General features: G+C 44.8%; 1 protein-coding gene across 1 annotated transcript; it reads right to left on the bottom strand.

The window, feature by feature from the left end:
- Nucleotides 1-43,280: 43,280 nt before the first annotated feature.
- On the bottom strand, nt 43,281-140,673 carry RAD50 (RAD50 double strand break repair protein). The gene is made up of 26 exons (XM_066591148.1): nt 140,574-140,673; nt 135,693-135,849; nt 133,143-133,226; nt 132,362-132,513; nt 130,817-131,002; nt 129,358-129,562; nt 126,182-126,310; nt 124,995-125,160; nt 121,380-121,573; nt 120,995-121,201; nt 103,374-103,556; nt 102,806-102,963; nt 98,258-98,433; nt 96,332-96,569; nt 92,804-92,993; nt 89,311-89,437; nt 79,748-79,941; nt 67,857-67,967; nt 63,486-63,578; nt 63,288-63,401; nt 60,425-60,552; nt 59,393-59,617; nt 55,657-55,742; nt 48,180-48,322; nt 47,059-47,192; nt 43,281-43,713 (listed from the first exon to the last, which is right to left on the bottom strand). The coding sequence occupies exons 2-26, from the start codon at nt 135,819-135,821 to the stop codon at nt 43,527-43,529; spliced, it is 3,939 nt and encodes a 1,312-aa protein (XP_066447245.1). The 5' UTR covers nt 135,822-135,849; nt 140,574-140,673; the 3' UTR covers nt 43,281-43,526.
- Nucleotides 140,674-144,179: the final 3,506 nt, after the last annotated feature.

The following is a 144,179-nucleotide window of genomic DNA, read 5'->3' as shown; positions in this document are numbered from 1 at the left end:
TGTCTACAGCCAGCATTTGCAAAAAAGCAGTACTGTAAGTGACAGTTTGACACAAACAACTGTGTATCGAGAGTTTAAAGAAGGCCGTTTACTTCTAATGATCTCTGCAGCATTATATAATGTACATATGATAATATGCTATGTATACTAGGAGCCTCTTTAAGATATATGCTATATGTGATCGACTATCTGCAGATGATTTCTATGTCTAATGCTATAATATTCTATAGGTCTTAGTGATCCCTTCGTCATCATTGAGCTCTGTCCCCATCATATTTTCCCAATGGTGAAAGGTCGACGAACACAAGTTAAAGCTAAAACTTTACACCCAGTGTATGATGAGCTGTTTTACTTGTAAGTATATGAGTAACAGTTTTCTTCTATTTTAAAGGGAAAATGCCACTAAACTATTATAATGTACTAGCTGATATACCCGGCTTCGCCTGAGTTAATTTGGTACTGGTGTTTATCTGGTGTTCACACGGAAAATCTTATGTAGTTGTGGTTACTTTAGAGATACCGGAAAAACATATGTTCACCATTTTGCATAGTTCTCTGCGTTACCCAGGGAACACCACGTGGAAGTAACCATGCAACGTTTCCTTTATATAAAATGACATCAGGAAGTGAGAGAATTAGATTTCATACGTAAAATTTGGACGCTAATTCTTTTGCACTTAGAATTGAATAATTGAGTTGGGACCCATTAGCTTTTCCTATTTATGACATAATCAATGCCCGTGCCAAATTTCACGTTTCTATGACACCGGAAAGTGAGAAAATTACATTCCGCACGTAAAATTTGGACGCTAATTTCTTTGCGCATAGAATTGAATAATTGAGTTGGGACCCATTAGCTTTTCCTTTTTATGACATAATCAATGCTCCTGCCAAATTTCGAGTTTCTATGACACCGGGAAGTGAGAGAATTAGATTCCGTACGTAAAATTTGGACGCTAATTCTTTTGCGCATAGATTGAATAATCGAGTTGTGACCCATTAACTTTTCCTATTTATGACATATTCAATGCTTATGCCAAATTTTAAGTTTCTATGACATTGGGAAGTGAGAGATTTAGATTATGTACGTTAAATTTCGATTCCAATTCTTTTGCGCTAGAATTGAATAATCGAGTTGGGACCCAATTACTTTTCCTATTTTGGAGATAATCTATGCTTGTGCCAAATTTCATGTTTTTACGACATCGGGAAGTTGGAGAACTTTTGGCGAGTCAGTCAGTGAGTCAGTCAGTCAGTGAGTCAGTGAGTCAGTCAGTGAGTGAGTCAGTGAGGGCTTTCGTCTTTATATATATAGATGGGTAGCTGAAGAGAGATAATTTCAGTGATGTAATGATTATCTCTGAATTCACTTTCACTCCCCCGCAGCAAGCCTGCAAATAGCCTGTGCACTGTATTCTAATGAAGCATCTAGGAGTCCCCTGTGGTGTTTGTCAGAGTTTAGGAGTCTGGGGGATATATTATAATGCAGAGCACAAATTGTGTGCAGGTTTACTGCGGGGAGTGAAAGTGAGTTCAGATATAATAATGACATGACTGGAATCTGGCTCTTCTGCTTTCTACTCATTATAGTAGCTGCAAGGGAGTTTTCATTGTTACACATTCTCTTTATGGACCATGTAAGGAGTCTAGAAGTGCTTACTCCATGACCCATGCTCCACCTACGTTATGGTTTACCCTAGATCTGAATTCCATAGGCTAAAGTGCAATGCGAGGCAGATGAGGGCTCTTAGAGAAAGCATGGTTTTATTTTTCATCTCAGCATTGTTCCCTTATGTAAATGTAGTTCCTGTTGCTTATATGGCAGCGATATATTCTTCAGCACTCCACACCCTTAGGAGGGTCCCTTTCTAATGGCACAGATAGGTTGTGCTCCTTTCCCGTGAAGCCACAACTCCTAACCGGAAAAGTATTGATTTTTTTTAATTGCATCCACTGAAAAAAGTCACATCATAAGTGTGCCGTAAAGCATGTAAGACAGTTTTCTGGTGTACTATTCAATAGTAAATTTGCCCCTCCGTGCATAGTAGACAACGCGTTTAAGTATGTTAGTGTTTGGGAGGAAATCTGTGTAAGCACAGAGGGAACATGCAAACTCCATGCAGATGTTGCTCTGTATACTTTGTATAGATTTACTTTTTACATTTTCCACTTGATGAGTATATGTAAAATAAGCTGCGTGCCCCTGATATACTGTAATGTCTTCCACAGCTCAGTCTCGTCAGAGCAGTGTCGGAGGAAGTCTGCCTGCATTGTCTTTACTGTCATGGATCATGACTGGCTCTCCACTAATGACTTTTGGGTTGGGGGAGATGAAACATCTTCTCGGAGGCTTCCGCATTTGAATCCAGATGCGATTATCCTCCATGGACCCTTCCGGCTGCTGCGCATGCGCCCGCTGGCAAAATGCCCGACACATTCGTAGGAGCCAGGAAGCCCAGGAAATTTTAAATCTCCTTGCTCCCAGCGACTAACGGTCGCCGAGTGCTTGGAGCAGTGACCGGTGGCCTCGCTGAGCGGTCCCCGGTCACGTGATAAAGTAGCGATCTAACATTAGGCCGGTCACACATGACCGGAGAGGAATTACAGGTTCTGCATGCGCTTGATCAGCGGTAATCCACGGATCAATCGCATGCATTGGATTACACAATTCCCCCCAATTAGCGGGTCGGAATTACGTAATCCACTCGCAGAAACAGAACACAGCATGCTATATTTTACCACGAATATCTGCGACCCAGAGCCCTTTGTGCTCTGTGACCGCGGATATACTCGCACCCCATATGCAAACACATTGTGTACGGGCTGCGGGTACCCGAGTCATCTCTAAGCGACGGCACGGGAAATGCAAACAAAAAACCGCCTGTGTGAGTAGGCAGTTATGCGCAGTACATTACGCAACCGTACGCAGGGTCACAACCGGGCTCACAGCTGGAATCCGCTGCAGGCCTCAGCAAGCGGATTCCGCCTACGGTTACGTGAGCACGGCGTTATTCAGACCGCTACCAGTAATCCGTAATTTACAAGAAGCCCCGGGAACGTTCGTCTTCCTGCAGTTCCAGGAGCAGCTTGTTGAGCGCCTTCTCTGTGAGACCGCTGCACCGCAGCAAGATTACAAAGCCTCACAGCGCCACTTTCTACACCCCATCCCCGCCGCTGAGGTTACGAAATACCCCCCAAAATACATGAGAGGAGGGGGGATACACGGTTTTCTTGCCCCATGTGCCCAGCCCAACCAGCCTCCGTAATTACCCCTGTCTTCGGACATAAAACACAGTTTATATTATTACCTTTATCTAATATTTAGGGAATGCCAAAAAATGGGGATGGCGGGGGGGGGGGGGGGGTGAGGGGGGGGGGGATTATTTTTTGGAAGTCAAATTTTTTTCCGTATAAGTGGGCAATGGGGCCTGGAATTTATTCAGTTCTGCCCTGAAATCCAGCGGGCATTCCCTCCATTATGGGCCTAGCCATGTGTCCTGTAAGTAGATTAGGGCCACAATGGGTATGTTTCTGAACACGGGACAAACAGGGGTATCCATTTTGGGGTGAAAGTCTTCATTCCTATGTACACTGTACAAAAAAAACAGTTTTTAAATTGACAAAATTGCCAAACAAATGAAAATCGTAATTTTTTCCTTTTGCTTTGCTTAGATTCATTCAAATACTTTGGGGTCAAAATATGCAGTACACCCCTAGATGAATTTGTTAAGGGGTCTAGTTTTTAAAATGGGGTCATTTGTGGGGGTTCTCTATCGTTTTGGACGCTCAATGGCTCTACATGTGGGCAATGGGGACTGGAATTTATTCCGTTGTACCCTGAAATCCAACGGGTGCTCCTTCCATTATAGGCCTAGCTATGTTTCCTTTAAGTAGATTAGGGCCACAATGGGTATGTTTCTGAACACGGGACAAATGGGGGTATCCATTTTGGGGTGAAAGTCTTCATTCCTATGTACACTTTCCAAAAAAAACAGTTTTTAAATTGACACAATTGCCAAAAAAATGAAAATCGTAATTTTTTCCTTCTGCTTGGCTTAGATTCATTCAAAAACTGTGAAGTCAAAAAAGTCATCATACCCCTAGATAAATTCGTTAGGGGGTCTACTTTTCAAAATAGGGTCACTTGTGGGGGTTCTCCATCGTTTTGGTCACTCAATGGCTCTACAAGTGGGCAATGGGGACTAAATCTCCTTCAAGCAAAATTTCTGTTCCGAAAGCCACCGGTTGCTCCTTTCATTTTGGGCCCCATTGTGCATATAGACGTAATACTAGGGCCACAATGGGTATGTTTCTGAGCACAGGACAAACAGGGGTATCCATTTTGGGGTGCAAGTCTTCATTCATATATGTGAGGTACAAAAAAAACTGCTTTTGAAATGACAGAATTACCAAAAAAATGAAAATCGTATTTTTTTTCCTTCGGCTTGCCTTAGATTCATTCAAAAACTGTGAAGTCAAAAAAGTCATCGTACCCCTAGATAAATTCGTTAAGGGGTCTACTTTTCAAAATGGGGTAACTTGTGGGGGATCTCCATTGTTTTGGTCACTCAAGGGCTCTACAAGTGGGCAATGGGGACTAAATCTCCTTCAAGCAAAATTTCTGTTCCGAAAGCCACTGCTTGCTCCTTTCATTTTGGGCCCCATTGTGCATCCAGACATATGATTAGGGCCACAATGGGTATGTTTCTGAGCACAGAACAAACAGGGGTATCCATTTTGGGGTGCAAGTCTTCATTCATATATGTGAGGTACAAAAAAAACTGCTTTTGAAATGACAGAATTACCAAAAAAATGAAAATCGTATTTTTTTTCCTTCGGCTTGGCTTAGATTCATTCAAAAACTGTGAAGTCAAAAAAGTCATCGTACCCCTAGATAAATTCGTTAAGGGGTCTACTTTTCAAAATGGGGTCACTTGTGGGGGTTCCCCATAGTTTTGGTCACTCAATGGCTCTACAAGTGGGCAATGGGGCCTAAATCTCCTTCAAGCAAAATTTCTGTTCCGCAAGCCACCGATTGCTCCTTTCATTTTGGGCCCCATTGTGCATCCAAACGTAAGATTAGGGCCACAATGGGTATGTTTCTGAGCACCGGACAAACAGGGGTATCCATTCTGGGGTGCAAATACTAATTTTCATGTGTACTATAGAAAAAAGTCCTGTCTTTAAAATGACATATTTGCAAAAATATGAAATTTTTGTTTTTCTCTTCTAAATTGCATTGACTCCTGAAAAAAAACTGTGGGGTTAAAATACTCATGACACCCCTCAGTGAATACGGTAAAGGGTGTAGTTTTTAAAATGGGGTCACTTGTGGGGGTATCTATCATTTTGACTCCTATGAGCCTTTCTAATCTTGGATTGGTGTAGGAAAACAAAGTGTTCCTCAAAATGCTGAAAAGTAATGTTACATTTGTACGTCTCCTAAATGGTTAAAAAAAAAAAAAAAAAAGTTTTTCCAATGTGCGCCCAAAATAAAGTAAACAGATGGAAATATAAATCTTAGCAAAAATTTCTATATTATGTTTGCACATATTTGAGATATTGCAGTTGGAAATGTGAAAAAAATGACGATTTTTTCAACATTTTCCCAATTTTGGCGCTTTTAATAAATAAACACAAATTCTATCGGTCTTTTTTTTCCACCTAAATGAAGTACAACATGTGGCGATAAAACAATGTCAGAATCGCTTGGATATGCAAAACCTTTCTGGTCTTTTTCCATGCTAAAGTGACACGTGTCAGATTTGCAAAATTTGGCCTGGTCATTAAGGCGTAAACAGGCTTGGTCACTAAGGGGTTAAGTACCTCAGTCCCTGGGAACGGTCAGGGCCTGGTAAACTTTACTTGAAAACTTTGTCACTTTACAGAGTAAACACACCTGTGCAGGCAAGATAGTAGATTTGAGGTCAGGCAGGAAACACGGGCCCTACAGTCCTCGTTATCTGTATGGTACTGCTCCTGGAAGGGGAACACTCACTGAGTGACAGCCCGATCCCCCACCCCCCCGCAGGACCAGTGGCAGCCTGGCACCCCCCTTCATACTTACTGTTCAGCTGAGAACGGTCCGTCAGGGAAAGCTGCTCTTCTTCTTCAGCGGGAGCCAGCAGCCATGGAGTGAGCGGACTGCACATGCGCGTGCACCAGGCATGTTCACGAGGACCCAACCAGCCGGCAAGAGTTACTGCGCCTGCGTGACTAGAAGATGCAGAGACACCGCTGGATTTGTCGTATCCATAGACAACGGACAGGTAAAAATAGGGGGGCGGGGGGGGGGCACCTGATCAGGTAAGTATATATCTTCTGTATGGCTCATTTACAAAGCACACATTATATTGCAAAGTGCTTCGTAATGGCCATACAGAAGTATATAGCTGCATTTGTCATGGCGGGACAACCCCTTTAACTATCGCTCAATAGTTAAAATCAATCAATACAAATCGCTACAAAAAGTCACAGTATAGCTACAGTCTAATCCGTATCTGAAAAAAACAAATACACACGTTCTTGCCACATTTTTGCAATGTGGTAAATGGACAAATGTTTTTTATCAGGTGAAACACATTTGTTACACATACTATCTAATACAAATGTGTGGCTAATTACCGCATCCCAAAACCACATGAGGTTTTACAAATGTGGTTTTTATGAGGTTTTCACTGGATCTCAAGCGCTGCACTCTTCTTCTATATTTAAACACAATATTGCTTCGAGCTTTGAGACAAAGTGTTCTTGGCAATTTTCCTACTAAGCCTTTGTAAGCCAGTAAGTGGTGCAGTTTGGGATCTGGGTGCTGCTCCCTCTACTTGGGTAAAACAGAACAACATCAAATAAATATTATTTCTTTTTTTAACTTTGTTTTATTTAACAGAATACAAAATCATGGTACAGAGCATACTTGCTTAAAAAGAAGTATTATACATGGAATTGAGTGTTTCTATGCGAATAATATTTATGCGTACAAGTACATTTAACACTGATCTGTACCTATATAAACTGGTCAATAAAAAAAGAAAAGACATTGCTTTTTGTTTTGTTTTGCTTAGTTTCATGTTGAACAGTTGAATAACAATATAGGGGGGAGGGAGAACCAGAGAGCCCGCGCCGGGCAGCCGCTCAGTGCCTGGCGGAAAAATGGGGGGTACATTAGGGGTACGAATGGAATGTAGGGAGGGATGAGAGAGATACGAAGTATAGAGGGGGGAGGGGAAGGGTGGGAGCCCGGATAAAGCTCAGGTTGCTGATAAAGTTTGTCGGTTGATGAGCCAGAGGCCCCAGATCTCCTGAAACCTACCCGGGCATCCTCTGTTCTTATAAATAATTTTTTCATATGGAGTGACATCATTTATTAGTTTTATCCATTGTGTTAGTAGGGGTGGGTCTGCAGCCATCCAGTGCAGTACCACCACTTTGCGGGCCAGGAACAGTATTTTCCTGAGGAAGATGCGTGTATATTTGGGCCATTGATCTTCCGGCAGTAGACCAAATAGAATTACTTTGGGATCCATTGATATAGTAAATGGGGGTAGTAAAAGTGAGTTTGTAAAGGCTGTAATGTCAGACCAGAAATTGTTTACTGGTGGACAGTCCCAGATTAAGTGCCAAAAGTTCGCCCCAGGTTGGTGGCATCTGTGGCATGAGTTTGATGGGACGTTGCCCATTTTGTGTAGTCGGTTAGGGGTGAGATAAGCTTGATGGATTATATAAAGTTGGATCAGTTTATTATTCACGGCAGGAGAGACAGACAGGTGGGATTCCATGATGTCCGTCCAATTGTCAGTTGTGAGGGATGGGATAGAGAGCGTCCATTTATTAAAGACTGGAAGTGGGTTGTAGTTTACTTTGGCTGAGAGCAAATGTGTATAGAGTGCCGAAATCAAGCCCTTGGGTCCTTGGGATTTAAGGATTCCGATGGTAGGGAAATTGGATCTCTGACTAGAGTTGGGGGGGGAACTGGGTGGTCAGTGCGTGCCTAAGTTGAAAAAATCTGAACAGCTGGAGGTGTGAGGATTGTACTAGGTCGCGTAGCTGAGTGAATGTGGGGAGTATACCGTCCATGTATACATCTCTCAGCGAGATGACCCCCAGACTCCTCCAGTATTGGGGGTCTGGGACTGACTGCAGAGCCGTCAGGCCTGGGTTATTCCAGAGAGGGAGATCGGATACCGTATCATCAAATCTCTGGATAGATTTTGTCTCTCTCCACACACTCAGCGCCAATCTGTGGAGTGGTAATAAATCGGAGGGATTTGAACATTCGGGAAATTCCAAATACACCAACAGATTGTTGCCTTTCACTTGATGTTCAAGGTATTGGTCTGTGGTGGGTTTTCCTGTGTTTTGGAACCACGGACGTATATTGCGAAGCTGGCCAGCTAGATAATATAGTCTGAGGTCTGGGAGGGACATACCAGCCTGGTTCTTGGGTCTCTGTAGTGACTTTAAACTTAGTTTGGGTCTCGAAGAGCCCCATATAAATGAGGAGATGTGGGAGTTTAGGGATTGGAAATACCGTTTGGGGACGATCGTAGGCATGTGCTGTAAAATATATAGGCATTTCGGTTGTATAGCCATTTTGACTAGGTTTATGCGTCCTGCAACTGATAGGGGCAACCTGGACCATTGTTTAAGTTTGTGTCTTATGGTTTCAAATAGAGGATTAATGTTTTCTTCCAGGGCTTTGTTGTGGTTTCGGGTTATGTTTATCCCAAGGTATTTGAACGTTGATACCACCGCCAGGCCATATCTAGCTACTGAGGGATCTATCACAGGGTTATGGTCCATGTATAGGATCGTGGATTTGGACCAGTTAACTTGTAGGCCTGAATACTGGGCAAATTTGTCAATGTGGTATAAGGCCAGGGGGAAGGAGGTTTCTGGATTTGATAGGAAAAGGATCGTGTCATCCGCATAAAGGCCCACCTTACTCTCCAGGCCCCCCCCCACCTGATTCCGGTTACGGCCGAAGTGGATCTCAAGCGAATCGCCAGAGCCTCTATGGCTATGGCGAATAAAGCCGGGGATAGTGGGCAGCCCTGACGGGTGCCCCTGGTCAGTGAGAAGTCGGCCGATGGAATACCATTTACATTTACGTTGGCACTTGGGGATTTATATATTATCTTGATCCAGTGTATGAACTGGGGACCGAAACCGAAGCGGTGAAGGCAGGCCTCCAGAAAGCTCCACTCCAGGGAGTCGAAGGCTTTCATCATGTCCAGTGATGCGAGGGCCCAGGGCATGTTAAATTTGGTACCAATCTGAATGGCGGTCTGGACTTTTCGCATATTAATCGTTGTAGACTTCCCTGGCATAAAGCCAGTTTGGTCTGGATGTATAATAGAGAGAATGACTTGGTTTAGTCTAGTTGCCAGGACTTTGGTTAGAATTTTGTAGTCTGCGTTGACTAGCGAAATGGGTCGATAGGAGCTACAGTCTAGCGGGTTTTTGTTGGGCTTTAGTAAAACGATTATGGTGGCTTTATAAAATGAGGGTAGAAGGGAATTGCCTAGTTGGGCCTGGAGTAGTGTTTCGTGCAGTAGTGGGGTAAGATGTTCACTATATTTTTGGTATACTTCAATGGGGAGGCCATCTGGGCCCGGGGATTTGTTCAGAGCCATATCTTGGATGGTTTGTTGAATTTCTTCTAGAGAAATAGGGGCCTCTAGAAGCGCTATTTGTTCGGCCTCAAGTGTTGGGAATACCAGATCTTGGAGGTAGCTGAGGGTGTCTGTAGTGGATTTGTTAGTAGAGGAGCTATAGAGATTGGCATAGAATTCTCTAAATCGTTCTGTGATGGACTGGGCGTCGGTGAGCGTCTCGCCTTGTGTATTTTGGATTTTAAGGATAGTATTGGACTGGCCCTCCCGTCTGATGAGGTTAGCCAGAAGGTGGCTGGATTGGTTTCCCAGTTCAAAGTAATATTGTTTGGTGAAGAATAATTTACGTTTGGTTTTTTCGTGGATTTGAATTTTATGCAGGCGGGACATGCCGAGCCATGCCACCTTGTTGGAGTCTGTAGGGTCAGAAATGTAAAGTTTTTCCGCCTCCACAGCCCGTGCCTCGATGTCGCGGTCGGACTGGGATGTGGATTTTTTAATGTGAGTGATGGCGGATTTGAGACAGCCCCTGAGGTAAGCTTTGAGGGTATCCCATTTCAGGGCATAGTGGGTGTTGTTGTTGTGGACGTCCAGAAAGGTTAATATGTGGGCGGGTGTTTGGTCGTCGGTATCGATAAGTTTAAGCCAGAATGGATGTATTTTCCAGTTGGGGATGATCTTATATTGGGGGAATTTTAAGGTTAATAGTATCGGGCAGTGATCAGAGATGCCTCGCGGGCAGTGTGTTATATTGGAGAGGTAAATTGCTAGAGATGGGGAGCCGAATATATAATCAATTCTGGACAGGGTGTTATGTCCCTGGGAGTGGCAGGTGTAATCCTGGGCAGTGGGGTGACTGATGCGCCAGAAATCTAACCATCCCACACTATCAGTTAGCTGTTGCAGGGGGGATTTAGCAGTGGTAGAGGCTGTGGAAGGTGTATGGAACCTATCTATATTTGAATCCATTACTTGGTTAAAGTCCCCCATGCAGATGACACTTGCCAGGGGGTATTGGTGGGCGAATGCTATGGCCGCTTGTACGGGATATTGGTTGTTATGGGGTGGGTTATATATACATAAGATGATATAGGGTTTAGAATCTATTTCGGCATATACGAAAGTGAATCTCCCTTCAGGGTCTCTACGGGTGCTAATTGGGTTCCATCTTACTGCTTTGTGGATGAGTGAAACTCCCCTGGAGGAGGAGGTGTGGAAGGAGTAGCTTACCCATTGGACCCAAGGTTTTTTGAGTAGTTCGGCTTTTTCTATAGTGAGATGAGTTTCCTGCAAACATACAATGTGAGGGTTAAATTGTTTAATGTATGAGAACACAGCCTTGTGCTTGACGGTGGTGCCCAGACCTCTCACATTCCAACTAAAACATGTTAACGCCATTTAAGTGGTATAAATCGGTAATTCGCAAATAGGGCATTTAAGAGCGGCGGCATTTTGCGTGTAATAATGGAATAATAGCACCAGCGCGGACTCTCCGGGAATTTAACAAAAAATGAACTGTAATCACACAAACATTTAACATGTGACATTCCGTTTAACTATTATAACAGGAATGTCAAGAGAAAAACCTTTAAGTTACGCTCTAACGAGAGAGTAACGGTTGTTACCAGTAGGGGAAATTCCTATGGCCTTAAGGGAAGTGGTGGCATCGACTGAGACTAATGAGTTTTGCGTCTTATTTATCATGTGCTAAGGTCCCAATAAGGGAGTTATTGAATATTAATTGCACATTGTTCCCAGTAGGCCAGGGGAAGTATAGAATAACATTATAAATAAGGTTTAGAATATAGCTACGACATATTTAGGATCCAGCGTCCGCGGATAGTCTGAGATGCATATGGAGCCATTCCATGGCTTCGGCTGGTGATTGCATGAAGAGGACTTTCCCGTCTGCTACGATGTGCAGGCAGGCAGGGTAGGCCATGGAGTAAGGGATGTTTCTGTCCTTGAATTTTTTCTTGACCTCTATAAAGGTGGCTCTCTGCTTTTGTAAATCCGCGGAAAAATCAGGAAAAATGGAGATCAGCGAATTGTTGTATTTAAGTGGGCCTTTAAGTCTGGCTTGACGCAGTGCAATGTCACGGTCTCTGCAGTTCAGAATCCTTGCCAGGAAGGGGGGCGGGGGTTTGGCCGGGACACGATGGGCTCTCTCCACGGTAAAGGAGGCAGAGAAGATGTCGTTCCCCAGTATAGATTTTAGCCAGTTCTCCGTGAAAGTCTCCGGTTGGGAGCCTTCTGCTCGTTCCGGCAAGCCAATTATCCGTAGGTTGTTGCGACGGAGGCGATTTTCTAAGTCGTCCATCTTGGATTGGCAGAGTTCTGACTGTTTAGTAGCTTTCTGTATTGCTGCCGGGAGTGGTCTCAGGGAGTCTTCAATATTAGAAACGCGGTCTTCCATCTCGCTCATTCTGCCTCGCATATTTTGTAAGTCCTGCCTCAGCAGGGAAACGTCTGCTTTGATTTCATCTATTTTGCCCGTGAGGGAGGATTTGCAGTTATTGATAGCTTCAAGAAGTTGCGGCATAGTGGGTTCTGGGGATTGCCCCGGGTCTGTCTCGCTCTCTCTCGCCTGGGTGGTACGTGAAGGCCGTGGTGTATGTTCAGGTGTCTCTGTCCGGGAGAATTCTTTAAGTTTTTCGGCCGCAGTGCTGCCCTTGGCTCGGGTACTCATGTTGAACAGATATTAAGCGGGGAGGATAATTGAGGCTGTAGGAGTGTGACTCCGTGGTAATATTGAGAGAGAATGTATGGGGCTTGAGAGGAGTTCTGCTCGTGCTGTTTGAAGAGCTGAGTGACTTGAAACACCTAGCGGTGTTAGCTGGATGACGTCAGCCGTTGAGGATGTGGGCCCTAGAACATTGTGTAGGGGCCTGGATTACAGTGCAGTCGATCTGGCGGGAGATGGTATTTGAAGGAGGCGTGAAGACTAGGCCCCAGAAGTTCGGTGGGGGTCCTGTAGTGACTCCAGGGGGATAGCCCTCGGGCCCCAGACAGATAGATGCCTTAATGGGCTTGTTATTTCAGCTGCCTTCTTTTGCGCCGTTTGTCAGGGGCTATCTCGGGTGCCCGGATCTGTAGGGGGCTGCGGTGCGGCCTCTGTTATCTTATGGGGTGTCTCGCCAGGGGCTTTATCCTGGGGACGCTCCCAGTGCGTTGGGCGACCCCCTCCTCCAATATAGCCTAGGGGATGTCGATCTCCCGGGCAATGACCCCCCCCGATTTTACTCACAGTTCGTGGTCTCTCGGAGCAGGGGCTCAGCGGTGGATGAGATTTGCCGCGGGTCTTGTGTGTCGGCGAGCAGGCTGGCACAGTGCAGCAGCGCGGCAGCTCCGGTCGGCGTGCCGCTGGTCTAACGGGTCCCGTCCAGCAGGGGAAGAAGGCCAGCCCGCGGTGTGCTCAGGGCTTGCAGGGAGAAGGTACGCCCGGGGCTCCGCCAGCGGGACGCTACAGGAGGATTCCGGCAGCAGGCCAGTAGGTTCCCGGAGTCTCCGCTGAGATGTCTCGTTGGGGACTGGGGGATGGCCCTTCCAGGGCTGTGTGCATCCGCACTGATCGTGGGGGGGGCTGGGCGATGTAATCCGGCGCGGCCGTTTGCGCCGCCGATAGTCCCGAGCTGCGGGCCGCTACACCGCCGGCTCTAGGTGCCGGGGGCCGGTCCCGATGGTATGGCGGAGGTATATACGTCCGGAGGCTCTGTCGCGCAGCACCGCCGGGTCGCGGCCAAGAGTGCCGGCAGGGAGTTGGCAAACGGTCACCCCGCGCTCCGTCCCGAGTCTCCCGCCGTCCGGTGGGATCTCAGAGGCGCCGCTGTCCCTCGTACCGCAGCTGCAGCAGGGTGCGTAGGTCCCGTCGGTGCCTCAGGGAGGTGAGTGGAGTGAATTAGGCCAGGATTTTGGCAGGATAATAGAGGATCCCCTGGGGAGCTTCACTTAAGTGCGACCGGCCATCTTGGTCGCAGGCCACGCCCCCCCAATAAATATTATTTCTGGTGGTCTTGGGCAGCGAAGCGGTTAATGCAATATTATTTTGTGGTCTAGGGCAGTCAGATGAATACTTTAACCTCTTCCCGCTCCAGGATGTACATTTACGTCCTGGAGCATTGGGGTATGTATGCAGAGAGGTCGCGGGGCGACCTCTCTGCATACAGCGCGGGTGTCAGCTGTTTAGTACAGCTAACACCCACGGGCAATAGCTGCGATTGGCCGTTCGCGGCTGTTAACCCTTTAAATGCCGCTGTCAATTCTGACTGCGGCATTTAAAGCCCCCAAACACTGTTCGGGGGTCCTGCATGGCCCCCCGGCGGTGAGATCAGGGGAGCCGTGCAGGTGTCATGGCTGCCGGGGGCCTTCTGGAGTGGCTGCCGGGGGCCCCGTGGAGTGGCTTGTTAGGCTGCCTGTCAGAATGCAGTATGATGTAATGCTATAGCATTACGTCATACTGTAGGAGCGATCAAAGTATCGCATATTGTAGTCCCCCAGGGAGACTTGAAAGTAAAGTTAAAAAAGAGCAATAAAGTTTTTTTAATTGTAAAAAAAAAAGTAATAAAAGTTTAAATCACCCCCCTTTTGCCATATCTGTAATTAAAAAGTCTAAATAATAAAATAAATATATATATTTGGTATCGCTGCATCCATAAAAGTCCGATCTATCAAAGTAGCACATTATTTACCCCACACGGTGAACGTCGTCTGAAAAAAAAAAATAGAGAACATCAGAAATGCACTATTTCAGTCACCCTGCATCCCAGAAAAAACGCAATAAAAAGCGATCAAAAAGCCGTATCTATTCCAAATTAGTACTAACGGAAACTACAGGACATTATGCAAAAAATGAGCCATCACTGAACTATGTCGACGGAAAAATAAAAAAGTTATTGAGCGCAAAAAGATGACAGCAGAAAATAATTGAAAAAAATTAAATGTCTTTGAAAAAAAAAAAGAGTAGTATAGTAAAAAAAAAAACTACACAAATTTGGTATCGTAGCAATCGTACTGACCCGTAGAATAAAGCTATCATGTCGTTTTTGTTGCAGTTTGTGCGCCGTAGAAACAAGACGCACTGAAAGATGGCGGAATGTCGTTTTTTTTTCATTTTACTCCATTTAGAATTTTTTTAAAGTTTTTCAGTACATTATATGGTACTTTAAATAGCACTATTGAAAAACATAACTCGTCCCGCAAAAAACAAGCCCTCATACAGTGACGTTGATGGATAAATAAAGGAGTTATGATTTTTTTTAAGAGGGGGAGGAAAAAACGAAAATGGGAAAAAAAAGGGTCCGCGTCATTAAGGGGTTAAAGATCTCTTGTAGTCTAGGGGAGTCAAGTGATTATTTTAGGATCCCATAGGACAGGAAGTTGAAGGTGTAATGTTGCCTACTTGGTCTCAGTTTTTACTCACCTGTCCAGGGTCCAACATTATCTTGACTGTAACAAGAATTTGAACACTGATAGTTATGACCCTCCTTATTTCTTAATGAGCAATATCCTTTTTTTCACCCTCGAATTCCAAGAGCCATAAGTCATGGCGTTGGCAGAGCCTTGACTCCTGGGTTTGTGTTGCACTTGCCTGTTTCCCTCAGCCTTGGCAGGCAGAGGTTAAACATTCTGTCAATTTAGTTGCTGGGCTTGCTGAGATGAACGATAGCTCAGCCAGTCAGTCAGTTACTTTATTAGTTTGGTTTTGCTACTGGACTGGCTGGGATGATTGATAGACCAGCTAGTCAATCAGATTCTTTCTGGTGCTATTTATTCCAAGCTTTCTGAACACACCCTGCTGGTTATACTGTTAGTGTACTGGCTTCATGCTGTGCCAGTGAATTATGTTATAGTTATCGTAGTTTCACTCAGCTTTGGTGATTTAAAGGGGTTGTCCCGCGGCAGCAAGTGGGTCTATACACTTCTGCATGGCCATATTAATGCACTTTGTAATATACATTGTGCATTAATTATGAGCCATACAGAAGTTATAAAAAGTTTTTTACTTACCTGCTCCGTTGCTGGCGTCCTCGTCTCCATGGTGCCGACTAATTTTCGCCCTCCGATGGCCAAATTAGCCGCGCTTGCGCAGTCCGGGTCTTCTCCTGTTCTCTATGGGGCTCCGTGTAGCTCCGTGTAGCTCCGCCCCATCACGTGCCGATTCCAGCCAATCAGGAGGCTGGAATCGGCAATGGACCGCACAGAAGAGCTGCGGTCCACGGAGGAAGAGGATTCCGGCGGCCATCTTCACAGGTAAGTAGAGAAGTCACCGGAGCGCGGGGATTAAGGTAAGCGCTCCGGTAAGCTTTCTGTACGTCCCTGCATCGGGGTTGTCTCGCGCCGAACGGGGGGGGGGGGGGGTTGAAAAAAAAAAAACCCGTTTCGGCGCGGGACAACCCCTTTAAGTCAATGAGCTTTAGGGTTTTAGTATTAGAGTAGTTATTGTCAGATATATTCAGATTAGTTCTGGTCTCTCTACCATAGTGGGGTCATCTTTCTCAGGACGGGTGCTCCGCTTGAAGGTCTGGTTTGCTTTGGATCAATCTGGTTCTTCCAGCTCTTGGTTTCTAGTTACATGCAGTTGTATGCGTATTAGTCACCTGCAGTTCCAAAAACTAGCTGTACCAGACATGACACCATAACTTTCATATTTTTCCTGTTGATATAGCTATGTGAGAGCTAGTTTTTTGCAGGACAAGATGTATTTTTAATAGCATCATTTTACACGTAAGAAGGAAAAAAATTAAGAATTCCAACCTTGCATTTTGTTTTTTACAGTGATTGACTGTGCAGTATAAATAATATGATTATTCTCTGGGTCAACATGATTGCGGCAATTCCTAACTTATACAATTTTTTCAATGTTTTACTAGTTTTGCAAATTAAAAACACTTTAAAAAAATGCTTTTGCATAATTTTTGCATTCCAAAAGACAAAAAAATTTTTTGCCATGAAAGCTGTATGAGGATTTTTTTTTGTGAGATAAGCTGTAGTTTTACTGAACATATAACATTTTGATTGTTTTGGGGGTCTTTTTTACGCTGCTCAGTGTGCTGTGTAAATTACATTTTAATTTATTCTGCCAAATTGATATAGTTTTTGTGCTTTACTAAGTTTTTTTTATCTGAGACCCCTTTTTAAAAATGTTAATCTCTATCTCCATATTCAAAGACCCTTAACATTTTTATTATTCCATTAATGGAGTTGTTTTGGGTTTTGTTTTTTTGAGGGAGGACCTGTAAGTAATTTTTAATAATACAATTTTGTGTTTCATACAACAATTTTTTCACATTAATTCAATATTTTTGTGAGCTGGGATACACAAAATTAACAATTTTGATCATGTTAAATATGGATATAAAAAGTCTATGCAAACACTAAAACTAATACTCTGTTGATGCACCCTTTGACTTTATGACAGCGTTTAGTCTTTTTGGGTAGGTGTCTATCAGCATGGCTCATCTTGACTTGGCAATCTTTGCACACTCTTCCTTGCAGAAGCGATCTTCAATGGGTTTCAGGTCTGGTCTCTGGTGGGCCATTCCATTCTAGTGTTGATTTGGAGTTATGCTTTGGGTCGATGTCATGCCAAAACGTGAAATTCATCTTCAGCTTTTTAGCAGAGACTTGAAGGTTTTGTTCCAAAATGGACTAATATTTTGAACTGTTCATAATTCCCTCCACCTTGACTAAAGCCCCAGTTCCAGCAGAAGAAAAACAGCCCCAAAGCATAATGCTGCCTCCACCATCTTCACTGTGGGTATGATCTTGCTTTAGTGATGCGCAGCATTAAAGGGGTTGTCCCGCGGCAGCAAGTGGGTCTATACACTTCTGTATGGCCATATTAATGCACTTTGTAATATACATTGTGCATTAATTATGAGCCATACAGAAGTTATCAAAAGTTATTCACTTACCTGTTCCGTTGCTGGCGTCCTCGTCTCCATGGTTGCCGTCTAATTTTCGCCGTCTAATGGCCAAATTAGACGCGCTTGCGCAGTCCGGGTCTTCTCCTTTTCTCAATGGGGCTCCGTGTAGCTCCGTGTAGCTCCGCCCCGTCACGTGCCGATTCCAGCCAATCAGGAGGCTGGAATCGGCAATGGACCGCACAGAAGCCCTGCGGTCCACCGAGGGAGAAGATGCCGGCGGCCATCTTCAGCAGGTAAGTAAGAAGTCACCGGAGCGCGGGGATTCAGGTAAGCGCTGTCCGGTGTTCTTTTTTAACCCCTGCATCGGGGTTGTCTCGCGCCGAACGGGGGGGGGGGGGGGGGGGGTTGAAAAAAAAAAAACCGTTTCGGCGCGGGACAACCCCTTTAACTTCGTGCAAAACATACCTTTTGGAATTATGGTCAAAAAGTTCAACCGTGGTTTCATCAAACCATAACACAACACATTTTCTTACATACTTGACATGTCAGACTTGACATAGGTTTTGGCAAAACATAGCCAGGCTTGGATGTTCTTCTTTATTAGAATGGCTTCTGTCTTGCCACCCTCCCCCACAGCCCAGACATATAAAGTATACAGGAGATGGTTGTCACATGCATTACACAACCAGTACTTGCCAGAAATTCCTGCAGCTGCTTTAATTGTGCTGTCAGCCTCTTGGCAGCCTCCCGGACCAATTTTCTACAGGTCTTTATATGAATTTTTGAGGGACATTCAGTTTTTGGTAATGTCCCTGTTGTGCCAAATTTAATGCACTTCTTTTTTTTAATTAAATGTAATTTTTATTAAACTTTTTCCACCTTTTACATATCTTTATAACAATTTTGTATACAACTGTTTCCCCCCCACCCCCTCTGAGGTCTCTCTCTCAACATTTAGTCCTTTGAATGACAGGTCCCTGCGTATTCACAGTCCTTCATCATGAACAATCGTAACGGTTCCTGAAACAGATATTTATTCTTTAATCTTCTTGTAGTTTGTCTTCTTTTGTGTTTTCTTTCTGTCTTCTTTTTTGGTTCAGGGGTAGTTGTTTTTGCTGCTTACAAGGGGCAGCCATTTACCTTTGCTCATTGTTTGGCCTCTCTCTCTCCAATCCATCCTTTCCTATCCTGCACCTTTAAACCTTTCCAATTTGTTTTTCAACATATCAATCTTGTAAATGACTCTATCTTATTTAATAAACTTTATATATACCAAGTACGTGTTTCGTTATGTCTTTTTTATTTCTACCCCTCTGCCACATTAAGTCCCCAGTTTACAGGTGCCAACCCACACGGCTTTCCACTTCACCCCCTATATGTTTGGTCCATCATTTCTGGTTTGGCTCTGGGCATGTATCCATCTCAGCCATATATCCTGGTATTTTTGGCTGGTCTTGCGCTTAGTATATATACTCCTTTCCCACGGTAAAATTTGGTTGACCTTGTTTTTAAATTCTAGCGTGGGTGGTTCTTCATCTAGCCAGCGCTGGGCTATTGTCTTTCTAGCTATGTACAATAATCTGGATACCGCCAGTTTTTCATGATCGTCTAGCGCTAGGTCGTATGTATATCCCAGAATGCACACGTATGGTGTAAAGTCCATACGTATGCCGAATGCTGCATTTATTGCATCTCGTATTTCCGCCCAATATCTATGCAATTTCGGACATCTCCAGAGCATGTGGATTAGGTCCGCCGTGTGGGTTTTACATTTAGCACACACTGGAGAAGTTCTTATTCCTATGTTGTACAAGAAGGCTGGAGTACGATACACTCTGTGTATTAGGAATATTTGCGATACACTGTGTGACTCGCTTAGAGATAGTTTGGGCGTCATTTGTAGGATTTCCTCCCAGTGTGACTTCTCAATGGGCCCTATGTCTGCCTCCCATTTTGCTTTTGTTGGTATCGGGTTGCGTGTATTAATCGTGTCCTGTATGTGGGAGTATAATACAGATATTTTCCCCGCTGTGGTGGTGGCGTTACCTATTATGTCCGCTACTGTATTCGTTGTTACTGTTATTTCCGCCAAATTCTTTTCCGCTTGTGTCTAAGCTGTAGATATTTGTAGAAGTCACTATTGGGGATGTCATAGTTCTGTCTTAGTTGTTCAAGGGTTTTCAGCTCTCCCCCCTCTAGTATCTGAGCTACTCTCCTGACTCCCCTGTTTTTCCACCCTTGGAAGCCTTGTAGTTTGCTGATTTCTGGTAGATGTGGGTTATTCCAAATGGGGGTATGCTGTGTACAGCTTGTTATACCGATCATATTTCTGGTCTTTCACCATACTTTATGCATCAGTAATAACGTAGGGGCATTCTGATCGCTGTTTTTAAATGCTCCGCGTTCCAGTGTTTCAAACAGGTGTGACCCGGAAAAAAGATTTTTGAGGATTCTGAAACTGGCGTCTTGTTTCTCCTCTGTCTCCCATCCCCTGAGGTGTTGCAGCTGGGAGGTCATGAAGTACGAAAACGGGTTGGGCAAAGCTAGTCCACCCTTTTCCTTTGGGTTGTATAGCAATTCCAGTTTTATCCTAGGTGTCTTCCCTCTCCATATGAGTTCTCTAAATAATCCCTTGACCTTGTGAAAGAATTTTTGTGTTATCCAGTGTGGGGAATTGTGTGTTAGGTATAGCAGTTGTGGCATCCATATCATTTTTATAAGGTTCACCCTTCCTATAATTGTCATGGGTAGTTTACGCCATACATGAAGTTTTTGTTTCCATTTTTCCATAAGTGGTTCTAGGTTTATTTTCCCGTACTCGCTAACCTTTTTCGTAATTTTAACTCCTAAATATTTAATTATTGGGGTACATTTCAGGGTTATTTCTCTGTTAACGATTTGTGTTTCGGGGGTGTCTATTGGTAATATTTTGGATTTAGTCCAGTTGATGGTAAGTCCCGAGAAAGTTCCGAATTCTTTTATTACTTGCATCGTATTTTCCAGGGACTTTTTCCCATCCCCTAAAAATAGTAGCATATCATCTGCGTACAGGGTGATTTTTTCTTCCATATTTTCTCTTCGGAATCCCACTATTCCCTGATGTGTTCGAATTTTACACGCTAGGGGCTCTATTGCTAGTGCAAACAGGAGTGGCGATAGCGGGCACCCCTGCCTTGTCCCTCTGTATAGTGGGAATGCCTCTGAGGACCCCCCGTTAATGGACACATCAGCCTCCACTCTGGCGTACAGAAGTTTTACCCGTCTCACAAATATTGGACCACATCCCATTTTTTCTAATACCTTCCACAACTATTGCCACTCGACGCTGTCAAACGCCTTTGCTGCGTCTAATGAGCATATGATTCTATCCCCGGTATTGTCTACTGGTATTTGTAGGTTTAGAAATACCCTGCGGATATTTGTTGCCGTTGACCTTGCTGGTATAAACCCACTCTGGTCCGGGTGTACCAGGGTGGATGCCACTCTTGACAACCGATTGGCTAGGACTTTAGCTATTATTTTAACGTCTGCATTTAATAACGATATTGGCCTGTACGAGTCCATCAACAGGGGGTCCTTTTCTGGTTTTAATAAAATTATTATTTTGGCTTTTCTCATGGACCGTGGTAGTTCCCCTTTCTGTTCCGCCTCCGCCATTGTCTCTAGAAGTTGTGGTAATAGAATTCTATAAACAATATGCAGATATTCTATCGGGAAACCGTCCTCCCCTGGGGCCTTGTTATTTTGCATATCTTTTACTGCCTCCTGCATCTCCTCCAGGTCTATTGGTGCATCTAGGAATTCTCTTTGTTCCTCTGTCAGTCTATGTGTTGCTATATCCGCCAGGTATTCCTCAATTTGTTCTGTTGATTTGTCCAGTCTCGAGGAGTACAGGGAGGAGTAAAATTCCCGCGCGGTCTCTCTTATGGATGTTGCGTCCCTGACAATCTCGCCTTGTGTGTCTTTTAGTTCGATGATATACGTGGGGCTAGTTTGTGCTCTGGCTATGACTGCCAGCATATGTCCTGTTCTTTCTCCCTCTTCGTAATATGCCTGTTTCTGGAACCCATTTTTGGTGGCTGCTGTGTCTAATGTGTATTTATTAAGGGCCTCTTGGGCTTTTTTCCATAGATTATGTGTTGTTCTAGTGTTCTCTTTTATATAATTTTCTTCCGTTTCTTTCAGTTTTTCCTGCAGTTTTTGCCCTCTTTCTTGGTGTCCTTTTTTTACCTGCGTGATTTGTTGTATGTATACCCCCCTCATATATGCCTTCATGGCCTCCCAGCAGACTGTCATGCTTGTGGTATCTTTGTTTAGATCAAAATATTCCCCTAGTGTTGTCTTCATGTTTTCCTTATTTAATATGTTTAGCCAGTGCGGGTTTAAGTTCCATCTCTTTTGGGGATGACTACCGGTGTTACTGTACTGTAGGTCTAGTTGTAGTATGGAATGGTCAGATATGATTCTTGGTAGGTATTCTATTGAGATTATATCCCTATATATCTGAACATTCCCCACTGCTAGGTCTATTCTAGATAAGGACTGATGTGTGGTCGAGTAGCAGGAGTATTGTTTATTTGTGGGGTATCGTGTTCTCCATATATCTATCAATGATATTTCGTTTAGTAGTTTACCTAATGATGTCAGATTCCTTTCCTCATTTACATTTCCTGTCTGTGTTCTGTCCTGTATAGGGTTAATGACCGAATTAAAATCACCTATTATGAGTACTGGAATATCCGGCTTGTCTGTTATAAATCCTATTACTTGCTGCATTGTCGTATTGTTATATGGTGGCGGGATGTATACTGAGGCTATAATGCATGTGTAGTTGTAGATTCTACAATGTAAGCATGTGAAAGGCATTTAAACGGTATATTCCTGTGTACCACTATGCTGACCCCCCTGGAGTACCTCGTATGCGTGGAGTGGAAGTTCTGTCCCATTCCCCCTACTTTAAATGCGTCTGTAGTTTCTTTTGATAGATGTGTTTCCTGCAAACATATAATGGCCGGACCTTGCTGCTTAATGACTTGTAGGATTGCTGATCGTTTTGTCTGATCACTCATACCTCTCACATTCCACGAGATAATCCTGACCTTTCTACTCATTTTCCCTATTCTTTACCTCCCGCAGGGTTACTGTTTTCTGAGTATTATCGCCCGTTTTTGTTTTTGTGAGCGAGTCGCACTGGGAGGATCCGGGTCTCTGTCTTAACATCGCCCCTGCATCACTCCTTGTGTATGTGTTTACATTACTGTCCATTCTCAAGAGTGAGTCTCTCCCACAAGGGTTTGGCCTAGCCCTGCGCATCCACCAATATATACATTTACCCTTTTTTACTTTACACATTTTCATTATTTGCAATACACTTTTCATATGTACATTTACATTGACATTTCTTCCCCTTATCCCTCCCTGAACCATTTTTCTATCATATAACCTTATCCCTTCTATCTCTAAATTGTTTAACATTTCCCCAATATACGAGAGAGAGACCAAACAACAAACACCCCCAACATGTAACTCACTGATCCGTTGTCTTCCCATCGGATCGGGGTACCAGTCCTCCATTCTCCTGCGCGATGCATCCTGTCGTCTCAGGATCTCCTTTCAGAAGTTTTGGGTTCCCTTCGGATAAGCGTTTCTTTGGGTGTTGCCTCTTCATGGTGATTTACGCGGCGATCTTCCCCTCCGAATTTGTTCTTCATTGTGATCTATCCAATCGCTGGCTTCTTTTGGGTTTTCAAAGAAGTGTGTTGCACCCAGCGCCGCTACTCTCTAACATTCCATAGGGCACTTGCAGGTTACGTAGTCGCCTTTTTATTTCTATAAATGTTGCGCGCTTCTTCTGTATTTCCATAGAAAAGTCTGGAAAGAAGGAGACTTTTGCGCCATTAAATTGGATTTCACCCTTTTCACGGGCTTTTTGAAGTATGATGTCTCGGTCTCTGTAGTGCAGTATTTTGATGAGTATCGGCCTAGCAGGAGCCCCCGGGGGGAGGGGTCGTGTTGGTACACAATGGGCTCTTTCAATTGCAAACATCGTAGTAAGGGTATTTCTTCTGAACAGCTCGGGCAGCCACGTTTCGAAGAATTCTGCTGGGTTTCTTCCTTCCGCCTTTTCTGGGAGGCCCACAATTCGCACATTGTTTCTTCTTGACCTATTTTCTAGGTCATCTACTTTGTTCTGTAGATATTGTATATCTTGCAGGTTTTTTTCCACGTCTCGTTGTATTGGCTGTATTACGTCTTCTACGTCGCTTATGCGTTGTTCGGTTTCTGTCAGACGCTCTGATATTTTTCGCACGTCTTGCCGTAGCAGGTTTACATTACTTTGCATCGCACCCATTTGCATGTTAAGATTACTCAGTGATGCATTACATTTAGTGATTTCGCCGAAGATTTCTTTCAGCGTGGGTTCTCTGGCATTCCTTACGTCTTCTTGCCTTCTGTTTTTTGTGGCAGCATCATCTGTATTTTGGGGTGCATCCCATATACAGCTATCTGGTGTGCTTCGTAGTTTGCGCTATGCATGCAGTTGTCTGGGTTGCTTGTGCTGTTTATGCTTTCTCGTGCATGGTGGTCAGCTGTATTGGTGTTGTCTGTGCCGTCTTTTTTGCGGTTGGGGCTGCCTGTATTATTTATGGCTTCTTGCCTGCTGTTATCAGAGCCTTGCATAGTGTGTGAGCTGCTTTGTCTGTCTTTGTCTTGGCCGTGCTTGCTAGGGTTTGTTAATGTGCATGCCTTGTCTGCCCAGTCTTTGCTCCTCTCACTTTCTATAGTTCCTGCATATATGGCTTCTTCCTCCCCTCCTGTTCCCGCCATTTGCATGTTTCTTTGTGGGCTCCCCTGCTCCTCTGTGTCTCCCCTCCGCTGTTTAGGGCTTATGGTTTCCTCTTTTCTGCCCCCTTCCTCCCTGGCATACCTTGCTAGTTTGCGTGCCGTATCTGTGCTGCTTGTGCTGGGGCACGGTATGAGGGTTCTCGGCTCTCTCCCGCCGGCGCCATCTTGCTTTTGCCGGCCGCGGCTTCTTCTCCCTTTCCTCTCTCCTTGCCGCGCACTATCTTCTCTGCAGGTGCCTGTCACACCTCCGGTGCTCTCCGCTGTGCCCCCGCTCCTTGTATATCGGCTTTTCGCCGGTTCTGGGTCCCGTTTTCAGGATGTGCTTGGTGGTTTTTGCAGGAGCTACTCTGAGTTGCGGCCGTCTACATCGCCGGTCAGGCTCCGCCCCCAATGCACTTCTTGATGACTGTCTTCACTGTGTTCCATGGTATAATAATATGCAATGCCTTGGAAATTTTTTGGCACCCTTCTTCTGACTGATACCTTTCAAAAATCAGATTCCTTTGGTGTGCTGTGAGCTCTTTATGGACCATGGCATTTGCTAAAAAATGCAATTAAGAAAATATCAGGAAAATCCTACTAGAAGAGCTGAACTTTATATGGGGTTAATCATTTTAAATAATGGCAGGTGATGGACATCTGCCAATCTGCTATTTATACCCTATACATTCATTTCAATGGAAGTCATGTAGTGCCATATTTAAGCGTGATTGCCAGTACTGAGCAATGTCAGACCCATAATAATCAACTGGTCACCACTTCAGCTTCTTTTTAAAAGGGGTCACTCTTAGCATTCCATTTGAAAGATCCGAGACCTTAAAGGAATCACGATGTGTATGGTCAGAATAATACAATAATGCAAATGATATGGCACAGCCATCTACAAGATCTATATACTCATTTTCTGTTTTCCTGTTGCTGCCAATGTTAATCCCTTACATATGACAAGCAAGTAGAAGGTCAGCACTTCAAAGTAAAACTTATCAAATACCCAAGATAAAATCATCCACTAACAACAGGAAGATGCACATAGGAAAAGGTTTTACTGACATGATTCAGACTGTCTGGTCTTCAGTCATAGCGACACTTACTTCACCATATACACAGGAAACAGTCTATAATAGGGTAAACCTCATGACACCTATGGCACCGTAAGATCTTTTAAAATGAAAAAAGATTATACATATTAATAGAATAACATGCACAGGCATATATAAATGTTAGTAATGCAACACTAAATCAGAATGATAATTCAGACTACTTGGCTAGATCATAAGATGAAAATCCAAAACTTTTCCAAGTTTAGTAAATGTCTTCCCGAATTACCTCCTCTGGTTGATCCATTAGCTCTTTCAATACCATTAAATTAAAAACTTGTAAGGTCTCACCAAGGAAGTGTTTGGACACATCAAAAGGATTTGAAATCCTTTCAACTAGAGGTGGTAAATCCAGATCCAGTCATTAAACAAGGGTTCCGTCCGGCTTCTGGCACGCTGGCCGCCATTTTCTCAAACCAAAGAGCATACCATGATGGGCAATTTCATCGGGGAATTCATGCCAGATCTCACATCAGGCTCTGTGTATCTTAAGTATCTGAAGATGCACACCTATGACTTGTTGATTCACATGTTTTCAACATTTTTCTTTCATGATCAGTATATGCACAGCAATAATGTCAGAAAGTACTTCCAGTATAAATCACAATGATCATCTATAAAAGATCAAGTATTCACCAGCATACTGCCATGTAACAAGAGATGCTATCCTGGAGTACCTCAATGAAAATGGTTGTATAACTCCGTATCAGCACGGGTTTATGAGAGATACTCCTATCAAACCAATCTGATCAGCTTCCACGAGGAGGTAAGAACTAGATTGGACCGGGGAGAGTCACTGGATCTTGTGTATTTGGACTTTTCCAAAGTGTTCGATACTGTACTGCATAAAAGGTATATAAAAGGAGAATGTATGTAGGCTGGTAAGTAGCTGGTCAGTGATAGGAAGCAGACAGTGGTTATAAATGGTACATACTCTGATTGGGTCACAGTTACTAGTGGAGTACCACAGTGGTTGGTTTTGGACCCTATTCTTTTTAATATACTTATTAATGATCTCGTAGAAGGATTGTGCAGCAAAATATCAGTATTTGCAGATGACACAAAACTAAGTAAAATAATTAAACACATGAGAGGACACAAGGAGATTGCAAGAGGAACTGGATAAATTGGGGGCTTGGCAAGAAAAGTGGTAAATGAGGTTTAGTAGTGATAAATGTAAGGTTATACACATGGGCAGGGGAAACACATGTCACCATTACACACTAAATGGGAAACCACTGGGTAACACTGACATGGAAAAGGAGTTGGGGATTTTAGTTAAAAGGGGCTGTCCGGTTACAATATGATGACAGGTGCACATGTTTAAAAATAACAAAACTGGTGGTACTCATCCGTCCTCAGATCTGGCAATCTAGTACCTCAGCCCTATGGGTCTTCTCATTCTTTGTTGTGAAATGGCTACCACATGGCTGCTGCAGCCAATCAGAGGCCACAACAGTCATGTACCATTCTCCTGGCATATCTGCTCAGATATATAACATACTATTTTTACTATTGAACATGCTATCAATTGAAGAGTGGCTATTAAAGAAAGGATGGCTAACATTGACAATCCTAGCAGTTTTTTACTCTGTAATGAATACTGATAATAGTGCACATAAGGAAATACCCCTTGTCAGTATAACAGGGATGCCAAAGATGAAACTTCTGAGCAGTGAAGGTCTTACCACTGGAGTGGAAGCAACAGAGACTCATGATAGTATACATATAATGGCTTACACCTCTAACCATATAGCAGCATTTGGTAAGGCAGCTCACTCGGATCCCAACGTCATTTCTATAGAATAGGTGCATAGTGCAGAAACACATTGGCAGGATATAATGTTCAACAACAACAAAAAAAGCTTGTCTCTGGCACTCCAGGAAATAGTAAAAAAACATGGCTTTTTATTCCATCAAATTAAAATAGCAGGTGCGCATACCGCCCTGGATGCCAATGGTACACGTAGGTACTTTGCACAGGAGTGCATGATTGATTTTAATTTAGCAAACGCGTTCATTTCTGACTAACTATTTCGGACCTGGTACCCGCTATGATAAACAAGCCTTATACAGGCCTCATCATCCACAGGTCAGTACTTTGGTCCAGTACATGGAGCACCTGTCAAGCGGCACTGTCCGATCAACCTTCAGCGGATGAGCAGGTATGCACTTTCACCACCTTACAAATTGTCCATATCATCCAGTTACAATGGTGGATCTTGTGTTTTATAGCAGAGGTGTTTGCTACCATTGTAAACCTGCTAGTGGTGATAACAAGATCACCGCCCAAAATCGATCAGCACAGAACTACTTTAAGCCTACTGTAAGGCTCAGTGGCCAATATGAAAATCGCAATACTATATATATATATATATATATATATATATATATATATATATATATATATATATATACACATACACACACACACACATAATATTCTCCTCCAAAACGTTTCTTGCTCTATCTTTTTACATTTCCTTCCAACATTGATTTTAATATATGTATGTATGTGTATATATATTATACACATATACACACACAAAATAAAGGACTGGAATAATTTGATTGATCTTTTGCTTAAAACCAAACCACAAACTGTTCTTACAAGCAGCACCACAATGTGGTTCCCCTTAGAGGTGACTCCTAGGATCATTTCTTAGAATTACTTCTTTACGAAAAACCCATTTCTGATAACAGTGATAAAGAAACACTTGCATTAACATCTTTTTCTTTTTTTGTTTTCTTCATTTGAACTAGTGGTGTGGCTCCGAACCACATCACTCCTCAAAATTCTGAATGGGTCCTTCATATAGACATTTGTAGTATATTAAATACTGTGATTATAGTGCATACACACAGAGTGCCCTCAATTTGTTGTTTTTGTATCTTCCACATTCACTATAATGGTGAATTCGTGTACATACAAAGCTACCTCTCCATCACGGGACCCCTGCTTTTTAAAGAATACTCATTATACAATTATAATAATCATTTCTCAATAAGTACAGCTAACAATGCCCAAAACACTTTTCCTTGGAAGATTTCCATCAGAAAAAATAGATTATACCTAGCCGATAATCGTGTTTTTACAGTAGTCTCCACGACAGCACCAATTGAGATTGCCTCCTCCTGATAGGAGAGTAACATACTGAGAGGTTAAAAGCCCCCCCCCCCCCCTTCCCCACTTTCCTCAGTGGATTCTAACGAATTGCCGGGGTAGGAGCTTAAATTAATTTTTTTCCCCCACTGGGGTTTTTTTGGGGGGGAAAATTATATTCTATAATTTCTTTTCTATCAATTTAGGGGGGGAGGTATGGATGCTGTCGTGGAGACTACTGGAAACCCGATTATCGGGGAGGTATAATCTATTTTTTCCCCAGTCGTCTCCACGACAGCACCAAATGAGACGTACCAACTAAAGTCTTTTTCTAGGGTGGGATTGCAGCCGAGAGGACTTTGCGGCCGAAGGCCATGTCCTCGTCCTGCTGCAGTTTTACCCTATAATGTTTAATGAACGTGTGGGGCTTCTTCCAGACTGCGGCTTTGCATATCTGCTCGACCAAGGCTGAGCTATGTTCGGCCCATGAGGATGCTAATGCCCTTGTAGAATGGGCTTTAAGAGCTAAAGGGATTTCCTTCCCGAGGGCCTTATAGGACTCTATGATGGCCAGGCGGATCCACCTGGCTATGGAGCTTTTTGCTGCTTTGCTCCCTTTGTTTGGGTCACTGAACTGGACGAACAGGTTGTCATCCCGTTTCCAGTGGATTGTCGCGTCTATGTAGCCTAGAACTGCTCTCCTAACGTCCAGGCAGCTTAGGGTTTTTTCTTCTTCGTTTTTAGGCTTACTGAAGAAGGAGGGAATTATTATGTCTTGTGACCTATGAAAATGTGATACTACTTTCGGCATGAAGGCAGGGTCCGTTTTAAATACTAATTTGGAGTCCGGGATTTTTTTAGGAACGGGTGGCGAATGGACAGGGCCTGCAACTCGCCTTGCGGAGGTGATGGCTACTAGGAAAATAGTCTTGATCGTAAGCATTTCTATCGGTAATGCTTCGATCGGCTCGAATGGTTCCGTTGTCATGGCTTTTAGGGCCCAATTAAGGTTCCAGTCTGGACAAACATTTATGGGCCTGGGTCGCAGTCTAGCTGTTGCTGTCAGGAACCTGCTGACCCATCTGTTTTCTGCGAACTTTGTGTCGCATATAGTGCTAAGGGCTGCGACCTGGACTCTCAGGGTACTTGGAGAGAGGCCCATTTCTAGACCCTCCTGCAAGAACTCTAAGATCAGAGGGATATCCGGGATGGAGTCCCGGGAATCCCTTCCCTGTCTCCATGAGGAAAACCTTCTCCAAACCTTCTGGTAGATAAGGTGGGTCGTCTTTTTCCTGCTGGACATTAACATTTCGACCACTCTCCCTGAGAACCCCTTCCCTCTTAGTGAGGATTCCTCAAGAGCCATGCTGTTAAATGGAGCCTGTCTATGCCCGGGTGGTTTAGTGGCCCCTGTGATAGCAGGTCTGTCCAGGTAGGAAAGATGACTGGGTCCTGGACGCTCAGTGTTGTCAGGAGACTGAACCAACTTCTCTTGGGCCAGAAGGGGGTCACCAGGATTAGTGTGCATACCTGGGTTCTGAAATGTTGTAAGACCCTGGGGATCAGCGGTATCGGAGGAAAGGCGTACGCCAGCCCCTCTCCCCAGTCCTGGCCTAGGGCGTCTATTGCTGTAGGACGATCTCCTGGCCAGAGGGAGAAGTTGCTTACTTTGGCGTTCTTCCTGGTTGCGAATAGGTCTAATTGTGGGGTCCCCCACCGGTTGGTCAGGATTCTGAATGCTTCCTGGGAGAGAGACCACTCTCCTGGGTCTAACTGCCTCCTGCTGAGAAAATCCGCTTTTTGATTTAGTGTCCCCTTCAAATGTGTTGCCGTGATCGAAAGGATCCGGCCCACTGCCCAGCGGAAAATTTTTTGCGTGATGTTTTGCAGGGCAGGAGACCTTGTGCCCCCCTGGTGCCGAATATGGGCGACCGCGGTGGTATTGTCCGACAATATCTTTATGTGCTGGTTCTGTAGCGAGTTTCCTAACTGCTGTAGGACCCGCCATACGGCCTGTAGTTCCCTGTAGTTTGATGATTGGTCTCTTATCCTCTGTGGCTATAGGCCCTGAAGGAACTGGTCCCCCACATGCGCTCCCCATCCCCAGGCGCTTGCGTCCGTTGTGATGTGTGTGGCCGGGTTCTGTATCCAGTGGACCCCTCTCCGCAGGTTCGCTGGGGATGTCCACCAACGCAGGGATGTTTTTACTGTGTTTGGGATGTACATTCTTGCCCCTAGAGAGGACTGTTTTTTGTCCCACGTGGATAGCACTGAGGCTTACAGAGCTCTGGTGTGAGCCTGGGCCCATGCTACTCCTGGAATGCATGATGTCAGGCTTCCCAGGAGTGACATGGCTTCCCGAATTGTGCATGATTGTCTCCGTAGGAAGATCTTGACCAGCCGTCGGATTTTTTGTATTTTTTCCTCGGGCAGGCAGGAGCATTGAGATTCTGAGTTGAGCGCTATGCCCAGAAACGTTTTTTCCTTGCCGGGGTTTAAGCTGGATTTTTCCCAGTTTATGACCAATCCTAGGGACTGTAGAAGTTCTAGCACTATCTCCAGGTGTTTTGTTAGGAGTTCCCTGGACTCTGCTATGATCAAAATATCGTCCAGGTAGGGTATTATTAGGATCGACTTCTTCCTCAGGTAGGCGGCTACCTCTGCCATTATTTTGGTGAAAATCCTGGGTGCTGAGGAGATCCCGAAAAGGCAGGCATCTGAATTGATGGTGCTCTATTCCTTTGCCTATATCCACTGCGAACCTTAGGTATTTCTGGGACCCCTTGTGGATCGGCACGTGGAAATAAACGTCTTTTAGATCGATGGATGCCATGTAGGCCCCTCTGGGAATCAACTTTATTGCTGAGGAGATGGACTCCATTTTGAATTTCCTGTATCTGACGCAGGCGTTCAGAGGCTTCAGATTCAATATCATCCGCTGTTTCCCACAGGGTTTTCTTACTAGGAAGAGCCTGGAATAATGGCCCTGGGTTTCCTCGTTTCGTGGTACGGGGAATATTGCGTTTAGTTGTTGTAGCTCCCGAACGCTTTGCCTTAGTAGGTGTAACTGTTGCCCTGAACCTCCTGTGGTAACGAATTTCCTTCTGGGGAGGGACACCAGTTCTATCCGGTATCCCTGCTGTAAGATCTTTGGGATCCATGTGCCTTCGCAAATCGCGGCCCATTGATGCGCAAAGCTCCCCAGCCTTCCCCTACGGGGATGGCGTCAGGGTCTCTGCTTTGGCTCCCCCTGGTGGGGGTTAAAGAGGATATTCCTTCCTCTGCCCCCCTTAGGGTAACTCCAACGTCCCATCTTGCCCTTGCCTCGGTAGGTCTCGGGCTGTTGCACTGGGGCACAGAAGAAGGTCTTCCCTCTCTGTGGCTTTTCTTCCGGGAACCCCGTCTTTCTGTCGGCCACCTTCTCCAGGATCTTGTCTAAGTCCGGTCCGAACAGAAACTGGCCGTAGAACGGGAGGGCGCATAGCTTATTTTTAGAGGCTAGGTCACCTGACCACGACTTCAGCCATAACACCCGTCTGGCTGAGTTAGACCGGGCTGTAGCTTTCGCAGAGAGCTTGACTGTTTCGGCCGCTGCATCTGCTAGGAAATTTGTTGCCATCCGCAGGATAGGGAGCTAGTTTAGGATCTGTTCCCTTGGTGTTTTATTAGTTAAATGTAGCTCCAGCTGTTCTAGCCATACCCCCAGAGTCCGCGCCACGCAAGTGGCTGCGATACCTGGCCTGAGTATGTTTGCCGCTGTCTCCCATGATTTTTTTAGGCCTTCAGCTTTGCGATCCATGGGATCTTTTAATTGTGCGGCGTCCTTGAAGGGCAGGGTCGTCCTCCTAGCTAATTTGGCCACTGGGACATCTACCTGGGTACCTCCTCCCAACTTGCACAAACTTCCTCCTCGAATGGATACCTTCTTTTTACCCCTCTAACGAAGAAGGAACCTGCGTCGGGTTTCTTCCACTCTTTTTGAATAATTCTAGTGATGTTTTTGTGGACAGGGAAGGTATGCTTACGCTTCTCCCCTAGTCTCCCGAATATCTCATCCTGCAGGGTGCATGGTTCCCTGGGCTCTTCCATTTTTAGAGTAGCCCTGACCGACTTAATCAGTTCCGTTAAGTCATCCTGATGAAATAGGTACTTTTTGTAGTCCTCCTGATCCGAGGACTCCTCGGCCGCCGGTTCCTCTTGCTCCGACCCGATTGAACTCTCGGAGTCGGAAGGCTCCTCGGGAACGTACACCTTTTTCTGGCGCTTAGCTGGCGGCGCTATCTGTGACGTTAGGGCTGATCGAACCTCTTCTTTCACCAGCTTCCTAATGTCCTCCATGAATCCCCCCGATTCCTCTTTGACTAGCCTAGCTACGCACGCCTTACATAGAGGCCTCTGGTACGTAGCTGGCAGTCTTGTCCCGCACTCCACGCATTTTTTGAGTTTTGTTCTGGGGTGGGGGGTGTCTTTTTTATCCCCCTGACAAAAGAGAGCATTTTTGCGGGTAAATATGCAATTTTCCATACACAATACACTGGATTTTGCATTTGCGTTTTTGCCGCACTGGCTACTTACGGCCGCTGTGGCTGAGGTTTCAGCTGTCTCTGAGGCTGGAGCACTTATTACTATACCGGGGCTGCAGACACCCTGCGACCTGTAGTACTAGTCCACCTTCTGGCTTCTCTCAGGTTCCTTATTTAGAATTTTCGCGCTCCTGCGCTAAGCCCCGCCCCCTCCGTGCATCTCCTGATGCGAGCGTGATGACGTCACCATGCTGGACACGTGATGCGACGCCCCGCCCCCCCGCCATCAAAGGGCTTCCTGGAGCGCCCCGCTGTGACTATACGAGGAGGAGGAGGGGGACTGAGGCTCCCGCTTTGTACCCCCCATGGGCCACCACGGGAGGAACCTGGCCCGGGGGCTACCACCCCATGTGGCATCCCGGGAGTTGTCTGGCTGGGAAGGGAGGACAGGCTGACCCACTGCCCTCCGATCCGCCTGTAAGTATGCTTTGGCTGGCTTCTCCACCAACCCCTCTCAGAGATCCTGCCTCCTGGCAGGACAGGAAGACACTGAGGAAAGTGGGGAAGGGGGGGAGCTTTTAACTTCTCAGTGTGTTCCTGTCCTATCAGGAGGAGGCAATCTCAATTGGTGCTGTCGTGGAGACGACTGGAGAAATAATACTTCAATTCAATCACTGAATCAGCATGAACTAATCAGTTCCAACTACCCCAAAAATCTACAAATAAGGTCTCATGCACCATAAACACTCTGCATGTCACCATGTAGTGCCTTCGTAAGGAACCATACTGTACCTGAAACCAATACTGATTCTGCGTGCACAGATTCCTCTGTGTGCCTTCCTATAAAATCAGAGATACATAGAGGCATAAGGTATGGCCCCACTGATCGCCAAATACAACCTGAGCAGAGCTGTAGCTAGGTTTCCCCATTTACCTAAGGTAAAGATTTATTCTTGTGCCCCTTCCAAACATACATCAAAAACTTAACTACATTTGCCCCTCCCCCATAAAATGTAACAAAAAATGTCAAGTTTATACGAAAACCTATGTAGTGTTACGATAGTGACAAAACTGTAATTGCATAAGAAAAAGTTGCATAGGGTTACAATGTATACAATATGTTAAATAAGATCTCATTCACATGGGCGACACAGCATCGCCACCAGAAAATTGCAGCGATAGCACATCGCTGGTCCATATGATACACAGATCACCTTAGACGCGCTGTCAGCCTGGCCGCATCTTCTTCCCGGGTCCCCGGCACTGATCATCTTCTTCTCTTCTGGCCGGTGATTGAAAAATCCCCGCCTCCTGGAAGCACTATAGACATTTGCGGTATATTACACTTGGCCAATCACAGCCAGCGCTCGATGAACCAATCACAGGCATTCATTGAGTGCTGGCTCTGATTGGCTGAGCAGCAGCCAATCACAGCTAGTGCTTCCAGGAGGAAGATGATCCCCGGTCAGAAGAGAAGATGATCAGTGTCGGGGACTTGAGAAGAAGGTGCAGTCGGGCTGACAGCGCTACTAAGATAATGTATGTGTATTTTTAATTTTTTTTCCCTGTAACTAGGGCTTGGATTATAGCTATGACAATAGGATTACCTACTATCAAAGCTGCATTGCAACGCAAAAAAAAAACGCGTTTTCGTGCGATGCGATGCAACAGAGAGGAAGGATCCATAGGGAAACGTTGGCTACAAAACCTCACGAGTCGCGGGCATATCGCTGGACCAGCAATGTTTTTGTGTCGGGTTGTTGCATGCTACAAAACATCGCATGTGTGAAGTAACCCATAGGAAAGCATGGGCTTCACATACATGCGATTTGTAGCATTGTAGCAACACAACAAATTTGCGCGACCTTATCGCCCGTGTGAATGAGGCCTAACTAGAAGGTGCTATACCGCATACCTAAATACTATGCTATACTGTACACATTAGTACAAAATACTGTACCCTCATATTGCTAGAGTATACATATAGCGACACTACACTGTACTGTACACAATTAGTGGCACTGTAAGGTAAATAGCACTATACCACACACAAATTATACTACTACACTGTATTCTAGTGTTTCTCAACTCCAGTCCTCAAGGCACCCCAACAGGTCCTGTTTTTAGGATTGCATAGGTGATGTAATTATTGTCAGTGCCTCAGACATTGCCACAGGTGTTCTTACTATAGGAGATCCTGAAAACATGACCTGTTGGGGTGCCTTGAGGACTGGAGTCGGAAAACACTGGTGCACACACATACAGTGCTGTGCAAAAGTTTTAGGCAGGCATGGAAAAACTGCTGAAAAAATAAGAATGCTTTAAAAAAATAGAAGTGTTAATAGTTTATTTTTATCAATTAACAAAATGCAAAGTGAATGTATAATTAGAAGGGCTTATTTACACGAGCGTATATCGGCCTGCGTTTTCACGGCCGGCCGATATACGCTTCCATCTACGCAGTTCCCCCCTTCTCTCCCCCTCACCAGTTCTCTGCTTCTCTCCTCCACTCCGGGGTTTGCAATTGGAGGGGGCATGCAGGGGCAGAGCTAAGCTCTGCTTTGTTCCGCCCACTCCCATTACTGGCTATGGGAAAGGGGCGGGGAGGGGGTGGGAGCTTAGCCCCACCCCCATCCCACCCACTTCAATTGCAAACCGCCAAAATACGAAGGACGACGTGATTTTTCTGTTGCGTAAACACGCATCATATTTACACGACCGAAACCTGCTAACGCCCCATGTGATTGAGCCCTTAATCAAACCCATAATTGGTGTGACTAACCTTTGTCTTCAAAACAGCATCAATTCTTCTAGGTACACTCGCACACAGTTTTTTGAAGGAACTCAGAAGGGAGGTTGTTCCAAACATTTTGTAGAACTAACTGCAGATCTTCTGTGGACGTAGCTTGTTCAAATCCTTCTGTCTATTCATGTAATCCCAGGCAGACTGGATGATGATGAGATCAGGGCTTTGTGGGGCCATATCATCACTTCCAGGACTCCTTGTTCTTCTTTATGCTGAAGAGTTATCTTGGCTGTATGTTTGGGGTCACTGTCCTACTGAATACATTTGGAGCCAATCAGATGCCTCCCTATGGTGTTGTATGACGGATAAGTATCTGCCTCTTAGCATTGAGGACACCATTAATCCTGACCATATCTCCAACTCATGGGCCATCAATAGTTTACAACTGAACAACCCCTTTAATGCTTTTCTGAATGAAAGCATTGATAAATGGAGAGCACTGAGAAATCTGTAGGCAGTAACACTCATCATTACAGACTTTAATATACGATATTGGCTGCTTTGATGAAACGGAGAGTTCATAACCCACATGTGAAGAATTTTCTTATGTTACTCTAAGTTCCATCATAGGACTTGCCCTTGGGGACAGACTGATGTGCTACCAAAAATTAGCAGTATGTCAGATATTATTAACTACGGACATTAATATAGTTAATGGTGTAATTTATGGAAGTGTGAAAGGGTAACTGGGCTAAACTATTATGTTAGTTTATTGGAAATCTATCCAAGTCTGCCATATATTAAGATCTGTCAACATTTATTTCTCTGGTTTAACAAGTCTTTTCATAATTATTTATCGTGCTTATCTCATTAAAACCTACTTTACTAGAAGGGATCTATTTTTTTTCCCAATGTCTTGGAATCCGCAGTTTTGCTGCATTAGAAAAGGTAGGGTAATGGATGTTTGACGCTTTAAGTGTGAACATCCAAAAAGTTCAATGCTGATTTAAAAAAAAATTCTTTATTGAACTTTTCCAATGTATGGTTAGGTACCACAGCTTGGGAACAACTGACTATGCAGTCATTTCACATCTTACTGTAAAGCAAATGTAAAGTCAGAAAATGACCTGTTCTATAAATCACATTTTTGAGTTAGGCTGCTTGTCCACAGGCGTTGCACTTTAATGCCGTGGATTTCCGTCACGGGAGAACCATAAAGTCACCGAGATTTTCCGCGATGAACCTATCATAATAATAGTTACATCGCGGAGAATCGCGGCATGCTGCGATTTCTAAAAGCGAGTGGAAAACCGCTATGGATTTCCCGCTCGTGTACATTGGGCTGTGCTTTCCATAGTTATCCTATGGAAGGTGATTCAAGTGTGATCCGCATGCGGTTAATCGCCACAGATCACGCTATGAAATATCACCTGTGGGAAGCCAGAGGTTTTTTTTTAAATTTATGGTGCTTTTTTTTTTTTATTCGGTTACAACTTATATTTGTAATAAAATAACAACACTTTTAACACTGAGCACAGAGCCTAATAATGGTTTGGCAGTTCTTGAGCTGTAGAGAAAGCTTTGCCGAAGTCATCTCACTAACATCATAGTCAGGAATACAATGAAAGCTACATCAGCTAATAAACTGACACAGGATTCACCATTCCCAATCGCTGAGACTATCTACTGCCTGCAGAATGACAGAGCATGCCTGGAACAGTCTGTCATACAGGTCAATGGGTCCCCTCTTGTCTTTGAAAAGGGAATAGTTAAAGATCTCCAGCTGACAATGATAGCCCAGTTAGTGGTTAATAAATACAGGATCTGATACCTTGCGATACTTTTTAGGCAAGCCTATTATAACTGCATTAAAAAGTCTGGACCAAGGAAAAAAGCTGAATCTTAACTAGAAGTTTAGGAGCCTGTCTACTTTTTTCCAATGAATTCAAGTATCCCCGCAGTTATGGAAGCAGGTATTAGGGTAGGAAGGAAAAGAGAGCCTCTTTGGGATGAGATACCAATGGGTCTCTTTGGTATTAGTGTATCTTGACGCCACCAGGGATTCCTGGTGGAGTCAAGATTGACAGAAGGGTGACGGCCCCTGATGCCGATTGGCTGGTGAGCTGTGTTGGCTGCAGGTCCTGCTAGCCTAGTAAAGTAATGTTGTGGCAGCAATTCAGGGCGGCCTGCAGCACAGTTGCTTTGCGGCCCCCGCTGCAGATGAAAGTCCCTTCCCCTACACCGGCCATGAAGGTGGCACCCCGCTCTGTGTAGAAGCGCAAAGTGGGGTGGCCATGAGGGAGCACACAGTGCTGTTACGCGGCTTTGCTGCTGCCCCCATCCCGCAGCTGTGTAGGACATTGCGGTCGGCTGCAGGGAGGACAGAGCGACGGTGTTCCACTAAGTGGGAGACGGCGACAGCAGCACAACAGTGGCGCAATTGATGTTCCCAGTCCGTTGCCCCACATACAGCGTAAAGACCACTGACAGTTGGAGGCAGTGGACACACACAGCAGAATGACGGTGACCGCTGGGAGATCGGGTGACTGCCGATGACCTGTGGTAAGAGCGCTGCAGTAGAGTGGCATGGCCGGGGGGTATGACAGATCTAGGCACCGGCCCCAGACACCAGAACGAGGAGGACAGCTGGGAGGGCAGGGAACAGGCGCTGAGCTGCTGTAACAGCGGAGGAGCAGTGTGGATAACATAGGTGGATGCCTGCTCACTTAATACCTACTACGCAGCTTCCCACAGTAATCCACTTTTGCTCCTTCCAGGACCTTTGCACTTTGACCCTATCGGGAGCTGGGAGTGTGAGAGGGGCGTTCCTCCTGTCAAACCCCTAGCTTCTGGTGGCGTCAATATACACTAATACCGGTCACTTTAATGTCTTTGGATCGAGATAAGGAACTGGTGTCAAATATCTGTTGTCCCCTGAAATAGGCCCCAATTCTCAGATCCCATGCCTGAATATATAAGGTAAGGCCTACGAAGAGGTAAAATCTAAGTTGGCTACACAAGTCAGATATGACGTCCCTGCCCCTAGGGAAGATACAGCAAAAGATCTTGTATCCTGTTATCTGCAAGTCTTTGGGTATGAAGTTAGCAGAGGATAAGAAAGAATGGATCTGCATATATTCAAAGTTTTGACATGTCTCTATGATGTGCATCTTCCACTAGTAAGTTGTAAATAATTAACTGTTTTTATAAGTCATCGGTTAGACTGGGACTATTTTTCAAAATGTAATAATATGGTTAAGCGACGCGGATGTCTGAATAACCCAGACAATTTCTGATATTTTTTCATGCAATTGTACATCGTATGATAAAATACACTCATGTGAATGAACCCATTGACATCAACGGGTTCTGTTCACTGTGTATTATGCACAGAAGACATCTCAGTCATTGAAGATCGTTACAAAGGGAAGTACAATCTGAATATGATGGGCGACTTTTGCTATTTCTTACAGAGGGAAAGTGATGTTTCTTACAGGAGGAAGTCAAGATTGAAGTGCAATTTTCACCAAAAAAGTCGAATAGCAATATTACGGCGCGTCCAAACTGTTATCATCTTAAATAAAAGAAATGGTTTGTAACTTGAAAATGCGACGTGCCGCTATTATTCAATTTTACCAGTGTAATCAGCAGAATTTAATTTTACAGAAACCTATGAATCACTTTCGGTTAAGAAAATTTTGTAAAAATTTTGCACAGTAATGTAATATTTAGACAATTCAGGCCTTAATGGACATGTGAATTCTAATTATGTTTATTGGGAAAAGGTTTCTTGAATTGATGGACATTAAGGACTTTCATGTCTAGGGTCCAGAGTGCTATTGACAGAACCCCAAGAAAGGACATTATCTACATCATTTTGCAATACAGACAAAACTTCCTTTTATCCTCCCCTACCTTATCAAAGATTAATGTCCTAGCCCTATAACACAGGGTTTTATGTTTTGGTGGTTAGCAGTTTTTGGAGAATTTGCACCATTGGTAGCCAGGTCAATTTTATACTTTTGACATGTACAAATCAAACCTAGATTAGAAAACATTAGAAAAACATCATGTTAATTAAACTACGTTATCCGTATATTTCTCCTGTAATTAGACACCTAGCAGGTTATTAGTGACTAAAAGCGTGAGTCAAGCAGAAAGTTATACACACCACACCTCCTAAAACTAAAATTGAAATTGTACAAAAGTTCATACATTCTTGAAAAAAAAACTAAAGTACACCCTCTTTGAATTCTATGAACCAGGACAAAAAAAAACATCTGGTCCTTAGAAGGTCTTAAGATTACGTAAACACAACCTCAGATAAACTCATGACAAATTACACTGAGTCATTAAAGTTTTTTACACTGCGTCATTATTCAACAAAAAGTAGGCCAAAATGCAGAAGCAGAGTGTGACAAATTAACTAGACCTTTACTGTTTTCATAGGAGTTAAGAGGGTAAGCAGCAGCCAGGTGCTGCTAATCAAATGAACTTGATGTACTGATCACCTCTATAAAAACCAGAAGCTTGGGCAGTTTGCTGGTCAGGAACATCCAGGAATGCGTTAACAAAGTCAGGGTAACGGGAAACAAACAAAACTTACACAGCACCCAGCCATTCCCATACCCACAGTACAATAAAACACTTTTGCAAGGTTTGTTATCTACATGTGGGTTTTCTTTCTGTAATTTACAACCTCTCATCCTTAATAGAGCGAACACGCTCGGATAAGGAAGTTACTCAAGCGAGTGTAACTCGTCGAGTAACTGCATTCTCGTTCGAGCAGGCTCGGGGAAGGCGGGGGGGGGGGGGGGGGCGCGGTGGACAGTGAGAGGGATCTCTTTCTCCCCCCCCCCCCCCGAGCCTGCTCGGACGAGAATGCAGTTGCTCGAGAAGAGTGATGCTCACTCGAGTAACTGCCTTATCCAAGCATGCTTGCTCATCTCTATTAGGGATGAGAGGTTGTAAGTTACAGAAAACCCATATGTGGATTAACTTACCCAACCAGAGCTCTGAAGACAGACGATAAACAATATAAAAGAGTGGAGGTGAATAGTATATATGAATCATATGACTCACCTCACTATTGCAGTTTCTCCAATTGTTCTATCGTTTGAGCCTCGAACTTAAGCGGTCGGACAAAAAAAATACTTTTCTATCGTCCCTGTGATTAAGGGTGTCAGTTGTTAGGGAAATTATCAAAGGGATTTCATAGTGTTTCATTGTCTGTTCCGGATTGTATGTGAGAAGTCGTGTACACAAATCACTGACACATTACACCAGCTGGTATCATACGATAATGAAGCCATACTGCCTTTATTACAAGGCAGACACATACATATATGTATTCTTTACGACGTAAGCAAGGTTATGGTAGCTACGATCTACACGATTAGCTTAGCTTATAATGACTCTAATGAGTAACATATGTGAACACTAGAGATGAGCGAGCATACTCGCTAAGGCAAACTGCTCGTCTCTAAAGATTCGGCTGCCAGCGGGGGGCGGGGAGGAAGGGGGGGGGGGGAGGAGATCTCTCACTCTCTCCCCCCGCTCCCCCTGCTCACTCCCGCAACTCACCGCTCACCCATGCCGGCACCCGAATCTTTTGAGACGAGCAGGCAGGTACTCGAATAAGGCACTACTCGCTCGAGTAGTTTGCCTTAGCGAGTATGCTCGCTCATCTCTAGTTAACACCTTAAGGTGCATGCTGATATAAAAAAAACACGTAATTCCTAAGAAGCGAAACTTAAGAGGGAGAATAGGCTCAGTCTGTATTTGTTGTTCTAATAGCTTCTCTGTGAAGGCAGGAGGTCAGAACCCGCTATCGGGACATTCCTAAGCCAGGAAAGGATATGGGGGGGAGTATGAGCCTGCATTTAATACATACCAGTGCCTAACAGAAGCACATTAACCATTTATATGCTAGCTATTCACTAAGAAGGAAGATATACTAACCTCCCTCTCTCCTCTCTATATACACACACACATATATATATATATATATATATATTAATATATATATATATATGTATATATATATATATATTACACACATACATGCACAAACACAAGTTTGCATGGGCTGATGTGAGAAACATATGAAAAGTATTTAAATACATGATAAAACACATATATTACTATAACAAGAAGCAATTAATTTAACCCCTTAAGGACGTGGTCCTTTTTTCCCCATTTAAGTTTTTTCCTCACCCTTTTTAAAAAATCATAACTCTTATTTATCCATCAACGTAGCTGTCCGAGCGCTTGTTTTTACGGGACAAGTTGTATTTTTCAATGGTACTAGATAATTTACCATAAATGATACTGAAAAACTTAAATAAAAATTCTTAGTGGAGAGAAATGGAAAAAAACTAAATTCCGAAAAGTCCCCCTCCCCGAGCTGGGAGGCTGCAGCGGTACCCAAAAAGAAACAGGCTGTGGAGATCACCTGTATCCCCTGGACGTATGAGGATAGCAGCAGGCACGGGACAGTTAAAAAGTCATCCCTTCTGTGGATGAGGGAGTAGGCTGAAGGAAGGAGGTTGTGGCCATTGACAGAGGTAGCGAGCAGGAGTATAATGTGAAAGAAAAGAGGAGCCATGAGAAATACTTATGTTTATACCATGAAAAGAATAGCTCCAGCAGTGTGCACCCCCATGCTCACCTGCCTTTACATAAGAAGGGAGTGCTCCAGCTCGAGAGGGAGGGGGGGCGGGCAGGGTTCTATGGCTGACAGGTCCAGGTCAAACTAGCAGTTGACCGTGCCTTCTTGTCTTCTCAGTGGGGTAATCGTGAGAGTCTATTGCCAGCACTGTATTCGCAGATTTAGGAAGTTAACCACTGAGACTAGGGAACAAAGAGGTTTGTCTCCTATGAACACTAAGCTAAACCGCATTAACTTGGTGCCTGCAAGATGGCTAAAGCTGGTAGGAGGAGCTAACACTTTTTTGCTTAGTGTCTGCCTCCTAGTGGGCTTCAGCTGTGTCCCCCAATGACACGGACCAGAACTTATGCTATTGATCTGGACTAAAAATTTGCACCAGAATTTGCAGCAAAATTCACTTGTGTTAAAAGGTTTCACTGCCTGCATAGCAGTTAATGATATCTGCCGTGAAATTCTGCGGCATTTCTGCAACAGGTAGGCCATGCTGCAGATATGAATATCAGCAGCACCCTTATAATCCATTGTGGATTTTTGATGCTCTGAGTTACACAGTCGAGCATGTGCATTCTCCACTCAATTCAAATGGGGCATTGAGAGAACGCTGATTACCGGGGGTGTCCTAGCAGTCAGATGCCCAACGATCAGATATTTATCCCCATCTAGTGCAGAGGGAAGAAATGCCTATAGTGGGGAAAATCCTCTAAGCTTTAGTTATATTATGTATAATTGAAAATTCCCTTTGACTACACAGGAGAGTGTGCCTAAATTTGTGGTTTGGGTATCTGGGCAGAAAAATGCAAAAAAAAGATGAGTGGGTTATTTAGAAGAGTTTTTAATATTTCCTTACATGTCGCATAAAGCAGCTGTAAAGTCTGATTTCAATTACACATTCCAAGACTTGGCTACTGGACTTGCTTAAATAAATGTACATTACAGTCTAGTAAAACATACTGAAAGCTTCCATAAACCTAAAGTGTATTTTATTAACTTTTTGAGATACAAACTTAAACACATTGCAAAACAGAGTCGAACAAGTTAATAAATGTGTCCAAAGAGCCATATTTAATAAACATAATTTCCCAAGGAGTTCACACCGCATTTAATGATCTCAGAACACTGGTCCATATTCTTCTTAATCCTGTAGAAATGTTCGACATATTCAGAACGTCCCAGCAGCTCTACGAAATCTTCGTCATGTGTGATCACAAGAAGCTGGAAATTCCGTTGCCTGGAGCGACTTTTAATTATCCTGGAAACACAAAACAAGAGTTTACTATAGCAAACATGGAATAGAATTACAATTTTAAAACAAAATTCTTAAAAAATAAACCCCAAATAAATGAATGAATGGAAGAAGCCTAAATGACAGAAACGTAGGGATCTCCTTTCCCTCAAGTGAAAGAAAAAACTACAATATGAAGATAAAATAGGGTAGATATGGGGAAATAGGCACCAGAGACATAGTTAAAGGTTAAAAAAAGACCCAGGTCCATCATGTTCAGCCTTTTTTTGGTCTGTTGTACCTAATTATTTGCTCGATTAATTATAATCCTCAGTGCCATTTGTTATTAGATAAGCAACTAGCCCTTTTATAAATGCAGTCATCGTCTCTGCCAGAATTACCTCAGAGGACCTTCAGCTTGACTACTATAACTGTATACAAGCTTTCTATATAGATGTGTAAATTGCCTTTTTTCCACATGTAATAAATGTCCCCTGGTCCTTTATATAGTTCTTGGAAAGAATAAACCATGTGCCAGTTAACTATACGGATCACACATTTATACAAGTACATGAGATTTACTCTAAGGTCTCTTTTCTCCAAGCTGAACAAACCCAACTGTTGTAGCCCCCCCATTACAATAGAGCCCTCCCATGCCATCTAATAACTTACCGTATATACCGGCGTATAAGATGACTTTTGAACCCCGAAAAATCTGCTCTGAAGTCGGGGGTCGTCTTATATGCCGGTAATACAAAAAAAAAAAAAAAGAAAGTGTCAAAAAAAAAATAAATAATCATTACTCACCTCCCCCGGCGTTCTGCGGCGGTGCTGCAGGCTGTCGCTCCCTCCTGGTCCCCGACAGAGCATTGCTTTCTGGACGCAGGGCTTGAAATCCCCGCCTCCAGAAAGCTAATACTGTGATTGGCTAACACACGCGGTCAGCCAATCACAGCCATTCAATGACATCATTGAATGACTGTGATTGGCTAACACACGTGCACCTTCAGCCAATCACAGCCATTCAATGATGTCATTGAATGGCTGTGATTGGCTGAAGGCCCTGCGTCCAGAAAGCAATGCTCTGCCGGGGACCAGGAGGGAGCGACAGCCTGCAGCAGTGCCGTAGAATGCCGGGGAAGGTGAGTAATGATTTTTTTTTTTGCTCCACTGTATTCCTGGCGTATAAGGTGACAGTTGGGGGGTCGTCTTATACGCCCCGTCGCCTTATACGCCGGAATATACAGTAGTTGCCGCCTTTGAACCCTCTCCAACTCACCTATATCTTTTTTAAACTGTGGAGATGAAAAGCGAATCCCATACTTGAGATGTGGTTTATAAAGGGGTAATATTACATAGGGATTATGGATTTTTAGCTATCTTTTTATACACCCAACAGTCTTGAGTTTTGCAGTTATTGCTTGACATACTACTAAACTTGGGACAACAGAACAAGACAACGGCTTGGGTATTTACAAGTTCCACTACATTTAATGTACATATAGTAATATAATTACAGAACCTACCATAGGGGTGTTCATTTACATTTAACAACGTTAGAAACACAAAACACAATGGAGTTTATACCCCACTCAATAAAAAAAATGATACCTCTTTATTAAAACCACAATCATTAATGCTCAAATTGATTACATAATGGCATGTTTGGTTATGTCGCTGGACTCCTGGTTAGTGTAGGGACTAGCGGTATTGCCGGGAGCCATGACGTGGCCTGCTAGCTTCCATATTTTGGGTAAAAAGGTCAACAAATACCTGACCGAATCTTCAGGGACGAGCCAGCAGGTACTCGAAAAAGGCGATGCTCTCTCGAGTATATCGCCTTACTGAGTATGCTCGCTCATATCTAATTGCAACTCCTCTAGAAATTAATTTTTTCAAATGATAATAAACTATTTATATTTTTAATTAATCTCTAGGAGTTTGAAAATACTTTTAAGCAATAAAGCTCAGATTTGTATGCATATCACTTTCTTGTGATCAAATGGCTTTCTAATGAAGCTCAGATACTTGCAAACAGTGATGAACTTGTTGTGTAATCTTTTCTGATGTTTACAGACAGTAATAAGCTCATTGTGTATTATTTTCGACGCATTTCACCGCTGGATTTAGCGGATCATCAGGAACATATTGAGCTTCATGTTATGAACATCTGTTTAGAACGATACACTTGTATCTATTGTTGATCAACAGTTCCCAAAAAAAACTTGAGAATAAAAATCAATATACAATAGTTCAATAAAGAACAATTGTTAATCTGTTCTGATACCATTTGCAGCACAAGGTCTGCAAAATAATTGCATGACCTGTTTTGCTCTTGGTGAGACCAATATTTTAAATACTTTCAACCATGCTCAACCATGCTAGAGAATCGGTGACGAGATAGAGTTACTGATAAGGAGTTGCTTCTATGCAAACTAAAATACCAAGCTCTTAGTTCTAATAATACGAGAAGAGTTTGTGCTGTATTTGTGCAGAACAGCACTGATTTTAACCTAATGAACCATAGGAGCTGGTAAGAAAGTTTGGCTCTGTGTGTCTTCTTACTCTGTCCAGTTGTCCCTATTGGTGGCATGTGGATGTATGCTAGCCTGGGTGCGTCAAAGGTTCCAGCAACAAAGTATTGGTTTTAGGGAGTGCATACTTATGAAACCCCATTATTATTTTATTTTTTAATTTTCCACCTTAAATGATTTTGGTTTGTTTTTCAATGGAATTGTACAGATAATGGGTAACATTGAAGGTGAAAATTAATCTGAAATGATCCTTGACGGTATTTTAAGAGGGCTGTGTAGACTTTTTATATCCGCTGTATATATTAGAATCTTTGTTTTCGGTCCCTTAACCAACTATTTACTCATGTGCATAATCCCTGCATCTGTAGCTTCAGTATGAGACAGTTTTGTGGCACAGTTAGATATATCACATCAGCTGCATGGCTAACATGCATATTTGTAATCGCCTCCTCATAGAAAGGAAGGGCATTTGTTAGGCACGACCTCTTTTTTATGAATCCATGCTGGTGCTAGTTATTATTCACTGCTATATACTTATGCTATTTATCTTGGCCCTTCTTCATGAGTGAGTTTGATTTTGGTCAGTAAAAACCGGACTCGTTTCATTGTAAGTACATGTACACTTTACATTTTGTGCTGCATTTATAACATGAGTGTCTTCTGATTATCGTGTGCAGAAATTGGGATATGGTGGTTAGCTGCAGTAACTTCTGAATTTTCAAGTTTAGCTTTAGTAACAGCATATAAGTGAACCAGCGTTCCAGCAGTTTTCTGTACAACACTACTGAAGGAGTTTTTTATCCAGATTTGAATGAGATTCGGCAACCAATCAACTTACTCAACCAATGCGTGGGCGAGAGACTCGATATTTTCTCGGTCCAAATTAGTAGTAGGCTCATCCAGGGCAAGTATTCCACAGTTCAGGCAAAATGTCTCTGCCAGGGCCAAACGAATAATGAGAGAGGCCAGAACCTGGAGAGCAATGACAATTGTAATGGACTTAGGCTTCCTAGAAGTCATTTTAGCAAATTATACAGCGATCATTCACATGTCCAATATTCTGAGGCCAAATTAGGTTATTAGTTTGACAGAATAATTTACTTTAAAAGGAAACATCTGACATATATATTTCAAAATACTAACGACCACCTGTCTGTGAGTGATGAGCGAGTTACATGTGATGATGTCAGTGTCATGTGATCGGTCACTGGGGCTCTAAGCTCCACCCATAATCATGACGGTGACGTCATCACAGGTCCCAAAACGTACAGAAGTTCTGTCGCAGCAAAAGGTGCGGCATAAATCTTTTAAGAAAACTTTATTCCTCCATAAAATGCAATGTTTTGACAAGAGAACCGGGCTTTATCAAGGTCTTAAAACATACAGAGCCTGACAGCAGCCGTGTCCTTACAGGACCTGTGATGACGTCACTGTCATGTGATCGGGGCGGAGCTCAGAGCCCCGGTGACTGATCACATGATTGTGAAATCATCACAGGTCCTGTAGGCACACGGCTGCTGTCTGGCTCTGCTGGTTTAGGACCTATTACCAACTACAATTCCTTTCACTATATTATATTAGTAAGTGACGCATTACTCTACCAGAAACACTGGTACTAGTATTTATATATGTTCCCCATGCTGAAACATAATAATAAACAAGCTTTGGGTATTCCCTGTCAAGTGATGCGTTCAGATCTCTAATACGGAGCTCCACAATTGGCTGCAGCATCCGGTGATGTCCCATAGCGGACTGAAACTTGTAAACACAGACTGGACATGGAGGACAGAGCTGGAGAGGGGACACACAGGGAAGAAAGGAGTATAAACTTATTATGTTTTAACCGTTTTTTCATTAATTATTTTAGACAACCCCTTTAACAAGCAATTTTGTAAATATGTTTGATTTAGAAGAAAAATGTGTTTAGCACAAAGACTTAAAGATAAAATGTAAATGTACCTTTTGGCCTGCACTACAGCGTCCTCTCATGTCCAATGCGGTATCTCCTTTTATCATTACTACCCTATAGTTATAATTCCTTCTTTTATCTGCAGCTGACACAGTTTCATCTGCATCCGATCGGATTTCAATGTACTCTATGTCTGGAAAATGGAAAAATGATAAAGAAACCAAAAATAAGAATATCATTAATGAAAGATAGGTACCGTTAATTATATTACAAGGGTTTAATTATATTACCAAGGTTTTTCAAGAGTTAAAACTAAATCTTAACCCTTTACTTAACCCTTAATGAAACAGTATTGTTTTTTTATTTTGCTGTTCAACATTTGAGCAGCTATACTTTTTTAAATGTGACGAAGCCTTGCTTTATAATGGAGGTGAATTGTAATTTTAGGCAATATCGTGGGGATATATACACAAAGGTGTATTACTGCTATATTTTCATGGGGGATGCAAAAAAAGTGATTCTGTCATTAACTTTTCTTCTTATACTATTTGAGGTTTACACTAACTAATATGGTAAACTGAAGGGGTGGCTGTGCCAGGATTTAAAACGTTATCCCCTAACCCCGGCATAAAGGGTCTGACATTGCTGGGATGCCCACAAATCCCGAGAACAGGGGTCCTGAAAATCCCACTTTGGATGAAGGGGTGGACGAGCATGTGCACCGCTGCCAAGTTCAAGTTGAGTAGATGGCCAGCTCTCACCTCATTTATTGCTTTCTAAAGTTATAAATAGAGGGTCAGGGAACCTCCAGTCTCCTGATATATGGGGCTCCAAGTAATGGCCACACAATACATCATTAGTATTCAAGTCCTTCTTGCTCCCAAACTGCATGGGATGGAAAATACATGTATGCAGCCATGAGACACAGATAAGGATACCTTGAGGGCCACACAGACTGTGCATCCCTGCTTTATACATAACCACTTATATATAAGCTGAGTGAAATATACCACATTTAAGTAAAAACAGTTTGTACTATTTCGCATTGATGAGGCTAAATACAGTGAAGCATAATCACTAGCACTTACATCAGTATCCCAAGACAATTACATGAACATTCAGGAAGGTAAATCCAACACGATGCATATGAGCAAACTACTTTGTATGTGAGCACGGTGCAGCGAAAGAACCTTCTAGCACATTTCTCGTCCGTATCATTGGGGGCCACAGCCTAAACCATGGGATATAGCTACTGCCCTAGGAGGCGACACTAAGCAAAAAAGTGTTAGCTCCTCTCCCCTGGCTATATCCCCCCTGCAGGCATTCAGCTAATCAGTCTTTAGCTTAGTGTCTGCTAGGAGGCAGACGTGGCTATACACGGGAATCCGGGGAGTCAGGGCTTTTCCCTGGCTCTACTGGCCTCCCGAGGGAGACGCAGGCAGGGGGTGTCTCCACCACTTCTGCGGCGTCTCACCCAGAGAAGAAAAAGGGGCCTGACCCTGCAATGCGCATTGGCGTCGGTTACCCGCCAGCTATAGGGCTCCCCCTCCCTGGAGTGGTGCACTTTCTGACCAGTGACGCATAGGGGGCAGCACTGCTGGGGACAGGTCGACGTGTGGCCAGGCTGTGGCTCCCCTGACGGACGCAAGGTACCTTAGGAGCGGGCATCCTAACAATGAATCAAGTACGATGGCAGCAGGCAGCAGCGGCTCTCCCAGCAACAGGTGTATGGGCACTTCATACCAGCAGGACGCCGGGGCGCTGGCTGGGCAGGTCACTTCCGGTTGCGGCGCTCCAGGAGGCGGGGCGCCAACGCTGGGCCGGAAAAAAAATAATTTTTTTTGAAAACGTCACTTCCGGGTCGCGGGCGGACTTCTGGGGCAAGCCACGCCCCCTCCGGCCGCAGCAAACTTGGAAGAAGCAGCCAGGCAGAAGAATGGCCGCTCCCAGCAGCAAGACAGTCCCTTTGACTAGTGCTACTGAGCCCAGCACTGTGCGCAGTTCTCAGCATGCAGCTTTCAGCGCTGACACGGCCTGCAGACTTATTACCACAGAGTGAGCACCCGGACAGCAGCAGCACCTTCTGTAACGGGCACCAGCAGCTGTACCAGCACCCGCAGCAGTACCTGCCACACACCTGCCAGGTCACCAACGCTACTATTTCCGTATGGTGGACCCACGTCGACACCTGACGGCCTTCAAGCTTCAGGACCAGAGGCTCCAGCTGGATCAGGGGAACCGCTTAAACAGCTGCTAGACTGGGTAAGCCTGCCAAGGCAGCACTTCGCGGTGTCTCCCCTTCCCCTCCCCTTTTCCCCCTGCAGGTACTCCTGTGCAGTACGTAGCATTCCCTCTCACCTGAGGTTTTCTGTTGCCATGTCTGACCCTACATCAGTGGGTTCCAGCCGGCCAAGGGGAGGGTGAAGCATTACGCTTGCACATCTTGCAGCGTTAAGCTTGCCTGCGGTCAAACCGACCCCCGCTACGCTAAGTGTACTACGGCACGTGCAGTCCAGGGACCCCGATGCCCCCCGCCGCCCCTGTGGAGCCAAGGGGCTAGGTCCTTGGTCGCTGCCGTTTCCCGGCCTGGCCACATCTTCTGCGGCAATTTTACGCCGGTTAGAATCCAGCTCGGAAGTTCCTCTTCGGAATATGCGCGCGGGAGGGCACGCAAAAGAAAGCGGTCCCGCAGTAGCGGGTCACCTCCCGTAAGTCTCGCCAAACTAGAGCGTCGCCTAGACCCTCCAAGTCCAGGCGGTCCAGGGACTCTCATGGCTCCCATGGGTCCAGGGAGTTCGTCCGGACTTATCACAGATCAAGGCATTCTTCGCGGTCCCGGTACTTTACAAGACTGGCCCGAGCCCGCCATTACTCCTCCCGGGCATCATGCTCCCGGGCTTCGCAGGATACGCCCAAACAGCGGGCGAGAGCAGTAAATCGGAAGAAGACGAACGCTCTGCGGGCTCGTCTGCTTCTGATCTGGACGACAAACAGGTTTCGCGATTGGCGAGCCTAATGGACAGTCTAGTAATAGCTGTAAGAGAAACCCTCCAAGTAACGGAGGAACCAGCAGAGGCAATTCCATCCACTGTGTCGTTTAGACGTAAGTGGAGACCACGACAGGTCGTTCCAGACCATCAGGACTTTGCGGACGTCCTTGATAAAGAATGGCAGAATCCTGACAAAAAATTTAGGCAACCTAGGAAAACTTGGGAAGTTACATACCCATTCCCAGGGAATCTGAAAAAGGGTTGGGCGGTACCCCCGGTGGTCGATCCGCCTGTGGCACGGCTATCCAGAGGCACGGCGTTGCCAACAGCCGAAGTGGCAACTCTGGCTAATCCTCAAGACAGAAAACTGGATACATTGACGAAATCAGTATTTCAGGCTACGGGCACCGCCCTACAGCCAATCTTAGCGGCCTCATGGGTCAGTAAAGCCTAGATAGCCTGGGCCAAACAGCTGCGGAAAGACATTCTGGCAGGCGCTCCATCTAGTGAACTACTTGAAGCATACAAGCGAACAAATTCGTATGCGCAGCAAAGAGATGCAGCTAAGTTCGGGGCTCGAGCATCAGCCGCTTCTATCGCGGCAAGGCGAACCCTCTGGCTAAAGAGCTGGTCAGCCGATTCAGCGTCCAAAAGGGTCCTAACAAAATTACCCTTTGAGGGAAATAGGCTCTTTGGGCCCAAGTTAGATGACTTAATAAAGGACGCCACAGGCGGCAAAGGCACGTCATTGCCACAAATACCAGCAAGAAAGGAAAAAGGTTCCATTGAAGAGGAAACCGTTTTTAGGTCATTTCGGCGTTTTTCGTCCTGTCCTGGGACAGGGCAGTGGTCCCAATCTAGGAGGGCCCCGACAGATGCAGGGAAAGGTCCAACCTTCAAGACGAGACAACCATGGCGATCCCGACCAGGAACATCTAAGGCGGCGGGATCAAAGAATGCGGTATGAGTCTCCGCCCCCACCCAGTGTCACCAGGGTGGGGGGCAGACTCTCCCAATTTCGGGAGACATGGTGGAGTCGCGTGAGCGACAAGTGGGTGCAGGAGTTCGTGGCCTCCGGGTACGCGATCGAATTCGCGACTCTACCACAGGATTCATTTTGCAGGTCCAGACTACCTGCCACCCCGGGAGGAGTAGCCAATCTACAATTGGCAGTGGAAAATCTTCTGGCACAAGGGGTTGTAAAACCAGTGCCAGGGACGCAAGAGAAGCAAGGGTTCTACTCAAATCTTTCTCTAGTGCCCAAAAAAGACGGCAGGGTCAGGCCAGTACTGGATTTAGGGAGACTAAATCAATTCATCAAAACAAAGCATTTCCGGATGGAGTCGATCAAATCCATGATAGCCTCCATGCAGCCGGGGGGATTTTTGTCCTCAATAGACATCAAGGACGCATACCGCCATACTCCGATTCGGGAAGCACACCAAAAATTCCTTCGTTTCGAGACGCAGGGAAGGCATTTTCAATTCACGGCTCTGCCATTCGGCCTTTCAACTTCCCCAAGGGTATTTACGAAAATACTACCAGCAGCGATGGCACTACTCCATGCAAAGGGTATAGCGGCCATACCATACCTGGACGATGTGCTAGTAAAAGCACCGTCACGGGACGGCAACATCAGGAGTTTACGCGTCACGAGGGAAACTTTCAAAGAATTTGGCTGAATAATAAACCGCGACAAATCGTGCCCAATACCAGCACAACGTCTGGAGTTCTTAGGCATGATATTCGACACCAGCCAGCACCACGTTCTACTACCTCAAACAAAAGTAGACAGCCTTCTACACGGTGTTCGGTCTCTAAGGCAGAAGAGAACGTTGACCATCAGGTACTGTATGAGTATTCTGGGCCAGATGGTAGCAGCCTTCGAGGCGGTCCCCTTTGCCCAGTTCCGCTCACCACTGGAACAGGTCCACATGGACCCTGGAGCAACGAATCCGGATAACCCTTCAAGTCCAGGATGCGTTGAAGGGGTGTTTTGAAATCTGGGAGGCTTCAGTTAGGACGGTCTTTGGGCCCAGAACGATGGATAATATTGACGACAGACGCCAGCCGCTCAGGCTGGGGCGGAACACTGGAGGGCCAGTCTGTTCAGGGAGTTTGGCCTCAGAGAGAAAAAATGTTACACATCAACATCCTAGAATTACGGGCCATTTACCTGACTCTTTGGCACTTCGGGTCCAGTCTCAAGAAGAAGGATGTGCGCATCCAGACGGACAACACCACAGCTGTGGCCTATGTCAACCATCAAGGGGACACACGGGACACGTCGGTAATGAGCGAGGTAACTCGCATACTGACGTCAGTGGAGAGTCATCTGGACTCAACATCAGCAGTCTGCATTCCCGAAGTAGACAACTGGGTGGCAGATTACCTAAGTCGGGAAACGGTGGATCCCGGCGAATGGGGGTTACACCCAGAGGTATTCCGGACGATATGTTAGAAAGGGGGCACGCCAGACGTGGACCTCATGGCGTCCAGACTGAATTACAAAATTCTTCCATTTGTGGCCCGAGCACGGGATCCGCAAGCGGCGGCAACAGACGCACTGACCATCCCGTGGGGGGGATACCAACTCCTGTACGTATTTTCATCAATCTCTCTCATACCAAGAATCTTAGGGAAAATCAAACAGGAAGGGCGACCAGCGATATTAATAGCGCCAGATTGGCCAAGAAGAAGCTGGTACGCGAGCATCATAGAAATGTTAACCGACACACCATGGCACCTACCGGATCGAAGAGATTTTGCTATCCCAAGGACCTTTGCTACACCCGGATTCCAGGTCGCTACATTTTGACGGCCTGGCCGTTGAGACCGAGGTATTAAGAAGAAAAGGTGACTCAGAGAAGGTGATTCAAACAATGATACGGCCAGGAAACCGGCCTCGTCGGCTATTTATTACAGAGTCTGGAGGCATTTCTTCACCTGGTGCGAGGAGCGGCGAGTGCAGCCGATGCAATGTTCGGTGGCCAGAATACTGGCATTCCTACAATCTTAATATCGTATCGGAGGCTATGACAGACCAACCGTTTGAACCGCTGAAAGAGATTCCTATGCGGCTACTGGCCTGGAAGGTAGTATGCCTGGTCGCTATTACCTCTATTCGTAGGGTCTCGGAACTGGCGGCCTTGTCTATACAGACCCCCTATAGGACTTTCCACCAAGATAAAGTGGTACTGAGACCATCACCAGAATTTTTACCGAAAGTAGTTTCGGATTTCCACATCAATGAAGATATTGTCCTGCCTTCCTTCTGTCCAACGCCAGTACACGCGAAGGTCACCATATCTAAGTGGATAAGGTCCTTGATAACAGAGGCGTATCGTACCTCAGGACGCGCGCCACCATTTCGGGTTACGGCCCACTCCACATGGGCAGTAGGGGCCTCCTGGGCGGTCCGTCACGGAGCTTCAGCACATCAGGTATGTAAGGCAGCCACCTGGATCTTCTTACACACGCTGTCAAAATTCTATAAGGTCCACATATCGGTGGACGCTGCTCTCGGCCGGAAGATTTTGCAGGCGGCGGTCCATTGACCTCACGGTCAAACCTGTAAATAGCCCACCCAATGTATATTTTGTTTCGGGACTGCTTGTGGACGTCCCATGGTTTAGGCTGTGGCCCCCAATGATACGGACGAGAAACAGATATTTTTGGTATAACTTACCGTAAAATCTCTTTCTCGTCACGTTCATTGGGGGCCACAGCACCCACCCCTTGTTTATTAAGGCGGTTCCTGGAACTTTCTGTTCGGTCATTGTTTGGCAGAAAATTAGGCCAAAACATTGTAATTTGGTATGTATAAAATATAATATGCATAATCGTACTCCCACTGGTGTTCCAACTGCTTGCAGACAGACTGATTAGCTGAATGCCTGCAGGGGGGATATAGCCAGGGGGGAGGAGCTAACACTTTTTTGCTTAGTGTCGCCTCCTAGGGCAGTAGCTATATCCCATGGTTTAGGCTGTGGCCCCCAATGAACGTGACGAGAAAGAGATTTTACGGTAAGTTATACCAAAAATATCTGTTTGTGCTACATGGCACATCGCTGCATCACTTCCAAGAAGTACTTTACTCTGTAAGATTTTTCTTTTTTCCCTCCCACAATTCTCATTTCACGAGTGCATTTGTATTATTACAAATTAAATTACATATACCGAGAAAACAATCATCATTATATTGGGCCTATAACGTGCAACTGGGAAATAACCAGTATTTTTTGTTCCAACACAATAGTTTACTTTACTGTAACCAGCCATACTGCTCCGTTTTTTGTAGATGTGTCATCTCATTTAAAATTGACATATGTTTTAAAATGTCTCAAGATTGGTGATAAATGTGCCCAACATAACCGCATGCTCTGTGCTGATGTGACCAGCCGTTCCATCGCTATGGCTAACATGACACGTCCCACTCCTACCTCTGTCATGTCTCTCTATCCAGATATATGCTGAGATTTTATATAACTGACTTAAGGTGTAATGCCACCAAGCATACTAATATATAAAAGAGTACCCTGTCCTCTGTATGTACTGCGCCAAAGATCGCGAATAATCTTATTTATTTCTTCCATTTTCATGCCGTGAAACTTCATTATAGCTCTGTAAGAACCACAGGTAAAAAATGGGTTAAAAAAACTATTAAAATGGAATACATAAAAGTAATTTCTTGCAGATATTGTCATATCTAACAAAATTAACCTGCTTGGTATAATATTCCTATGGTTATATTTTATTTTTATAAGCAACCAGCAGTCTAAATTATTTGGTTTGGTCATCAAACGCATCGAGTGCAGATGCACTTGTGCGCTAGTCCTCATCGAGGCCCCCGAGGAGAAGGCAGAAAGGGTTTTTTAACCCTTTTAAAAACCTCCAACCTCCAACCTCCCAGGATTCTACCTCAGACAGAATGAATCAGATCCGAAGAGTCATTTGCGCGTGTGTGTGTATATATTATATATATATATATACACACATGCACATATATATTATATACATATACACACACACACACACACACACACACACACATGGATATGGGCAATTTTCACTTGAAAGAATACCATAACAGGATGAGTGGAGAGATAAATAAATACTTAAATAGTCACTGATAAGGGAGTGAAGGTTTTATGGTCCCTGAATTAGTGTTAGGGGGTCACCAGGCCAGCAGTATTATCAGTGCTATAGATGCGTCAACAGATGGTTAAATTCTTCAAGAGGATTCATGCATGAATGGGAAGTATGAGACATCTATAGCACAGAAATCACTGCTGGCCTGGTGGCAGTATCCCGACATAGGATTAGAGAAGAAGAATACTGAGATTGAACGCTCCATAACAGGAAAAAGCAGATCTGGCTGGCTGGAGGTGACGTGACCTGGGGGACTGGAGGAGTCAGGAGAAGATTGGCGAGGAGAAGATACGGTAAGAAGACTGCATAAGGAGGAATAGGTAAGTATTGATTTTTTTCTAATTACAGAACCCCTTTAACGGAAAATCAACTGCAAAATCTACTAAAATCAGAGGTGAGGGGGAACACAAAAACATATTTAATTGGAAAATAGCCAAAAATGCAATACCTGATGAAGTGCCGGCCTTATTGTGCCTGCTCTGCACTTCATCAGGTATTGCATTTTTGGCTCTTTTCCAGTGAAATATTCAAAATCTACTAACATTGATTACTCAGCAGTTTTCCTTCATCTAAGTTTTCATTTATAGTTAAAGCATAGGTTCACTACAGAAGATAGTCAAGACAGACACAATGTAGGACAGATACAGGGAGATATACAGAATCAGGATATCTCATCCATTTAGAACTGGTTGACCACAATTACTGACAAACGTATTGCAGAAGGCATACATGAATAACAACCAAACATGCTATGTACTAACTAACCCATGATACAAGTGCTTCAGCAATTAATCATAACTCAAGTGTATTACAGACATAAGGACAGAGAAATTCTGTCTATCGTTCTATGAAATGGCTGAATGAGCCATCTCTGCTTGCAATATGATACGGTCATTTAGCTTGAAATTAAAGAGGTCCTAATTCAGCACATTCTCACCCTTAACTGGAGACAGAAGGTGGAAAACCCCAGCAGTTTACCATCAGGGCCAACTAAACACCTTCAAGCTGCCACACACTGAAAAACCAGCAGTGATAAATGTAAGACAAGTCACTAAAACAAATTATATAGATGGAAATAAGAGTAATACATGGTTAATCCAAAACAGTTAAACATCCACATTTATAGAAAATATGGAATCTTTGAAAATTTAACTCCTTGAGGACGCAGACATTTTTTATTTTTTCAAATTTATTTTACCCTCACTCCTCTTTTTAAGAATTTTGTTTTTCCATTAAGGCAGTTGTCTAAGAACTTTTAGCGGGAAGAGGACTATTTATCAATGCTATCACTTAACCCCTTGAGTGGCACACCCGGAAATTTTCCGGGACGAGCTCCACTGCTCATAGCGACATAGCCCGGAAGATTTCCGGGCTATGTATCACTATGGGAGCTGCAGAGCACAATGCCACAAGCTGTGACAGTGTACTCTGCCTGCACGGACCCACAGAGAACAAAGCAAGGGCTTTGAAAAACCAGCAGAAGATATTGCCGATATGCCGGCAATCTCCTGCTTTGTTTACAGGTTGCCATAGAGACCATTGGCTTGTCAGAAGCAAGCCGATGGTCTCTGTGGCAGGGAGAGCTTGATGCTTGGCTGTGAGAGGAGAGCTAGGTACCTGCTCTTACAGCAGAGATCAGAGAAAACCTCCGATCTCTGCTGTGTTAACCCTTTACATGCGGCAGTCTATGTGACTGCAGCATGTAAAGGGCTGTCACTGCAGCATGTAAAGGGCTGTCACCATCGGACCCCCGGAATGTGATCAGGGGGTCCTGATGGGTCCCTGTGGAAGTCCCCTAAAGGGACAAAAAATAAAAAAATAAATAAAAATAAAAAAATAGTTAAAAAATTATAAAAACACTTGTCTCCCTTTACTTTGTAAAAAAATCAAAAATACAATCACACATGTGGTATCCATGCTTCGTAATGACCCAGAGAAGGACGTTAATACATTATTTAACCCCTTAATGACATGGCCCCTTTTTTTCTTTTTTCCCCATTTCTTTTTTCCTCTCCCCTGTTTGAAAAAAATCACAACTTGTCCCACAAAAAACAAGCCCTCATATGGCCGTGTCAATGGAAAAATGAAAATGTTATGGCTCTTGAGACGCAACTGCAAAATTAGTTGAAATTCAATGATTAGACCATTTTAAAAAACCTGCCCTGGTGGGCACGACAGGGTGGTAAGAAACCCGCCACTCAAGGGGTTAATGGAGCATATAATGTAGTGAAAAACTAAAAAATTAAACTAAGGTGGAATGAAATAAGAAAAAAATGCAAATGCAGCATATTTATTGAGGGTGAGCGGTGGGAGGGGGTGTCTTGTTTTAATCGGCAATAGTGACATAACTTTATTCTGTGGTTCTGTAGGATTACAACAGTATCAAATGGATCCAATCTTTTGTTGTTGTACCACTTTGGAAAAATAGAAAAATCTTTAAAAAAAATAATTTTCTGGTCGCTATATTCTGACCGCCATGACTTCTCTTTATTTTTCTGTCATTGTAGCTGTGTGAAGTTTTGTTTTTTGCAAGATGAACTGGGATTTCTATGGGTACCATTTTGGGGAATATACATCTTTTTGATCGCTTTTTGTTACATTTATTTCTTGGAAGCAGGGTGGCATTGTTTTTTTTTCTATTCTCACAGCATTCACCGTACAGAATAAATAATGATTTGATAAATCGGACTTTTATAGATGCAGCAATACTAAATGTTTCAGGGTTTTTATTGTTAAACTCTGTAGGGTGGATATTGCCAAGGGGTTCATGTGTTCTGATAGATCTGTCTAATGCTAGAATAAAGATGGCTAGATATCTTTTAAAAACACTTTGGAAAAACAAAAAAATCATTAAGCTAATCAGGTAAATATGTGAGTACGTTAGAAATTAATATGAACACATCAGAAGCATTTATAGCGATCTGTAAAACCAGACGACCCAGAAGAAAGGGCCGACAAATATCTTTATTATGTGCCCTAGAAAAAAGACCCCGTGAATTTATAGGCTTTTGGCAAGGCTGACGTCAATGTAAGCCTCCGCCATAATATCAGATCCATGTTGTGTTTTCTGCATAACTACTGTATAACAATTCCTCACGGTATACTGAGGTGTGATTACTTACTGGTCCAAAGTCTTGTAATAAATATCCAGGTCTTTGTTGGCCAGCTCTGTAGTCCTCATAACAATCATCATCTCTCTGTGCTTTTCTTCAGCATCTTTGTACTGTGGTTCACGCAGTTCCTTCTTAAAACGCATTATTTCATCCTCGTACCCCTTCTGTCGGCCAATGGCCAAGCTATGGCTTGTTTTCAATGTTTCAATTTTGTCTTCAAACTCTTGATGTTCGCTGAAAAGTAAATAAAGAGAAGAGTTTTCTACCACTTTTTTATCTCCGAGTTTCGCATGTTGAACTTAAACATAAACTACAGGTCTTCTTCAATTAGAAAACATGGAACGGTGGAAACTCCCATAGAATACACCTTTTGTACATCAAGGTTATTTCTTTTAAATGGAAGAAGCTGAAATGTTAAATACAGTACAGATGTATTAATAAGAAATGTGTTTTAATATAAATTGTAAAGTTAATTATTTTATAATTCATTAGCTAATGAAGTTGGCCATACATGTAAATACCCAACATGTACAGTGACCTCACATTCTCCATCGCCACCAAAAGCAGATTTCATGGGAAAGTAGGACCCCAGTGTTAAAACCCTTTGTTCCAGCGGGATTAAAGCCGCTGCCAGAGGGGTGTTGAAGTGGCCATTTCCTTCTCCCCGTTGAGATAACCACGCATGCCTGGCCAAACTTCCAAGGTGAAGGATATCCAATTGTGAAATATCTGGGAGCAATGTGAGGTGGATACTTTTTCTGTCTGCTTTACGCACCAACATAAGAGTGGGGCAGGATGTACTGTACTACTGACTGAACAGCTATAGATCAGTAATATACACACGACTATACAGATATATACAGAGACCATCCTGCATACCTAGTGCTCAATCTATGTAAAATGTTTGAAAATGGATTTATATTTAAAAAGGTATAATTTACTAAAAAAAAAAAACATAAAATTAAAAACTTACTGTGAATTGCATAAAATGTATTAACTGCAGTCATCAAGCAATAAATGAAAACCCCAAAGCATACTTACCGTCTAAGCTGCCCAGCATTCATCTGCCCCATCTCTTTTAATAGTTTTTCTCTCTCCACTTCAACCTTCTTAAGTTCTTCCATTCTTTTTCTAAGAGTTAGATTGTCTTGGAGACATCGTTCCTGTATCTAAGTACATGGGAAACATCATTAAACCACCTCCCGCTGCTTTATTGAAAAGCATTTTTTCTAAACTTTTATTAGAACACGTTTAAAAAAAATAAATAAAGTTTAATATTATACAATTTAAGTGCAGCAAAGTTGCTTTATAGGCTCTAATTAAAGGGGAAATGGGTGTAGATTCCGAATGAAGGAAATCTTAAAAGGTGCTTCACATGAATGTAAGTATATGTTACACAGTGTCAGAACATGACGTGCTAGCACTCTGTAGAGCGGTCTGTGCAGCTGCTGGATTGTCCTTGTGATCCGCTGCATGGATGAGCTGGTGTAAACACAACACAAGAGAGCTACCTGTAGGTTTGTCTGTGCAGCCCAGATAGCTCCCTGCTTCTTTGTACATGTTGTAGCAGCCTGCAGAGGCAGAATGTCAACATACTGGGGCTGATTTACTATTAGAAGTAAAATCTTACTTTGTGTAAAATCCATTTCTCGTCACGTTTGGGTATAACTCTTGCAACTACAAGGCGGACACTAGGCAAAGAAAGAGTTAGTCCCTCCAACCAGCTATACCCCTCCTGCAATCACTGAACTAAATCTGTTTGTATGCAAGTAGTAAGAGAGAACAAATTAATACATGAAGGGGATCAAGTGGTTTGTAATGGACAGGCAAGGGTAGGACCCAAATTTCTAATTCACATAACAATCTACACATACATGCTTAAAAACAATTAAATATGAGAGGAAATGTACGAGTGCTGTCGTGGAGGCTTCCTGAAAACTGGATTAGCGGTAAGACTAAGCTTCCTTTTACCCTTCGTCTTTATGGTAGAACCACCTGAGAAGTACAAATGAAATCAAACCAGGAAGGAAATACTACAGTAATGACTTTATGTCTGAAGGCTAGGTCTTTATAGACTAGATGTTCGGGTAAATCATGTTTGGAGAAGGTATGTAATCTTTTCCATACTGATGCTTTACAGAAGCAGAGGCCTGTTCTGCCCACAAAGTGGACATGGCCCTGGTAAAATGGGCTTTAAGCTCTTCCGGGATTGGTTTATTGAATGCTTTATAGGCCTCAAAGATGGCTAGATGAATCCATCTGGAAATAGAGCTCTTAGCTGTCTTTTTCCCCTTGTTGCAACCCAAAAATTGTATAAACAAATCAGGGGTAAGGCAATCTCAGGTGGCGCTGTCGTGGAGACAAGGGATGAAGGAAGAATCTGGAAAGCCAAGAAGAGCTGCAGAGCAGGAAGGTCTCCTACGGACACTAAGCTAAAATGGATTTAGCCCAGTGCCTGCAATTGGGATATAGCTGGTAGGAGGGACTAACTCTTTCTTTGCTTAGTGTGCACCTCTTAGTGGCAAGAGCTGTACTCAAGGTTTTCGGTGTCCCCCCAATGACACGGATGAGAAACGCAGATTTATGGTGCAAATTGCACCAGTAAACTATCTTACATGGTTTGCACTGCATTTATCATGTGTTTTCAGATGATATCAAACATTTTTGACGACTCTTCCAATAAATGGGAGTGGCTTTGTGAAAAAGGGTCAAACATTTTGCTACAGTTTCTGGTTTAACTCCTTAAGGTCCAAATACCATAAATTTACAGTGCTTGGTAAAAATATGGTGCAAAATTAAAGCTGTAATCAAGCTGCAGCAAGTTGGGTCCTTTGCTGTTTGTGACAGCTGAGGACCCAGAGTAGAAGGCAGAAGCTGTTTTCAATGAGCGCTAGAGAAAGTGGAAGTGTTACTTCTGCTATTGGACCAGGCAATCACGTGAAAGTCTATATAAGAAAATGACCCACCGACCCATCTAAGACAAAATGAGGAACCCATTCCTAAACTTTATTTTAGGTTAAATATACTAAAACAACTACTAAGTAAATAAATCATTTTTTAAAAACCATTTTACCTTTAATAAAACAAAAAAATTAAAAAGTCAATGATAAAAGATATTTAAAAATAGATCTATGTGTCACGGAAAAGAAATGCAACAAAAATAATCCTGGTAGCTGAAGAAAAAAAAAAAATATGGCAATAAAAGACATCCCATGGGTAAAATCCCTAAAAAGGGTCTAGTCCTTCAGTGTTCTCTTTCACGCGCATGGAAAAAATGCAGATGTGGGTGGCCCAATAAAACTCAATGGGCTAACAGGCAACTACATATAGCAGTCACGGATGCTTTTCTTAGTCCCCTGGCTGCCATATTTAACAGTCGGCATATATGACAGCATTATGGAAGTCCGCACCTTACCTTTATTTTGAACACTTAGATGTCATGATCACTACTAACAGCAACATCTAAGTGGTTAAACTACTGAGATCAGATGTATTTTTAATCTGTGTCATTACAGTGGGAGGCTGATATATATCGTCCTCCTGTGAGTGATGGCGAGTGCACTATCTTTGTGCCTGCATCATCACTATAACCATACATTTATGGTACTGGTCTTTAAGTTGGCTTAAAGCTTGATAAATACATGCCGTGTGACACCAAAGAGTTAGAAACTTCTAATTTTCAGGATCTAATACCAATTAGACTTGAGTTTTATTTCGGCGTGCTGACACCTGTAACAGAGTATATGCACATTAGTGAAGAAGTTTTCTGTTTTTATGATGGAATATCAGGTTAAAATTATGCACGAGAAACAACACAACAGGGATGAGTGTAGTATACTATGCTAGCACACACCTACCTGCCATATACTAGTATAAAAGTAATGCCAAGTGACTTCCCACTTACTTTTTGTGTGTCTATATCCTGTCTAACGGTGATCATCTCTTTATTAATTCTTTCTTTCTGCTGCTCACAATCATTTAGTCGAGCAATTAAGTCCTGCAGCTCAGCATCCTTTTGCTGTAAAAAAAATATATATATGTAATTACTTTACAGAACATTCATTAAGAGTTTGTTAGCGGATTTTCAATTCAGGTGAAGTACCTCTTTGAATTCCTCTCGCCCATCATTTATATATTTATCAATATCTTTCATAAGTAAGGTGATTTTTTTCACTTTTTCTTTAACGTCATTGAGCTAGGGAAAAAAAGGAACACATAAAATATTACAGAAGATATTACATAAGAAATCTTGAGGAAAAAAAAATGTAGTAGGCGAACTAAAACTGAATATACTCTGTGAATTTCCCATTATCTAGCACGTCAATGGTCCCAAAGATGCTGGATTATCAAATTTTTTCTATGTAGATGGATAGAGTGAACTTTACAATGCTACCGGTATTTTAAATAAAGTGAATGTGTGTAACTGTAACACATTCTTTAAAATGTATCAGCATTTTTTTAAATGCACAGAATAGGCGATTATAAGCATTTCTTTAACAGTGTTAGAAGCCTTTTCTGTACATTTTTAGTACAAAGTCCTTCTTCACCTATGCAGCTAGGTGAAAATGGTGCAGTGGTAATCCTGAGAGGAGGATGGTTTTCTGACCTTTGTCATAGTCTTAATGAAGGATTCTGCAAATCCTTGGGCTCTCAGGACAGCGGCTTCAACTGTCACATAGTTAAATGAAGCATGGACAAACTTGGGTGGAAGAAGGTTCCTTGTAAGAGATCTTCTTGAAGAAAAAGGCATCACGGAGAGTTGACGAGCAGCTCGACAAGATCTGTTTATCTTGCGCATAGTCTAATCTGGAGCGATGAGCATCACTGGAGGGTCTTACATTATGATCTTCTTGAGAAGTTCTGAGAAGGGAGGAAAGGCCTATGGAAACTGGGAGTTGGTTCAGAAAATTACGAGGACATCTCCCACTCAAGCCTAGGGGTCATGAGACCTGGACACAAAGGTTGGAAGCTTGTGATTAATTCTGGATGCCATCAGATCGATGTCCAGGTGACCCCATCTTTGGCAAAGAGCTTGAAAGAGGTCAGGATGTAACTCCGATTTTCCTGGACTGACTGTCTCCCTGCTCAGAAAGACAGTTATCCACTCCTGTTATGTGGACAGCTGAGAGCGCTGGAAGATGGGCTTTTTTCCATGTTAGGATCTTCACTGCTTCTACCATGACAACCATGCTTTGGGTCCCGTCCTGATGATTTATATATATGTGCAATGATTGTTGCATTGTCTGTATGGACCCAAACTGGGAGACCAGTTCACTAGGGTACAAAGTGTTGAGGTGACATGAGAATGGTCTGAAGTTCCAAGACATTTATTGGGAGAGTAGACTTCCTGACAATCCAGGTACCTTGTGCTGTTAATGACCAATAGTCAAAATGGCTGGGGTGCATGAGGAGTACCTGCCACCGTAGAGTCAGAAACTAGCAGTCCAGATGTATCTGAGGAAAGTCCAACCACCACAGAAGGGAGTATTGAAGCTGCCATGGTAGAGGGACTTCTTGTTCCAGAGAGTCCACAGATTTGTTCCACCGGACAGTCTGTGTAAGAATTGGCTGAAAAGAATTGCTTCAAAAGGAGGAGAACATCAGCCCCAGGACCCTCATGCAGTGACAAATGGTCACAGATTTCAGAGTTTGCAGAGAGCGCACCTTTATCTGAAGATGCTGTTTCTGTGCCGGGAGTAGACAGTTAGTACGATCCAACCTGTCTATGATGGCGATGGAAACTTTAGTGAGGTCCAACACAGCACGTGACAGGGATCATATGCCCATTCCGGTTTGGCAGCCGATGGAAGTTGGATGGCAGGGGTGGCTGTAGGCGGGTCGACGGCAGCATGCCTCGGTGGAAGACAGTTTTGACATAACTGCTCAGACTGGCTGCATGAAAATTTGGTATTGCAGCGAGAGCTAGCAAACTGTGTGGCTGGGGTCTTTCTGGAGCCTTCAGCTTTGGAGTCGGACATGGCTATAACTGCCGCAGACACCGGTGAGTAGAGCACTGCCATAAGACATACTGCTAGCGGCACTGCAGGAGGAGCAATGTGGAAGGGGAGCTAGCTGCCAGGCAGAGTATACCTAATCCAGAATGGGTCTAGAAGAAGTAGTGCTGGAGTGCCACATACTCACTGTGAGAAGGAAGAATCATCCTGGAAGCACTACTGGTCTCAGCCTGCAGTAGCTGAGACCCACTGCATGTAGCAGAGGACCTGACAGTGGGCCTTGTGGTGAGAATAGGGCAGGAACCAATCACAAGATGGTGTGGTAGGACACAAAATAGGGATTGGAGGAAGAAAACTTACGAGGCCTGGGCTGCTGTATTGCTGCGAGGTGGGTGGGAGGTTCTCTGTTCTTTGTCATGCTAGCCTTTTTCATTTCGGTCCTGTGCTACATGCAGTAGGTCTCAGCTACTGCATGCCTCCAAAGCAGGAATGCCACTGCCGTTCCCAAAGGCAAAAGCCGGAGGGAAAGAGAAGAGGAGATACCTGCACCCTGCAAGACACCAGGGGAACAGTGGTAATTAGGTCCCAGGGAAGCTAGGCTAGAGTTGGAGGCTGGCAAAGATAATGGTTGTAGTAGTGTCGGTGGGTGGATGAGAAGAGGATGGGGAGTGATGGGGAGCTAAATACTCTCCTATGAGGAAAGATATACTTACCTTTCTGCAGTAGAGAAGACATACCTTCAGAAGTTCCAGCAGTGTATGCCCCTGTGCTCGCCTGCCTTTAATACAGTGCTCCATTTTAGGGGGCCAGTATGGCTGGCAGGACAGGATTAAACTAATAATTGACTGTACCACCTTGCCTTCTGAGGGTAGGGTGGGCAACAGAGTGGTTGACACCAGTCTTTTCGTCCTCCTTGGAATAACCGGAAGAATTAGTGCCAGCCATTTATTCTCAAAGTCCGGAAGGTCACAGCTAAAAACCGATGAACAAAGAGGTCTGCCTCCTACAGACACTAAGCTAAAACTGATTAGCTTGGTGCCTGCATGAGGGGTATAGCTGGTAAGAGGAGCTAACACTTATTGGTTTAGTGTTTGCCTCCTAGTGGCAGTAGCTATACCCATGGTCTTCAGCTGTCCCCCCCCCCAATAACATGAATGAGAAATGCTTATAATCACCCATTTTGCAGGTTTTAAAAAATGTAAAATGCAGATACTCTTTAAGCTCAAAGTTATATGGAGATTAATTTCAGAATACATCTTCATAGGGGTCACAGTTCCCTTCTTCTGAGACTTAGCTATAATTATGACTGTATGAAGGGATTTGGAGTTATCTGCACTCCCCACTGGGTTAGCACGACTTTCACTGAACTCATTGAGAGCTGTATAAATCCTACTCCTACTGGCTAGTACAGGTAAAAGGAACTCCAAAAACTAAAGGGGTTTTCCAGCCAAAAAGTATTGATGTCCCATCCTCAGGATGGCTCATCAATAATTAATGATCAGGCACCTGCTGCACAGGATCTGCAGCGATCATCTGACTGTTGGGCCTACTGTCACTGCAGTAGGCTGCATGTGCATCACAGGAGATGGGAATGGTAGTGGCTGAACTGGCTTCACACCTGTTTAAATCAATGGCAGCTGAATCCGGCTATTACTTTTCCGCCTCAGATGCCAAGGATGGTCTTGAAAGTGCAATAGCTGCTTCAGCTCCCATTGAAATGGGGGTGAAGCCAGCTATGCAAACTTCTGCAGTGACAGCCGCCCAAGGCAATCACATGATTGCCAGGAATCCCATGCAGCGGGTCCCTGATGATTAACCATTGCTGGTCTATCCTAAGGATTAAACCCCACTCCAGCAAAAGCATTTTTTCCCATCACCGCACCCTTTGCTTGATTGTCTATTACAATCTGAATGTCTCCCATGTATATTGCACTCACTTCAGTGCAGTGCAATCCAGCAAATTTCAGATGGTCACAATGAGATCCCTTGACCCAACTGAGGCGGAGTCCAGGAATTTTCAGATAGAACTGAACAAGGTAATACTAACAGACTTCTTTACATCGGGGGACTGGTTACATAATGAATGATTAAAAAGAAGGAACAAGAAAGCAGTAGGGCGGTTCAGTCATGGGCCCCTTCAAACCACATGTGCACATAGCCGTGGGGTTTTCTGCTCTTTTGGTATACATGCAAGTAGGCCTATCATTAAGGAATAACCAATTAGTGATGCTCTAAGCCCCATTCATATGGCATAATTTAACCAAGGACATGATTTTACCATTTAACTAAATGCCATGGAAATCACGGTGAAGTTTATATGGAGTAGATGTTTTCATTTGCAGATTTTGAAGTCTGCATTGTGAAAAAAAAAATCAATGTGTCAAATCTTGAAGCTCCATTGACTGGGGCTAATGCCATATACCATATGAAAGAGGCCTTGCATTGCTTAGGTGAGTATTGTACTCAGAACTATCTAATGATACAAGTATAGCTTGTGATTATAAAGCTGTGCCAGGTACCCTTTCTTGTGCCGCTCTGTTGCTAGACTCTTTTCTCTCCACAGTTTCCCGTTTCTCATGCTGTAGTTTTTCAAGAGTTGTTTCCAATGGGAAAACTTGCTCTTTGGCTTCCTGAACAGAAAATGACATTTTATTCATTAAAACTTTTGTATACGGCAATTATGTTACATGCAGGAGCATTGCTGGGGTCAGGCAGTTTAAAGGACAATGGTATACTTCAAGAACAGACATGTAGATATTCAGAAATATTGAACACACACACAGATACTGGTTATCATTAGTGTTGTAAAGATGGCTCTGGAGGACGTAGCGCTGATCTGCTCTAACTACACGGATGGGCAGGCCAAAGCTGGATGTGCTGAGACAACCCAATTTGTGATCAGCTGCCCTGGTGCTGAGGACACTGGAATGACTTTATGAAGGTCTGCACTAAGGGGCTGAGTAATGGAACCAAGATAGAAGTAGGATGAAATCTTTGCTTATCTTATTTTCCACAGACTTTGCCCTGTAGAAAAAAACCTATATGAAAGAGTAATGTATTATCTTTAGGAGTAATTGGTAACCACAAGGCAGTTTAAGATGAAGTAAATGAAGATTTACTATGTAGACATCGTTATTAACATAGTCACTATTCTTAGAAGGCTGCACACTTATCGGAGCTCTGCAGAGCACTAGCAATACTGCAGAATACAGAAAAACCACATCCTCCCGGGTGGTTTGATGTCACGCTCCTGTGCCCTACGTTCTATAGACAAATCAATTTTGACCACTAAGAAGATATAAAATAGAATTCAAAAAATTAAAATTCTATTAATCCCTTAAGGACGTTGCGCCCCCCCCCCCCCCCCCCCCCATTTTCGGGGTGTACTCCCCCCTTTAAAAAATCCTAACTCCTTAATTTATCCATCGACGTCGCTGTATGAAGGCTTGTTTTTCGCGGGACGAGTTGTATTTTTCTATGGTAATATTTAATGTACCATATAATGTACTGAAAAACTTTAAAGAGATCTAAAACAAAATTGTGCCATCTTTGTCTTGTTTGTACGGTGTACACACTGCAAGAGAAATGACATAACTGTATTCTATGGGTCAGTATGATTACTACAATACCAAATGTATATATATATTTTTTTTTGCTGTACTACTTTGATTTTTTCCTAAAGATATTTCATTTTTCAAAATTATTTTCTGCTACTATAACGGTTTTATTTTTCCGTCGACATAATTGTGCGAGGGCGCAATTTTTGCAGGACATCCTGTAGTTTTTGCTGGTACCATTCTAGAGTACATACGAGTTTTGGTCACTTTTTATTAAATTTTTTTCTTGAAGACAAAGTGACCATAAAAAAATGCAATTCCGGCATGGGTTATTTTTTCTAAGGACGTTCACTGTGCGTAGTAAATAGTGCGTTCCTTTAATAGATTGGACTGTCACTGATAGCCGGCCTCCCATTGCAACAGCAGGGGTGCATCGGAGCAGCGATCGCTGCATGGGAAGGGTTCAGAGAGGGAGCATGCTCCCTCTGTGAGGTCATCAGACTCTTACAATATTAATCTTAAAGAGCCTGACTGGTTGCCATGGCAACAGGACGCCAGCTAGCAATGTCCTGTATTGCCTGTGCCTATGATCGCTGTAACAAGCAATAAGGCATTGCAGGAGAGAAGACCTTCAATGCCTTATCATAGCGATCCTATGATGTAAGTTCCCCACAGGGACACAAATGGTGTAAAAAAAGATAAAAATAATGTAAAGAAAAAAAAAAAGTAAAAAACATCCTCTTTTTTATGCTTTTTCTCATATTGGCATAAAAAAAATAAATAAAATGCCACGTATTTGGCGTCGTCATTTCTGTAACGACGCGTACAATAGGTTGAACACGCTTTTTATCCTACATGACAAAAAGCGTAAAAAAACGCAAAATACGAATAAAAAATTTAAAGGACTTTGAATGAAGAGATTTTAAAAAAGGATTTTTATTGCAGAAAAGTGGAAAACCCCCCCAAAAATTATATATATATATATATATATATATATATAAAAGAATTTTGGTATCATTGTAATCGTACCGGTCTGCAGAAAAAATGCATTGTATCATTTATGCTGCATAATTAACGCTGTAAAAAAAATCAATCCATGGAAAAATTGATGCCTTTTCTCTCCCTATCATAAAATAAAAGTTTTACAATATGGTCTATGTACCCAAAAATGGCAGGAATAAAAACTACAGTTCACCACAGAAAAAACAAGCCCTCATATGGCCATGTTGATGGAAAAATAAAATGTTATGGCTTTCGAAAAAAGGAGGTAAAAATCTGCCTAAAATTGTTGCATCCTTAAAGGAGATGTCCCGCGCCGAAACGGGTTTTTTTTTTTTTAAACCCCCCCCCCGTTCGGCGCGAGACAACCCCGATGCAGGGGTTAAAAAAACCACCCGCACAGCGCTTACCTGAATCCCGGCGGTCCGGTGACTTCAATACTTACCGCTGAAGATGGCCGCCGGGATCCTCCGTCTTCGTGGACCGCAGCTCTTCTGTGCGGTCCACTGCCGATTCCAGCCTCCTGATTGGCTGGAATCGGCACGTGACGGGGCGGAGCTACACGGAGCCGCTCTCTGGCACGAGCGGCTCCATAGAAGACTGCTGAAGACCCGGACTGCGCAAGCGCGGCTAATTTGGCCATCGGAGGCCAAAAATTAGTCGGCTCCATGGGAACGAGGACGCTAGCAACGGAGCAGGTAAGTAAAAAACTTTTTATAACTTCTGTATGGCTCATAATTAATGCACAATGTACATTACAAAGTGCATTATTATGGCCATACAGAAGTGTATAGACCCACTTGCTGCCTCGGGACAACCCCTTTAAGCCCAAAATACTCCATGTCCTTAAGGTTTTAATACCCATAGGGTACAAGAACCTGCAAAGCGTTGATCACTCCTGCAGTAGGATATAATGCCATAGTATTACCTAGTACCATGTTCTGACAGGCAATCTATGAAGCCACACCACAGGCATGGCTTCACAGGCAATCTGCAATGGTGGCCCTGGGACCTTTCAGAAGGCCCCTGGCTGCCATAGTAACCGCAATGCACCCCGCGATTTAATTGAGTGGGGTAGTGCGGAACCCCCGAGCATCGATTGGGGCATTTAAAGGGTCAACAGCTCTGATCAGTGCATTGTATGGAGGGGGGGGGGGGGGGGGGGGAATCGACCATCAAGGGTCGATCCCCTTCCATACAAACCCCGAACCTCCAGGACGTATATGTACGCCCTGTAGTGTTAATAGAATACATAAAATATTCCATGAAATGTGCAATGTTAAGTGCTTGGACTGGTCCTCTTCTAGTACTACTAGCACTTTCTATATAAAACTGAACATTCCAGTGCAGTTATAATATAATAAACACTGTCAGAGCTGAATAGCTGTATTACAACCTAGCAATCCTTTGTCATTAGGATTGCTCTAGTGGCTGTTATGAGTAGTCATTCTAGGGACAGTCACAGTAAAGTTACCAAGACTTGCAGACTACCGCTTCCCTCTAGTGGCAATATAGGGGAAGTGCTGATCTAAAACGGCGCTGATGTTTTTTTTACAAGTATTCCTCTCCTAAAAAATCTATATCTCAAAGACATTAGAGACATCAAAATACGACAATCTCCTCTATACCTCCCTGCCTGAAAGAGCTCTTCAATGGACCCATCCACTTACTTTAAATTAGCCAATAAACCTGAAAGACTCCTAGCTACAAGACAAAAGAGAATTAACTCAGCATACTCCATTAGATCAGGAAGCTGAACCTGCACCTCTAATGGCCCATTTACACACAAAGATGATCTTTTGAGCGATCATTTTGCATCAACTACTAATTGGTACTAATGCCAATTAGTAGTTTATTAGTGCATGTGAGCCACAGGGAGCTGTATTCAGAGAAGAGTGGGTGGTCTGTTCTCTGAATACATTCCCTTTGTTCTGCCGCTGGGCTGACAGCTGAGACAATGTTATCAGCGCTCCCCGGGCAGAACACAGCTTGAAGTCCCTGCTATCAGCTCTTCAGCTAAGCAATGGATTTTATGGCGAACATAAAGTCATCCTTCGGCAGAAAAGTGAAAGAGGGGCACATTTACACGCAACGATTATCGCTCAAAAGATGGCTTTTGAGCATTGTTTTAAAATCGATAATCGCTGCGTGTAAAAGGGCCTTAACCCAAATAAAATTGAACAAACCTTTCAGTAGTTTTACAGTGACTTGCATAAATGAACCCAGCAAAACCCTTCTGTCCCTCTAGAATTCCTTAAACTAATTCCTCTTCCAAAACTCAACACAAACTATTATCAATTAAATCAACCTATCACTGAAGAAGAAGTTGAAGAGACTATTAAACACCTTAACCTAGGCAAAGCTCCTGGTCCAGACGGCTTCACAGCGCTCTACTACAAAATGTTTAGCACCTCTCTTTCACCCTTTAACACACTTATACAATGGAATATTATCTGGTAAAGACATACCTGAAGAACCTTTATATGCCCGCATAACAGTCATCCCTAAACCAGATAAAGATCAAACCTCTCCAAAAAACACTTTTCACACACACAAAAAGCCCCAATGTTAGCTCTAGCACTAGAGACTGAAAAGCCTTTGCCAGCCTTTCATCGGATTACCTCTTTGCAGTCTCAGAAAAGGAAGGAACTCAAGGGACCTCGTAGGTTACAGCATTGAGATCTCTATACTTCCCCTCATTCTGTGCAATTAAACCTCCCCTCCTCCAGTTCAATATCCATACAAAGAGGCCCAAGACAAGGCGCCCCCTCATCCCCTGCTCTATTAGCAATGGAACGCTTAGCAGGTCTTAGTAGAAATAAGCCAAATATCTCAGGTATCACAAACGGGAAACGGCAATATAAGATCAGTCTCCTGGCAGACGACATCCTTCTCACCCTTTCTAGGCCTCTTGTCCACGGGGAAAATCAGGCCCGCTACGGATTCTCCATGGAGAATCCGTAGCGGGTCCCTCCTGCCCCGCGGACATGATGCTAAAAAATAAGAATAAACGTACCTGCAGCGGACCGTGCGTGTCTTCCTTTCGGCGCGGCCGGATCTTCTTTCTTCGGCCCAGCGGATGTACTCGGCACGTCGGCTGCATGCCGCGGGCATGCGCCGGGCTGAAGAAAGAAGTTTACGGCCGCGAAGGAAGGAAGACATGCATCACCCGAAGCAGGTGAGTTTAATTCAGGCACGGATCTCCTGTGGATCCGGACGGCTTCCATAGGCTTTAATAGAAGCCTGCGGGAGCCGTCCCCACGGGAGAACCGCGCCTGAATGGAGCATGTCCGGATTTTTTCCTGCACACGGGACCCGCGCCTGTAGGGAACAATGATATCCACAGGTATTTAACTACCAGCGGGTGTCTAATGCATCCCTATGGGAAAAACGCTGCGGATTTAAAATCGGAATTTGCCCGTGGCCTTGAGGCCATAGGCCTCATGTCCACTAGCTAAATGGAATTGCGGATTCCACAGCGGATTTTCCCCATAGGGAATCATTGGCCATCCGCAGTCCATTAAATTGATTTTTGCACCCGCGGATGGCATTTTAAAAGAATTGCGCTTTTCACGCGTGGGAGAAAAACCGCGGCATGCTCTATTCTGCCGCGGATCGGCAACATTGCTATCACATTGATAGCAATGTGTGCGGATATCTGCATGCAAAAAAAATACCATTTAAAGCAAATCCGCGGCAGATTCTGCGCGGATTGTATTTTTCAAGTGGACATGAGGCCTTACTCCTCTACTTCTCTCCCAAATTCAATAGTGATGCTGGATTCCTTTGCAGCGGTATCTGGTCCAACGGTCTTCACACTCCTTCACACATGCAAAACCCATAGAGCTCAGTTTTGAGTTCCAAGCTCCCTTACACTGCATTACATATTTAGGTATCAAGATCGCCCTTTCCTTAAAATCACTATATAAATGGAACTATCCCCCTTTAGTTAGCCCTCCTAAATCTGACATGAAGAGGTGGGATTGACACTATTTCTTGGATAGAGCTAGAGTTAAATGGACACTATTGTCACCACTTCGCTACCTTTTTAGATGCCTCCATATTAATGTCGCCCCTACGGATTTGAAAGATATGCAACAGGCAATCTTCCGTTTTATCTGGAAAAACAAAAAATACATGTACTACCACAGGCGTGTGGGCGGTCTCTCGGTTCTTAATTTGCAAAAATATTTTCTAGCTTCCCAAATATCACAAATTCCGGTTATATTTGCAGGTCCTAAAGCCCCACTATGGGTGGAACTAGAAGCTTCCATTTTCAACCCCAGTCGAATTTATACAGCACCTCTCACCTTTAACCCATCACCTTTTCCTTATCTGGAGCAAACAAACTGCTTTAAGCACTCGCTGATGTCAGTCTAACCTCCGATATTACCTATTATTCTTAATCAAGCTTTTGCACCAAGTACCCTAAACGATGGGCATCTCTGGTGGCGAAAAAAAGGTCTAACTACTTCACCATTTGATGCCACAATACAAACTCCTTACCCTACAATGACTTCTATAAAAACACTCCCACTCCAAGACAGCTTTGGTTGGAGAGATCACAGATTTAAAAAGTTTCATTTGATCCCCAATACAACTAACTTCATCTCCCTTTACCCCCACTGCTTTTGAGAGATTGGGTATATGGTTACCCCTTCAACCTAGTGTGATCTCCCTCCTCTATGCTATCTTGAAACAACCTCCACAAGAAGTTAAGCTCCCTTTTATGAAACGTTGGGAGTCGGACCTAAATAGATCTGTCTCTCTAGCTCAGTAGAAACATTGCTGAACGTTCGTATCTAAAGGTAGCCATCAAGTGACATTGGCTGAAACCTCATCTATCTATATATATAAAGACGAAAGCTCTCACTGACTCACTGACTGACTCGCCAAAAGTTCTCCAACTTCCCGATGTCGTAGAAACATGAAATTTGGCACACGCATAGATTATCTCCAAAATAGGAAAAGTAATTGGGTCCCAACTCGATTATTCAATTCTAGCGCAAAAGAATTGGCGTCGAGATTTTACGTACGTAATCTAAATCTCTCACTTCCCGGTGTTATAGAAACTCGAAATTTGGCACGGGCATTGATTATGTCATAAATAGGAAAAGCTAATGGGTCCCAACTCCATTATTCAATTCTAGCGAAAAAGAATTAGTGTCCAAATTTTACGTGCGGAATGTAATTTTCTCACTTTCCGGTGTCATAGAAACAGGAAATTTGGCACGAGCATTGCTTATGTAATAAATAGGAAAAGCTAATGGGTCCCAACTCCATTATTCAATTCTATGCACAAAAGAATTAGCGTCGAAATTTTACGTGCGGAATGTAATTTTTTTCACTTTCCGGTGTCATAGAAACGGTAAATTTGGCATGAGCATTGATTATGTCATAAATAGGAAACGCTAATGGGTCCCAACTCCATTATTCAATTCTATGCGCAAAAGAATCAGCGTCCAAATTTTACATGTGGAATGTAATTTTCTCACTTTCCGGTGTCATAGAAACAGGAAATTTGGCACGAGCATTGATTATGTCATAAACAGGAAAAGCTAATGGGTCCCAACTCCATTATTCAATTCTATGCGCAAAAGAATTAGCGTCCAAATTTTACGTACATAATCTAAATCTCTCACTTCCCAATTTGATGGAAACATGAAATTTGGCATGAGCATTGATTATGTCATAAATAGGAAAAGTTAATAGGTCCCAACTCGATTATTCAATTCTAGCGCAAAAGAATTGGCGTCGAAATTTTACGTGCGGAATCTAATTTTTTCACTTTCCGGTGTCATAGAAACGGGAAATTTGGCATGAGCATTGATTATGTCATAAATAGGAAAAGCTAATGGGTCCCAACTCGATTATTTAATTCTATGCGCAAAAGAATTAGCGTCCAAATTTTACGTGCGGAATGTAATTTTCTCACTTTCCGGTGTCATAGAAACGGGAAATTTGGCATGAGCATTGATTATGTCATAAATAGGAAAAGCTAATGGGTCCCAACTCGATTATTCAATTCTATGCGCAAAAGAATTAGTGTCCAAATTTTATGTACGTAATCTAATTCTCTCACTTCCTGATGTCATTTTATATAACGGAAACGTCGCATGGTTGCCTCCCCGTGGTGTTTCCTGGGTAACGCAGAGAACTATGCAAAATGGTGAACATATGTTTTTCCTCGGTATCTCTAAAGTAACCACGACTTCATAAGATTTTCCGTGTGAACACCAGATAAACACCAGTACCAAATTAACTCGGGCGAAGCCGGGTATATCAGCTAGTATATATATATATATATATATATATATATATATATATAAAGACGAAAGCCCTCACTGACTGACTGACTGACTCACTAACTGACTGACTCACTAACTGACTGACTCACTCACTGACTGACTCACTCACTGACTGACTGACTGACTCACTCACTCACTCGCCAAAAGTTCTCCAACTTCCCGATGTCGTAGAAACATGAATTTTGGCACAAGCATAGATTATCTCCAAAATAGGAAAAGTAATTGGGTCCCAACTCGATTATTCAATTCTAGCGCAAAAGAATTGGCATCGAAATTTAACGTACGGAATCTAAATCTCTCACTTCCCAATGTGATAGAAACATGAAATTTGGCACGAGCATTGAATATGTCATAAATAAGAAAAGCTAATGGGTCCCAAGTCGATTATTCAATTCTATGCGCAAAAGAATTAGTGTCCAAATTTTACATACGGAATGTAATTTTTTCACTTTCCGGTGTCATAGAAACAGGAAATTTGGCACAAGCATTGATTATGTCATAAATAGGAAAAGCTAATGGGTCCCAACTCGATTATTCAATTCTATGCGCAAAAGAATTAGCGTCCAAATTTTACATACGGAATGTAATTTTCTCACTTTCCGGTGTCATAGAAATGGGAAATTTGGCACGAGCATTGATTATGTCAGAAATAGGAAAAGCTAATGGGTCCCAACTCGATTATTCAATTCTAGCGCAAAAGAATTGGCGTAGAAATTTTACGTGCGGAATGTAATATTTTTTTACTTTCCGGTGTCATAGAAACGGGAAATTTGGCATGAGCATTGATTATGTCATAAATAGAAAAAGCTAATGGGTCCCAACTCGATTATTTAATTCTATGCGCAAAAGAATTAGCGTCCAAATTTCACGTGCGGAATGTAATTTTCTCACTTTCCGGTGTCATAGAAACGGGAAATTTGGCACGAGCATTGATTATGTCATAAATAGGAAAAGCTCATGGGTCCCAACTCCATTATTCAATTCTATGCGAAAAAGAATTAGCGTCCAAATTTTACGTACGGAATATAATTTTCTCACTTTCCGGTGTCATAGAAACGGGAAATTTGGCAGGAGCATTGATTATGTCAGAAATAGGAAAAGCTAATGGGTCCCAACTCGATTATTCAATTCTAGCGCAAAAGAATTGGCGTAGAAATTTTACGTGCGGAATGTAATTTTTTCACTTTCCGGTGTCATAGAAACGGGAAATTTGGCATGAGCATTGATTATGTCATAAATAGAAAAAGTTAATGGGTCCCAACTCGATTATTCAATTCTATGTGCAAAAGAATTAGCGTCCAAATTTTACGTGCGGAATGTAATTTTCTCACTTTCCGGTGTCATAGAAACGGGAAATTTGGCACGAGCATTGATTATGTCATAAATAGGAAAAGCTAATGGGTCCTAACTCCATTATTTAATTGTATGTGCAAAAGAATTAGCGTCCAAATTTTACTTACATAATCTAAATCTCTCACTTCCCGGTGTCTGAGGGTCTAAAAATAGGAGCCAGACTAAAGAGGTGTCGTTTAAAGGGGTGTAAAAAGTAGCCATGGTGACCCAATAAAACATGGAATGGAGAGCCGCTTAGTAAGGACCAGTATAAGCAAATAATGGCCCACATTTACTAAGGATGCTTTTACACGAAACGATAATCCATAAATTCTCCCTAAATGGCTCCTCAAACTGATTTAGAGGCTGTAATCTGCTTGGAACGACATCATATTTCTGGTGGACATGCCCAATTGCGAAATCCCTTTGGAGACTTGTCTCCTGGCTGACAAATCCTTAGGACAGTCTCACACAGGCGTTTTTTTGCGTTTTAAGCTGCATTTACAGCGCAGCGCTGAACGCTGTCAATCACTACCATTGATTTCAATGGGGCTTCTCAGACAAGTATTAAAACGCAGCGTTTTTCAAGCGCTGTCTGTTCTATTTTCATGCATTTCTGTGTTTTAAAATGCGATGCTTTGCCCATTGAAATGAATGGGGCGCGTTTTCAGCGCAGCTTTAGAATGTGGTTACCACGTTTTCAGCTGGGTTTTTTTTTTTTCAGTTCTGGGGTCAGCTTGTTTGGCTGCGTTTATAACTGTGCTGAAAACGCAGTCAAACACTGTCAAAAACACATGTAAACACAGCTGAAACGCAGTAAACGCTGTGTTAAAAAAACCTCACTCACATAGACGTTTCCAGAAACGCTGCGTTTTTCAACGCTGCATTTACTGCAGATTCAGCCCGGTTTCAGCAGCGATGGCACAGCTGAAATCGCAGCCAAGGATGCTTAAAATAAAAATCAATACTCACCTAGCAGCTGCTGTCCGGGTCCCGGACGCTGATCTCTGGCGCTGCTCCGGGCTTCCCCTGCACTGACAGATGATCTATTGCTGTAAGAGAGGTTTGAGAACCCCACCTCCAGCAATAGATTGCTGTGATTGGACAGTCAATGAATGGCTGTGATTGGGCATCAAGCCAGCGCCGAGAACCAATCACAGCAATTCTCAAACCTCGCTTACAGCAATAGATCTGTCAGTGCAGGGGGAGCCTGGAGCAGTGGCAGGGACCAGCGGCCGGGATCCGGACAGCAGCGGCTAGGTGAGCATTGATTTTTTTTTCATCTAGTGTAGCTAGGACTGATTTTCGGGAGAGGGCTTATATTGCAAGCCCTCCCCCCGAAAATCGGTGTGCAGTTAACTCCAAGTTTTGCTGCGTTTCCAGCAGTGATGAAACCGCTGCCCATTCATTTTAATGGGCGACACAGGGCTGAAAATGGTCAAAAATAGAACATGCATCGCTGTCAAAGCGCAGCGTTGAAGATGCTACATTTTCAGGTTTGTGTGAGCAGCCCCACTGAGATGAATGAGTGTGTTGTGCAGCGTTTAGCACAGCGCTAAACACTGTACAAAAATGGCTGTGTGAGGGAGGCCTAAGCAACAACATAAACTCTCTCTATATGTATGGCAGATAGGATTTACATTGCCACTCAATGGCTATCACATACTATTCCAATTAACACAAATCATGCTGGAGTTTCAAGAATGAGGTTATATGAAAAACTGTCAGCTATGAGAAGACAACATGGATGTGTTCCATAAGACTTGGATTCCATTATCTATATACCTTGATATACCCGGTCTTTCTCTGCTTATTGTTTTGAGTTACATTTACTATTTGTTATATACTGTTAAACCCCCGGCGAGGGGAACTTTCTAAATGCATAGCTTGTATAAATGACCAGAAAACCCAATAAAACTAATTGAAACAAAACTTCTAGGACATGTTTTTTCTTTCTGCGCTAAATAGTACAGCAGGCTCCACTATTCAGCAGCAAAACAGGTGACCCTGAACCTGCATGCCGTAATACAAAAGGACAAATATCTGACATGTGTTGGACTGAAACCTAGAGGAATTTTAAGATGAAGGTTTGAACACTTTTCCTGGTATACATTATATTAGATGTATGTCTGAAGCGTTAAGTTAATACACCCTCAGGCCCCTTATTTACATATCAACACCTATTCAGCATTCACAGCTGGTAGAAAACCTTGCCTTAATCTCCCTTGACAAACACTGCAGCTCAGTAGTGAGTTCAACATTCTGGTCCTCCAGTTGCTGCCGACGTTGGAGCCTGCTAGAAATATTAAGTTTTTCCTCCCTCAATTCGTTGGCTGAACTCCTTAGTTGCTGGACTTGATCTTGGTGGTCCTGTATCCGCTTGCGTAACAGCTCAATTTTACCTGAAACTGGAAGTTGAAAAGGGACAATAGACTTGACTCCACAAAAGAAAGTGTGTTAAACAGAATGTGACCGATCAGTCGATAGTAGAAAAAAAAAATCCTAAAATCCTGCATTTTCACACTGTCCACAGAGCCCAATAATAGGCAGATGCTTCTTGATCTGTAGAAAAAGCTTCCCAGCAGTGATCTGACTCCTTTTACACTGGTTGACAGTCGAATAAATAACTGCAAGAGCGCCGACGTCACGGTAGGATTGTCAGTGCTCATTCAGAGCGTTTATACTGTGAGACAACCTCTTTGAAGTTAAATATGTGGCGCTATCTGCAGGCAGCATGTAATACCCCATTTACACTGATAGATGATCACTCAAAAATTGCTCAAATGACAGTTTGAGTGACAGTTTTGAGTGATCATCTTTGCATAGTCTATAGTAGCTAATTAGCTACTTAAAAGCTATGCAGGCAAAGCGGGACACCGCCGCTATCACTCTGCGAACAATACAGTTGTTTTGCATAAGCAAAAAGCTGCATTGTTCTCCGGGCTTACAGCTCGCATAGCGCTGTGAACTACTAGCGGGACACGAGCTGAAAGAATCTTATCAGCGCTGCCGGCTGTGACAACAATCTGCACCGCTGATAAGAGTTCACTGCTCAATTCTAGAAAACTAGAATTGAGCAAGGAACGAATCGTGCACAAAAACTGCACAATGTCCTTGTATTTAGACACAACGGTTATCGTTCAAAAGACTTTGAGCAAATTTTGAGCGATAATCGTCATGTCTAAATAGGCCTTTAGAAAGGAAGGAAAGTGGAGTAGGAGTTTGTACAGTAATTGTTACTTTAACCTCTTAGTGACCAAGTGTGTTTGCGCCTTAATGATCAAGTCAAATTTTGAAAATCTGACATGTGTAACATAGAATAACTCCGTAAAGGTTTTGCATATCCAAATATATATTTCCAGCTGTTGAATTTATTCTGGAAGCACAATAGAAAAACTTTAGTTTTTTAAAAAATTACTTAGCAGACATATGAATTTAACATTAATTCTTAGCATATTGAGAAACATTTGGTTTTCCTATACCAAGGCAAGATTGCAAAGGCTCATAGGTATCAGAATGATAGATACCCCCACAAATGACGCCATTTTTTTGGCAATTGTGTAATTTTAAAAACTGTTTTTTTGTACAGCACACATATGAATGAAGACTTGCATCCCCCAAAAAATAGATACCACTGTTTGTCCTGTGTTCAGAAACATATGCACTGTAGCCCTAATCTGCTTATTGGACACATGGCTAGGCCTGTAATGGAGGGAACATCATTGGGCCTGGAATTTTTTCAGTTGTGCCCTTAAAGCCACATTGCTCACTTGTAGAGCCATCAAGGTGCCAAAACGATAGAGCGCCCCCCACAAGTGACCCCATTTTGAAATCTAGACCCCTTAGCCCATTTATCTAGGCAATCTGACTCCACAGTTTTTTGCAAAAATTATTATAAAGCATGTGAAAAATAAATAAAATATTTTTTTTTCCAGAAATGTCACTCTCATGACAGTTTCATTTGTTTAAAGCAAGGAAAACTATGGAGGCGCACCCCAAATTTTATACCACTGGTTTTTCTGTGTTCAGCAATACCCATATGTGTTATAGGACACATTGGATTTCAGGGCACAACTGAATAAATTCCAGGCCGCATTGCACTCCTGTGCAAAAAAATATGACTCCCTAAAAATAATCCCTCCACCCAGTGGTAATTACAGGGGCTGGTTGGGATGGGAACATGGGGCAATAAAACCGGGTATCCCTCCTCCTCCCATGCTTGCTGGAAACCCGGGTGTAAAAAGTGGTGCTTTGTAAACCTGCATACCTCCTCAGAACTCAAAAAGCTTGCTGAGGTGCGGTGGTCTCACACAGAAGGCGCTCAACAAGCTGCTCCTGGAACTGCAGGAAGGCCAACGTTCCCGGGGCTGTAAACTACGTAGGTATTACAGGTAGCAATTTGAATAATACTGGGCTCACATGGCCGTATGTGGAATCCGCTTGTGGAGGCACCCAGCGGATACTGGCTGTGAGCCTGGCCGTGATGTAATGTATTGTGCATAACTGCGTACTCGCACAGGCGGTCATGCGCAGTACATCTTTTGTTGTTTGTATTCCTCATGCCATCGCTTAGCGATGAATCGGGTACCAGCAGCCAGTACACAATGTAGATGCATATAGGCTTCGGGTATATCTGTGATCATAGAGCACAATGGGCCGTACAATTAAAGAGTGGATTACGTAAATCTGACCGGCTAATGTGATCAGAATTGTGTAATCCAATACATTTGATTGTATTACCGTGGATCAAACACATGCAGAATCCGCAATTCCCATCTAGTCGTGTGAGACTGGCCTAAGGTAGATTGCCACTTTATCATGTGACCGGGGGCCACTCACCGTGGCCCTCAGTCACTGCTTCAGGCTCTCGGCTACCGTTAGTAGCCAGGAGCAGAGAGATTTTAAATTTCCCAGGCCTTCCTCGGCTTCTTCGCATGTGTCTGTCATTTTGCCGACGGGCGAATGCACAGAAGCCAAGAAAGTCTGTGGAGGAGGATCGTGTTCAAATGCGGAGGCCTCCGGTAAGAAGTTCCATCTTCCCTCACCGATCTCAGGAGAACGGAGATTAAACTTCAACTTTTCTCTTTTACTTTTATGTGATCACCCTTTATCCATTGGATAATGGCGATTATGTGATCGGAGACCACTCACCACGGCCATCACTCACTGCTCCAGGCTGTTGGCTACCTTTAGTATCAAGGAGATTTTAAATTTCCCCAGGCCCTCCCCAGCTTCTTCACTTGCATCCACCATTTTGCCGACAGGTACATGCGCAGAAGCCGGGGAAAGGTCCGCGGATAGAGATTCCATCGGGGAACATCGATGAGGCCTTAGTTAAGTAATTTCACCTCACGGATCGGATCCACGACAGGAGGTGAAATTTTAACTTTTCTTTTACAGGATTGGCGTTATCTATTGGATAATGCCGATCTTGTGACCAGGGACCGCATACCGTGGCTCCCCGTGAAATCTCCAGGCTCTCGGCTACATTAGGAAGCCAGGAGCAAATGGATTTTGAATTTCCCAGGCAACTCCCTACTTTTGCGCATGCATTCGCCATTTCGCCGAGGGGCACATGCACATAAGCCAGGTCAAGGCCTACCGATAAAGATCCCGTCACGGGAAAAATCCGGGGAGTTAGGTACGTAATTTCATCTCCCCACATGGATGCAATCTGTGAGGGGAGATGAAACTTTAACTTTTATAACTTTTTTTTTTACTGTACATAATTTGCATTATCTATTGGATAATGGCGATCACGTGACCATGGACAGAGTACCACAGCCCCCCGGTGATATCTCCCTGCTCTAGGCTATGTTTGACAGCTGGGAGCAGGTAGATTTTACATTTCATTTTCCCTTCGTCATCATGACAGCATACACCTGGAGGTTGCTCACCTGCTGACCTGATGGGACAGGAAGAGGCAGAACATAAAAAGCACCTCCCCTCCACCAAACACCAGTGTTTTTCCTGTCCCTTCAGGACAGCAACGGCAGAGCTCCAGCGACGCTGTCCCATGCCGGAGGAGGACTTACCGGCGAAGCAGCGGCGTTTTTCTTCAGGCAGCCCCGGCAACCCCAGTGGGAAGGACCCCATCTGGGCGCTTTCCGGGGACTGCGTGGGCCGGGGTCCAAGTACGGGCTGCCGGCACCACTGCGGCCGTCATTTCAGGCGGCGGCCGCCATCTCCGGTGGGCCTGGGTCCAAGGACGGATTTTCCGGCGCCACCGCGGTCGCCAACCAGGCGGCGACCGCCATCTCTGGGTCCCGGCTGTAGCGGGCGGAACACAAGGTGTGTGACGCCAGATGCTCCGCAAGAGGGCATGGCCTCGATGGAGCGCACAAAGGGGGCGTGGCCTGGCGCGGCTTGGCGCCAAATTCAAAATGTAAAGCCCCTGCACCAGGGGGAGTCGGCTGGTGTTTTGTTTTTTCACGCTAGGAATCGATTCTAAGGACAGGAATGGATCCCACAAGCGCAGGATGTCGGCCAAGAGAGGACCCAGAGAATCTCCAAACTGTAAGTGGTCCTGTGGGCCAACCTACAGACACCTGCACTACACTTCCCTTACTAACAGAGCTCTCCCTTGTCACGTACGACAGGGATACTCAAAAACCTAGGGAGGCTAGGAGGAGAAGTAAAAAGCATCCTGTATGCTTACAAAACTTCATGACTCCTATTCTAAAACATTATGCGCTTCCTGCTCAGCGAAAATTCTGCAGGAAGAAAAATCTTCCCCCATGTCTGAAATCCAGTCAGTTGTCCAGGAAGAAACAGTCCTACCTCTCGGACCTCCAACCAGGGCCCTTAGGGGTCACAAGAGGGTCTGCTCCAGCAGTGTTAGAGTCCGACTCTGACATGGCAGTAGAATTCGATCTTGTAGATCTTGGAAGTGTCGCAGGGGGAGAAAAAATATCTTGTTTGGAAAAAAAAAAAAAAAACCCCGCTAAAAACCTTGCACTGTGCAGGACGTCATGTTGCGAGTCTGCTTCCACAACGTAAATCTACATTCCCTGTAAACGCCACACTTGATCCTTAATGATTGGAATTGTATGGATCAAGCTCCCTTAATTTCTAAAAGAATTTTAAGAGTGTCCTTTATTGGCAGACAATGAAGTGGCTATCCTTGAGGAGACTCCATCTGAGGATATGTCCCGCTCAAAGGCAACAAAGTAGACATGACCATGCGTAAGGCTTGGTCCACGTCCAGCTTCATTATAAAGCTAATACTGCGGCCACCTCGGTGGCTCGCTCTACTGCGGTTTGACTAGGTCAGCTTCTACAGTCTGCTTCGGATCTCAGGCAGCCCTATCCAACACGAGCATCTCTTCTGCCAGCCCTGGTTGCCCCAGTGGGAAGTACCTCATCCGGGAGCTAACCGGAGACTGCGTGGGCCTGGGTCCAAGGACGGGCTTTCCGGCACCACTGCGGCAGTCATTCAGGGGTAAAGTAGTGGTCAAGAGACATAACCTCCAAAGATAGGTTGTGTACCCTACCCGTTCGGGGCGGCTAGTCATCAGACCCCGCAAAAAGCGCCTTAATTCCATGTCCCTCCTCTATAACATAAGTGGGGAATGGAAAGACCGGAGGAAGCGGTAAGGGTCTTACTGTTGTCCCTCAACCTGCATCTTCATGCCCGCAGAAGATTAGTTCACTTCTGCACTAGTTGGAGAAACATAGCTACTGACGGCGCCTACCACATGCTGGGAAACTATCCTAATGACAGGAATCGATCCCACAAGCGCAGGCCTGGTGACGGAGGGGTACAAGATTTGAGCTAGTACCCCGCCCTCCAAATAGATTCTTTTTAACCTCGGACTGTGTGGGCCTGGGTCCAAGTACGGGCTTCCGGTTCTACCGTGACCGTCATCCCGGCACCAACCCTAGAGCAGGCTCTTCTTAAGGGTGAACAAATCGTGCTGGATATCGGTGCAGTTATCCCCATCCCTAAGACGGAATGGGGGAAAGGGTTTTACTCCCCTCTCTTTCTGAACCAGATGGCTCCCACCGATGGAGACGATCAGAACCGCAACCCCCCTGATTGGTAGGGATAACGTTATGGCTACGATTGACATAAAGGATGAGTATTATCACATCCCCAATTATGACAACTCGCAAAAAGTTCCTAAATTTGCGCTGAGAATGGCGCCTTCCCTTTGGAATCTCCTCTGCTTCACGGAGCTTTTCCAAAGGGGTGATTGGAATGGTAGCCTTTCTGCACAATCGCGGGATTATCATCATCCCCCATCTGAAAGGGGGCATAGCTCAGTAGATGGTTTCCGGCTGGTGGCAGATCCCCTCACTATTCTGAGGTCATACTGAGGGTCCACGCTTCAGCTGTCTAAGGGTCTGAGCTGGATCAGTAATGATTTGAAATCCAACATGGATCCGGACACCAGGAAAAAATTCCTAGGAGTCATTTTGGATTTTCGTCTCCAATGTTCATCCCTTCCTCCTCTAAGGAAACAGCTCATTCTAGAGAATGTTCTGCTCTCTATAAAAAATCTACAGTTTCAATAAGAGGAGATGCGGATCCTGGGGCTAATGACTTCATGCATTGGAGTGGTTCCCTGGGCCCAATTCCACAGCCGTGATCTTCAGACACTTATCCTCCAGAATGGGGACAAGTCAGTCCTCACTTGACAGGACAATCCCTATTTCCACTAGGGCTAGATCCTCACTCCGCTGACGGTTGTCCTCAGACAACCTTTTAATGGGGTAACTGATAACTGATGCGATAACTGATGCCAGCGCAAAAGGGTGAGGCGTCACCTTTGAAGGTGGCCATATACAGGGTACTTAAGACCCTCATGAGAGATCCAGGTTATCCAACGTTAGAGAACGTAATGGGGTTTGGGAAACCCGACGTAGCCTGCAAACTGTTTAGGGATGAAGCATGTGAGGATTTTTTTACGATAACATGATGGCAGTGCCACTCATTCGCCACCAGGGTTCCACCGGGAATCCTCTACTTCAGCATTTGGCGAGAAGGTTCCTTCAATGGGCGGAACTCACAACTAAGTAACTGTCGGCCTTCCGTATAAAAGGGGCCGAGAATTCAGTCGCGGGCTTTCTAAGCAGGAAGAAAGTAGACGCAGGAGAGTGGGGACTCCATCCCGAAGTGTCTAGCCTACTCGGGACAAATAGGGGGCACCCAAAATAGTTTTGTTTGCGTAAAGCGCAAATACCAATTGCCGTCTTCTCTTTTCCCGAGACTCGGAGAAACAAGCCTTAGGCACGGGCGCCCCCTCTCACCCCTGGGTTTGGGACTTAGCTTGCGCTTTTTCCCCTTTACCCCTGATTCCGCTACTCCTAAGAAATTACTGCGGCCAGGGCTGTCAGTAACGTTAGTAGCGCCTTATTGGCCCAAAAGACCTTGGTTTCCTCTCCTGAGATCTGTCAGTGGGAGAGCCTCTCCATCTTCCGTCAGGACTGGACCTATTGCTGCAGGGTCCTCTCCTCTACCCGGAGGTTCACAAGTTCAGGCTTACAGTCTGGATCTTGAACGGGTAAAATTCTTAGAAAAGGGTTTATCATCTAACGGGGTTTCCACTATGTGCGAGAGCCTTATGCCCTCAACGGAAAAGATTTATCCCAAAGTCGGGGAAAAAATTCTCAGAATGGATGGGTCAGGACAACCAATCAGACATTCGTAAAATTTTAAATTTCGTCCAGGCAGGCCCGTATAAAGGGTTGAGTCCAGATTCCCTCAAAGCCCAAGTAGTGGCTTTGAGGGCATTCTTTGATCTCACGCTTGCTGAGCACAAGGGGATCAGGAAATTTCCTAGAAGAGCGAGTAGATTGCATCCATTCATAAAGCTGATGGTGCGCCCCTATAGTCCTTCAGGCCTTCTGCGATTTTCCCCCGTTTGAACCTATTAGAAACCTATCCATCGCCTTGCTGACATACAAGGTAGCCCACCTTGTGGCAGTTATGTCGGCTATGTGCGTGGGTGAAATTCAGGCCCTTTCGCAAAGGGCCCCATATATGACTATGCACCCTGATGAGATCGTATTCTCCTTAAACCCTTCCCTCCAACCCAAAGTCTTGTCAGACTTCCACGGAGGCCAGCCAATAGTCATTCCAGCCTTTGTCTAAATTTTAAAAAACGAAACGGAGCAGAGGCTCCATAATCTTGACGTTAAAAGAGCTGCATTAGTGTACCTTGAGGCAACGGAAAGTTGCAGAAAGACTGACTAACTTTCGTTCAGTCTCAGGGGCAGGCCAGAGGGAAGGCCACTTCTAGAGATTCAATAAGCCAGGTGGCTCAGAAGAGCCATCCAGGAGGCTTACAAGGCCAAGGGCATTCCTCCCCCAGAAGGTTTGAAAGCCCACTCTACTTGGGCGGTGGCATTTTCCTGGGCAGAAAGAGCGCACGCCTCAATCGAGCAAATTTGTAACGCAGCCACGTGGACTTCTAGTCATACGTTTATTAAACCTTATAGGCTGGACATTAAAATCTAGTGAGGATGCAACCTTCGGGAGGAAGGTGCTTCAAGCAGTAATCCCTCCCTAAAAAAGCCCATGCCAGTTATTTGGTATTCCTCCAGGTGTATGCTGTCATGATGACGAAGGGAAAACGGGAATTTTTCTTACCGATAATTCCCTTTCTTAAAGGCATCATGACAGCATACGGGCTTTTCCCCCCCTACCGACACGGTTACCCTTGTTGGCTTAAACACATGAGGTAATGTGTATGCTTATGATTTCTTTGTCTAAGGTGTGTGGGGCCAATAAAACACACCTTCTGGTTAAGTATACTGTCACTGTGGTTATTTGGAACGCACTGGTGTTTGGTGGAGGGGAGGTGCTTTTTATGTTCTGCCTCTTCCTGTCCCATCAGGTCAGCAGGTGAGCAACCTCCAGCGTATGCTGTCATGATGCCTTTAAGAAAGGGAATTATCGGTAAGAAAAATTCCCGTTTTATATCTGGCACGCTTGCTCAGAAGATGTTGTCAGGTCCTTGCAGGACCAGAACGTCGCAGGACATCACGTAGGCCGGACGTGAGTAGTTTCAACTCCCCTCACGGATCTGACCTGTGAGGGGAGATGAAACTTTAACTTTCTTTAACTTTTTTTTTACTTTTATGCAATCGCCGTTATCCAGTGCGGCCATCTTTGACTGGAAAATAGTTGCTTTAAAGCCAAAATGTTATCTTCTGCAAGATGTCTACATTTTGAAAATATATGGGTGCGGAGGTTTAAATAACGCAAACACAACAGCACTTGTGTGTACCTTATAAAATAAGGAAGGCTCTTTTCGATGTATGTTGTGAGCGCCTAAGGAGTCTGGATCCATGACCCCTATAAAGTCCAGCAAGAAATGATGTGTTGGAGCCACAAAACAGGGTACCCAAATACGTCAATGCATAGAGGAATTAAAGGAATTTCATATTTACTGAAGCCACACGGGCTTGATGCCAATGTTTTGTCTGTCGGACTTGAAAAAAGTTGCAGCGACAGCCGTAACGTTGCCATCAAGCCGTGTGGCTTCAATAAAGATGACATTCCTTTAATTCTATGCACTGAAGTATTTGGGTACCCTGCATGGCGGCTCCAACATATCATTCCTTCTGGGTATGGAGGTTTAGTATGATTTTTTTTTTGTCATTTAGGGTTTATTTGAACAGGTCAAAAATGTGCATACTGCCCCAGTTAAAAAAGCAGTATATGGTCCAAAACTGCTAGCAATGAATTCCTTCTCACTTATTAATAAAGTGTTTTAGCGTTTCTTTGCATAAATATTATCAAAAACTGTTGTCTACCACCATCTCCTCACCATTATCCAGCTTATGCTGCTTTTCTTGCTTCTCCTGGTTCACCTGTTGGACGGTGCGGCTGAGGTCTACTCCCTGCAGTTTAGTAGCATGTTGTGCTATCTTCCTCTCTACATCTCTTAATTCCATCTATAATAAGTGTTCAAGTAAAAAAGATAGAAAAGGGATAAGTCACATACAAGCATTACGCACAAGCCATATGATCATTTTGTGAATTTTAGTAATTCAAGAAAAACGGCATGAAAAGGGAAGGTGTATACATTTACCAATGTGAAAATAACTTGCACACTACAGAACGGACTACTGAGGTTTGGAATATTTGTATGCCCTCACAGTTCTATTTATTTTTTTGGCAGAGCACACTGCAAAACAATTTTTTCTTTCAGTTTGTTTTTACCATAATAGAAGTATTTCTAAGACAGGACTGCAGAGTTCCCAAAGAACATCATGCTCATATTAACCTACCCTACAATAGGCGCAACCAATCTCAATGTCATGCACATAATAAAGTGTTACCACATAACCGAGCATCTGGAAATCCCTGCGCCCCCATGACATTGAGCTTGGTTGCGCCTATTGTACGTTAATAGGAGCATGGTTATCTTTGGGAGCTTCTTATATGTGTGACCTGAGGGGATGTATTCCCTTGTATTGATGCAGCATTTCCTTCATTATCTGTTTTTTAAATGCTTTATTATGTATGTAATTCTTAATAAACAATGTTTTATGCTAATCTCTGCAGTCCTGTCTTGGACATTTATTTTGGGGTGGTTATATCGGTTTATGTGTGGGACCATAGTTGTCTTTATATAGGATTCATATAATAGATGCATGTCTACAGTTGTTCCTCACTGAAAAACAAAAACATTTCTGAATGTCAAATGAATTTATCAGTTCATTTACCTGTAAAGGAATGTTAACTATATGTATGGGAATGAGGGGTCATAGCCCATCCCAGGACAGTAAGTGCCATAGAAAATGCATCCACTTAAGGGCAGGAACCGCTTGACACAGCAGCTACATCACACTGTACATTCTTGGGCACTGAATGTAGTAGGAACCAATGGGCACAGAAGCCAGGGAGCACCATCTGCCCTGGCTTGGTACCGCCCACATCCCGCTGTACATCCCTGTGCAGCAGGAGCACGCGGCCACAAATTGGCATAGCAGAAGCAGCTGAGCCAAGCGCACAGGTTACTGCAGTCGGAGCCGCTCCGCTCTACACTACTGAGTCCAGGGCAAAGTTGAGTGAGATTGGATGAGACGGTTTCCATTTACTCCCCCACCCTGCTTGGTACCATCCGCATCATGCTGCACAGCACTTCAATGTGGGCACTGGAGCCACTCTGCACTAATGCTTTGAATGTGCCTCTTTGTATTTGGTCAGTGTAGCTCCAAGTTGTAAAAACAAACTACTCATTCATTTAAAGGAACAAAATTAAAGGAAGGACAATGATCCAAGATAAATTTACACAAATGAACCTAGAAATATCTGAAAGGAGGGGACTCATCTGCTATGATCAGTCAAACTACTAACGACCACTTGTCTAAATGTATGTGTGTGAATGCTTCTCATGCTCCGCCTCTGCTGAGGTCATTACTCCGCCCCCTGGTGATGCCATCAAAGGTCCTACAACATATATAAAATACAGAGTCTGACTGACAGAATAACAACACAGTTAGGGCTCTTCAAAGGGGAGGATAAAAAATAACACACTGAGAATACAACTAAACTGCTATTATCTCAGAAGACACAACTCAGCAGTCCTGACAGAAGACACCGACCTTCCTCCACCACCACCACCACCGAGATCCGGAGGGCTGAAGGACGTGGTGATGTCACTGCTGTGGGAGGAGTCAAGCTGTGTTTGTCTTTAGTGGTAACCAAGCCACTGTGAGTGTAATGTGCCACCAGAAACACTGCTACCATAATGTCCTAATAACTAGTCTATCTGTAAAGGCAGGCTGTCACACCTAAAATCTAAGTTAACTCCAAACTATAAAACCACCAAACAGCATCAACGGAACATTCGAAGGAGAATATGCCTCAGTCACAAACCACAATGAAAATAAATCCCAGCGCTCCAAGGGTCAAAGACGAGGGTCAGAGTAAGAGTCAATTTACAATCAAATGTGTATAGAGAAAGGACTTACATAGTAGGGGGCTCCCAATGACAAAGTCCATAATACTTCTGCATACCTTGATGTGGTGGGGCTTGGTCATTGGGAGCCCCCTTACCAAGTTCGCTCTATACACATTGATTGTAAGCGGACTCTTTAACAAACTTTCTTGTTTGACCCCTGGAGGAAAGGAATTTAATTTCATTGTGGTTTGTATAATCATATAAACCATTTATTTAAATATGTGCACATTTTTCTGAAAAAGTCGCGCCATCCTATTCGGTTTTTTGTCCTTTTCCTTACAATCATGTAAAGGGGTTGTCCAAGTCACGTAAAGTGCATCCTAACTGGTTCCCCATGGTGTAAAACAACAAACAGCTGATGCTCCCGGCTCATTCCCTGCCGCTGGCTCTGGGTCTCCATTGTGCCGTTTGTTCGTAGGCTGAACTCAAACTGTGACGCCCCACAGACCTGCTGCTGCTGCAGAGAATGACAGCGATAATTGCCGAGTACGGTCATTGGCTGTAGCAGCTTGTTTGGAGGTGGTTCAGGCTGACTGCAGCCTGTAAAGATTATGTCAGTCGGGAGACCCAGAGCCACCTAGGGTGAACGAGCGGGTTGCAGAGAGAGGCAAGAATCAGTCGTTTTGTTATTTTACACCATGAACGACACATTAAGTTGCACTTTACATAACTCCAACAATCCCTTTAAGGCCGTTTTACATGGGCAGAAGAGCAGGCAAACGAACAGTCCCAATCATCAGCTCCTGTTAACATATCCATAGTCAGCCGACAAACTAGAAAACGCTCATATCTCCGCTGACTGCTTCATTTATGTGGGAAGAAAAATGCTTATTCATGAGCAGCACATCTCTCCATGTAAACAGGGAATGTGCTGACAGATACAGACTGTATGGGGATGAATCGTCGTATTAACAATTGGTCGTCTCCATAATAGCGATGATCTATTGCAGGTAAACGGCTGCAATGAGCACCAAGTGACATGCTTCACAGCAACAAGAAAGGAAAAAAGCTGGATCCTTAAAAACACTTTATTCTTCTATTTACAGCAGTGATCTAGAAAGACGTGTCCTTTGAAACGTGTCTGGGCACAGATGTGGTGTTACGCATTACCTACCATTTGTAAATTTGTGGATTTTTTGGTATAAAAGAAGTGTTTTTAAGCAGCCGGCTTTTTTCCTTCGTTGTTGCTATTTAAGCCATTTGCCTCACGGACAGCCTGAGCACCTTCATGCTAAACCGGGGTAAATACTATTTACTTACCAGATGAAGAGAATGTTGTGTCATGTATTTTGACATGCCATATAGTGGTTCAGCGCTCATAAGCGCTTAAAACCTACCGTTCATCATTTACCTGATATCTCTCCATGAGGGAAATGTCCTGCAAACAGGCCTTGGCGCTCTCCTCTTCAGACATAAATGTTGCTATGAGAGTTTCCTGTTCTTCAACATCATTTTTCAGCCGTTGTATTTCCCTATTTATGGCTGCAAGCTTGTTCCTTAAGTCTGGGATGTCCTTTTCCTTCAGCTCATTAAGCATTTGTCTAAGAAAAAAAAGGAAAAGATTAAAAAAATGCATATTATTGAAGTGCATCGCTTCATATTGTAACTGCCTAAACTACCGAAGTAATAGAATGTAATATAATTTACAGCTTTTCCCTGCAGTTGGCAAACATGTTGACAGTAAGATAAAGGTCCTTTTACATAGGAAGACCTGCTGAGCGCATATCATATTGGATGAAACTGGCACAAGTTTCTTTCCCGTGTAAATACAGCCTCACTGTGACGAATCTGGTGCATTTTAAGGTTTGTGTCTTTAACTATTTGACACTATTAGCAAATCTGCTCCTCTAAATCTCTTCTTATTGCTCTTTGTATACATTTTATTTTTAATGCATCCTGGACTGGATGGTGAATGCTGCCATCTAGTGGCAACATGCTGACATACTGTGCCTGCTGATTAGCTTATCATTGTTGCCATGCACTGAAAATAATTTCTAGTGACCGAAGAGAAGCAGAAATTGCTAGAGGAGATCTTTTTTACAGATTTGGTAGGCCTTTTTTAATTTTCTGCTGAACCACCTTTATAATCAGATCGCTAAATGTGGATATAAATAACGCACTGCTTAGGTTTTTACATACTGACTTTGTTCAAAGATTGGGAATCTACAGAAGGAGCCCCCAAAATAAACAGAGCATTTGGCCAAACTTCAGATGAATCTCACACTTATCAAACGTGTAATTACATGTAGCAATAAACAAAGTGCATTTATATAGAGGCTTTCTATGTGGTTTCTGGCTGCATGATTTTTACAGGTGAAACACGTTAAAAAAGCCCGGCACACTACTTGCATATCTGAATACACCCCAGTACACATATTCAAATCTAAAGAGCTGTTTACCCTGCAAAAGAGCTTGGCGAGTTAAAGGGGTTGTCCCGCGAAACAAAGTTGGGGTATACACTTCTGTATGGCCATATTAATGCACTTTGTAATGTACATTGTGCATTAAAGGAGTTGTCCGCCGGCGAAACTGATTTTTTTTTTTCCCCAATGAATGCCCTGTAGTGGAGAAGCATCACACATTACAGCTTTAACCATGAAAAACGATATTTTGCTCACCTTTTTATTCCTTTTCTTACCTTATAAAGTTTGCCTGAAGGATTTTTCAAAGATGGCGCCGCTGGGTAGTTCCCATGATGCACTGCTGCCTCTCTCTCCTCAGTGCGCGCTCCCGATGACACCGGCCACATGACTGGAGGACCGGCATCATGCACGCTTCATTGCTTTGAATGGAGCTAGCAGCCGGCCGGCCCCATTCAAAGTAATGAGAGAGCAGGGAGAGCAGTGCGATCTGCTCCTACAGCTCTGACAGCAGTAGCAGGAGATTCCTTCATCTCCCCGGCATGTCCCCTCATCACTGGACACTGCAGTGTCACAGCCTCCAGTGATGAGGGAACATGCTGGGGAAGATGAAATAATCTACTGCTACACCTGTCAGAGCTGTAGGAGCAGATCCTGATCTCTAGCAGCACTTTCAATAGCTGACGATCGTCGGCTATTGAAAGTGAAAGTAGCACCAAGCATGCCCTACATACACATGCCCCCCCCCCCCCCCCCTTCCCCCCCGGACTTCTGACAGCCCGGCCGACACCAGCAGCACACACACCCTCCCCCCCCCTCCCCCCCTTCTGCGAGAGCCCGGCCGTCCACTTACCCCCCCCCCCGGGACTCCTGACAGCCCGGCCACCACCAGCAGCACACACACCCCCCTGCGAGAGCCCGGCCCTCCCCCGGGACTCCTGACTGCCCGGTCACCACCACCAGCAGCACACACACACACAGCCCTCTGCCTCCCCCCCCCCCCCCCCCCTGCGAGAGCCCGGCCGTCCACTTACCTTACAGATGCCAGCAGCCGCGCGCCCCCTGGGAGAGGTTCCCAGCAGCTGAAGTTCTACTGCACATGCGCAGTAGAGAGCAGAAGTGAGAAGCGCGTCCCCGACGTCCCGTCAAGACCTGGAGCCGGCCCGACAAGAAAAGAAGATTTCTTGTCGTAACCAGGGACGACCGAGGAGCAACACAGGGGGGGGCACCCCTACACGTAAGTCAATAACTTGTGTTTGCCTCATTTACCATGCACAATGTATATTACAAAGTGCATTGTATTGGGCAAACAGAAGTAATGAGATCTAATGTTTATGGCCGGACAACCCCTTTAATTATGAGCCATACTGAAGTTATTCACGTACCTGCTCCGTTGCTAGCGTCCTCGTCTCCATGGTGCCGTCTAATTTTCAGCGTCTAATCGCCCGATTAGACGCGCTTGCGCAGTCCGGTCTTCTCCCTTCTGAATGGGGCCGCTCGTGCCAGAGAGCTGCTCCTCGTAGCTCCGCCCCGTCACGTGTGCCGATTCCAGCCAATCAGGAGGCTGGAATCGGCAATGGACCGCACAGAAGACCTGCGGTCCACCGAGGGTGAAGATCCCGGCGGCCATCTTCGCAAGGTAAGTAAGAAGTCACCGGAGCGCGGGGATTCGGGTAAGTACTATCCGTGTTTTTTTTTTTTAAACCCCTGCATCGGGTTTGTCTCGCGCCGAACGGGGGGGGCTATTGAAAAAAAAAAAATCGTTTCGGCGCGGGACAACCCCTTTAAGGCCCATTTACACGGAGCGATGATAGTGCAAAAGTCGCCAAAAAGTGATTGTTTGAGCGATAATCGTTCTGTCTAAATAGGCGGCCATCGGGCACTTTTCATTCACTGCTAGCTGATCATTAAATTCAGTCCAACCTAAAAATAGTCATTCGGCCTTATCAGCAGTTCTCCACTGGTAGTGCTGATAGCATTGTTTCCCGCTGGAGAACAAAAAAACTGAAAACTGATAAGAGCCTTCGGGCTATTAACTGCTTTCAGCTAAGGCTTCATTTGTGCACTTAATTGATCTTAAGTAGCTGAGTAGCTACTTAATAGTTTATGCAAAATGATCGCTCAAAGCTGTCACTCAAACTGTCATTTCAGCGATCTTTGAGCGTTCATCGCTCCGTGTAAATGAGCCTTTACAGGGTAATGAAAAGTTAAACACATTTAAGATACAGATTCACTTAGCAACTAACCTAATAAATAAATCTTGGTATTTGTATAGCGCCAACTTATTCCGCAACCTCTTTGTGAAGTCTTGGACTTGCTAACTGAAATAATAGCAAGTCCAAGTGCTGTCCAGCAATTAGCGGTAATCCCCATGTGGTCACTGTGGGTAATCTGCAGTGTGTACAAGCATCTTTACACACACACATTAAAATTTATGTTAGTTCGATTGTAAGTAGGACAGAAAATTAATTTATCTTTACTAGTAGGTGAATGAAGAGAACAGGTCATGGTGCACTTGCCTCATTGGCTTCAGCTCCATCATTTCATCTTTTCTTTTCTCTCTTCTCTTTAATTCGGTTTCTGTAGTCTTCAGCTTATCTGGGACCAGTCTGAGCTTCGACTGCATGTCATTAATTACATCCTGCAGCTCAGTTTCTGAAGGAAAGGTTCTTTGGCAAACTGGACAGCAGGGCTGGTTCTCCTCTGTCAGCTGAGTGATGAACTGTGTGTATACTGCCGTTGCTCCTGCTAACATTGCTGGGAAAGAGCATAAATAATATAGCTTTTAAGACAAGATGCCTCAGGCAGCCCAACATGCAAAATATTAAAGAGCAGATTATAAAATCTAGATCAACCCAAGTCAGCTAACAGGATGGTCGAACGGGGTGTTGTCTTTCTGGCACTCAAGTTGGACACATCACGGATCGGTTTGACAGATCACTGGGAGGGGCTGGTGAGGATCTGGTGGTAATGATACACATTGGCAACAAAGTTAGAGGTAGGTGGAGGGTCCTTAAAAACTATTTCCAAGAACTAGGATGTAAAGCTTAAGGCAAAGACCTATTAGACTGCCTGTCCACGGGCAATTGTTCATTGCGTTACCCGCGGCGATAATCCGTCCGCGGGTAACGCAGTGAACGCTTTCCATAGCTTTGCTATGGAAAGTGCAGCTGCGGCGTCCACGAGTGGAGAATCATAGCGCTACTCAGCTCACGGGATTCTAATCGCAGCATGCTGCGATTTCCTGCGGTGAGCCTATGTGTCAGAGAGCTGACAGTGGCCCTGCCTCCTCCTCCGCGTCGGAATATCGCTGGTGATATTCCGCAATAGCCGTGGACAGGGGGCCTAAAGTAGTATTTTTTTCTGAAATCCTAACTGTACCACGTCACATCAGAAACACAGTGTGAAATTAGCTAGAGGGTTTGATGAGTGTTTAAATTAGGGACTGGTAAAGGGGGAAGGCAATCACAGAGATAGAGGGGAAGATAGTGTAGACAATAATCTAGAAGGAAGTAATTGAAATGCGGTGGAACGGTAAGAGGGGTTAGTACATTTATAACTAACAGAACAGTGAATAGGGTCACACAAATAAAAAATAACCAAAACTCTCTAAACTGTATGATGACTAATGCTAGAAGTCTGACCAATAAAGTTGACAAACTGGAAGGAATTGTGTCTGAGGAAAACTACGACATAATGGGAATAACTGAGACCTGGTTGAATGAAAACTGTGACTGGGCAGTAAAAATCATACGTTGTGATAAGCCCCGCCCCCTGATGTGTTGGAACTTTATGATAAATAAGTGGGTTTTGGGTTGCAGTTTGGGCACTCCGTCTCTAAAAGGTTCGCCATCAGTGCTCTAGATCAACATTGGGTGTAATAGACTGTCAGGAGGCTGGAATCGGCACATGTGACGGGGCGGAGCTACGCGATGATGCGTACAAGGGGGCGGAGCCAAAACGCTGCTGCTGCCGAGCCGAAGGAAGAAGACGCATCTGCGCAAGCGCGTCTAAAAAAGCAAGAAGACACCGAAATTAGACGGAGCCATGGAGACGGGGACGCCAGCAACGGAGCAGGTAAGTGAATAACTTCTGTATGGCTCATATTTAATGCACGATGTATATTACAAAGTGCATTAATATGGCCATACAGAAGTACTTAACCCCACTTGCTTTCGCGAGACAACCCCTTTAATACACAGCATTTCCACCCAAATCAAAAAAAGTATCTTGTTGCATCTTTTACGTATCCAATAAAATATTCCCTTTTTCAACTGTTAGATGCACTTGTCCAACATCAAGAGGCCATAGTGAAGAGAAACTAAAATGCCTGCTTGGAAATTACGGTTTTATATATTTTCATAGAAAAAGAAACAGATGAAAAAACACAAGCTAGCAAATACCTGGAAAACCTGAACTACATTTGATCAAACTCAGCAGCTCACCTCGCTGTTTAGAGGTTTTTTCTATATCGTCCTGCAGCCGCACCAAGTCACTGTCGAAGTCTTGACTACCACAAACATCGAAGACCTTTTCTTCATACGATACACACTGTTCTTCTTTTTTACGCAGTTCAGAACTCATATGGTTCTTATTCTGTTCAGCTGAAACCAACTCCTTGCTGAGAGGCATTAAAATATAAAAGGCTACAATTAGTCCAATTATTTATGTTACATTAGTGGTAGAACAGAGGGGTTTAACTTTAGTGTTAACATATTATGATAACTTTTCTTGCAGTTTGTTAACCCTTTTAATTGCTGTTGTGTTAAGATAAGAGAATATTATTTTAATGGCTAAAGATAACTTGACACACACACACACACAAGATAAACCTTATTACATCGGAATTTTTTTTTTTTTTGGTAGTAAAATGAGGAAACTAGATTACAAGTCACAGTTTCGGTGATGCAAGGGCAGAATCCTAAACCACAAACATGGGAGAACTAATGTGCATATTACAGCATCACACACTGAAAACAGGATCTAGATCAGGACTTTTTTCTAAAAACTTTTGGGAGACTCATGATAGAATTGTTTCTGTGTGGGTAACTTGGGAAATCTAATGTGTTACACAGCTTTTAGCATACTCACAGTTAGGGAAGCCACATTGACAGTATATATTTTGCCAAATATGGGAATGGAAAATAGTTCAGTGACACTTACACAATAAGTTAAAATTTAGTGCAAGCCATGTTGTAATGTGCTATCTGCAGCCTCCACACTTCAATGGTCAATTACAAATAAGTCGATTATGGCTTGTAACTAATGCTGAATGCGTCAAAGTAATCAGCAGCTCAATACATCTGAGTAACTTAACAGATTATCCCACTTAAATTACATGTATTAGACCAAGGATGCAATCTTTTCTGGTCCAAGGGCCATATTGTCAGGTTACAAGAATATCAAAGACCACAATAAAACTTAAAGGGGTATTCCAATCTGAGACATTTATGGCATGTCAAAATAAGATCCTTTAAATATTTGATAGGCGGTAGTCCTAAAAGTGGAATCAGCATCTATTGACATAATGGAGATCCCCTTCTCCCCAATGCATTAGAGAAAGGAGACCAGGTATGCATGTGACACTCTATTGTAGTTTACAGTATGAGTTGTTGAAATTGCTGAATGTTTCTCTACTCCCATAACTTCATGGAAGATGTAGTCATCTACTCATTTCTAGTGTCACACAGGAGTCAAAATATCCATATTCTAAGTGTTATCATAGGGATTCCAGAGATGGCCACAAACTGCACCATTACTACTTCGCTGTTGCTGCTCCCATGCGATTTGCTACTTCTCTTTGATATAGAAAATACATGTAAGCAGCTACCACACACAGACAAGCATGCATGTATGTAACTGGGGGCTACAAAGGATAGCACTGAAGGATGCATACTGTACACCCGTATTAACCTGTATTATCCGGGGCTTGCTGCACTGACCATGCAGTTAAACCCCGGAAGATTTCCGTGGACAGCTCTAGTGCTTAAATGTTGGCCAGGACAGGCAGTTATTGTGCCACTGTACACGTTTGCCACTTCTAATTGCCTCAGGAAAATCTCCGGGGCTTGCTGCGCTGACATGTAAATAATACACCTGCCACTGAAGGGGTTAAGGTCATTTTACGTAGGGCGATTATCAAGACGAAAAGTTCCTCCAAATGTTTGTTGGACCGACAACTAGGCCGTGTGAAGAAGACCAATGATCAGCTGAAGAACAAGCGAATGCTCGTTCGTTGGCTAACTGTTAAGATTCAGGGAGCATAAAAATATTTGGTGAACATGGAGATGTAGTCAGAGTCAGCCTATGGGGGCGAATGATCGTACTAGGGATCATAAGCCTATTTCAGGCCATGTAAAAGAAAATTAATTAAATGACCACTGATTGACGTGTGTCAATTGGTGCTCATTAGATCTGTCCATGAACTCAGTTCATCTAAAAGTACTCTTAGACCAATAATATTGTGCATTGCCATCTTTGTTAATGGTGTGTAGGGTACTACGACTATGAAAGACACAATGATTGGGCTTTATATCTTTTCTCAACATGGCGGCAAACAAAATCTAACAGTGAATGTAAATAAGGGTAGTGACAACTTCAACATTTCGCTTATTACAAGAACGCTGTTAAACTCACACATAACCACACCAACTAGGTTGCACAATTTTCTCCTGCTATTTTAAATGCAGCAGAAAGATGTGAATTAGGAATAAACAGATTTTTCCCAATTGCACAAAATCATGCTGGTCTTATGCAGGAGGATACGCCGAGGTCTTGGTGGAATAGAAACATCTCTGGCCACGTCCCACTGAGACCTCAACACTAGGGATGAGCGAGTATACTGGCTAAGGCACTACTCGCTGGATTAATGTGCCTTAGCCGAGTATCTCCCTGCTCGTCCCTAAAGATTCGGGGGCCGCCGCAGCTGACAGGTGAGTTGCGGCGGGTAGCGGGGCAGAGCGGGCGGGAGAGAGAGATCTCCCCTCCGTTCCTCCCTGCTCTCCCCTGCAGCTCTCCACCCCGCAGCGGCACCCGAATCTTTCGGGACAAGCGGGGAGATACTCGGCTAAGGCACATTACTCAAGCGAGTAGTGCCTTAGTGAGTATACTCGCTCATCCCTACTCAACACCTACACTGTTCATTGGAGATCTTTGCATGCACACACTTGTGGTCAGAACAGTCACGTGACTGCATTACAAGGCCACATCAACATACAGTTAGGGCCAGAAATATTTGGACAGTAACACAATTTTCGCGAGTTGGGCTCTGCATGCCACCGCATTGGATTTGAAATGAAGCCTCTACAACAGAATTCAAGTGCAGATTGTAACGTTTAATTTAAAGGGTTGAACAAAAATATCTGATAGAAAATGTAGGAATTGTACACATTTCTTTACAAACACTCCACATTTTAGGAGCTCAAAAGTAATTGGACAAATAAACATAACCCAAACAAAATATATTTTTTTCAATATTTTGTTGCGAATCCTTTGGAGGCAATCACTGCCTTAAGTCTGGAACCCATGGACATCACCAAACGCTGGGTTTCCTCCTTCTTAATGCTTTGCCAGGCCTTTACAGCCGCAGCCTTCAGGTCTTGCTTGTTTGTTGGTCTTTCCGTCTGAAGTCTGGATTTGAGCAAGTGAAATGCATGCTCAATTGGGTTAAGATCTGGTGATTGACTTGGCCATTGCAGAATGTTCCACTTTTTTGCACTCATGAACTCCTGGGTAGCTTTGGCTGTATGCTTGGGGTCATTGTCCATCTGTACTGTGAAGCGCCGTCCGATCAACTTTGCAGCATTTGGCTGAATCTGGGCTGAAAGTATATCCCGGTACACTTCAGAATTCATCTGGCTACTCTTGTCTGCTGTTATGTCATCAATAAACACAAGTGACCCAGTGCCATTGAAAGCCATGCATGCCCATGCCATCACGTTGCCTCCACCATGTTTTACAGAGGATGTGGTGTGCCTTGGATCATGTGCTGTTCCCTTTCTTCTCCAAACTTTTTTCTTCCCATCATTCTGGTACAGGTTGATCTTTGTCTCATCTGTCCATAGAATACTTTTCCAGAACTGGGCTGGCTTCTTGAGGTGTTTTTCGGCAAATCTAACTCTAGCCTGTCTATTTTTGGAATTGATGAATGGTTTGCATCTGGATGTGAACCCTTTGTATTTACTTTCATGGAGTCTTCTCTTTACTGTTGACTTAGAGACAGATACACCTACTTCCCTGAGAGTGTTCTGGACTTCAGTTGATGTTGTGAACGGGTTCTTCTTCACCAAAGAAAGTATGCGGCGATCATCCACCACCGTTTAATTTCCGTGGACGCCCAGGCCTTTTTGAGTTCCCAAGCTCACCAGTGAATTCCTTTTTTCTCAGAATGTATCCGACTGTTGATTTTGCTACTCCAAGCATGTCTGCTATCTCTCTGATGGATTTTTTCTTTTTTTTCAGCCTCAGGATGTTCTGCTTCACCTCAATTGAGAGTTCCTTTGACCGCATGTTGTCTGGTCACAGCAACAGCTTCCAAATCCAAAACCACACACCTGGAATCAACCCCAGACCTTTTAACTACTTAATTGATTACAGGTTAACGAGGGAGACGCCTTCTGAGTTAATTTCAGCCCTTAGAGTCCATTGTCCAATTACTTTTGGTCCCTTGAAAAAGAGGAGGCTATGCATTACAGAGCTATGATTCCTAAACCCTTTCTCTGATTTGGATGTGGAAACTCTCATATTGCAGCTGGGAGTGTGCACTTTCAGCCCATATTATATATATATAATTGTATTTCTGAACATGTTTTTGTAAACAGCTAAAATAACAAAACTTGTGTCACTGTCCAAATATTTCTGGCCCTAACTGTATATATTGTATATTTTGAAAAAGTAATTAATGTTACCTGTGAACACACCCTTTACATTGACAATCAGTGCACTGCAATTAGTTGTATTGTAAACTGCTGCACCATTGCTTCCAACACACTTACGTTAGCCTGGCCAGTTTGTCTCGGGTCTGATTGATATCCTTGTGCTTTGAATACAGCCAGTCTTCAAGTTGTTTCTTGTTTGGAAAATACCCCAGCAATGAAGTTAACTCATCATTGTGTCTGGACTTGATTTTTCGAATATGTTCATCTTTTTCCGTCTAAATCACAAAACAGTGAAAAAACATAGCAGAAAACATTTATTATTAAAGACAGTAAATAAAAAGTGAAGTGAAGCCAATAATCTCCAACAGGGACATCAGGAAATAAAACTTTTAGGCTTCTCTTACAGAGGCATTTGTTTTCAAACACATTCAAAAGCGTTTTTAACGCACCCCATCATTATAATGGGTGATGAGTTGCGTTAAAAAAAAAAAAAGAACTGAAACGTACTAAAATAGAGCACATAGCGTTCAAAAATCGTGGAGTTCGAACACTTGTCTGAGAAGCCCCATTGAAATCAATGGAGGCAGTTTACAGTGTTTAACACGTAAAAACCGGTGTGTGTGAGAGTGGCCTTATTCTAGTTTTCAAGTTCCTTTATGCATTAATGCAATTGTAAAGAGTTCACCTTATCCTTCTTCAGCATGTCCATCTGTGTGCGAGTCATTGTATGCATGTTCATTTGCTCCATCTCCTGATCCAGCTTACGGACTGTTCTATCCAACTCAGATCTCTGATTCTGTAGCTGCAACACTTCATTTTTTAGGGTATCCACATTGCAACTTTTCTCTACACTTTCCAACTCACGTTCCTGGTAGAAATAGAAAAAAAAAAATTGATGTTAGTTATATTAGCAATGCCAGACATAGTTCTAAAGTCATGAATCCATGCTATTCTGTATATGTGGTTATTAAGGTTTTTCCTCCAAACTCAATAACATTTGTCATGTTCCGAATATAAAAGTATCTTTAAACAAAGTGCATAAAAGCATACACTCACTGTAAAAAAATAAATAAATCAAGCACATCAAATCAAGGATTATTTTTCTGAGTTTGGGAAGACTTCAAATTTTATGATATGTTTCTTTATAGGAAGGAGAAAAATTCTAACTTTTAATTGTTGGAACTTGGCACATACATTTGGCACCATTTTAGTCATTTCACTTCTTTGTTACATTAGTACGGTCAATTTACCGCTAAGACAGCTTATTTAGGAGAATTGCAGGATTCTATTAAAACTAATCAGACATCAAACTGCCGACTTAAATAGGCAGACAATAGACTGTAGGTGTTTTGAGTTACAGTTAAATTATACAACGGGTATGAAAGTAAGCCATATTCCAGTGCACCAGCAATGGGTTTTGAGTACAAACACGATCATGCTCAGATATAAATAGTGAAGAGGCTATGGCACTCATAGGAGCACTGAGGCACCTTCAATCCGCTGATACTGATGGCTTAGACTGAGGCTGGGCCATCATTTTTTTAAAGGCAGGGTAACTTCAATTACTTTTTATTTTTTAGGTAGGCTTCCATGGACTACTTTTCAAGACTACTTCCTTCATTGTTATAAGCCAGTTACCTCCCCATAGAACATCTTGTTCATTCTAATAAAGAAGTTAAAAACGTGCTTCCAATGTGGCGGATACATGGATGATAATTCTAGTTAAGCTAATGTCCCAATTAGACGTGATAACAGTCATCTAAATGACTGCACAAGCGCTGACATCATCTTTAAGGCCTCATGTCCACGGGGAAAATCAGGCCCGCTACGGATTCTCCATGGAGAATCCGTAGCGGGTCCCTCCTGCCCTGACATGAGGCATAAAAATAAGAATTAACTTACCTTTCGCCCGCTCCGGTTCTTCCTTTCGCCACGGCGTCATCTTCTCTGCGTCGCGGCCGGATCTTTTTTCTTTGGCCCGGCGGATGCGCAGGGTGACGTCGGTGACGTGCCCCGCGCATGCGCCGGCCCGTAAGAAAAGATCCGGCCGCGACGGAGAGAAGATGGAGCCGCGGCGAAGGGAAGAACCGGAGCGGGTGAGTAAATTCTGATTTTTGTCTCCCGCGGATCCGGACGGCTTCCATAGGCTTCAATAGAAGCCCGCGGGAGCCGTCCCCGCGGGAGACCCGCACAAAAATGGAGCATGGTCCAGATCTTTTCATGCTCCATTTTTTTAAAAATCACTTTTACTGACCATCCGCAGGTATTTATCTACCCGCGGGTGGTCAATGCATCCCTATGGGGTGCGGATCCGCGGGCAGGAGAAGAGTTAAAATCCGCTGCGGATTTTAATTCTTCTTTTGCCCGTGGACATGAGGCCTAAGGCTTTTAGTACTCGTGCAGAGCATTTAGACAGGCAGAGTTCTACGTCAAGCGGAGCATTTACACTTATCGAGAATTCAGTGATGTTTTTTATGCTGACTGAAGATCAGCAATAACGAGAAGTGGATGAAAAGTAAGCTTTTTTTTTGCGTTTACACAGCGTGATTATCGCTCAATTTCATTCATTTGAATAAATTTTGAGCGATAATGGTCCTGTGTAAATGGCCCTTAAAATAGATTATTGTTCAATATATATTTTATTGAAGTATCAGTAAAATACACAAATATTCACAGCGACTTTAAGACAATCTCTTCAGTCTAAAGAACATACATTGGCACATCACGGCATCATCGGCTGCCCGATAGTCCCCGTTGTCCCTTCATTTAATGATTAAAATGGTGAACCCAAGTCAGATGCAAATGCCATACATCATAAAATTTGTTAACAAATTGCAACCAAATAGAAAAAAAGAGGATTTTTGGTACTTACCGTAAAATCTCTTTCTTGTCTTGTTCATTGGGGGACACAGCCAAGACCGTGGGTATAGCTACTGCCACTAGGAGGCGACACTAAGCACAAAAAAATGTTAACTCCTCCTGCAGGCTATACCCCCTCCTGCTGACATAAAGCTAATCAGTTTGTCAGCCAGCAGTAGGAGTAGCCACGCAGGATCTGAACCACAAAAAGGAACAAAAACAATAGGCATAACGGTTACAACTGTGAAACCACGCCTGCACTATGTGCAACTTACCATAACTAAAACTCCGAACCGGATGCCACCATATATATCTGGGTGGGTGCTGTGTCCCCCAATGAACAAGACGAGAAAGAGATTTTACGGTAAGTACCAAAAATCCTCTTTTCTCGCTCGTTGCATTGGGGGACACAGCCAAGACCGTGGGACGTTCTAGAGCAGTCCCTCTTGGGGTGGGAGCACATATCCATGCGGTCAGCTGACAGACGTCTGTAAGACTCGCCGTCCTAGAGAGGCGTCGGACGAGGCAAAAGTATGCACTCGATAGAATCTTGAAAATGTGTGCAGCGACATCCACGTAGCCGCCCTGCATACTTGTGCGGCTAAAGCCCCAGTGTGAACTGCCCATGAAGCCCCCACCGCCCTTGCGGAGTGAGCCGTCACCCGGAACGGTGGCGTCTTTTCCTTGGAGCGGTAGGCTTCCACCACGGCCAGACGTATCCAGCGAGAAATGACCACCTTGGAGGCCGCCAGGCCCCGCCGTGGTCCGTCAGGGATGACGAACAAAGAATCAGACCGTCGGAACGATGCTGTCCGTTCTAGGTAGATTCGTAAAGCTCTCACCAAATCCAGCCTGTGAAGAGTCTTCTCTCTCGGGTGAACCGCGGCTGGGCAGAACGACGGTAGCACAATATCCTCGTTTAAATGGAAGTCCGAGACCACCTTAGGCAGGAACGAGGGGGATCGGGCGCAAAACTACTTTATCCTGATGGAAGACTGTAAATGGTGGTTTTGCCGATAAGGCTGCAATTTCCGACACTCGGCGGATGGAGATCACCGCAACTAGCAGAGCCACCTTCCAGGAGAGTATCCTTGACGGAACTTCCCTCAGCGGCTCGAACGGTTGTGACTGCAGTGCATCGAGCACCTGGTTCAAGTCCCAGGGCGGAAGCGGGGAACGGTACGGTGGGGCGGCGTGCGCAACCCCCTGAAGAAAGGTGCGCACGGCAGACCTAGCCGCCAATGGCCTTTGAAAGAGGATGGACAGTGCAGATATCTGACCCTTAAGGGAACTCAGACTGAGTCCCATTTCCAGGCCGTCCTGAAGAAAAGACAAGAGCCGCACTAGGGAGAAACGCATCGGATGGAATCCCCGTTGTTCGCACCATAGTAGGAAGTTTTTCCACACCCGGTAGTACACCTTGGCCGAGGATGGCTTCCTGGCCTTAATCATGGTCCTGATGACCGGCTCTGAAAATCCGCGGGCTCTCAAGACCTTGGCCTCAATAGCCACGCTGTCAAACGTAGCATGGCTAAACTGTGGTGGAAGAGGGGTCCCTGTAGGAGAAGGTCCTCTCGCAGAGGAAGCGGCCACGGGGCGTCTGCCAGTAGGTCGACGAGTTCTGCGTACCAGGTCCGACGTGGCCAGTCCGGGGCTATGAGCACTACCGGGAGTTCCTCCTTCCTGATTCGCCCGAGGAGCTTGGGGGATCAGCGGAAAGGGAGGGAATGCGTATGGAAACTGGAATCCCGTCCACGGAATTACCAGCGCGTCCACGGCCACCGCCCTGGGATCCCTTGATCTTGCCACGAAGTTCGGAAGTTTGTGGTTGAACCTGGATGCCATGAGGTCGACATCCGGTCGCCCCCACCGCTTGCAAACCTCGTGAAACACCTTGGGGTGTAGCTCCCACTCGCCTGGGTCGACCGTCTCCCTGCTGAGATAATCGGCAATCCAGTTGTCCACCCCCAGGATGTGAACTGCTGACAGTGCGAGAACATACGTTTTGGCCCACGCCAGGATCTCTGCGACTTCTTGCATGACCCCTCTGCTGCGGGTGCCACCCTGGTGATTTATGTAGGCGACCGCTGTTGCATTGTCCATTTGTATCCGGACTGGGAGACCCTTCAGCTGTTGCGAGAAGTGTTGCAGTGACCGAAATATGGCCCGAAGTTCCAAGACGTTGATTGGTAACTGGGCTTCCTGCCGGGTTCAGGTTCCCTGGGCTACCAGGTTCCGTAAGGTTCCTCCCCAGCCTGAGAGGCTGGCATCTATGGTCAGGATCTGCCCCCGGTGGGGAATGAAGGATCGGCCCAGATGTATTTGTGGAGAATCCAGCCACCACAGTAGAGCGCGGTGCGTCTTCAGCGGTATCCTGATTGTTCGCTCGAGTGATGTCACCGACCTGTCCCATCTCGACAGGATAGTCCACTGCAGAGCCCTGGAATGGAATTGGGTAAATGGGACTGCCTAGAAGGCCGCTACCATCAGCCCTGGCACCCTCATACAGTAACGGATAGTCATCGTGCAGCGGGCGCGCAAGGAGCGAACCTGCTTCTGAAGTAGGCGCCTCTTCGGAGCTGGTAGCAGAACCCGGTTCCGGACCGTGTTGAAGTGAAGGCCCAGGAACTCCATGCTCTGAGCCGGTGATAGTGACGAATTAGGACGGTTGACGATCCACCCGAACCTGTTCAGCGTGTCCATCGTAATGCGGAGGCTCTCCATGTTGGGGCTTTTAACATTATGTCGTCCGGATAGGGAATCGCGACGATTCCCCTTGCATGGAGAAGAGATACCACTGCCGCCAAGATCTTCGTGAACACCTTGGGTGCCGTTGCCAGGCCGAATGGAAGCGCGGTGAATTGGAAATGTTCGGTTTGGACCGTGAACCGGAGGAATCTTTGATGAACCGGCCGGATGGGGATGTGAAGGTAGGCATCCTTTATGTCGATCGATGACAAGTACTCTCCGGGTTCCATGGGCGCGATTACTGTTCGAATGGACTCCATGCGAAAGCGTCGCACTTTCACGTATTGGTTCAACCTCTTCAGGTCTAGGACCGGTCTCACGGATCCGTCTTTCTTCGGTACAACGAATAGGTTTGAATAAAAACCTGTGAATCGTTGGGAACTTCGTACCGGCACTATGACTCCTTGATCTAGAAGAACTTGGACCGCCTGAAGTAATGCAGCGTTCTTCCGTGAGGATCCCGGAATCCTGGAGCTGAAGAAGCGGTCCGGAGGGTATTTGGCGAATTCTATTGTGTAGCCCTCCGTGATGACTTCCCGTACCCAGGCGTCCGATATCTGTGCCAGCCAGACCGCGGCGAACCGGGAAAGCCGTCCCCCCACCCTGTCCACCCTGGGTGGGGGCTGGTTTTCATGCGGATGACTTTGTATGAGGGCCGTCCCTCCTGGTCTTTGGGGGCTGGGCCTTGGTACGCCATGATGGCCTGGGCTTGAATGATGGTCCTTTCTTCTGGGCCTGGTCCTGGGTACTTCTTTTAGTCTCCGATGCGCGCGGGCTACTCCGGCGAAAGGAACGGAATTGAAAACTGGAGCGTCGTGGGGGCGGTGGTTGTCTCCGCCGGTTTTGAGGGAGATGCGTGGTCTTGTTCATTCTAATAAAGAAGTTAAAAACGTGCTTCCAATGTGGCGGATACATGGATGATAATTCTAGTTAAGCTAATGTCCCAATTAGACGTGATAACAGTCATCTAAATGACTGCACAAGCGCTGACATCATCTTTAAGGCCTCATGTCCACGGGGAAAATCAGGCCCGCTACGGATTCTCCATGGAGAATCCGTAGCGGGTCCCTCCTGCCCTGACATGAGGCATAAAAATAAGAATTAACTTACCTTTCGCCCGCTCCGGTTCTTCCTTTCGCCACGGCGTCATCTTCTCTGCGTCGCGGCCGGATCTTTTTTCTTTGGCCCGGCGGATGCGCAGGGTGACGTCGGTGACGTGCCCCGCGCATGCGCCGGCCCGTAAGAAAAGATCCGGCCGCGACGGAGAGAAGATGGAGCCGCGGCGAAGGGAAGAACCGGAGCGGGTGAGTAAATTCTGATTTTTGTCTCCCGCGGATCCGGACGGCTTCCATAGGCTTCAATAGAAGCCCGCGGGAGCCGTCCCCGCGGGAGACCCGCACAAAAATGGAGCATGGTCCAGATCTTTTCATGCTCCATTTTTTTAAAAATCACTTTTACTGACCATCCGCAGGTATTTATCTACCCGCGGGTGGTCAATGCATCCCTATGGGGTGCGGATCCGCGGGCAGGAGAAGAGTTAAAATCCGCTGCGGATTTTAATTCTTCTTTTGCCCGTGGACATGAGGCCTAAGGCTTTTAGTACTCGTGCAGAGCATTTAGACAGGCAGAGTTCTACGTCAAGCGGAGCATTTACACTTATCGAGAATTCAGTGATGTTTTTTATGCTGACTGAAGATCAGCAATAACGAGAAGTGGATGAAAAGTAAGCTTTTTTTTGCGTTTACACAGCGTGATTATCGCTCAATTTCATTCATTTGAATAAATTTTGAGCGATAATGGTCCTGTGTAAATGGCCCTTAAAATAGATTATTGTTCAATATATATTTTATTGAAGTATCAGTAAAATACACAAATATTCACAGCGACTTTAAGACAATCTCTTCAGTCTAAAGAACATACATTGGCACATCACGGCATCATCGGCTGCCCGATAGTCCCCGTTGTCCCTTCATTTAATGATTAAAATGGTGAACCCAAGTCAGATGCAAATGCCATACATCATAAAATTTGTTAACAAATTGCAACCAAATAGAAAAAAAGAGGATTTTTGGTACTTACCGTAAAATCTCTTTCTTGTCTTGTTCATTGGGGGACACAGCCAAGACCGTGGGTATAGCTACTGCCACTAGGAGGCGACACTAAGCACAAAAAAATGTTAACTCCTCCTGCAGGCTATACCCCCTCCTGCTGACATAAAGCTAATCAGTTTGTCAGCCAGCAGTAGGAGTAGCCACGCAGGATCTGAACCACAAAAAGGAACAAAAACAATAGGCATAACGGTTACAACTGTGAAACCACGCCTGCACTATGTGCAACTTACCATAACTAAAACTCCGAACCGGATGCCACCATATATATCTGGGTGGGTGCTGTGTCCCCCAATGAACAAGACGAGAAAGAGATTTTACGGTAAGTACCAAAAATCCTCTTTTCTCGCTCGTTGCATTGGGGGACACAGCCAAGACCGTGGGACGTTCTAGAGCAGTCCCTCTTGGGGTGGGAGCACATATCCATGCGGTCAGCTGACAGACGTCTGTAAGACTCGCCGTCCTAGAGAGGCGTCGGACGAGGCAAAAGTATGCACTCGATAGAATCTTGAAAATGTGTGCAGCGACATCCACGTAGCCGCCCTGCATACTTGTGCGGCTAAAGCCCCAGTGTGAACTGCCCATGAAGCCCCCACCGCCCTTGCGGAGTGAGCCGTCACCCGGAACGGTGGCGTCTTTTCCTTGGAGCGGTAGGCTTCCACCACGGCCAGACGTATCCAGCGAGAAATGACCACCTTGGAGGCCGCCAGGCCCCGCCGTGGTCCGTCAGGGATGACGAACAAAGAATCAGACCGTCGGAACGATGCTGTCCGTTCTAGGTAGATTCGTAAAGCTCTCACCAAATCCAGCCTGTGAAGAGTCTTCTCTCTCGGGTGAACCGCGGCTGGGCAGAACGACGGTAGCACAATATCCTCGTTTAAATGGAAGTCCGAGACCACCTTAGGCAGGAACGAGGGGGATCGGGCGCAAAACTACTTTATCCTGATGGAAGACTGTAAATGGTGGTTTTGCCGATAAGGCTGCAATTTCCGACACTCGGCGGATGGAGATCACCGCAACTAGCAGAGCCACCTTCCAGGAGAGTATCCTTGACGGAACTTCCCTCAGCGGCTCGAACGGTTGTGACTGCAGTGCATCGAGCACCTGGTTCAAGTCCCAGGGCGGAAGCGGGGAACGGTACGGTGGGGCGGCGTGCGCAACCCCCTGAAGAAAGGTGCGCACGGCAGACCTAGCCGCCAATGGCCTTTGAAAGAGGATGGACAGTGCAGATATCTGACCCTTAAGGGAACTCAGACTGAGTCCCATTTCCAGGCCGTCCTGAAGAAAAGACAAGAGCCGCACTAGGGAGAAACGCATCGGATGGAATCCCCGTTGTTCGCACCATAGTAGGAAGTTTTTCCACACCCGGTAGTACACCTTGGCCGAGGATGGCTTCCTGGCCTTAATCATGGTCCTGATGACCGGCTCTGAAAATCCGCGGGCTCTCAAGACCTTGGCCTCAATAGCCACGCTGTCAAACGTAGCATGGCTAAACTGTGGTGGAAGAGGGGTCCCTGTAGGAGAAGGTCCTCTCGCAGAGGAAGCGGCCACGGGGCGTCTGCCAGTAGGTCGACGAGTTCTGCGTACCAGGTCCGACGTGGCCAGTCCGGGGCTATGAGCACTACCGGGAGTTCCTCCTTCCTGATTCGCCCGAGGAGCTTGGGGGATCAGCGGAAAGGGAGGGAATGCGTATGGAAACTGGAATCCCGTCCACGGAATTACCAGCGCGTCCACGGCCACCGCCCTGGGATCCCTTGATCTTGCCACGAAGTTCGGAAGTTTGTGGTTGAACCTGGATGCCATGAGGTCGACATCCGGTCGCCCCCACCGCTTGCAAACCTCGTGAAACACCTTGGGGTGTAGCTCCCACTCGCCTGGGTCGACCGTCTCCCTGCTGAGATAATCGGCAATCCAGTTGTCCACCCCCAGGATGTGAACTGCTGACAGTGCGAGAACATACGTTTTGGCCCACGCCAGGATCTCTGCGACTTCTTGCATGACCCCTCTGCTGCGGGTGCCACCCTGGTGATTTATGTAGGCGACCGCTGTTGCATTGTCCATTTGTATCCGGACTGGGAGACCCTTCAGCTGTTGCGAGAAGTGTTGCAGTGACCGAAATATGGCCCGAAGTTCCAAGACGTTGATTGGTAACTGGGCTTCCTGCCGGGTTCAGGTTCCCTGGGCTACCAGGTTCCGTAAGGTTCCTCCCCAGCCTGAGAGGCTGGCATCTATGGTCAGGATCTGCCCCCGGTGGGGAATGAAGGATCGGCCCAGATGTATTTGTGGAGAATCCAGCCACCACAGTAGAGCGCGGTGCGTCTTCAGCGGTATCCTGATTGTTCGCTCGAGTGATGTCACCGACCTGTCCCATCTCGACAGGATAGTCCACTGCAGAGCCCTGGAATGGAATTGGGTAAATGGGACTGCCTAGAAGGCCGCTACCATCAGCCCTGGCACCCTCATACAGTAACGGATAGTCATCGTGCAGCGGGCGCGCAAGGAGCGAACCTGCTTCTGAAGTAGGCGCCTCTTCGGAGCTGGTAGCAGAACCCGGTTCCGGACCGTGTTGAAGTGAAGGCCCAGGAACTCCATGCTCTGAGCCGGTGATAGTGACGAATTAGGACGGTTGACGATCCACCCGAACCTGTTCAGCGTGTCCATCGTAATGCGGAGGCTCTCCATGTTGGGGCTTTTAACATTATGTCGTCCGGATAGGGAATCGCGACGATTCCCCTTGCATGGAGAAGAGATACCACTGCCGCCAAGATCTTCGTGAACACCTTGGGTGCCGTTGCCAGGCCGAATGGAAGCGCGGTGAATTGGAAATGTTCGGTTTGGACCGTGAACCGGAGGAATCTTTGATGAACCGGCCGGATGGGGATGTGAAGGTAGGCATCCTTTATGTCGATCGATGACAAGTACTCTCCGGGTTCCATGGGCGCGATTACTGTTCGAATGGACTCCATGCGAAAGCGTCGCACTTTCACGTATTGGTTCAACCTCTTCAGGTCTAGGACCGGTCTCACGGATCCGTCTTTCTTCGGTACAACGAATAGGTTTGAATAAAAACCTGTGAATCGTTGGGAACTTCGTACCGGCACTATGACTCCTTGATCTAGAAGAACTTGGACCGCCTGAAGTAATGCAGCGTTCTTCCGTGAGGATCCCGGAATCCTGGAGCTGAAGAAGCGGTCCGGAGGGTATTTGGCGAATTCTATTGTGTAGCCCTCCGTGATGACTTCCCGTACCCAGGCGTCCGATATCTGTGCCAGCCAGACCGCGGCGAACCGGGAAAGCCGTCCCCCCACCCTGTCCCCCCTGGGTGGGGGCTGGTTTTCATGCGGATGACTTTGTATGAGGGCCGTCCCTCCTGGTCTTTGGGGGCTGGGCCTTGGTACGCCATGATGGCCTGGGCTTGAATGATGGTCCTTTCTTCTGGGCCTGGTCCTGGGTACTTCTTTTAGTCTCCGATGCGCGCGGGCTACTCCGGCGAAAGGAACGGAATTGAAAACTGGAGCGTCGTGGGGGCGGTGGTTGTCTCCGCCGGTTTTGAGGGAGATGCGTGGTCTTGCCCCCTGTAGCTTCTGAGATGATCTCGTCTAGCCTGGCTCCAAAAAGTCGCAGTCCTACAAAGGGGATGTTCGTCAGGGATCCCTTGGAGGATGCATCCGCGTCCCAGGACTTCAGCCACAGGATACGCCGTGTGGCCACCGACGTCGCCGATGCTCGCGCCATACACCTTGCCGCCTCTTCACAGATGAATCTGCCCGCTTGCTCTATCTGGCGAGCGATGTCCGCCATTTCTTCTGGGGCAGACCCGTCTAGTATGCCTCTGCGCAGCTGTTTAGCCCATTAAGCGATAGCCCTGCTAACCCAAGTGGAGGCAAAAGTAGGACTCAGAGCAGAGCCCACTGCCTCAAAAGCCGATTTAGCCAGCACATCAATCTTCCTGTCCCGTGTATCTCGTAGGGATAACGCATCCGCCATGGGAAGGGTAGTGTGCTTCGCCAAGCGGGAAACCGGCGGGTCAACGGTCGGCGGCGTCGCCCACCTTTTAGTCAGATTCTCCGGGAAGGAGTAGAGGACGTCCAGGCGCTTTGGCCTTACGAAGCGTCTGTCCGGGGACTTCCATTCTTTATCCAGGACCGCCTCAAAGTCGTCATGGGGCGGGAAAGTCTTGGGCAAGCGCTTGGGCCGTCGGAATGAAAGGCACGGCGCGGGCGCAGCGGAGGGTTGCTCTTGGAGCTGGAAAGTGTCCCTCACCGCCACTATCAGACGGTCTACCGTCTTGGAGAGGTTAGGCAACTGCTCGTCCTCGGCGTCGGGGTCCGTGAGGTAGTCTGAGAATTCGGCCTCAGCTTCACTGCTCTCCCTAGAGGGCGGAAAGGAAGTCGCCCCGGGAGAGTCTGCATGGTTCGGCGATACCGGAGATGCCGACGATTCCCGTGACCCTGGCCGTCTAACACGCTTCCGCGGTCTAGCGCGCGATGAATCTCTTCTGACAGTGTCATTTTCGCCGCGCACATCAGGCCCAGGGGGAACCACACGGTCCAGCCTATCCAATATTGCGGTCGACGCAAGCATAAGGTTAGAGACTGCCTGCGCCAGGGAGCGGGCCCACTCAGGTTCTGCTGAGGGTGAGGGCTGTATGGGCGCTGCCTAGGAGCAGTACAGTCAGTACAGTATTGCTCAACCTGCCCGCAAGAAAATTTAGCGTTACAGCGAGAGCAAGCGTAGTGCGTCGCTCTGGCTGTCCCCTGTCCGGACTCTTGGGTTCTGGAGTCGGACATAATGCAGTGCGTGGTTCGCGTAACCTGAGAAAAAAGTGCAGGGGAGGATAGTGCAGGGGAGAGTGCAGGAGAGCTGCCACTAGGGCAGAGCCTACCCGGTCCAACAGGGGTTCTGGCTGTCCAGGCTGCGTCCACCCACGCTGCTGTGGCACCACAAGTCCCAGGAGATAGATGGCCGCTCTGGGAGGGGTAGAGGGGGCGGGGCCGTTGCTGCCGGAGTCCTCTTGGCGCGCTGATTGGGCGAGAGAGCCTGCGCTGACGAAACTCCGCCCCCAAAGGCGTGCCTGAGTAGGCCGTCAATACGAGAAGGCGGCCTGCACGGAGAAACTGCCGAACCGCTGCTTGGTTTTCCGCCCCCCCACGCGCTACGAGGCACCGCGGTGCCGTCCTGAGGTCCGCTAGAGGCAAGGGCCGATCTCCGGTAGGAAGCCATGCCGCAGCCCGGTGGAACGAAAGGCCACGGCCCGGGAAAAGGCAAGGCCGCGGATCGCGGGGCAGGGCCGAGGCCCGAGAGAGAGGAGAGCCGCAGCCTGAGCCGGCCAGAGGGGAGAGGGCACGCGGGACGCATGGGAAGAGCTGCCGCGGGGCACAGAGGTCTCGGCCCGCTAAAGTACTGCTCTTGCCCCCCCGTAACGGAGTTAAGAGAGAGGGGGGAAGAAAAGGGGTAGATCGCCCCCCCAGGGCCCGATTGAGAGAGGAGTACGGCAGGTTAGGGGAAAAAACAATAAAGGCACATACTTACCTCCCGATGTGCGAGTGGTGGTAGCCTGGCTCCAGCAGAGCATCCTTCCCGCCATCGCCTTCCCTTTGTGGGGAGGGGATGTTGGACCGTGGGTTATCGGGGGCTGGCGGGTCACACTCAGTTTGGTGGCCGAGTGTGCCTCCTTGCCTTCTGAGGGGACCCGGCCGACAACAGATGTCTATAGTTACGTCTGTTCGCCGCCCTCGGTGGGTTAACGAGGAGAGTCCTGCCTCCCCGTTATGCCCTGGTCATTCCATAGAAAAAGGGAAAAAAAGAAAAAGTAAAAAAGGTAAAAAGAAAAAAGGTCTGCAGACGAAGACGTCTGCCTACTACGACACTAAGCTAAAAACTGATTAGCTTCATGTCGGCAGGAGGGGGTATAGCCTGCAGGAGGAGTTAACACTTTTTTGTGCTTAGTGTCGCCTCCTAGTGGCAGTAGCTATACCCACGGTCTTGGCTGTGTCCCCCAATGCAACGAGCGAGAAACTTAAGTATGTTTAGATGCATAGGGGAGGGAGGAAAATCCACCCAACCCCCGCGGTGTAAATCATGTCAACACTGTCAAATCAAGACATCAATCTTGCTAGTAGGAAAAAAGAAAGAGGATAGAAGAAGAAGATAAGATGGCAAGAGAGGAAAGGAAGGGAAAGGGAAGATTGGAAAGGAGACGAAGGACTACTAATGGCCCTATGAGGACAAAGGTGAGAAGGGGCGTAACCGTCTGGCGGCGGCTATCCAAATGCGCATATCATAAACATAACAACTCATAGCAGCTATGTTCAGGACTATAACAGACCATTAGTTACCCATGCATTAAATTTAGCAGAGGAACGGAAACTTATCCAGGTCGCCCACGTAGCATAGTGAGCAGAGAATTTAGAGTCGTCCCTAGCCCTTAATTCTTCCATGTATATAATGTCATCCATGGCTTTTACCCACATTAAGCGTGTAGGAGTCAGCGTGGTGTTCCTTAAAATAGATTAAATAGCAAATAAGTTGCCCACCTTGCCTCTCCATTCAACTTTGTTGGTCTTCATCCTAATTGTAAAAGTTGCATTTGTATATTCTATACCAGTAACACAAAGGTGGTGCATCTACAATTGACTTTTGAGATACATAATAATTGTATATTAATTTTTAATTGAATGCAATAATGTTAATTGTCTTTTGTATTGTAATTTTGAGATTCCAATAAAAATCGAATTCAAGCAAATAAGAGGAAAAAAAACCCTAGCCAGGAGTGTTGCTAGTGCCAGAGACACTAATGGTATGAAGGGCAAAGGAACCAGTGTTCCATCGAGGCAGCACAATGTCGTCACTACATCCCGCTGCCTGTGGAGGACCATGAAGAGGACTTTTTGTCTAAGTGAAGGATTAGGTGAGCAGAAAGTTAGTTTTGTTATTGTTTAACCCCTTAAGGATCAGGCTGTTTTGTACCTTATAACGACCAGACCCTTTTAGGGATTTTACCCATGTGGTTTAACTGCTTTATTTTTTTTTCAGCTCCAAAAATTATTTTTGCATTTTTTTTCCCTGTGTTATATAGGGCTAATTTTTTAATAATCTTTTTAACTGACTTTTTTCCCCTGTTTTTTTTTTTAGTTTTATTGCGGGTAAGTGGCTAAAAAAGGATTTTAACATTTTTTAATTAGTACATTTATGCTAAAATAAAGTATGGGAACGGGTTCCTCATTTTGTTTCGGCTGTTTTGATATAGAATATGTATGGTTTTGGATTATAGAACACATATGGCAATGCTTTTGGTTGGCGTCGGCTTTGGGCTATTTTCTTTCTTATGTATATATTTTTATTTTATTATGTAATTTTGTTTCAGTTCTTTATGAATTTTTTTTTGTTACTATCTATGTCCCCCATGATGTCATATAAAACCTCTGGGGGACATTCACTTTTTCTTCTTTATTTGACATTTTTTCACTGTAGCTCTGGTATCCATAGGAGCCCCAGTTACAGGGAAAACATCCCCCTGTATTGACAATAGTCACAGGCAGAGCTGATCAGGGTCTGCTAGGACCCTGTAGCTCTGCTGTGCCAGAGAATCTCGACAGTCACGTGACTGCTGGCTCACGTAGTCGAAGAAACACTTTCACTCTTTAGTACATAGCACTCATTGAGCCCTGTGTAATAAAGAAAGGAGAAGGCAGTAGGGGTTAAAAAAAAAAATAATAATTTCTCCCTCCTCCTTGGGGTTATCGGCTGTGATTGATTGCAGAAGCAAGAGCTTTAATCCTGCGCTGTATTTTTACTATCTGGTGGGATTAAAGACCAGGACCAAGCGCCGTAAATTTACTGTGCTTGGTCCTTAATGGGCTACTCAGGGGCATTTTAAGTTTATTAGAGGGCCACCAAGCGGAGTTATACGTTTATAAAGGGGGCGGGGGACGATGACGACGACGACGACATTATTATAAGTTTATAACAGGGCCACGCAGGGGCATTATTTGTTTATAAGGCAGTATTAAAACTTCATGAAAGGACCAAAAGTACTTTATAAAAGGGGAGAACTTGGGGGAATTACTTTTTTAGAGGCCATTCAGGAGTATTATTACTTGTAAAAAGGCACCCATGGAACATTATTACATTGTTATTGCTTTGGAGGTAAAAAGAGGGCATTATTTCTAGGGGCACACAAAAGGACAAGAGGGACAAGAGGCATTATTAGTTTGTAAGGGGCACTACCATGGGTATTATTTTGTATGAGCACAAACAGGACATTATTGTGTGGGAGCCCGATTTGGCACTATTATTGTGAAGCACTATCACTGTTTGGGGAACAAAAGATGGATCTTTTGAATGGAAGTTTCCACTTGGCACTATTACTTTCAGTTGAACAGACTGTGTGGCAATGTTTTTTGGGGTGGTAATTATAGTTATAACACTTATTTTTGAAGTACATTACTCTGGGTACTGTGCCACATGGCAGGTACAGCAATAGGGACGGTAACCAGCACAGAATTGTTAATAGCAGCAGGATGGGGAGTTCGTATAGGCTGTTAAAATTTAGAGACAATGCTGGAAAACCAAGGAGCCCAAACTGTCTGTGCTGAAAACATTGCAGATGCAAGTCATGACTGGAGGAAGTTATCATGGCGGTCTGGACAGGATGAGAAACACAGGAAACATTAGATGACATCTCCTGTGATCACTGAATAACATAAAACAGTAATCACTTATACAGACTGCAGAGCCCCTAGGCAGAACTGGTATTTAGCGTTAAATGGTCACTGCATGGTGGTGGTAATGGTTTTTGTATAGTGTTTTAATTTAGTAATAGTATGGTGGCGATTACTCAGTAGTCATGACATGGCAGTATATGGTCAAAGTACTGTGATATTGGCAGTACTGACTTTGTATAGTGTGTTTCGTTCAGTAACAGTAGACAGGTAATATTTAATTTAATGTGTGCATCTAACAATAAAAATGTTATATGGTAATTACACATGTATGTAAATGTTTTTTTTTGTGAGGTGGAGGAATAAGGGGGCAGGATGGAATAGCTATTGCCCAATCGCCCCCAAAAAACTGTCAATCAGTAGGGTATAAGTATCACAAAATGGTACCATTAAAATATAACTCCTTCCACAAAAGACAAGCTCTCACATAGCTATGCCTAAGGGAAAAAAAATGAAGAAGATGGGACCATCAGACCGCTTCATCCAGATTGCCAAAAATAGGACACGTCCTTAACCCCTTTGAGACGAGCCTATTTTATAGTTTAAGGACCAAGTAAGTGATTGTTGTCGCGGCTTTGTCACAGCCATAACTCACTGACATAGCAGTATGAGGGCTTCTTTTCAGGACAAGTTGTACTTGTTAATAGGGTCTATTAGGTTGAGTTACATGGCGTACACGGAGGCCTTTGTCAGGTTTCCGGCTGCCATGGGAATCCATTGGTAACTTGTGATCACGCTACGAGGTGAGGATATCTAACAGAAAGGGCCCCCTACTTCCCCCCATCTTCTCCTTACATGGTGCAGTTGCTATTGATTGTGACATGTAAAGGGTTAAACTGCCAGGATCTGATGTTTCTCTGCTACTGGCTGTTACAGCAGGACTCTGGCTGTCAGTAGTCATCCAAGCCACTGCCTTAAAAAGATGTACCGTATATACCGGCGTATAAGGCGACGGGGCGTATAAGACGACCCCCCAACTGTCACCTTATACGCCGGTATTCAGTGGAGAAAAAAAAAAAAAATTTATTACTCACCTCCCCCGGCGTCCTGTCGCGCTCCGGCAGGATGTCGCTCGCTCCGGCAGGCTGTCGCTCGCTCCTCGTCCCCGCCGCAGCATAGCTTTCTGAATGTGGGGCTTGAAATCCCCGCTTCCAGAAAGCTAATACACACGCCGGCAGCCATGACATCATTGAATGGCTGTGATTGGCTAAAGCACACGTGGCTTCAGCCAATCACACTATTCAATGACATCATTGAATGGGTGTGATTGCTAACACGTGCGCCTTCAGCCAATCACAGCCATTCAATGATGTCATTGAATAGTGTGATTGGCTGAAGCCACGTGTGCTTTAGCCAATCACAGCCATTCAATGCTGTCATGGCTGCCGGCGTGTGTATTAGCTTTCTGGAAGCGGGGATTTCAAGCCCCGCATTCAGAAAGCTATGCTGCGGCGGGGACGAGGAGCGAGCGACAGCCTGCCGGAGCGAGCGACATCCTGCCGGAGCGCGACAGGACGCCGTGGGAGGTGAGTAATAAAATTTTTTTTTTTTACACTTTTTTTTTTTTGTATTACCGGCGCATAAGACGACCCCCGACTGCAGAGCAGATTTTTCGGGGTTCAAAAGTCGTCTTATACGCCGGTATATACGGTATGTGCAAATTATAAGCCTATTAGTGAGGTCATTAAAAAGGCATATTCACTAAGGGGTTAAAGCAGATCTGCTTTAAACAAGAAATCTTACTTCCTAGGAAGTCAATCACATTACTGATTAATGTTCAAAAAGACATTAGAAGAGTGTAAAGGTATATTTCATAGAAAGGATTTCTCTTTCAAGATTTATTGGTATAGTTAAATTGGCACACTCACCGCTTTTAAGAGTTCTTCATCAAGTTCTTGAAGTTTGTCCGAGGAGCCTTCAAGTTGTTGGAGTTCTAACTTAATGTTTTTTAGGTCTGCTTGCTTTTTACTTTGCATAGTAATTTTCAGCTCAATGATCCGTTCAAGTCCCGTCTTCTTGTCTCTAATTTCATCTATTTGTCTCTGCTTCATCGCTTCCTTATCTGAAAATTCTTTCTACAAATGTAGAAAGAAAAAGCATCAGCATGTCATAGAGAAAAGTTTGCAGTTGATGTCTAACAGGGTTTCAGATACAATATTGTATGCTTTGAAGAAGTTATCAAATAGGGCTCTCATTTTCATAAAGAACACATCTGCTGGTATTTTCCTGACACAGAAAGAACGGAATCATTACCATTATTTGCTTAAGATCTGCTTCATCCTTTTCTTGTCTCTCTTTGATCAGTCTTTGGAAGCTGGTTGTCTGTCTGTTGTTAAACGGCGTACGCTCAAATCCATCAAATTCTAACTGTGCCGCCAAGGCTTTTATAAGAGAGTCTCTGGTTCTGATATGCTGTTGATGCTGGTCAGCCTCCATCTGTAGACGTCCTGAATGAATTAATAAGTATAGATGTAATCAATCCAAACATTAACACTAAATATAAAAACAAAGAAGCATCACTGAAGAAAACCAAAGGGAATTAATGACTTCAAGGGGACAACCCTGCAACATTTTTCAAAGAACATATTTTTTACCCATAACTTTTTTACTGCTTGAAAGGTGTCGTCCAAAAGAACAATTTTATCTACAAAGGGCTCTCCTGTGGATGAAACAAAGTTTATACTCCCTTCACTCTGCAGAAAACTTCAGCAGCACCCCTCATCACCATTGCGCTTCTTGTGCCACCCTGGTGGTTTATATACGTAATGGCCATTGTGTTGTCCATTTGAACACAGATCGGATGACTGTCCAGAATCCGGGACCAATGGGCTAGAAACGGGCAGATGGCTCGAAGTTCCAGTACACTGATGTGGAGGGACAATTTCGGGTTGGTCCACGGTCACTGCACTGACAAGCTGCTGAGGATCCCACACAGCCTAAAAGCCAGGTGTCTGTCATTATCACTTTTAAGCAAAGGAGGAGGAAGGATCTCCCCTGAGAGGTTGGGTGACTTCAAGCACTAAAGGAGGGAATCATGCACGCGATCTGTTCCAGCTGGATAGGATGGCTCATTGTACTGGGCAAGTGTGGAATTGAACGTACAGATGCGCCTTGAATGCGGCTACCATGAGTCCTAGCACCCGCATGCCATGGCAGATGGAAATTGTAGTACATGACTGCAGAAAGCAGGTGCGCTGCTGCATAACTGAGAGCTTGTCCCTCGGAAGTTGTACCTTCGCCTGAACCCTATCAAAAAATAGGCAGAGAAAGGTGAGCTGATGTGATGGATTGCATACAAAAATTACTTACTTTAGGGCGATTCAGGAGTTTCAGATCTAGGACCAGGTGAACAAATCAGTCTTTTTTGTGACCAAAAAGGTTGGAGTAAAAGCCAGAAATTTTGAAAGAAGGGGCAGGAGCTATGACGCCTTGGTCGAGTAAATCTTGAATGGCTCAAAAAGGTACCTGATATATGGCTGGATCGGATGGTGGGGAAAAAAGCAGGTAAAAACGCTCTGGGGAGCAGAACGAATAGCTATAGCGTACCCCGAAGCGATGATCTTGCGCAACCAAGAGCAAACCACAGGTCCCTGAAAAGCGGAAGACGGCCCCCACCCTGGATAACCGGGGGTGGCGACCGCCCTTCATAGGAGAACTTCACCCACAAACAATGAAACCCTCTTGGTGAAGACGGCAGAAAGGGAGCAGTTTGAAACACAAGCATTTTTGTTTATGTTCCTGAGGGGACAGACATGACTCTGAAGGCCATGGGCTGGAGCGATGAACGGAACGAAAAATTGGGCTGCTGCTTCTTTCTACTATACTGACAAGTGTACCTATACTGCATTGAAGCCTTATGTGAGCAAAAGATACCTAACTGCAACGTATGCACAATGTGGTAGTGACAGGCTGAGAAGCTACAGATGTGCTCTAGCAGTGAGGTGCTGCCAAGGGCAGGTTTTACCCAGATACAGGAGCCTTGAAACAAAGGAGCCGCAGGTAAAATGCCATCCAGAATGAGAGGTGTTAAAAAATGGAGGCAGGACGGATCCCCAGTAGCGGAAATCCCACCACTGGAAGTCTTAGCCAATCATGTGGTGGGAAGGGAATGCCTCCCTCGTGACATGACGAGAGCAGGCCGGAAGGGGCAGCAATCAAAGAAGCACCAGCAGGCTGGAAGGAGTCAACCTAAAGAGCACAGACACACTGGAGTCAACCGAAGTAGGGCAGGCACCAGCAGCGGGCAACACGCCACCTCTTTTTTCATTGGCATTCAGTGTTTCTGATTCAGGGACTACAGGACTATGATGAAGGCTAGGAAGTCCTCCTCTTTCTTACTTTATAATTGTGTGTGTAAGATGTTCTTTCATGGGTGCAAACAACATGACTTTTTCCTTTTACGTTTTTCACCATCTTGCCTTCTATCTTTCCCACAAGAAGAGTTTGACATGGAACTGGGCCTTAGTTCCATAAAAGGTCAGGTATCGGCATTGTTGATTCTTTTTTAACACCCTCTGGCCTGAAAGTCAACCGTCTCTGCCTTTCTACAAGGTGTTGCTCATGCCGCTCCTCCATACCATTCTCCTGTCTTTAATCTGGTACTGAACGTGCAGCCTTTTCTCCTGTAAGATAGCCTATTAAGTAGCTATCACTTCCATCAACATGGTTTCTGAGCTAGCAGCCTTGTCAGCCAAACCTCCGTTCACTGTCTTCCAACAGAACAAGGTGGTCCTACGCCCTCCTTCCTACCTAAGGGGTTATCAGCCTTCCACATGAATGAGGATATTGTTTTGCCTTCTTCTTTCGCTCCATCATGCACACAAGGGAATCCACTTTCGAGAAATTGAGATTTATCTCTCTCAAACGTCTTCTTTCAGGCGCTCTTTTTGTGATTCTGAAAGGCGTTATCTCACGTCAGATCAGGTCTGCAGTGTGGAGGCCTATTGTGCCAAAGGCAGGGAGCTTCCCTTCTGTGTTACTGCACACTGTACTCGAGCAGTGGGTGCGTCTTGGGCGGTACACAACAGCACCTATGCTTTTCAAGAGTGTAAGGCCGCTACGTGGTCTTCTCTGCACACCTTTAAATTCTATTGAGTGCACACTTTTACATCTGTTGACACATCTGTAGGTCAAAGAGTCTTGCAAAGGGCCATGAACTGACCACATTTATGTGTCCCCCAATGCAACGGATGAAGAAATAAGATTTTGGTACTTAGAGTAAAATCTCTCTCTCATTTGATTCATTGGAGCCACAGCACCCACCTAAAGTGTGGTTAAACGTTGTTCACCTATTTACCATGTTCTTAACCTTGCTGGAACGTTTTCCTTGGAGTTGCACATGGTTCTGAGCTCAGTTACATTGTTTAAGGTTTACAGTTTTCTCTTTAACTTTTTAATCTCTTTCTATCCTACTTGCTTGCATACAAACTGGCTAGCTTAGTGTCTGCAGGAGGGATATAGCTGGTAGGAGGAACGAACACTTTTTTTTGCTTAGTGTATGTGACAGTAGCTAACCTATGGTCCTAAGCTGTGTTCCCCATTGAACGAGATGAGAGATTTTAGGGCAAGTACAAAAATCTTATTATACACTGTTTATAGCATTTGTTTCTTTTTTGAAAGACAGAAAACGTGGTATGCCATGTTATTTTCTTCCACAAAAAAGTGTACACAAAATGCAAGGAAGGGCAAACGCAGAGGAACTACATTTGACAAAATTGTAGTACCTAACATTTTAGGTGACTTTCCAGAATAAAGTGTTGTGTGTACACATGAGGAGTAGCACTATTTCTAGCTATTATATGAATTCTATATAGCATTTTTCTCATGGGTTGCTGTGATGTCTCCCATTGAAAATAAAAAGGAACCAACCTTGTTGCACCAACAGTTCTCCCTTCTCTCGGTTAAATCTTTGATACTCTTTAATTGATCTATCAATTTCACGCTGGTAATCATTCATTTTTCGCTCCTTCTCTCTCACAGTCCTCTGGTGATTCTGATACATTTCATTTAGTTCTTCATCACTTCCTTGAAAGACCTAAAATTACAACAGTATACATAATACAATCAATCATACACTACATGAACTATCTGTCAGTCAGTGGAAGTTACCTCGGTGTACATGGGCAGATTATCTGCTCTATGAGGATGACGGGAGTGGTGGTAGGTCAGTAAGGTATTACTTCTTTAATTATTTTAAAGCATTCTCAGAATACAAAAAAAAGAAAAAAAATTCAGGTCGGTAGCTGGAGAACTCCTTTAAAATAGCCCTTTTAGTTATAACCACTGTTAATCATAGGTTATAATGGCCTACGAGCATAGCACACATATGACAATATCTGACCTGGTACTGACAGGTCCTAACTTACTCTTTACAAAGATTTTTGGACCAGATAATAAAAGCCATTAATGCGATTATTCAGTTTTATATAAATAAAAAGTTATTACTGTATGAGAGAGGTTTACACTGTGGCTTATCTGACAAAGGATTGCATGGAATGGGTAAAGAATGTATCAGGTCTGCTTGACCTTTCAAATTCTGAATGTTAACAAGAATATTTTCATTCAATGACAGCATACTCGTACATCTTCTAAGAACTTGAAAATTCAACTATAAGTTGTATCATTTTTCTTTATATAATGATTCCACTTCACTTATAGAAAGAAGAGCGCACATGACTTCAAAGACTGCTTCCCTGAAAAGTGAAACAGGGCGAGAAAGCAACCTCTGGTCTCCTGTCTCTCACAAAAGAAGCATTTAAACCCTTCTGCAAAATAAGAGATTACAAAATGGTCTATGGGACTTGGAGAACAGTTAAATGATGACTAGAGATGAGCAAGCACGCTCGTTTAAGCCTGATGCTCGATTGAGCATTGATCTTTTCGAGTAACTGAGTACTCGACCTAGCGCCATGCAGGGGCGGGGGGGGCCCTCCCTGTCCCTTCCCACCCCCTTCCCCCTCTCCCTCCCCTATTGAGCATGCTCGCTCATCTGTAATGATGACAGGTCCTCTTTAATAGATGAAAGAGTGTAAACCAGAAATAGCTTATTGTAAAACCTTTTCAATTTTCTCCTCCAGATCTTGATTATCTTTTTCCATAGTTCTCTTCCTGCTTTCCAGAGATTGTATGTCATTGTCATACTTCATCACTTTAGAAAGGTTGCGCTGAATGTCAGACAGACGACTCTGAAATGAAAAGAAATCTTTTAAATTGTTTCATTACATTCACCGTACAAAAAACTAGTTTTAGCACATTTTGTAGCGCCTGAACTCTATGTGCAAGGGAGCGAAATAAATCGTAGAGCAATTCGCTGTCACTAAGAAAACGATTTGGCCTCATGTATAAAAACTGTCCCTGACAAACACGCCCTTCTCCGAGACAGTTTTCATGCATGCCCTACAGTTACCTAAAGTAAGGTATAAAGTGCCTACATGGTCTTAAATGGATAAATAACAGTTTTGCGGGCAGGACAATTTGCAAACATTTTGACAGATGAAATCTAAATTTTACAATTAAAACAAACAAAAAAAAAATCTGATTATACTTCATATCAATATATTTTGTCAAAGGCACCAGGTATGCTGTGAAAATGCTACCCAGCACTTCACAATCACAGATACACCTTCATGCAATTTTGCATCAAAATATAAAATTTTGTCAAAATTACATTAAAATCCATGTTTGTGACTAAGGGTGGCTTTACACGAGCACGAGCGTGTGCGTACATAGGTGCGCACCCCTGTACGCACAAAAACACGCGTGTCTGCAGGTGCACGCATTGTCTTCAATGGAGCGTGTGTGATTGGCTGAGTGCCTCAGCCAATCACAAGCAGCTCTTGCAGCTGACAGTGATTTTAAATCCCTGGCTGCTCAAAGAACTGCATTACAGAGCCGGGGACAGCGCAGAAAGGACGCAGCTGAGCCCCGGCAGCTGAAGGAAAGTGAGTATGTGGTGTTTACTATTTTTTTACACTACTTTGCCTTGTTATTCAGGGAAGGGCTTATACCTAAAGCCCTTCCCTGAAAAACAATTACAGGATGCCGGCAGCTGGATCCGCTACCGAAGCTGTCATCTGTGACAGCTGCAGTAGGGAATTCTTTATTCAATGTGGAGATTTAGAATCCCTTTGGCGCATCTGTCAGATCTGTGACAGGTGCAGCAGGGAATTCTTTATTCCCAACAGGGATAAAGAAAACATCTGCCACATGAGGCAGATGTGTTCTTTATCCCTGCGGGGAATTAGAATTCCTTTTCCGCATCTGTCACAGATGTGGCAGATGCAGCAGGGAATTATTTTTCCCCACAGTGATGAAGATAACATCTGCCGCATGCAGCAGATGTGTTCTTCATCCCCGCGGGGGACACGGCAGCGGCGGATAGGTAAGTATATATATATTTTTTTTTTTTTTACACTAAAATGTTGGTTTTTCAGGGAAGAGCTTATACTTAAAGCTCTTCCCTGAAAAACAATTACAGGGTGCCGGCAGATTATTGTCTTCAATGGAGCCGCCGGCAGCAGCCGCGGCTCCATTGAAGACAATGCGCGCATTCCCTATGGTGCACACATGTCCTATCTTTGCAGGCGCACACCTGTAAAGCACAGACATGTGAACACACCATAGGGAATGCATTGCTTGTAATAGACACGTGTTTTTGTGTGCGCGTATGCACGCACAAAAACACGCACGTGTGAACCCACCCTAAGAGTTTGACCCAAGCAGAGCCTAGGATACATAAAACCTGCTAAAAATAAAATATGGAGAGTTGCAAAATTCGTACATGACACTTAGGTGTACAGGCATTTACAATCATATTAACCAGAACTAAATTGACTAAAAATGTCTATAATCCAGATGCTGTCAGAAAGATGAAAAATCTCCTGATTTAGTGCAATGGTTATTAGATGACAGAAACAGGCTTTGATCCTTGCTTTTCATATCACTAAAGGACTATTTAGATAGGACAAATGTCGGGCAAATGATGCCTGACATTCGTCCCCGCAAGTACCCGCTCACAGGCTTTTGCACAGGAGCGGGTATCGTTTCTTGACAGCTGGGCGGCTGCAGGAGATTTCTCTTCTCGCGTTTCCCCCTCTCCATTCACTTAACATAGCGGCTGTTCAGTACTGAACGGCTGCTGTTTACACTGAGCGATCAGCGATTAGCTCATTGTCCATCATTTATGCAGCATAAACGATAAGCGATGTGTTTAACTATGACAGTGCAGTGTAAATAGAAGACGTTCAGTATTGAACGACCACTATGTTAACTGAATGGAGAGGGGCGGGACGGGGGGAGGGGGGGGGGGGTTAAGATGCGATAACTTTCTGTGACAAGGTATCACAGGAGAGGGAGAAAGACAAGACATAAAGCTTTTCATGCTGCTCCCCAGTGCTGCACCTAAAATATTGGCCTTCAAATGATACTAGGTCCAAGATATCGGGCTATATACTATATACTATATACTACTAGGATTTAGCTCTAATATTCTAGCTATGGCAAACATTTAAAGTCATTATGTATTACATAGGTCTGTGGCAGTGAATGAGTAAGGCCACTATCACATAGGTGTTGTTTTACAACGCTGTACTGAGCCTCCATTGATTTCAATGGGGCTTCTCAAATGAGTAGTTTAGTGTGGCGTTCCATTTTAGTGTGTTGCAGCACTTTTTAACGCACTACATCACACATTGCAATGATGGGCTGCATTAAAAACACTGTTGAATGCGTTTAAAAACGCTGTTTTAAGACGCTGCGTTTAAACCGGTGGTGTTTTTACATACACCTGTGTAAGAGTGGCCTTAGAGGGGTTACACAGAATTAGAAAAATAGGTCTGATTTCTTCCAGTTAAAAAAAACACAATCTGTGTATAAGCACAGCGTCAATTTTTTGAAAGAATTCAGCCACGTTTTTCTCGTCCTTTACAATCCCTTCAATTCCAAAAGTTATTATAATCCCTCTTGTCATATTTGCTGTACATAGCATCTCTTCTTTGCAGTCAATGTTTGTTTAGGCTTCTGCCCAAATCCTTCATTTCATCTCCGAGTATGGCAAGTGTTGTTACCTAAGCCATTTTATCTTCCATTGCAAATTTATTCTGTAGACTAAAAGTTTCTGCAGTTAGCGTTTGATATACCGGTTAGACAGCTTGGACAATGTAGGAGATATAACAAAACTAATGCAAAAGAAAGGTACAGAATTTCATCATCTCATGAACACCACAAACGGTACCTTGAGAGGCTCAAGTTGATTCTCAATAGACTTCACATTTTCTCTGGAAGCCGCCAACTGTGTTTCTTTACTGTGAAGGTGGTCCCGGATTTCCTGGGCTTTCTCCTTGTTTTGTTTAAGATATTTAAGTTCTGCTTGACATTCTTTTACACGTTGGGCCTGCTTCAATCTTACTTGCCTCAAAGTCTCTAGGGCTTTTATGTATCTAAAAAGCAAAATAAATTATTGTTATAGGTTAATGTTAGGATATGCCATTATATTAACCTCCTAGCCTATATTGAGAATTGGGGTATGCTACAGTTGCCTGCACAGTGGAGTTCCTGGTTATCCCCTGTGCAAATTGTGAAGGGGCGACGACACTAAACTGGCACTGCGGCCACTTCATTTCAAGGATCAGAAAGGGGGCCAGCAATCGGATCCTCACTGATCAAAAACTAATGACATGGCCTAGCAATATCTTGTACTTATAAGGGTCCTCTCACACATGAATGTGGCACAGCGCCACGACCTTATGTTCATTTTCAGCAGCAACTCCCTGTGGCCGACAGCGTGTTCAAGCACACCCATCATTGTGATGGGTGATTAGAGGTGCTAACGGCCAAAGATAGAGCAGGCAGAGATCAAAATTCGCAGCACTGGAAAGCGCAGTCATCGAACGCATGTCTACGAGGTCCTATTGATTTTGATTGGAGTGTTATACCGTGATTACCGCGGGGTTCAAAATGCAGCATTATTCGCAGTAAAAACTGCCTGTGTTAGGGAGGCCTAAGAGTATGAAATTCATTTTAAAAATGTATTAGATTTGACTGATCAGCTCTTGCTGATGCAATCACATCTTAGGCCTCCTGTCCACGGGCGATATTTTACTGCATTAACCGCAGCGATAATCCACACGCGGGTAACACAATGAACACTTTCCATAGGATAACTATGGAAAGTGCAGCCCAATAAACACGAGCGGAGAATCACAGTGATTTTCCGCTCGTGTGTAAAAATCACGGCATGCCACGATGAACTTATATAAGGTTCATCGCGGTGATAAAGTGTTCTCCTGCGGCGGTATATCACAACGCCTGTTGACAGGCGGACTTACTGTAAGTCACAAAAGGTATCTGCATTTTGTCACTTCCATAGCAAATCCCAAAACAGGCAATGAAAAACATTTATGCTTACAATCATGGCTAACGATGTATCCAGGAGTATACAGCACTGATTAGGCCTAAATTAATAGATCCATTTATTTGCATCGTGCAATGACCTTGATGGTTTAAGCCATTTCTTTAGTCGCCTTGATGGGTTAAGCAATTTCTTAATTTAACACATGGCCGCATAAAATGTACAACGTAATGTGACAATGTTTACAAGGAAGCATTAATCTACATGCACTGAAAACCTAAATATAATCTCAGGCAGTTTTTAGATCTGTGGATTTAAAGATGACACAACATTAACTATTTACCTAGTTGCAGAAAATATCTCATCAAACTTTATCTTTAGCTGCCTCCCTTCACTTAAAGGCCAGTTAGAATCCTCCTGGTGACAGAATATGACGTTGTTCAGTACAGCAGTGGACACTCCTAAGGCACTTATCATCTCTTTGTCCATTTCTGCACACTTTGTACTCAGGCTTACTTTTTCACCATGCCTATCAGCAAAGAGAAATGGTTAGCAGCACATAAAATACAAGACGTTTTCTTGCCAAAATCTAAACAAGAAGAAGTCATCAGAACCATAAGCTTAGGGATTTGTCCTCATACAAGGAATCGAGAAGCCTTTCAAAAAGTGTAAGACCAGGCTAACACGGCCGTAAGCGGAATCCACTTGCGAATGCCAGAGGCGGATTCCAGCTGTGAGCCCGGTCATGATCCTGCATGTGGCAGCAAAATTGTACTGTGCATGAGCGTGTGCTCAAGCAGGTGATCATGCGCAGTACACCTTTTTTTGCTTTACATTTTGCATGCCATCGCATAGCAATGACACGAATACCCACAGCCCAGACGCAATTTAACTGCATATGAGCTGCAGGTATATCCGCGACCATAGAGAACAATGGGCTCTATATCACAGATATCCGAGGTAGAATAGAACATGCTGCGTTCCATTTTCCATGAGCGGATTAAACAATCCCGACATGCTAATATGGACGGAACTGAGTAATTCAATGCATTTGATTGATCTGCATTAATGCTTGCAGAATCCGCAATTAGGATGCGGTTGTGTGAGACCGGCCTATTGTAGGTCAGTGCATTCTGTAGCAGCTGCATGTAGCTCTGTCATCACTTTGCTGGACAGGTTACTGAAGTGTTTACATAAATGATAAAATATTGCAACAAATCTGCAGGCTTTGAATAGTTGAATAATTAAACTTTGCAAACTATTGAATGATTCAGACTACTGGATGTTCGTAACATCTAATATAAACATGATTTTCGGGACAACGTCTCTAAGGGCCCTTTTATACAGACCGATAAATTGTTCAGATTCCCACATCCATGAAATGCATGCTCGACTGAATGATGAACAAGAATTTGTTTGCTTCTTGTTCTTCGTTCAGTTTCTACATGCAGAAAACTGAATGACAGATCGGCCTGTGGAAACAGACAGTCGCTCACTTATGAACGACTGCCTGCTAACTGCGAATGGAGACGGGTGTGCAGGAGCGATCCCCGACCCCCTCCACCTCCACCTCCATTCAAGTCAGCGACGATCGTTCCTGTGTAAAAGTACAGGATCTATTATCGCTGGGATGACCAGTCTGGCATCTGAATCCGACAAGTCATCCCATGTAAAAGAGCCCCAAGTCTCCTACCGCATGAAAGTCTCCTACCACATGAACTTCTGCTTTACCAAAGGATTAGAGATGCATCTCTTTCACTTTCAGCACTTTTGATTCTGCATTTGTACTTTTTATTATGCAATCCCACACAAAAATTTAACTTGGCACTTGTTCATATAATTTTCTGACCAGTGGATAATTTAAGAAAAGAAACAAAAGTCAGCTTACTTCATTCTCGTGATCACTCCTTCCAGTGTTTTAAATTCAGTCTTTTTCCCTTTTTGTGTGCACACCATGGATCTCTGAACAGCTACAATTTCTCCATTTACATCGCGAAGCTGTAAACGAATCTGGGCTCTGACATCTGTTTCATGAGCAACCTAAAAAAACGAGGAAACAAATACAATTCAAATTAAATTACAAAAGCACATCTAAATATGATTAGGAAGTCTGATGTCTAGGCTCTAACTGATGAAAATTCTTCCCTCTGTGGGGTTTGACTATTCTATAGAGTTCTTTTTATTCAAGAATCAGTGCTAGTTTGAGATCACAGACCACAATATTACATTCCACAATATGCATCTTGTTAAATCAAGTCTTAAGTTCCAAAATACATAACACGTTCCCTTCACCTGTTTAGCAAGTACCAGTTACCCCGGTTTAGGTTCTCAAGTGCTCAGGCTGACCGTGAGTCAAAGGGCTTAACAAGCAACAACAAAGGAGAAAGGCACGCTCCATAAAAACTAGAGATGAGCGAGCACGCTCGTTTAAGGATGATACTCGAGCGAGCATCAGTCTTCTCGAGTAACTGATTACTCGTCCGAGCAAATGCGGGAAGGGGGTAAGGGGCAGCGGGAGTGAAAGAAGGGAGAGTTGCGGCGGTAGGCTATGCTGGCCTCTCTCCGCTTGCATCATGCAGAGACTCCGCTGTCTCACCTTTGTGTATAGGGAGACAGCCGTCACTCTAGAAGATGAGGGCAAAGAGAGGCAGAAAATGCTTATAAATTACCTTGGGATCATGCACAAAGGTATTCCCTTTTGATCCTGGTGGGAAAAATCCTGTTGTAATATACTTAAGACACTCGATAATGGTCTGAAATGTAATAAGAAAGAATTTGTTATTTACATTTGAATAATATGCTTTTCAGTCAAAATTGTAATTTTTGCACAATGGATTCATTCTGAGATAATTTCCACAAAATTGTTAATTATCTTAATATACTTACAGTCATAATAATGAACCACCTGATATTTAATGTTATTTAAATTGCTGCAGTGTATGTGATTAATAGTTGGTTACTGCGGACAGAAAATCCTTTTTCTGTCCTTATACCCATAACACTTAGACATGCTGGCATAAGACAATGTTATGGTGAATTCACAGAGTTTTAACCACGTTCCAAATTCTGTCCAAATCCCTGAAAACGAGATCGGGACCCCGACCGATCAGCTGGGCGGGCGCATGCTGTCAGCGCCACATATATACAGAGGTTGGAGCAGAAGACCTCTGCATAGTGGCCGGCACTTGTAACTGCAGGCACAGCTTGGTTTGATTTCAATGAGGGCCATGCGTGCAGTTACAAGTTCCAGTGACTATACAGAGTTTGGTGCGAAGACTTCCACTTCTTCCACTCTGACCTCTGTGTATTTGCAGCACTGACAGCATGCTCCGCTTAGCTGATCAGTTGGGGTCCCGAGCGACAGACCCCAGCCGATCAACTATTGATGATCTATCCTGAGGATAAGTCATCAATAGTATTTCCCATGGAAACCTCAGTTAAAAAGAATAAACTTACATTGTGAAATAACCTTAATCACTGATGACTTATAATTTAAAGTGTCAGTTAGTCAGCATTCGCTGTTATTTAGAAAAGTGACAACTTTCAGTCTGTTACTCAGGAAACTGTGAGAAGCTTCTGAATATGAAATGGAAAATCTCAGCAAAACTGAACCTACTAATCGGTCATTGAGGTTTTGACACTTCAGATGTTTCCTAAACATGACAGGATTATACTTTCTATCTTGCCTGAACTTCCTGGAAGTTGCTTAATGATGGACAGTATTGACAACACCTTAGGAATGCAGGACTGTTGGTCGCTGATGAGAACAAATGGGTCAGGATGACAAAATTATACATTTGAGAATTCCCCTTTAAATAACAAAAACTAGTTGTACTTTGGTCTTTGGTTTTCCGGGCTATTTTTTATTGATGACCTGTACTCAGGATAGGTCATCAATAGTTGATGAGTGTCTGCCACTCGGGACACTGACAAGTCAACTGTTTGGGTGCTGGCTCTCGCCAGCAAAATACTCAGGGTACAGAGCGGAAGCAGATCGTTCCGACCACTACTTAGTGGCCAGGATTGGCAATTACAGGTCATAGATTTTAATGAGAGCTGCGCCTGCAATTACCAATGTTGCGCACTATAAAGGGATTGGAACATCAGCTTTCCCTCCAAACAGTTGATCAGTCGGGGTCTCAAGCGGCGGATCCTAGTCAATCAACTGATGACCTATTCCGAAGATAGGTGATCAATAAAAATTGCCTAGAAAACCCCTTAAAGGACCAAAGAGGATCTTGAATGAATTGTCTGATTTAAAAACATCAATCCTCAAATACCCTATTAAAGGGATTCTCCGGCTGTAAACAATTAATTGCCTATTTAATATCAATAGTAGATTGTAGAGTCTGTCGCCAGGGTTCTCCATGGATAAGCCGTTTTCAGAGCTGTTGGGTTTGTGCACTGAGCTGATTTCCACAGGAAGCAGACAGCTCTGTGCTCATTGCAGTGGCTAGACTTGGTATTGCAGGCTAAGTTCCAAATGAAATGAATGGGAACTCAGCCTGCAATACTAAACATGGCCACTGCAGAAAGAACGAAGCTGTCTGCTTCCAGCGGAAATCAGCCCAGCAGACAGATGAATTATGCAGGTCCCAGATGACAGACCATCGTTGATCTACTATTGATGACCTATGCTAAGGCACCATACACTGTCAGTACTTGAGAGCTTGCTAGCTATCATAACTGTTATTGAAACAGTAGTATTTAACTCTTTGATAAAAGTTCTATTAACACTAATTGACTTATAAGTGTTTTGTTACTGTGCTGCTTTCTTAGTTTGAGTCAGGGAAGCTTCCAATAATTAGCAAGATCCCGGATTCTGACAGTGTATGGCACATGGTGGATTATGGAAAGGTGCTGGGTATGCAGGGATCATACAGACTGGATGTTCATACCAAATTCCTGCTGGGAACAGAATCATCTACATACTGCTATGCAGCGGGATTGTACTGTCATTTTAAGGAGTCTTTTTTATTTTATTGGGGGAGGAGCTACTGGTTTTTCAACTACAACTGTTAGCCTGTTTATGGTGATGGGTCCTCTTTAACTGGAGAGGAGTTCTATCATGTATATTTGTTAAAAACTTTCAATGGGTACCATATAATGCTTCACTTCCCCCTAGGCCCCCTGTCCACGGGCGCTGCGGTATCCTGCGGCAGAGATCGCCGCCCGGGAGCAGGAGCAGCCGCCGAGCTACAGGGGTACTGAACACTTACAGTTTTCCCTGCTCCGTTCGGTCCCACTAAAATTGTTAGAGGGGTGAAGAATGTTATAACTTGTTTATCTTTATCTTCTACTCCGAAGCTCCTCACACCCAGGATGCTCATCTTCTCTATTTTAGACATCTTGATAAAGTTGACGCTCTTCAAAGCCCTGCGGGAAAAAAAAAACCCATTCAGCAGTGTATTTACTGCATACTACAGCATACAGACCATCATCAGCTTACAGTTACAGACACCAGAAGATATAAATCTCATGGAACCTACATTGTGGGTGAGAAGTAGGTCAAGCCATCATTTTAGTGGCAACCTACAGCCTTATGCTGCCACTTCTAGCCAGTGATTGTGAAACAACATAAAAAAGTAGATTCAAAGTGAAATTGATAGTTCCAAGCCATTTTTTCATTATCATTTTTTTATCCCCACCCTTCAAGAGCCGTAACATTTTTATTTTTCTATCAATGGGTCTATGCGAGGGCTTACTTTTTGTGGGGCAAGCGGTAGTTTCTACTGGTAGGATTATGGGGTAGATACCACTTTTTGAACACTTTTTATTCCTTTTTTATTTTTTTTAGTTGAAAACAGGTAACTCAACAAGTCCAGGGATGTAAGAGTTAGGCCAAGCTCACATGGGCGGATTTGAATTGCATACTCCGCAATACGCGGGCAATGAAGGATATGAACGTTCGCCCGTTTGCTTAGTGTGGAATCCACTTGGACGGCCTCTAATCAAGTGTTCCGTCACCCATATGCAATTAACATTGCGTATGAGGGGTGGAAATGCTCACTACTTCATAGGAAAATATACACAAAATCCGGAATGCCGGCTGGAGTGGAGAGATCTTTCTTCCGTGCGGATGATACTCTGTGCATATGCGTACATCTGCCCGGAAAACCGCTCACATCCACGATCATTTGCAACTACTTTCTGTGACCGCAGGTCTTCCCCTACAGAAATCCTCATGCGGAATCCGACCCGTTCGTATGAGGCCGGCCTTATACTTACCTTTCCCGTCGCTCCTCCGTGTCACCACTGAAAGCCGTCGCTTAATGTAGTCTAATTTTATGATAGGCGGACTACTTAGCAGCACCGCTCAATGCACTGCAGCGGCTGATTCCAGTGCTCACCTTGGGGCGGGAAGGGGGGGGGGATGAACGAATGATATGGGGGGGGGGGATTATAACTTTTACATCTTAGGACTCATTTTCAACTCAGCTTAGCCTATAGGGCTAAACATACGTGACAAGTTCTCTAAGTTTTGTCACAAATGGGGAAATATCCAGTTTTTCTCTGGTCTTTCACTTTATACTGTGTCGTCGATAAAAATCTATTTCATTTACTCCACCAAGCATGTGTTGACAAATAGTAGATTTTCGTGTGGATCTGCACCAAAATTTGCGGAACATTTTGCGCTGTGGATTTTGGTGCGGATCTGTAGCGGATTTCACCGTATCAATTGAAGAGTTGAAGTCCACTGCTGATCTGCATTAAAATCAACACCAGCAGAATATCCACAGCAAATCCACCACATGTAAGAAGAACCTAAAGGTGCATTTACACGCAAAGATGATCACTCAAATCATGGCTTTTGAGCGATCATTTTGCATAAACAACTAATGGGTACTAATGACTATTAGTACGGATTAGCAGCATGTGAGCCACTAAGAGCTGAATTTTTTAAGAGGACCGCCCGCTGTTATCTGAATAAACTTCATTTGTTCTGCCACGAGGCTGACAGCTGAGACAATGTAATCAGATGTTATCAGCACTTCCTGGGCAGAGCACAGCATGTGGTCCTTCTTATCAGCTGTTCTGCTGAAGGATGGATTTCATGCCAAACTGAGATCCGTGGTTCGTCAGAAAAGTGAAAGATGGGCACATTTACATGCAACGATTATTGCTCAAAAGATGGCTTTTGAGGAAATTTTGAGCAATAATCGTTGAGTCTAAATGGGCGTTAATGCCTAGTGCCCACGGCCGTGACGGGCTAAGCAAGCGGAATTCCACAGCGGAGTCTGTCACGGCGCCACTCCAGAGACCCCATACTCACCTCCGGATCCGCTGCCCGATGTCCAGCATCCTGTGCCGGCGCGCATGCGCAGTACAGTGTCCTCTGATCAGCTAATTCCCAGAGCCACTGGACGCCAGAACTAGAATAGCTCCATGGATTCTCCTGTCAAAAGTGCAGTACCAAGTTGTGCAGCGTTTTTGGCAGCGCTGCGCATTAATTTCAATGGGCAGCACAGGGCTGAAAACGGCCAAAAATAGAACAGGCAACGCTGTGAAAGCGCAGCATTGAAGACGCTTGTGTGAGCAGCCCCGCTGAAATGAATGGGAGCGTTGTACAGCGCTAAAAAAGCGGCGCTAAACGCTGTACAAAAATGCCTGTGTAACGGAGACCTTAGTCCCGCTATGCGGCCATGATTATTTCAATGGTTTCCTTGTCATTAGCAGTCTTCTTGCCCGTTAATACTACATGCGAGAAAGATAGGGCAGAACTTATATTCCTGCTGTTTTTCTCAAACTGGCGCATTATGGCACGGAGGTGGAATGACCTGAGAAAAAAAAAAACCATTAGCGATTATGCTTCACGGCCGGGAGCGCAGCGGCGCAGACGCCCAGAATACAGATCCAATACATTAAACTGGTATATTTAGGCGTGCATACTTCATGGGCAAAAAAACCCAAAAGCGCGGCATCATCTGCTTTAGCTCGTATCACGGACCTAAATTGCCCATGAAATTATATGGGAGTGTAAAAAAAAATGCTGTGAAAGTGGATGTTTTATGCAGTCACTGCATTTTTAAGGCCCGTTTCACAGGAGCTACAAAATTGCACGATTTTGTAGGGATGCGACATCTCCCCAAAACGCAGGTATTTGAAGCCCATGGTCTCCGATGGGTTCCCTCACATGAGATGTTTTGTAGCCTGAGAGAACCCACTGGAAACCATGAGCTTCATGTACATGCGTGTTGTAGCGATGTGCGTGATGTGCGCATTTGAAAAACGCAGTGAAGATGGATGCAATACGAGTATAAAAATACAAATACCGTATATACTCGAGTATAAGCCGAGTTTTTCAACTCAAAAAAATGTTCTGAAAGAGCCCCCCTCGGCTTATACTCCAGAGAGGTGAAAAAAAACCCCGCAATCCTCGCCTCCCAGCCGGCGTCTGTGCCCCCGATGCAATGCTCTGCCTGGCGGTGCGACAAGCTGCTTCAGACTTCTCCCCGCTGTCATCTCTCTGGCTTGGTTTTCAATTCCCCCGCCGTCAGCGCTGTGTGAGGAAGCATTATGATTGGATCGAACGCCAGCCAATTACAGCTGGCGTTTGATTGTTCACAGCCATTCAGTGAATGACATCACTGAATGGCTGTGATTGGTTTATCGAGCGCCGGCTGTGATTCGCTGGTGCTCGATCCAATCACAGCGCTTACTTACACAGTGCTGACGGCGGGGGAATTTAAAGCAGAGCAGGAAGATGACAGCAGGGAGAAGTCTGAAGCGGCTTGCCGCACCGCCGTGGACACAGATGCCGGCTGGGAGGTGAGTATTGCGTTTTTTTTTACCTAGTGTATACTTGCGTATAGCTCGACTTATACTCCAGTCAATACGCTTTACCAGTTTTCTGTGGTACAACTTATTGACTCGGCTTATACTGGAGTATATACGGTACACACCAAAACCACACGATGAAACAATGTGTATTTCACTGGACACAGTTACATACACCGGCCTTAATCCCACAGCGGTGTACGGAACTGCGCCATTTCAGACCTGCAATGGCTCTGGGAACAAGCGGATTGATGCGTGTCGGACCCCAGCCTATGGCCGCCTGCAGACGGCCGGGTCAGATCCCGCTGTGAGGATGCGGTCCCGTGCCCCTGCAGAGGCCCGCGGCTCACCCGCTCCTGGCGTCTCCTCTCTGCGCTGTGTTCCTACTGACACTTCTGTGTGGGTATCTGTGAGATCCGCACAGAAATAGAACATGCCGCGATTTGTTTTCCGCGTGAGATTTCACGCGGACAAATTGCAGCTGTCTGCAGAGGATTGCGTTATCTAATGCAATCCTATGGCAGCGGCCACAAGCGGAAATTCTGCGGGAAATCCCGCCGCGGAATTTCCACCCGTGTGCAGGGGGCCGATCTTTTCTGAGGATAGTCCCACCAGCGTGACGACATCCGAGCGGGACCACTATAGAAAAACCGTTATTCCTCCATTAATAATTAGCAGCGTTTAGACGGCGGCCTCGTCAGGAGGGCGTTCAAGCAAAATGCATGTATTTCTGTAAAAGAAAAAACATATTATTAAACGGCATGCGACGTATTATTAAATCACGTCGGCATAACAGGACGCAACAGACCGCTGATATGGGGATTCCCATGTGTTATTACTAAGCCCGAGAACAGATACGGCAGGACCAGGCGCCACGCTTTCCCCCCTCATACCGCCACGCACTGACGCAGAGTTTGAATATTGAAATAAAACTTTTTAAACCCCCGATTCATGGGCGAATACACTGAACGTATCAGCGCACGCCCCGGGGGTTATTGCCTTAGCCTACCAACACATTTGCCGTGTGGGCACAGCTCGCATGAGGCACCACAGGGGCAGATGCAGTGGCCCAGCTGCTGCAGAACATCACTGAGAGGGGAAGTCAGCGATCTGACATATTACTATCCTATGGCTGCTTATACTCCACACACAGACTGTATACACTGAGCCCTGTTACAGGGACCACCCGGCTGCTGCAGAACCTCTTTGCAGAGTGGCTGTATACATGCTGTGTAAGACACGTGGGCCACCATAATACAACAGCAGCTGTTCTGCTTTCCCGCCATTTCCTGTCACGGGGCCTCGGCGGCCGGCGAGCGTACCTCGTGCTAGTCCCCCGTTATCTGCCCCGGTAACAGTGCTGTACCGGCTGCTGCCCCGCAGTGCTGAGCTCTTCCGTGGTCTCCCCTCCGCCGGCCTCCTCGCTGGGAGCCAATGGCAGAGCCGTCCGGGTAGCGGCGGGGATAGTGCGCCGCCTCCTCCTCCCGCCGCCGTCACTGTGGCTCAGACGTAGCAGTCACCCGGCCGCAGGACGGGACTGCCGGTGACGAGAGACGATGGCCGGTCTCTGCGTTATGGCTGGGCTTTACGGGGGACTGATAAGACGTCCGTCAGACGTATAATGGCGGACATGGGGGCAAGTTAAAAAAAAAGGTCCCATTGACGTGCATTAAATAAAGTACAGCCCAGTGTGTGGGAGCGCTGAGTTAGTTTTTTCTGAGCCCAGTTGTATTTCTCTGTGGTGCCATATAATGTACGGGAGGAGTTATTAAACCTCCTGCGGCTGGCCATCCGCGGGCGAGGGCTCCTTGTGAGACCCGCTGCAATAATTCACACTCGGCGCTCGCAGGACGCACTTTCCATAGATAACTATGGAGAGCAGCCTACTGCGCACGAGCGGGAAATTAGAGCGATTTCCCGTTCACGTGATTAAAATCGCAGCGTGCCACAATTCTCCGCGTTGAGCCTATCATTATGGCCGGCCTCACACGCAGTGGAGCCCGTCACGGCGCCTCCGCCCCTCCCCCCCCCAGAGACCCCAATACTTACCTACGGATCCGGCGTCCTACGTCCTGCATGACGCTTCGGTACGCATGCGCAATAGAGCACGACGCGCCAGCCGTGTCATATGACACGCCCACAGTGTCACATGACGCGGCTGGCGGTAGGCGGGGAAGCGGTTTCACGCTATCTTCCGCTGTGCTACAGTGGAAGATAGCGTGACGGATGGCTTCCCTTGACTGCAATGGAAGCCGTCTGCACGTACACCCGCGGCAAATAGAGCATGCCACGGGTGAGGACGGGAGATTTCACGGTGCGGAATTCCGCACCGTAAGCATTGTGCTATTAGGTTCAATGCAACCTAATAGCTGCGGGCAATGCAGCGGATTTCCCGGCGGAAATCCGTCCGTGGGAAGGGGCCCTAATATAGGCTCATCGCGGAGACCTTTTAGTGCTCCCCCGCACATGCGCAGTGGAGGTTTTTGTGTTTTTTTTTAACTCCTGCTTTCCTGCGGAATCTGCAGTCCGTCCTCAATTGAATTGCAGACGGGCCAGTGATCGGACGGCTTCCATTGACCAGTGGAAGCCGTCCGTGCACGAACCGCACTGAACTGGAGCGTGCTGCAATTTGTTTTCCGGACCAAACGGTATGCAAAACAAATCCACATGCTGTAGTTCATGTGCGGACGCCCCGTGATTCCATATGGGCACCTTGATATACGGATCTTATGCAAATTGGGCCTTAGGGCTCGTTTACATGGGCGTATGCGTACAACGCTGCACATCTCCCCACAGTGTTGTACACATTACTGCCGGCGGAGACCACGTATGGGATGAATATAGCACTGCACATAGCTGTGAATGGCGCGGTCATGAGCAATGTAATATTTCTTTTCTTCTTAAACTTAACCAAGCGGGGAATGCGTATGGAAAGACTGTGCGTACGCAGTGTATGTATATGGATAGCATGCGTACGCAGTGTATGTATATGGATAGCATGCGTACGCAGTGTATGTATATGGATAGCATGCGTACGCAGTGTATGTATATGGATAGCATGCGTACGCAGTGTATATATATGGATAGCATGCGTACGCAGTGTATGTATATGGATAGCATGCGTACGCAGTGTATGTATATGGATAGCATGCGTACGCAGTGTATGTATATGGATAGCATGCGTACGCAGTGTATGTATATGGATAGCATGCGTACGCAGTGTATATATATGGATAGCATGCGTACGCAGTGTATGTATATGGATAGCATGCGTACGCAGTGTATGCATATGGATAGCGTGTCATACGCAGTGTATGCATATGGATAACGTGTCGTACGCAGTGTATGCATATGGATAGCGTGTCGTACGCAGTGTATGTATATGGATAGCGTGTCATACGCAGTGTATGCATATGGATAGCGTGTCATACGCAGTGTATGCATATGGATAGCGTGTCGTACGCAGTGTATGCATATGGATAGCGTGTCGTACGCAGTGTATGTATATGGATAGCATGCATACGCAGTGTACACATATGGATAGCGTGTCGTACGCAGTGTACGCATATGGATAGCGTGCGTACGCAGTGTATGCATATGGATAGCGTGTCATACGCAGTGTATGTATATGGATAGCGTGTCATACGCAGTGTATGCATATGGATAGCGTGTCATACGCAGTGTATGCATATGGATAGCGTGTCATACGCAGTGTATGCATATGGATAGCGTGTCATACGCAGTGTATGCATATGGATAGCGTGTCATACGCAGTGTATGCATATGGATAACGTGTCATACGCAGTGTATGTATATGGATAGCGTGTCATACGCAGTGTATGTATATGGATAGCGTGTCATACGCAGTGTATGTATATGGATAGCGTGTCATATGCAGTGTATGTATATGGATAGCGTGTCATACGCAGTGTATGTATATGGATAGCGTGTCATACGCAGTGTATGTATATGGATAGCGAGCGTACGCAGTGTATGTATATGGATAGCGTGTCATACGCAGCCCGTACAAGGGCACAGAGCATACTGCGATTTATTCACGCAGGTGTGAGTGGAAGAATGACAACCCTTGGCTTTCATTGTTTACATTCACCACGTGTTCTGCACGGGATATATGCGTGCGTAATACAAGGTGATAATATATTAACAGCAGGGGGCGCATCTCCGACTATCAGCTATAGTGACAGCTGGCTCCCGCTGCCGAATAGCACGAGATCATGATCGCTTATGATCTCGTGCTATCCACATGACGTAAGGGTACGTCACGTTGCGGGAACTACCTCGCTGCCATGACGTACTCTTATGTGTTATGGAGGGAAGGGGTTAAAGGGGTTCTGTCACTAGAAAAAAATCAATGCTTACCTTTTCCTCGCAGTCAGCCTTCTTACCGTATCTTGTCCCCCCAATCTTCTCCTGTCTCCTGCAGTCTCCCCGGGTCACCTCACCTCCAGCTGTCCGGATCCTCTTCTTCCGGTGACGAAGCATCTATTCTTGGCAGTCTCCTTCCTGCAGGTCACTGTATGTTACATCACTAGTGACGTAGCCTCCATAGCCCAGCAGGGAGTGCCGAACTATTGCCTAGACTGTGCATGCATGCTGTCTCTCTGCAATAGTATATGAACACTCGCGGTGAAACAGCATGTAAGCGCAGTCTCAGCAATAGATCGGCATTCCTTGCTAAGCAGTGAATATTACGTCACTAGTGACATAACCTGCGCTGACCTGCCGCAAGAAGAATGCAGAGAATGGACACATCATAACAAGAAGAAGAGGATCCGGACGATTTGTGGTGAGGTCACGTTCATCTCAGCTGCCAGCACCCGCCATCTATGGAGTGGGATTGACCCCGATCTCACTCTATACAAACCCTACACCCCCATCATGTAAATATATGTCCTAGGGAGGTGTTA

This window comes from Eleutherodactylus coqui, chromosome 2 (genome assembly GCF_035609145.1).
Source record: "Eleutherodactylus coqui strain aEleCoq1 chromosome 2, aEleCoq1.hap1, whole genome shotgun sequence".
In the NCBI taxonomy this organism is placed as follows: Eukaryota; Metazoa; Chordata; class Amphibia; order Anura; family Eleutherodactylidae; genus Eleutherodactylus; species Eleutherodactylus coqui.
This window is presented reverse-complemented; position numbering and strand designations above follow the sequence as displayed.

Excerpts from the sequence above, each read along its gene's own strand:
- RAD50 (XM_066591148.1), bottom strand. The coding sequence starts at position 135,821 with ATGTCTAAAATAGAGAAGATGAGCATCCTGGGTGTGAGGAGCTTCGGA. Across the intron at positions 131,003-132,361 it reads GGAGTGATCACGAGAATGAA|GCATGGTGAAAAAGTAAGCC; the intron begins GTAAGCTGACTT and ends CTTTGCTGATAG. Across the intron at positions 129,563-130,816 it reads GAGATATTTTCTGCAACTAG|ATACATAAAAGCCCTAGAGA; the intron begins GTAAATAGTTAA and ends TTTGCTTTTTAG.